Below are 144,179 nucleotides of genomic sequence, written 5' to 3' on the forward strand. Positions count from 1 at the left end.
TGAAATAAAATTTTGACAAAATTTTCTAAAGAAATAAAATTTTGACAAAATTTTCTATAGAAATAAAATTTTGGCAAGATTTTCTATTGAAGTAAAATTTTGACAAATTTTTCTATATAAATAAAATTTTGAGAAAATTATCTATAGAAGAAAAAATTTGAGAAGATTATCTATAGAAATAAAATTTGGCAAAATTAAAATTTTCTCTAGAAATAAAATTTTGATATAATTTTTAATAGAAATAAAATTTTGATAAAATTTTCTATAGAAATAAAATTTTGACAAAATTTTCTATAGAAAAAAAATTTTGAAAAAATTTTCTACAGAAATAAAATTTTGACGAAAATTTTCTGTAGAACTAAAATTTTGACAAAACTTTCTATAGAAATAAAATTTTGAGATAACTGTTTGAAAAAATAAATGTATTCAAAATAGTTTTTTTTTTGTTTTTCGTAAAATTTTCACCAAATTTGGTAGGTTATTTTTGTCTCAAATGGCACCCGTGGCAGCATGTGTTATCACGATATATCTTGAAATATCTTCTGAGATAATTTTCGATATTGGTATTTGGTAACTATGGCTATTTTTCAACTTTCTTGATATTCCTAAATTGCTAAGATCGTATGCGGGTTAAACCATTGAGTGAAATCAATGTTGAAGGTTATACTATCAACCTGAATAAACTGCCTCCGGTATTTACATTTCCCCAAATTGCTGGCAAAAAAAGAACAACAAAAAAATTAAAACCCTTCTCCAAAAACACACCTAATATTAGCATTTCATAACAACAAATACGAATTTGATTAGCTCACTTGTGCAAAATTATGCCAGAATTTCATTGTTGCAAATAGCAAGGGCATTTAGGGTAAAATCAAAAATCAAGCCAGCAGTATTTGTAGGGGGTTTCATTTTGCAAGAAAAAAAAGTGCTAAAAAGGAAATCATAGGGAACAGGATTAGACATTTCCTGCTTATAAAAGGTCTGGGAGGGATGGTGAACGTGTGCGTAACAAACAAAAAAGGAGTCCGGTTGTTTTTTCTTGTTCATGCAATCTACTGTAAAAAAGGACATCAACATTTTGTGTCCTTCCTTAACGTACTCGTCCAACATTGAAGCATAAAAAGAACTTGAATTGATTTATTAGCTAACTAAACATTTTGTAAGCGTTTTGCGAGCAGCAACAGCAGTGCAAAGATGACACACACATATACAAAAATATTAAATCGTATTTAAACACAATGTTTTTTTTCTTAAGAAGAGGGAGGAGAAGGTGTCGAATTATTTCTTGTATTTTTTTTTTCCTCTCTGTGGATCTTTATCCCAAAAGGAAACTTTCTTACGACCTTTCTTTTGAAGTGAAATCAAGCCTTAATCCTTTACAAGTGTTTCTTGGTTCTTTAGCTCGCTCGGCAGTGGGTGGTGTGGGGATTTCTTAGTATTTTTGTTGCTCCAGCATGTCCTCGTTCATAGACCAAATTTTATTGCCATCGTAAAAGTTTGTCTCTTGAAAACTTTTCAGTTTCTATTTTTATACCCTATAAAAGTTTGTGGTGCCAAAAGCAATGTCGATTTCATAGGATGTTTGTAACAGTTATATGTCCGTCCATCCATCTAATGTAAATAGTTTAGCAAAAATACTAAATATAATATTAAAAATTTTTTAAACATTTAGCAATGGGAAATGCTTCTTTGTCATATCCTTCTATTATTCTAGACCATTGATGAGAGAAACTTGTCTTTAGTGGATAATAAATGGGTAATAGTATTAAATATTATGTCAATACTTTGTCTAATTCTTTCTTTTCTGGTGAATGATATGGCCATGATAAAATCGTTTTTATTAAGGAAAAGATTTGTGATTACGAGTATATGGATTTTTTTTTTTTTTGTTTTTTGAAAATTTATGGCCTCCAGAATTTTTGTTTTGAATAAAATCTTCATAAAGGAATTTAATTCTTTTTTTTGTTATTTCGTATATTTGGTCTAGTTTTAAAATGTAGTCCACTTCTTTTGTGTCTTTTTGTGACTGGCACAGTGTAACCCCCGGATACTTATCCTATTCTTCAAAACTTCTTCAACACCACATATTTACGTGCAATAATGCTATATGAAGACAAAAAAAAAACTTTTTTTAAAACAGTCATGTTCATAAATATTGAGACAAAATTGCGAAATTTATGATGAAAATGATTACAACATATGAGGGAGAACCTGATTTTGTAGAAATTGGTGTAGGAATGTCCTATGTTGTCCATAGGAACCGACTAAAGATACCAAACAAAACCGTTAATAAGTTGTCTTTAAAATTTGCTTCAAAATGTGCTATAGAAAAATATGAATATTGTATAATTTTAGTACATAAAAAAAATATTTTGTTTTTTTAAATGGAATTATTGGTACTCTTTGTCCAAGTCCGATCGGGTTCCAATTACAGTTGTGACATTTGGTAGAATTATGCCACAATTGATAGATATTTTGCTGTTTGGTATTATATTGGTAAAATCCTAACATTTCTAAAATGTTCCCTACCAACGAACGATACACTTGAAGTACACTTCTCCGATGCTCACGTTTAAGACAATTTTTATAGGATGGGGGTATATTTTTAAGATCCCATAGATTATATATATTTTGGGTACATATATATTCGGTTGAAATTTGGTACGTGGTATTTATATATGGCCTCCAACATCCATGCAAAAGTTGGTTATACAGGCCATAATTATATATCCCCCATATAAACCGATCCTCAGATTTGAACTCCGGAGCTTCTTAAAGGAGCAATTTCGATTCGGTTGAAACTTGTACATTGAGTTAGTATATGGCCTCTAACAACCATGCCAAAATTGGTCCATATCAGTCCATAATTATATATAGCCCCCTATTTTAAACCGATTCTCAAATTTTGCTTCCGGATCCTTTTGGAGGAGCAAATTTCATCCGATCCAGTTGAAATTTGGTACATGATCTAAGTATGTAGAATTGAACAACCATACAAAAATTAGTCCATATCGGTCCATAATTATATATAGCCCCCATTCAAACCGATCCCCTGAATTTTCTTCTGGAGCCTCTTGGAGGAGTAAATTTCATCCGATTCGGTTGAAATTTTGTACGTCATGTTGGTATATGGTCTTTAAAACCCTTGCAAAAATTGGTCCATATCGGTCTGTAGTTATATAGAGGTGACTTCAGGAGCCTCCTGGAAGAGCAATTTTTTTCCAATCCAGTTTGAATTTTGTGTGTGGTTGCAAATCGTGTCTTTAAACATCCTTGCAAAGATTGGTCCATATCGACTCTTAAAATTTATATAGCCTCCATACACACCGCTCTCGAGATTATAACTATGTAGCCTCTTGGAAGAGAAAATTTCATCCGATTTGGAACGTAATGTCATTATCTCCATAATATATCCATTTGGCATCATAACTATATATAGCCCCCATATAAATCGATCCTCAGATTTGATTCCTGGAGCCTATTGGAAGAGCAAATTTTATCTGACCTAGTATATATATTCTGGATCGTGGTGAAATTCTGAGTCGATCTGAGCATGCCCGTCCGTCCGTCTTTTGAAATCACGCTAAATTCCGAAAGAAACACGCTATCGACTTCAAACTTGGCACAAGTAGTTGTTATAGGTCGGATGGTATTGCAAATAAGGCATATCGGTCCACTTTTACGTATAGCGCCCATATAAACGGAACCCCAAATTTGGCATGCGGATCCTCTAAGAGGAGCAAATTTCATCCGATCCGGCTGAAATTTGGTACGTGGTGTAACTATATGGTCTCTAACACCCTGAAAAAATTGGTCCACATCGGTCCATAATTATACATAACCCCCATATAAACCGTTCCCCAAATTTGATCTCCGGAGCCTCTTGGAGAAGCAAAATACATCCGATCCGGTTGAAATTTGCAGCGTAATGTTAGTATATGGCCGCTAATAACCATGCCAAAATTGTCCATATATAGCCGATTCCCAATCAAACAAAAATTGGTCCATATCGGTTCATAATCATGGTTGTAACTCGAGCCAAAAAAAATCTATAGTCTATAATTTTGTCAACATTTTATTTCTATAGAAAATTTTGACAAAATTTTATTTCTGCAGAAAATTTTGTTAAAATTTTATTTCTATGGAAAATTTTGTCCAAATTTTACTTCTATAGAAAATGTTGTCAAAATTTTATTTCTATAGAAACTTTTATAAAAATTTTATTTCTATAGAAAATTTTGTCAAACTTAATTATATACGTGTTTAATCGGCTTTTTTTAGTTTAATATATACCACATCTGGACTACCTTGCAATTTAGAAGACGGTGTTAGGAAGCTTTAAGATACCTTGCCATCGGCAAGTGATACCGCAACCCAAGTAATTCGATTGTGGATGACAGTCTTCAGTAGAAGTTATTACGCAATCCATGGTGGAGGGTATATAAGCTTCGGCCTGGCCGAACTTACGGCCGTATATACTTGTTGGAAATAATTCTGAACTTTTGAACGGATAAAGATATCAACATAAGGTTTTCTGTGTGTGGGAGCTGAGGTGTTTGTATTTTAGCTGTAAACTCGGCAATTTTGAACCGATTTCGATTTGCACACTTGACTGTACTACTAATTAGATTCCTCGTGCAAAATCTAGCCAAAATTCCAGCTTCTGGGGTCATATAAAACACTTTCAAAATCCGGTGTTGCTGTAGAAACCAGAGTTTTGCCTAGATTTTCTTGAAATTTTGCACGAGGAGTCTAATTAGTAGTACAGTCAATTGTGCACAATTTGGTGGAAATCGATTTAGATTTAGATAGCTACCATATATATCTATTGTCCGATATATAATGATTAAAATTCGATATTTTTTTGAAATTCTAATCCACTCAAAAACGGAACTTCTAACTCCAAAATACTAACCCTACTTTGTCAAAATTTTGGAAAAATAAAATAAAAATAAATTGTGGGGCCCATATCTTGCGGACGGTAAAAGATAATTGAACTTGCGAACTTGTTTGTAGAGCTTTACAAATTCTACCCAGCAAAGAAAAATCATCGAAATCGGTTCAAAATTGCGGAGTTTACAACTAAAACAAAATTTCATACCCCCGAGGTGACAAACTTTGAACGCCTACAGGTCATCCCGTGGACGCATTGGGGACCCACAAATTTTCAAAATTAGAGGAAGACACCTCAGCTTTCACATACAGAAAAAATTATGTTGATATCTTCATCCGTTCAAAAGTTGCAGAATTATTTAAAAAAGTGATTTGGAACTACTGTGCGGCAGCCAGATTTTACTTCTGTACGTGATGTCAGAAGACCTATTCTAAGAACCTTGTTAAAATTTATCCATATCGATGTATTATTATTTAAACTTAAAAATAAACCAAATTTGACTTATTGTTAAACGTTCCCAATATGTGTGGCCTTAACTGCCAGTCATAAATGGTTCAAAATCGAATTATAATTGTATATGGTCTCTTCCCTATAAACCGATCAAGAAGAAACCAAATGGTCTGACTTACAATTTGGAAGACAATGTTAGAAATTTTTAAGATACCTCGCTGTTGACAACTTATACCACAAACTAAATAATTCGATGACAATCGTGGGATGTGGATGACAATCGTTGGTAGATCGTTGTATTCAATTTGTGGTGGAGGCTACATAAGCTTCGGCTTAATCGAATTTTCGTCCATATATACTTGCTATTCTACTCACAAGTTGGTATATCGATTGGAATCAAATGAGCTCAGACGTTTGCAACTAAAGTAGTTTATTTAAATGTGCTTGTGTGCATATTGTACACTTGTCTATAAATACTCAAGCTTCGCTTGAGTTACATATCACCATAGTCATCAACCTACGACTATGGTGATATGTGTGTGTAGATGAATGTAGAAGCTACGAGGCCCGGTGGATAGTGAGATGACTTACAAAGGGTGGTTCCGTCCGGAAAAATGTAAAATTTTAAAATTTAATATTTGCATCTAAATTGTTTGTATTAAGGTAGAGAAATTTGTGAGAACAAAAATTAAAGTAGTAGTGAGAAAGATTTAGTGAATATGCAAGTATGTAGTCTGAAAATTATTTTCTTTTTTTTTAGGTAGCTTTTAGTACCTTTTTTATATCTTGTAAAAGAAGTCACAAAAATTCTATGGTTTTCTTCCAAAACAACTTCCGTCTCGTAAATAGAAAACTCGAAACGATGTCTGTTGGTCTACAATTTCGTTTGGTATGAGTTTTATTATTTATGTCTTTATTAAGGAATAAACCATATCAAATTACCATATAGTATTAAATGAGATAGGTACTAAAAACAAAGATTTTGTATGAGCTGCGCTGCTTAATACTAAATTTTAATAAAATTGGATTTATTTTGCCTGAAATTGCATTTGCTCAACTTTTTTTTTTTTGAAAACAGCTTGGACAAAATCCATTGAAATTCCAAAAAGAGTAAGAGCTCATCGATGCACAAAAAAGTTAGTCTAGAAAGAGCCTCTTTGGCTCTTTTACTCCGATTGCACGAAAGTGGCCAGTTACCGAATTTGGGTTTCTCCGATGAGATGCACATTGACAAGTTTGTGAAACAAATGATGGGGTTTACTTGCCAAATAGGTCAACTGAACATGCAGGCCTTCAATTGCCATCAGAATCCAAGCGATGCCGATGGTCACTCTCCGCTTGTTTTCATCAAAATAAATGCCACCTATTATCGAGAAAATGTTAAAAAAATTAAAAAATATAGTATAAAGCGACCGACTTTACATCTTTTTTAAATTTTTTTATTTGATTTAATTATTCTCCATTAACCAACTTTAACCGCTGAAAGTCTTGAGAAATATTTCATTAATAAACATGATTCAATTTCCTTACAAAATGCAGACAAAAAATAAGACGTAAGTCATGTTTCAAATCTTACAATGCTAAATATTATATCACATTACATTAGAGTTACTTGAAATAATTTTATCAATACTGTATGTATGACATTTTGAGGAGATAAACTATGAAAAAGTAAAAGCTTTCAAACCTTCGCATTCACTTACATACTTGCAGACTTTTTTTAGTAAGTTTATTGAGTTATGCAACATATTGTTCCTAAGTATCATGTTTTGACACATTTGATAATCTTATCTTTTTCCTAAGAAAAAAAAAAAATCATACGCCTTCAAATAGACAAAAAAAAATCTGGAAGTGAAAGGCAACTTAGTGTGCTGATGTCCATTTGATAAAACAAAAAAATTGGACCAACAAGAGAATCGTCTCCTATAAAGAAGCAAAAAGAAACTCGGGTAAAAAGTTTTATAATTTAAGAAAATATGTGTGGCGTTTATTTTCCTATAATCCATTAGGAATGTTTTAAAAGCTGCTATAATTACACTAAGCAACAAATAATCTAATCAAAATGTTTTTTTTTTCAGTCCGAAATGCTATCCTTCGAAACACCCATCATCTACGATACCTTTTTTATACCCTCCATCATAGGATGGGGGTATATTAACTTTGTCATTCCGTTTGTAACACATCGAAATATTGCTCTAAGACCCCATAGAGTATATATATTCTGGGTCGTGGTGAAATTCTGAGTCGATCTAAGCATGTCCGTCCGTCCGTCCGTCCGTCCGTCCGTCTGTTGAAATCACGCTAACTTCCGAACGAAACAAGCTATCGACTTGAAACTTGGCACAAGTAGTTGTTATCGGAAGTAGTTGTTATCGAAGTAGGTCGGATGGTATTGAAAATGGCCCATATCGGTCCACTTTTACGTATAGCGCCCATATAAAGGGACCCTCAGATTTGGCTTGTGGAGCCTCTAACAGAAGCATATTTCATCCGATCCTGCTGAAATTTGGTATATGGGGTTGGTATATGGTCTCTAACAACCATGCAAAAATTAGCCCACATCAGTCCATAATTATATATAGCCCCCATATAAACCGATCCCCAGATTTGGCTTGCGGAGCCTAAAAGAGAAGCAAATTTCATCCGCTCCGGCTGAAATTTGGTATATGGTGCTGGTATATGGTCTCTAACAACCATGCAAAAATTGGTTCACATCGGTCCATAATTATATATAGCCCCCATATAAACCGATCCCCAGATTTGGCTTGCGGAGCCTCAAAGAGAAGAAAATTTCATCCGATCCGGCTGAAATTTGGTACATGATGTTGGTATATGGTCTCTAATAACCACGCAAAAATTGGTCCATATCGGACCTTAATTATATATAGCCCCCATATAAACCGATCCCCAGATTTGGCTTGTGGAGCCTCTAAGAGAAGCATATTTCATCCGATCCGGATGAAATTTGGTACATGGTGTTGGTATATGGTCTCTAACAATCATGCAAAAATTGGTCCACATCGGTTCATAATTATATATAGCCCCATATAAACCGATCCCCAGATTTGGCTTGCGAAGTCTCCAAGAGAAGCAAATTTCATCCAATCCGGTTGTAATTTGGAACATGGTGTTAGTATATGATCTTTAACAACCGTGCCAGAATTGGTCCATATCGGTCCATAATTATATATAGCCCCCATATAAAACATTCTCCAGATTTTACCTCCGGAGCCTCTTGGAGGAGCAAAATTCATCCGATCCGGTTCAAATTAGGAACGTGGTGTTAGTATATGGTCGCTAACAACCATACCAAAATTGGTCCAATCACACAAAAATTGGTCCATATCGGTTCATAATCATGGTTGGCACTAGAGCCAAAAATAATCTACCAACATTTTATTTCTATAGAAATTTTATTTCTATAGAAAATGTTGTCAAAATTTTATTTCTATAGAAAATTTTGTCAAAATTTTATTTCTATAGAAAATTTTGTCAAAATTTTATTTCTATAGAAAATTTTGTTCAAATTTTATTCGGTTCATAATCATGGTTGTTACTCGAACCAAAAATAATCTACCAAGATTTTATTTCTATAGAAAATTTTGTCAAAAGTTTATTTCTATAGAAAATTTTGTTAACATTTTATTTCTGTAGAAATTTTTGTCAAAATTGTCTTTCTATAAAAAATTTTGTCAACATTTTTATTCCTACAGAAAATTGTGTGAAAATTTTATTTCTATAAATTTTTATTCTATACAATTTAGAAGATGGTGTTAGGAGGTTTTAAGATACCTTGCCATCGGCAAGCGTTACCGCAACTTAAGTAATTCGATTGTGGATGGCAGTGTTTAGATGAAGTTTCTACGCAATCCATGATGAAGGGTACATAAGCTTCGGCCTGGCCGAACTTACGGCCGTATATACTTGTTTTTCTTTTAAAGTTTTCATGAAATTTTTAATATTTTTGGGAATTTTTTTATTCACCATTAATCTTTCTCTATTCTTAATATTTTTGAAAATGTTAGTTCTGATTTTAGAAATTGATTTATGTGTTATTCAATTCATGTTGCGTTGATTTTTTTTATGTTAAATGCAAAAATATTGTGAATATTGTCATCTGGTTAATGTGTTTGACCAAATTACAAAATGCTGTTCGGTTAGTGCAAATCAATTGCATTTTTTTCGTTTGGCTTTTGCTGTTTTTTTTTTTTTTGTAACAAAAAAATGATAAATGTACTTGTCATTAACACAAAACCAATACAATTTAAATGCATTATCTGACCTGAATTGGGAAATATTTAAACCAGAATATTATATACGCATATATATTTGTTATTAACTATAAATAATTGTTAGAGTTTCCATTAATTTAATATTTAATATTATTATGGGAAATAAATTTTACAGTATGCGGAATTTATATTAAGAGAGGGTTAAATAATTGAAAATTCTATGGAGTTTTTAGCAAACACAAAAATCGAAGTGAATGAAGTAAAATTATATATTAATGTACTAAATACTAATCGGCTCTTTACATTAAAATCGAAAAATCGACTTAAAAATTATGCATGCTGTATGCACCTCAATGGCTTAAAATAATATAAAAAAAAAACAAAACAAGTATACACGGCCGTAAGTTCGGCCAGGCCAAAGCTTATGTACCCTCCACCATGGATTGCGTAGAAACTTCTTCTAAACACTGCCATCCACAATCGAATTACTTAAGTTGCGGTAACGCTTGCCGATGGCAAGGTATCTTAAAACCTCCTAACACCGTCTTCTAAATTGTATGTAACATAAGTCCATACGTGGTATATATTAAATCAAACAAGTATATACGGCCGTAAGTTCGGCCAGGCCAAAGCTTATGTACCCTCCACCATGGATTGCGTAGAAACTTCTACTGAAGACTGTCATCCACAATCGATTTACTTGGATCGCGGTAACTTTTACCGATGACAAGATATCTTAAAACTTCCTAATACCGTAATATATACCACGTAGTCCATACGTATATAATTAAGTTTGACAAAATTTTCTATAGAAATAAAATTTTGACAAAATTTTCTATAGAAGTAAAATTTGGACAAAATTTTCTATAGAAATACGATTTTAACAAAATTTTCTATAGAAATAACATTTTGACAAAATTTTCTATAGAAATAAAATTTTTACTAAATTTTCAAAAGATTTAAAATTTTTACAACATTCTCTATAGAATTAAAATGTTGACAACATTTTCTACAGAAATAAATTTTTGCCAAAATTTTCTATAGAAATAAAATTTGACAAAATTTTCTATAGGAATAAAATTTCGACAAATATTGCTAGATTATTTTTGCTCGAGTGGCAAGCATGATTATGAACCGATATGGACCAATTTTTGTGTGATTGGGATCGGCTATATATAACTATAGACCGATATGGACCAATTTTGGCATGATTATTAGCGGCCATATATTAACACCACGTTGCAAATGTCAACCGGATCGGATGAATTTAGCTCGTCCAAGTGGCTCTGGAGTTCAAATCTGGGGATCGGTTTATATAGGGGCTATATATAATTATGGACTGATATGGACCAATATCATGTACGGACGGACGGACGGACATGCTCAGATCGACTCAGAATTTCACCACGACCCAGAATATATATACTTTATGGGATCTTAGAGCCATATTTCGATGTGTTACAAACGGAATGACAAAGTTAATATACCCCCATCCTATGGTGGAGGGTATAAAAAGATCGATCAAATACGTATATAATTCAGTTTGACAAAATTTTCTATAGACATAAAATTTTGAAAAAATTTTCTATAGAAATAAAATTTTAATAAAATTTTCTATAGAAATAAAATTTAAAAAAAAAAATTTTATAGAAATAAAATTTTGACAAAATTTTCTTTAGAAATAAAAATTTGATAAAATTTTCTACAGAAATAAAATTTTAACAAAATTCTCTATCGAAATAAAATTTTAACAAAATTTTCTATATAAATAAATTTTTGACAAAATCTTCTATAGAAATAAAATTTTAACAAAATTTTCTATACAAATGGTAGATTATTTTTGGCTCGCGTGGCAACCATGATTATGAACCGAATAAACTTGAAACAAATAAAAATTTGACAAATAATAAAAGAAGGATTAAAATTTTGACAAAATTTTCTGTAGAAATAAAATTTTGAAAAAAATTTCTATAGAAATAAAGTTTGGTAGATTATTTTTGGCTCGTGTTGCAACCATGATTATGGACCGATATGGACCACTGTTTGTGTGATTGGAGATCGGCTATATATAACTATAGACCGATATGGACCAATTTTGGTATGGTTGTTAGCGCCATATACTAACACCACGTTCCAAATTTCAACCGAATCGGATGAATTGCTCTTTCAAGGGGCTCCGGAGGTCAAATCTGGGGATCGGTTTATATGGGGTCTATATATAATTATGGACCGATTTCAACCAATTTTTGCATGGTAATTAGAGACCATGTACCAAATTTCAGCCAGATCGGATGAAATTTGCTTCTTTTAGAGGCTCCGCAAGCCAAAATGGGGGATCGGTTTATATGGGGGCTATATATAATTATGGACCGATGTGGACCAATTTTTGCATAGAGACCATATACTTACACCATGTACCAACCACATCGGATGAACAGCCAGATCGGATGAAATTTGCTTCTCTTGGAGGCTCCGCAAGCCAAATCTGCGGATCGGTTTATATGGGGGCTATATATAATTAATGACCGATGTGGACCAATGTTTGCATGGTTGTTAGAGACCATATACTAACTCCATGTACCAAAGTTCAGCCGGATCGGATGAAATTTGCTTCTCTTAGAGGATTCGCAAGCCAAATCAGGGGATCGGTTTATATGGGGGCTATATATAATTATGAACCGATGTAGACCAATTTTTGCATGGTTGTTAGAGACCATATACTAACACTATGTACTCAATTTCAGCCTGATCGGATGAAATTTGCTTCTTTTAGAGCAATCGCAAGCCAAATTTGGGGGTCCGTTTATATGGGGGCTATACGTAAAAGTGGACCGATATGGACCAATTTTAGCATGGTTGTTGGAGACCATATACTAACACCATGTACCAAATTTCAGCTGGATCGGATGAAATTTGCTTCTCTTAGAGCAATCACAAGCCAAATTTGGGGGTCCGTTTATATGGGGGCTATACGTAAAAGTGGACCGATCTGGCCCATTTGCAATACCATCCGACCTACATCAATAACAACTACTTGTGCCAAGTTTCAAGTCGATAGCTTGTTTCGTTCGGAAGATAGCGTGATTTCAACAGACGGACGGACGGACATGCTTATATCAACTCAGAATTTCACCACGACCCAGAATATATATACTTTAGGGGCCTTAGAGCAATATTTCGATGTGTTACAGACGGAATGACAAAGTTAATATACCCCCATCCTATGGTGGAGGGTATAAAAAGGCCGATTAAATACGTATATAATTCAGTTTGACAAAATTTTCTATAGAAATAAAATTTTGACAAAATTTTCTATAGTAATAAAATTTTGATAAAATTTTCTATAGAAATAAAATTTTGGTAGATTATTTTTGGTGATAAGGACCAATTTCTGCGTGATTGGCGATCGGCTATATAAATATAGACCGATATGGACCAATTTTTTCATGGCTGTTAGCGGCCATATACTAGCGCAATGTACCAAATTTCAACCGAATGGGATGAATTTTGCTCCTCCAAAAGGTTCCGGAGGTCAAATCTGGGGATCGATTTATATGAGGGCTATATATAATTACGGACCGATATGGACCAATTTTTGTGTGATTGTTAGATACCATATACTAACACCACGTACCGAATTCGAACCGGATCGGATGAAATTTGCTATTCCAAGAGGCTCCGGAATTCAAATCTGGGGATCGGTTTATATGGGGCCCATATATAATTTTGCACCGATATGGATCAATTTTTGCATGGTTGTTAGAGACCATATACTAACACCATGTACCAAATTGCAAACGGATCGAATGAATTTTGCTCGTTAAGGGGCTCCGCAAGCTAAGTCTAGGGGTCGGTTTATATGGGGGCTATAGGTAAAAGTGGTCCGATATGACCGATTTGCAATACCATCTGACCTACATCAATAACAACTACTTGTGCCAAGTTTGAAGTCGATAGCTTGTTTCGTTCGGAAGTTAGCGTGATTTCAACAGACGGACGGACGGACATGCTTAGATCGACACAAAATTTCACCACGACCAGAATATATAACATATACTTTATGGGGTCTTGGAGCAATATTTCCATGTGTTACAAACGGAATGACAAAGTTAATATACCCCCCATCCTATGGTGGGGAGTATAAAAAAGTAACTTTATAAATGACATATCGCCTTATGCTTTCGAGCAACTAAATTATCTTAATTTTCTAAAATTCCTTCTCAATATGTTGTATTAAACTAAACACCTTCTGCTACTGTATATTGTGACACCTTTTTTTTTAGGTTTATGCATATTTAAGGATATGAGAACAATCTGACATGTATACACAAATACATATGGTTGTCGATAACCAGACACACACACTCACATGCCTATTTTTCCCCCAAACATATGTAAATATTCTCTATAGGCCACAAAACGTATGAAGCAAACAAGAAACATTCGTTTATTTATTTACCAACAACCAATTGTATGGTAGTGATAAAATTGATGTCAATAAGGTTGTGGTTGTATTAATTATCACTGCTCACAGCATGTATGCGGCTCGTCATACCATTTAACTCAACACCACAGGTCACAAAGGAATACAACAAGAACATCAATGGCAAAAGTCTATTTATTTGATCGATATTTTATGACATGTTTCGTTTAAACAAACCTCTGCACACAGACACAAAGGTGGTAGAAATTAATTGCGTGCATGTGTGTACATAATAGGGCAGACTAAATAATATCAAATTTGGGTTCATTTGGTGAGGATTTTTGATATATACTATATATATAGTAAATGGTAAAATAGAACGCCTGAGTGGAAACTGATATTCATTCCACTAACGACTTAAAGTCTCTGCTTTGGAAAAACAGCAATGAGTTAATTATCAGATCGATTTTAGATTTGTAGAAAAATATTTTGCTTAATTACTGGAGGGAATCTTAAATTTCTGTCTAAGCAATCAAAGAGATCCTACACCCAGAGAAGGAATATGTTCACCTCAAACATGTTTTAAGAGCAAAATGTTATTTTTGGGTGTTGACCATGTAACATGATTTTCGCAACCATATTATTTTCTCGGAAATCATATATCTGATTTCGGCAAGCAGGTTATATTTGACGAGAAAATAACATTTTAGTGACAAACATGTTACATGGTCACCATACAAAAATAACATTTTGCTCCTGAAACATATTTGAGGTGATCATATTCCTTCTCTGCGTGTATGAAAATATCGCTTTTCATATGATTCGAAACCTTAAATACGTGGACGGTTATTCATTGAAATGGATCATTTTAATCAATCTACAGGGAAACCGGCATGTATTGCAAACAACTTTCAGATTGTTGGAAAACGGACCATGTTTATGTTTTCTGAGAAACCAACATTTTTGCGACAAACAATTTCCATCTATACAGTGCAAATATAAAATTTTTCTCTTGAAACATGTTTGCGATTATCATATTCTTTCTGTGCGTGCAGAAATAAAGTTATTCGGGATGAAATTCAAGCTTGGTAGCGTGATTAATGTTTGTTTGGCTGAAAAAATCCATAGTTAAACTAAGGCTAAATTTAACTTATTTTTATTTCCAAAAAAGTATTTGTTTGTAGTTAAATTTTATTATTCTCTTCGATATTTTCCAATGAAAAATGTTCTTTTTGTTAAGTATTTCCGTCAGTGTTGCATCGCGTCTAAAAAGTGGACGACAAAACGGTAACAACATCAAAAATGAACCGAAATGTGAAGACCAAATTTAATCAAAATCCATACCGCAGTAGGAGAAAACTTACTCGTGAGCTAAAAAATGAACTGCCAAACAGTACTAGAGCTCACCGATGCTAAATATAAGTTACACTGGAAAGAGTCAAGCAGTTTCTTCGCTTGCACGAAAGTGGTCAGTTACCTAATTGCATGAAAAGTCATTCCTAATTGAACAGTTTATGAACAAACAACATGATCGGGTTTACTTGAGGTCATAGAGGTCAACTAAAAACAAGTATATACGGCCGTAAGTTCGTCCTAGCCGAATCTTATGTACCCTCCATCATGGATTGTGTAGAAACTTCTAGGAAAGACTTTCATCAACAATCGAATTACTTGGGTTGTGGTAATACTTACCGATGGTCTATACGTGGTATATATAAGCCAAATGATATGGACTTTTGCGCGGTAATCAGGTAACCAGAATTGAAATATGGGGTCGCTTTATATGGGGGCTATATACAATTATGAAACGATAGAACCAATTTTTGTGTAATTGGAAATCGGTTTATATGAGAGCTATATATCTGTGGCTTGGTACTAAAAGGGCCAAGGTCAATATTTTGCTGTTTTGAGTTAATCATTGCATTAGATTTCTTTTTTTCTCTCTTTCATAATTATAAAACAACCAATCTTAAATTTTACCCAGAAGGGGTTAAATAAGCGTAAAGCTGGCCAATGTCATTGTGAACTCAAATATATTCTATATATAAGTCCAAGATGATAAGTAAAACTTTGAAGATTTGTCTGCTGTAGTTAAAATAGTTTTTGTTAAAACATTCAAGTTCAATTATCTCAAAAGTGAATATTTTGACATTGGCCCTTTTAGCACCACGCCACAAATATAACTATAGACCGATATGGACCTAGTTAGATATGGTTCTTAACGGCCATATACTAGCAAAATATACCAAATTTCAACTGAATCGGATGAAATTTGCTCCTCTAAGAGGCTCCAAACCAAATCTGGGGATGGGTTTATATGGGGGCTATATATGATTATGGGCCGATATGAACCAATTTTGGCATGGTTGTTAAAGACCATATACTAAAACAAGTATATACAGCCGTAAGTTCGGCCAGGCCGAAGCTTATGTACCCTCCACCACGGACTGCGTAGAAACTTCTACTGAAGACTGTCATCCACAATCGAATTACTTGGATTGCGGTAAAACTTGCGGATGGCAAGGTACCTTAAAACTTTCTAACACCGTCTTCTATATTGCACGGTAGTCCATACGTGATATATATTAAACTAAAAAAGGCCGATTAAATACGTATATTATTAAGTTTGACAAAATTTTCTATAGAAATAAAATTTTGACAAAAGTTTCTATAGATATAAAATTTTGACAAAATTTTCAACAGAATTCAAATTTTGACAACATTCTCTATTACATAGAATTAAAATTTTGGAAACATTTTCTATAGAACTAAAAGTTTGCCAAAATTTTCTATAGAAATAAAATTTGACAAAATTTTCTATAGAAATAAAATTTTGACAAAATTTTCTATAGAAATAAAATTTTGGTAGACTATTTTTGGCTCGAGTGGCAACCATGATTATGAACCGATATGGACCAATTTTTGTGTAATTGGGGATCGGCTATATATAACTATAGACTGATATGGATCAATTTTGGCAAGGTTATTAGCGGCCATATACTAACACACACGTTCCAAATTTCAACCGGATCGGATGAGGTCAAATCTGGGGATCGATTTATATGGGGGCTATATATAATTATGGATCGATATGGACCAATTTTTGCATGGTTTGTAGACACAATTTACTAACACCACGTACGAAATTTCATCCGGATCGGATGAATTTTGCTCCTCCAAGAGGCTCCGGAGGTCAAATCTTGGGATCGGTTTATATGGGTGATATATATAATTATCGATCGATATGGACCAATTTTTGCATGGTTTGTAGAGACCATTTATTAACACCACGTACCAAATTTCATCCGGATCGGATGAATTTTGCTCCTCAAGGAGGCTCCGGAGGTCAAATCTGGGGATCGGTTTATATGGGAGCTATATATAATTATGAACTAATATGGATTAATTTTTGCATGGTTGTTAGAGACCATATACTAAGACCACGTACCAAGTTTCAACCGGATCAGATGAATTTTGCTTCACCAAGAGGCTCCGGAGGTCAAATCTGGGGATCGGTTTATATGGGGGCTATATAAATTTATGGACCGATATGGACCAATTCTTACATGTTTGTTAAAGGGTGATACGGTCAAAATTTGGTCAAGGGAAAACGCGTGTAAATCGGTGAAATCGTTTATTTAAAAAATCAAATTAAATTTCTTTTTCAAGTTCAATTAGTATAAAATTCAGGAAAAATATTCAGTTAGGCTTTCGCTTTCCCAAATCCGAATTGCCGGGCCTCACGCTTGACACCTGCCATCAGATTTTGTACAGCCACCTTGTCCACCTTCTTCGCCGCAGAAAGCCAGTTTGCCTTAAACTGCTGTTCGTCCTTAGCAGTTTTTTTTTGGTCTTCTTTAGGTTCCGCTTGACAATAGCCCAGTATTTCTCAATTGGGCGGAGCTCTGGCGTGTTGGGAGGGTTCTTGTCCTTGGGAACCACCTGCACGTTGTTGGCGGCGTACCACTCCATGGCCTTTTTACCGTAATGGCACGATGCCAAATCCGGCCAAAACAGTACGGAACAACCGTGTTTCTTCAGGAAAGGCAGCACACGTTTATTCAAACACTCTTTCACGTAAATTTCTTGGTTGACAGTCCCGGAAGCTATGAAAATGCTGCTTTTCAAGCCACAGGTACAGATGGCTTACCAAACCAGATATTTCTTTGCGAACTTTGCAGTTTTATGTGCTTGAAAATATCTGCTACCTTTCCCCTTCCTTTTGCCGTATAAAACTCCTGTCTCGGAAGCTGCTTGTATTCGGCTTTGACGTAGGTTTCGTCGTCCATTACCACGCAGTCAAACTTCGTCAGCATCGTCGTGTACAGCCTCCGGGATCGCGCTTTGGCCGTCGTATTTTCTTTATCATCGCGATTTGGAGTCACTACCTTCTTGTAAGTCGATAGTCCGGCTCGTTTTTTTGGCTCTATGCACGGTTGTAGACGATACACCCAGCTTATTTGCGGCATCTCGGAGAGAGAGGTTAGGGTTTCGCTTGAAACTACCGGCAACTCTCTTTGTCGTCTCATCGGCTTCCGGTTTTCGATTTCCCCCGATCCAGACTTCCTGGCTGTCGACAAACGTTCCCCAAACACTTTAATTACATTTGAAACGGTTGATTTGGCAACTTTTAGCGATTTTGCCAGCTTTGCGTGCGAGTAGCTCGGATTTTCGCGATGCGAGAGCAAAATTTTGATACGCTGCTCTTCTTGCTTGGACGGCATTTTGACAAAACCAAAATAAAAATAGAAGCAACATTCTACACACACACCTTCAAAATGAGGGGTGTTCAGGTTTTATAAATGCAAAATTGAAAGAAATACATCAAGTTTATATTGACCAAATTTTGACCGTATCACCCTTTATAGACCATATACTAACACCACCTACCAAAATTCATCCGGATCGGATGAATTTGGCTCCACCAAGAGGCTCCGGAGGTCAAATCTGGTGATCGGTTTATATGGGGGTTATATATAATTATGCATCCAGACCATTTACTGACACCACGTACCAAATTTCAACCGGATCGGATGAAATTTGCTTCTCTGAGAGACTCCGCTACCCAAATCTTGGGGTTGGTTTATATGGGGGCTATACGTAAAAGTGGTCCAATGTGGCCCATTTGCAATACCGTCTGACCTACTTCAATAACAACTACTTATGGCAAGTTTTAAGTCGATAGCTTGATTCGTTCGTAATCAAGCGTACTCAAGCGCCGTTGATAACGGTAATGGTGTCGCCATAACGGCTGATGGCTGCTTCCAATCTTGTTCATCAAATATGGTGTCAAAATACTTGCCGCACATTATCGGGAAAATATCCTATATAAAAACAGTATTGATGCCTGGACAGTATTGAGACCGCAGACCATGGACATTCCAACAGGACTCAGCATTTTGGCACTCAGCACACGTCAAACAAGGATTGTCTAAAAAGGAGACTCCTCGCTTCATTTTTACCACACAATGGGTGCCACCGTGGTGCTATGGTTTGCATGCTCGCCGTAAATACAAAGGGTCCGTGGTTTAATCCTAGTTTCGACCAAATGGCAAAAAGTTGTTCAGGGATCAGCGCTCATTTAACGCTTCGTTGCTTGATTAATTTTTCGCATCGATAAAATTTTTTTGGAATGTTACAACTCGTTTATATATATTTATGATACCAAAACCCTATTTCCGTTCAATTCTGACGTGAAAAGAATGAGAAAGACAAAAACCAACGGTAAACTATTCAAAATAATAGAGTCATATAGGCAAAAAAGTAACATATCATATAAGCAATGTTGTGCAATGAAGGGTTAATAGAGAGAAAATCACCACTTGTGATGTCACAATGGACTGATTGATCTATGTGAACGTAAAATATCGAGCTACATTAGACCTATTATTTGGTGGACCCAAAATACCCATAGATTTATTATTTCGGATAAAAAATACGGTTTCAAGAAGTCCAAGTAGAAAAATCGGGAGGTTGGTCAATATGGCGGCTTTACCAAAACATGGACCGACTCTGATATTTCTGGAGCTAGGTTTCCAATTTCCGGCAAATATGGGTGCTTTAAGATTACATGGACAGATATAAATTCGTACAGGACTTTGTGAAATTCAGGCCAATCAGATAAACATTAAGGTATCTAGAAGCCCAAAAAGTCAATAGGGGAGTTCAGACTATTTATACGAAGCTATATCAAAACATTGACCTATATAGCCCATCATCGAATCTGACCTGTTGACAGACATAAAACGAATTAGTGCTAAATTTCAGGACAATAGCGCCATTGAAGGCTATAGTTTGAAAACAACAGACAGGCAAAGGAAAAGACGTACATCGTCTTAGAATTTCACCTTGATCAATATTATAAATAATTTATATAGCAAGAAATCCATATTTCGATGTGATATAAATGGAATGTCAAACTTGCTATAACCCTATCACCATCCTACGGTGATGGGGTTTACCCATTCGACCCACCTTTATGTTAGTAAATGAACCTATATTGACATTTCTTTGCACATTGTCATTAGAGTCTACCTTTATTTTTTCTATTGATAAATGATTGAGATTTCCTAAAGTTTTTCTACTCTCATTTATTGTAAATTAATCACAAAATGTTTGCTAAATGCTTTACTTGGAAAATAAATGAGGATGACCGATGAGTAAAATAAACACAAAAGGTCCACATGAATAGCAAAGTTCTGATGATAATTATTTACTAAAATCTTTTGTTTTTATCACAAGGATCAAAAACAGTGATAATTATTGAGATTTTCATTTTTTTTATTCGTTATCGAAATGACACAAAACCTATTTACTAGAATGAGTTTTTGACCCGGCTAAGGGTCCAACATAAGGTGATATCTAGGTTCTATAGAATTTGGTAAGTTATCACTTTTATGATGATTATGAAAAGATGAATAATTTTTTCTGCGTTCCACCTGGAGATGGAGGGATGTATAATACATTTTTATTTACGAGCATCTTCAATACGAAATCATGCGCATCGAACAAGATTAGTTGTTAAATTGATTCTAAATTAACTTATGTTTATTGGAACCTACGTCAGTAACAAATATTTAGAAAAATCCCCAAATTTCAGGAAATTTCTCATCAAACCCTAAAGTCCCCAACTCAAAAATTTCGTCCCCGCCCACGAAAGAAAATCTACAATACTTCCAACACCGCTTAGTAGTATGGTAAATACCCACGGTTAGTTCGTAACATTTTTCGAGAAATACTTGTAATAAAAAATATATTTTTTGGCTGTGGAAAAATTTTTTAAAAAATTATTTTTGTTTTAGTTCAATTTGTAAAGAATTTTTCCCCAGTCAAAAGATATATTCTTTATTCCAAGTATTTCTAAAAAAATTTACCAACTAACCGTGTGTATTTACAACGTACAACAAAGCGGTGCTGTCAGTATTGGAGACGGGGACGAAATGTTTGAGTTGGATTCTTTAGGAGTTTCCTGATATTTTTTACGAAATCTTTCTTATTGAAGCAAGTCCAGAGTATTACACATGGAGTATGTGAAGTAGCAATGGACGCAGTCACCCAAGGGCTATTTTACACTTTGCTCTGCTTGGCCAAGACATTTTTCTACTATTGTGAAATTATATCGGGAGGGATTCAGATCTAAAAGTTGTCGGCTTCTCTACACACAAAAAATTATCACCAAAATTTTTTCAATTAAACAGTTAATTGAATTTGGAAACGGATTCAATTAATATGTTAATTGATTCAATTAATTATTTAATCAAATCCGAATAAAAACCAATTAAAAAAATGATTGATATTTGTTACGTTTCCAATTAAAATATTAATTGATTCAATCAATTTGTTAATCAATTCGGAAATAATTTTCAATTACAAACGTGATTGAAATTTTTTCCGTTTCCAATTACACATGTGATTGATCCAATCACCTTTGTGATTGAAACTGAATAATTTTGAGCAATGGAAAGAGCGAAAGAGCGAAAGAGCGAAAAGAGAACAAGAGAATGGGTATTTATTCAACAATGTAGGATGGAGAGATCAGTCTGTGGAAGTAACTCGTAACGAACGGTTGGGTTTTTGTTTTTCGCGTAAATTGAAAAACATGATTGGCGACATTCTGTCTGCTGCATTCAAAATGTGTGCATAAATATTTTGAACGCAACAACAAATCATAGCAAAGGGTTGAAATAAATAAAGTGTGCAACAACAAACAGACACGTGGTAAAGGTTTGAAAAAGATATATGACAGAACGCATTTGAAATTACCTGTGTTTGTGTTTTGTGGTATTGTAAAAATGGAAAACAATCTACGTTTATTGAAGGTAAGAAATTGTGAAATGTGAATACCGTTTTCCATTGAAGCCTGTTTACATTAAACGGACTAAAATATTTTTTATTCATTTCTTTTAGTAACCAATTTTATTTCGTGAAATTGACCAATCAATCCCATCAACTCCATCATTTTATCAAATATGTAAGAATATGTTTGCAACAAAAAAGTGGGTACCGTATTGATCTTTTAAAATTATAATTTTTTTCACTCCTAGTTTTCTTAAAACCAAGAGCGGTATGGGTTTGTTGGAAGATTCACATTGAAGTTGCGAAGTGGCGTTGGCATTAAATTGTATTTTTGTTTTACCTGCCTTTTTCAGTTTGAACCCAAGTAGAGAGCAGTATATCTGATATATAAACTAATGAGCTGAATTATGTAATGGTAAAAAAGTTCTTTTTTTTTGGATTTAAATATATGAAAAATATCCGAAAATAATAAAAATATGTATTTCCCATTTATATATTTTTTCTATTTTTAGAATTTGAAAAGTATCATCGATATAATACCAAATATTACATTGCTTTCCCATTATTTTTGTCTTTGATTGGTTCAAATTTTAATAGACGATTTCAATGTGCGGAAATTTTGGAAAGGAATTGTTACTAAAATTAAATTACCGAGCTCCTCAATACACCTTTTTATGCTAAAAGACTACAACTGCAAAAGAAGATTATAAATCTGCAACCTGGAACTAAGAATTGAACTTGATATTCTATGCAGGTAATGTTTAACAAAATTAACTTTTAATTTAACAAAATTAAATTCGAATTATTCTGTCTACTTTCAAAAAACTAATTTAGCTTACAGGCTGCTGATTTATTGGAAATCTAGGCGCATCTACATATTAGAAGGACCATGCTAACATGGTTATTATTATAAGGAAGATAATGATTTATATAATTTATGTAATTGTATTTGTAAGTTATATTAGAACAAACCACAAATGACAAGAACCAAATTTATTAGTTTATTGCATAATTCAAAAAATAATAAAATATTAAATATGTTTTATAAGAAACACATATTTTCTTTTATTTCAAATAAAATTAAATACGATTTTGGGGTCGCAATATATAAATTTTTTGATTGAAATTTATAGCCAATTTCAATTAATTATTTAATTGAATGAATCAAATAGTTGATTGATTTTTGTCGCGAAATTAATTAAAATTTTAATTGATTCAATTAAAACTGTGATTGAATTTTATGTTAAAAATCAATCACGCTTTTAATTGATTCAATCACACAATTAATTGATTCCGTGACAAAAGTCAATTAAATTTTTAATTGAAAATCGTGTTGGTTTTCAATCAAAATGGGTGATTGATACTATCATTTTCGTGATTGAAGACATTTCAATTAAAAAAATGATTGAATCCGCGATTTTCGTGATTGAAATCAAAAAAATTTTTTTTGTGTGTACGTATAGCCTGACCATATATCCCATATTTATAGAAATTGAGAATAGAGTTTATTGATCAATCTATCACCTTCATTTCTCGAGCATTTGTTAGGTAATTTGCCTGTTCTCAAATTTTGGTCATATTTTTATTTATTTTTCATAAAAAGTTTTCACAACTGTATGGGGAAATTTTTGTGAAAAATTTTATTTTGGGATTTTTAGGGATGAAAGCTTTCTAAACTGGGGACAAGAGTTAGAACAAGTATATAAGGGCGTAAGTTCGGCCAGGCCAAATCTTATGTACTCTCCACCATGGATTGCGTAGTAACTTCTTCTAAACACTGCCATCCACAATCGAATTACTTGGGTTGCGGTAACGCTTGCCGACGGCAAGATATCTTAAAACCTCCTAACACTGTCTTCTAAATTATAAGTAAGTCCATACGTGGTATATATTAAAATAAAAAAGACCGATTAAATACGTATATAATTCAGTTTGACAAAATTTTCTATAGAAATAAAATTTTGAAAAAAAAATTCTATAGAAATAAAAATTTTGACAAAATTTTCTATAGAAATAAAATTTTGACAAAATTTTCTATAGAAATAAAATTTTGACAAAATTTTCTATAGAAATAAAGTTTTGACAAAATGTTCTACAGAAATGAAATTTTAACAAAATTTTCTATAAAAAGAAAATTCTAACAAAATTTTCTATAGAAATAAACTTTTGATAAAATTTTCTATATAAATAAAATTTTGACAAAATTTTCGGTAGAAATAAAATTTTGGTAGATTATTTTTGGCTCGAGTGGCAACCATGATTATGAGCCGATATGGACAAATTTTTGTGTGATTGGGGATCGGCTATATATAACTATAGACCGATATGGACAACTTTTGGAATGGTTGTTAGCGGCCATATACTTACACCACGTTCCAAATTTGAACCGGATCGGATGAAATTTGCATCTCTTAGAGGCTCCGCAAGCCAAATCTAGGGATCGGTTTATATGGGGGCTATATATAATTATGAACCTATGTGGACCAATTTTTGCATGGATGTTAGAGACCATATACTAACACCACGTTTCAAATTTGAACCGGATCGGATGAAAATTGCTTCTCTTAGAGGCTCCGCAAGCCAAATCTAGGGATCGGTTTATATGGGGGCTATATATAATTATGAACCTATGTGGACCAATTTTTGCATGGATGTTAGAGACCATATACTAACACCACGTTCCACATTTGAAACGGATCGGATGATTTTTGCTCCTCCAAGAGGCACCGGAGGTCAAATCTGGAGAACGGTTTATATGGGGGCTATATATATTTATGGACCGATATGGACCAATTCTGGAACGGTTGTTAGAGACCATATACTTACACCACGTTCCACATTTGAACCAGATCGGATAACTTTTGCTTCTCCAAGAGGCACTGGAAGTCAAATCTGGAGAACGGTTTACATGGGGGCTATATATAATTATGGACCGATGTGGACCAATTTTAGCGTGGTTGTTAGAGACCATATACCAACACCATGTACCAAATTTCAGCTGGATCGGATGAAATATGCTTCTCTTAGAGGCTTCGCAAGCCAAATCTAACAAATACTTGTGCCAAGTTCCAAGTCGATAGCTTGTTTCGTTCGGAAGTTAGCGTGATTTCAACAGACGGACGGACGGACATGCTTAGATCGACTCAGAATTTCACCACGACCCAGAATATATACTTTATGCGGTCTTAGAACAATATTTCGATGTGTTACAAACAGAATGACAAAGTTAATATACCCCATTCTATGGTGGAGGGTATAAAAATACTGTAAACTCTGCAGGTAAATTCTCAAAAATAGTGAATTTTTGTTGATTTTTTGATTTAAATTTGATTTAATTTAAAATCTATTACTTATATTAAAATTAATTTATAAACAGTTTATCGAAAAAATTTATACGCTAAAAATGTGAAGCCTATTTTAATTTTTTTTTGTTTGTTTTGGATATGTGGGTATATCTCTTGGATATTGTTTTATTTCCTTATTTCCTCGCTCAATTTTATCTAAAATAATTTTTTTTCAAGTGTATTCAAATATAAATCTCTTTAACTGTGGAAACAACATATCTACACTCTTCTCAATGTTATTTAAATGTCAACATTGAAAACATTCTCTTTCACAGCATCCCTGTGTAACTAACATATAAATGTTAATACATCATTCACATACATTTACAATTTTCTCTCTCAGCATCATCAACATCATCATCACAGTATCAGCTGATTTCAGTTACATTGACATACTTTTGAAAACAATAACAAAAAATCAAAGTCTACTAGAGCACTACTGGATGGTATAGAATCAAAAGAGGATGGGAGCCATAACATAAATACGAACAAATGAGCATCTTTTATTTAACAGCCACACAACAACAAGTTGAATGACGATGCCAACGACCACGACCACTATGAGGACGAGGACGACGACATAGACGAAGAAGACAACATTTAAAAAGTGATTTCAATTGAATGGCGTAAAATGTAATCCTCTAACAGGATGAAGATTTAGTTGCGATTTTGCCGGTGTAGTGTGGACAACATAACGCGGACAAAATAATCGAATCGAAAACTCATCAAATGTGATGATGGAAAAAATGTCAAGCTCCTTCACTAATGGATAGACCAAAAATAATGATAATCAATGATTATTATGATGAGATGAATGATAATTAACATGAAAATAAATTTTCAAATATAAATCGGGATTTAACAGTGTAACTTCTGTGATGAGATAAAAATGTGAAATTAAAAGAAAAACAAACAAAAATTCAAGCAATAATAATACGATTAATATAAAAATGTAATAAATAAAATTTATGGCAATTATAGAAATTGCAGTTAAGAGATATAGATTTTAAGCGAAAATAAAAATACAATAAATAAAACAAAGAATATGTTAAAAATGGCAAAGTGACGATGATGGTGTTGATGATGATGGATAGAGTAACAGTTTCTAAACGATAGTTAATTCCATATACAAGTTTAAATATTGTTTAATCAGTGTTAATTTTAAAAGACTGTTTATAAAGTAAAGTTTTACTCTAGTGACCTACTAAAGCTTGTAATAATTTTTCCAGATAATAACATTGGCTTGAAATTCCAATTTAAATTTTTGGTATCGAAATTTGTGCATGATTTGTCAAAAATTATATTGTCGTTCATTTGTATAAAAAATATTTAAAAAAAAATATTTTTTTTTTAAATTTAGGCATTATATCAAAACTTATGTGCTTGCGTTTTCAAATTTACTTCAGTGGCGATCTGTTTACTTTAATTGAAATATAATGGGAGCCACGATGGTGCAATGGTTAGCATGCCTGCCTTGCATACACAAGGTTGTGGGTTCGAATCCTGCTTCGACGGAACCCCAAACAGTTTTTCAGCGGTAGATTATCCCACCTCAGTAAAGCTGGTGATATTTCTGAGGGTTTCAAAGGTTCTCTCAGTAGTTTCACTGCAATGTAGAACACCGTTCGGACTCGGCTATAAAAAGGAAGTCCCTTGTCATTGAGCATAACATGGTATCGGGCAGCACTCAGTGATAAGAGAGAAGTCCATGAATGTGATATCACAATGGACTGAATAGTCTAAGTGAGTCTGATACATCGGGCTGCCACCTAACCTAATCTAGCCTAATGGGTTCTTGTAATTGTCTTTAAATATAAAATTAATTGTGAGTAGAATTATCTAAATAAAATTTTTACAAAAAAAAGCTTAACTATCAATGTCATGTAAATATTAGATATTTTAAAGAATAAACAATTCAGTTTAAGATATGTAACAAAAAATTTGCTTAATGTTCTGTAGAAAAATAGATTGCAAATAAACAGAATAATTAAAAAAAAAAAAAAAAAAAATCTAAATTTTAAAGTGTATAAAATAGTGCACAAAAATAAGATACAAACAGACAAATTTCAGGATACGTTTATGTGGATCCGATAGGGCTCAACAGATTTTAACAGACAGTTCCAACAGAATTTAATAGATCGATAGACAAACAGATCCCTTTTTTATAGAAATAATTATGCAAACATTTAATGGATAACTATGTCAACAATATTTACGAAGTGTTTCTTGTAAGATTGGAATTACGTAGGTATCTAGTGGATCCTATGACAGGTCTATAGGTGTTGAAAGTTGATCATGAAATTTTGTTTTAGCTGGGAAACTCCGTTGGTCAATGTTAGTATACCCGCCCTGGATCCAAAGGGTAATGGATTCAATTCCAGTTTTGGCCAAGCACAAAAAAGATTTTCAGCGGCGAATTACCTCTTCTCAGTAATGTTGGTTACATTTCTGAATATTTCAATGCTCCATGTGGTTTCACCACAATGTGAAACGCCGTTTGGACTTGGAAAAAAAAGTTCCCCTATCATTGAACCAAACATGGAGTCGGATAGTTCTAAATTATAAGAGATAAGTGCACAACTGTGGTATCAATTTGAACTGTATAGTATAAGTAAACCTGAGTTAAAGGGTTCCACTATACCTAACGTAACCTAGTATAGGTCGAAACGTCTTTAGATAGAGGTACAAATCGAAAAATTAGTCACACTGTATTTGCAACACCCAGGAGGAGATGAGATAGACACATTATGTCTTTGACAATAATCCTCAGAGCCGACCCCTGGATCGATCCGTCCCTGTCCGTTCGTCTGCTTGTGATCACATTAGGTCGCAATTTTAGTTCAATCGACTTAAAATTCTTATGTGTCCATCTGTCTGTGATCACATTAGTTAGCATTTTCAGTCCAATCGACTTAAAATTCTTATGTGTATTGGGTCAGATTTTGGAAAATAAATCGGTTCACACTTAGATAAATAAATGTTTGATTTGAATTGAATTTCGCCCCATTTGCACTCATATGACCACAGAGGCCATGTATTTAAATTTTGGTAGAAATCTGATCAAATTTATATATATATATATATATATATATATATATATATATATATATATATATATATATATATATATATATATATATATATATATATATATATATATATATATATATATATATATATATATATATATATATATATATATATATATATGTATATATATATATATATATATATATAGTTCCCATATATATATTTTGCCCTATTTATACTACATGACCACCGCAGGTCAAAATTTCATTTCCATTTACCTGAATTTTTTTACAGAGAGAACAATTAACAAAGTGCTACAAATTAAAAAAAAATCATCTCAGATTTTGGCAAAGTCCCCCATTTATATGTTTTCCTGTATGTTTTTCCTACATGATGACGACTAGCGTAACCATATTTTCTTTCTAAAATCGCCAATTCTAAGTCGAAAATTTGTAAAAATTACTCAAATTTTCCTATAGCTCTAATACTAATAACTTTCGCAAATTGGGAACATAAATTTTTATATATTGCACTCAACAAATTTGTAGGATTTGATATGGCATGGGATCTACATGGTGGTGCAGGGTATAATATTGTGGGCCCTCCCAATTTTATACTTCTTTGGTTGGTTTTTGCTGGGAAGTCCTGGGAAGGATTTACCCAATATTCTTATAATTGCCCACCAAACCTCGTAGGCAGTTTAAATGGAAGCTGTATGTAGTTGTTGAATGATATCAATCAATTTTTATGCGGTTAATGAGTAGACATCGAATTTAAAGTGGAGGCATAAAAATTGTGGCTCAAGTAGTCAGTTTATATGAAGCCATATATAATTAAGGACTAATCGGATACTAACGCCATGAGCCAAGTTTTAAGCGGATCGCATAAAAACCGTATCCCTAAGTGGGTTAAAAATATAAATCTGAGGCCCGATTTATACGGTGACTATACTTAAATATGGACTAATGTCGTCCGAGTTTTGTGTAGTTTTTAAAGAGAAGGGTACTAACATCACTTTCCGAACATCAAGAAGATCTGACTGGAACGGTTTCCATAAGAGTATAAAAAATCATATCTGCGATCAGTTTATTTGTGTAATTATCAATTTTTTATTTCCAGGAGACATAAATATCACGGTTGCCACTCGAGCCAAAAATAATCTACCAAAATTTGGAGAAAATTTTACCAAAAATCTACCAAACCAAAAAATCTTATTTTGTCAAAATTTTATTTCTATAGAAAACTTTGTCAAAATTTTATTTCTATAGAAAATTTTTCAAAATTTTATTTCTATAGAAAATTCACCTTAAAAAAATTTTATAAAAATAAAATTCTATAGAAATAAAATTTTGAGAAAATTTTCTATAGAAAAAAAATAGAGAAATTTTTCTATAGAAATAAAATTTTGAGAAAATTTTCTATAGAAAAAAATTAGAAAAATTTTTCTATAGACATAAAATTTTGAGAAAAATGTCTGTAGAAGTAAATTTTTGAAAAAAAATTTTATAGAAATAAAATTATTAATAAATTTTCTATAGAAATAAAATTTTGACAAAATTTTCTATAGAAATAAAATTTTGATAAAATTTTGATAAAATTTTGACAAAATTGTTTATAGAAATAAAATTTTAACACAATTTTCTATGGAAATGAAATTTTGACAAAATTTTCTATAGAAATAAAATTTCTATAGAAATAAAAGTATTTCTTAGAAATATTTTGCAAAATCTACCAAAAACATCAAGAATTCTACCAATCTACCAAACAATAAAAATTTACTAATTTTGGTAGAATTCTAACAATTGTGGCAATAGTGATGAATATAAAATTCTTTAGATCAGTGTACATGAATGCCAGCAGACTCTAACAGACGGACGGACAAACTGAATCACAAACTGTGATACAAAAGCACTTTTTGATGGAAATAGTTCAGAAACTGTTGAATGGATAAATATATCGACATAATTTTTTTTATGTGTAAAAACTTAGTTGTTTTTCTATAAATTTTCAACGAATATAGGCGTTAAAAATTGGTATCTTGTACTGTATAAAATTTTGTTTTAGCCAATCCACAATCCACAATTAATACCGATCTCCACGATCTTTGCTGGACAGAACTTTTAAAGTCCTGTTCATATAAAAATTTCAATTTTTTTAGGATTTGGATGAAATTTTTGATCACAAATTAACCTCTCTTTCGCTCAAGTTTGGGGGGGTTGATCACGAATTAACATTCTTTTTGTTGTAGGACGCCTAGTTAAGGAGATATGAGCACAAGAAATTTCTCATATAAAATTAAAAAGTTTTTTAGGATTTAGTGGAATTTTTTAATTGTAGGCTCTACGACCCTTAGTATAGGAGATAGGAGCAAATAAGTTTTTCATATAAAAATTTAAAATTTTTTAAAATTTTTAGCTTAGGAGATATAAGCAAAGAAGTTTTTCATATAAAAATTTAAATTTTCTTAAGATATGGATGGATGTTTCTAGTATTTGAGTGTGATTATGAATTAATATCCTTTCCGCCGTAGTTTTGGAGATATGAGCAAACGTAGATTGTCATATAAAATCTTCATTTTTTAAGAATTTGGATGGCTTTTATTTATTTTAAAGGATGATCACGAATTAACCTCTTTTTCGCTCTATGTTGCTTAGTTTAGGTGATATGAGTAAACGAAGTTTTTCTACAGCATTACTGAGAGGGGCCAATACACCGTTAAAGAAACATTTTGGTGTTTCGTCGCAATAGCGATTGTTCGATCGTAACTGCGACATTGCGATTTGTATATAAGGGGTTAAGCTAACTATTATTGCACTACGGTGGCTGCCACCATAGTGCGCTGCTAGGCGTAATAACAATTAAATCACGGTGGGTGTGACTCACTTTTGAGAGCTTCAATTTCCATTTCCGCTTTGATTCCATTAGAAAACTATGAACCTTTCAGTCCAATAAATGGACGTGCACACAGCCAAAAATACGTATGCCAAACAAAACCCTTTTTCTTATATAGGTATTAAATGTTATTGAAACACCCTCATGTATCCATCAAACCGTAAAAATAATTTGCCTATATTCGACATGTAAAATTTGTTTTGTTTTTTTTGTTTATTTTTTTTTAAGAATTTATCTCTTTGACTTAAAATGATTCCATAGAAAAATGGAAAACATAATCCCGGTAACTAAAAAGGCTTACTGAAATGCTACTTGAATATTAATGCTTCTTTGTTTGTGGTTTCCTATAAAGTCTAAAAAATCTACCCGAAATGGGAGAAAAACCTCTCTATGATTGTTTTTTCGACATTGGTCTACAAAAACAAAAATACCTTTTTTCTTAAATATATCTCGTATGCTATATATGTATATGGGTATTTATTAATCTGAGAGATAACAAAAACCAAAGTGACATTAGTGGCATCATCATCATCATCGTCGTCATCACCATCATACTCTCTTATTCATCCCATGCAGTGGTAAGGACACGCTATGACGTGAAACAATTTGTACTTCAGAAGCACTTTATAAAGGTGAAATTCCCCTTCACACAGAAAAACCAATCTCAATGTACACTGGGAAAAATGATAGTGGCATATGGAAGCTCTAATAGGAGAGAGTTAGTTTTGGCTATGGTTTTATGAAGACTTAGTGATAACGCACTACCACTTTAGCATTTCTTCGGAATACGGCTCATCCAACAGTATCACTTTTGTCTCCTCCCCCGTGCAATGGTTATCATGCCCGCCTTGCATACACAAGGTCGTGGTTTCAACTCCTGCTACGACCGAACACCAAAAAGTGTTTCAGCGGTGGATTATCCCACCTCAGTAATGCTGGTGACATTTCTGAGGGTTTCAAAGCTTCTCTAAGTGGTTTCACTGGAATGTGGAACGCCGTTCGGACTCGGCTATAAAAAGGAGGTCCCTTGTCATTGAGCTTAACATGGAATCGGACAGCACTCAGTGATAAGAAAGAAGTTCACCAATGTGGTATCACAATGGACTGAATAGTCTAAGTGAGCCTGATAAATCGGGCTGCCACATAACCTAACCTAACCTAACCTACTCCCCCGTCCTATATACTATCGTTAAAAACAAGAGGTTCGCCGTTCATAATTTTTGGAATTATATCTTTTCTCTGTGGCAATACCATTTTTCTTCAGAACTTAACATACGGTGTACAATGTCGAAGATTCTTTCGTCCGACCATGGAGTAGAGTGTGTATATCACGTCTTTTTCCCAATGATGCAGAAGTCATGTACGTCTGTCTTCATATCCACTAAGAACCTGGTATAGACAGAAAATCAAAAATTTCCATAGAAACAAAAATTTTCTATAGAAATAAAATTTTGACAAAATTTTCTATAGAAATAAAATTTTGACAAAATTTTGTATAGAAATATAATTTTGACAAAATTTTCTATAGAAATAAAATTTTGATAAAATTTTCTATAGAAATAAAATTTTGATAAAATTTTTTTGTAGAGATAAAATTTTGAGAAAATTTTCTATAGAAATAATGTTTTGACAAAATTTTCTATAGAAATAAAATTTTTACAACATTTTCTATAGAAATAAAATTTTTACAACATTTTCTGTAGAGATAAAATTTTGATAAAACTTTGACAAAATTGTTTATAGAACAAAAATTTTGAAAAAAAAACAGTAAGGAAAGTCTAAAGTCGGGCGGGGCCGACTATAAAGGGTGATACGGTCAAAATTTGTTCAATATAAACTTGACGTATTTCTTTCAATTTTGCATTTAAAAAACCTGAACACCCCTCATTTTGAAGGTGTGTGTGTGTAGAATGTAGCTTCTGTTTTGATTTTGGAATTCACTCTTCAGTTGTCAAAATGCCGTCCAAGCAAGAAGAGCAGCGTATCAAAATTTTGCTCGGGCATCGCGAAAATCCGAGCTACTCGCACGCAAAGCTGGCAAAATCGCTAAAAGTTGCCAAATCAACCGCTACAAATGTAATTAAAGTGTTTAGGGAACGTTTGTCGACAGCCAGGAAGTCTGGATCGGGGGGAAATCGAAAACCGGAAGCCGCTGAGACGACAAAGAGAGTTGCCGGTAGTTTCAAGCGAAACCCTAACCTCTCTCTCCGAGATGCCGCAAATAAGCTGGGTGTATCGTCTACAACCGTGCATCGAGCCAAAAAACGAGCCGGACTATCGACTTACAAGAAGGTAGTGACTCCAAATCGCGATGATAAACAAAATACGACGGCCAAAGCGCGATCCCGGAGGCTGTGCACGACGATGCTGACGAAGTTTGACTGCGTGGTAATGGACGACGAAACCTACGTCAAAGCCGACTACAAGCAGCTTCCGGGACAGGAGTTTTATACGGCAAAAGGAAGGGGAAAGGTAGCAGATATTTTCAAGCACATAAAACTGTCAAAGTTCGCAAAGAAATATCTGGTTTGGCAAGCCATCTGTACCTGTGGCTTGAAAAGCAGCATTTTCATAGCTTACGGGACTGTCAACCAAGAAATTTACGTGAAAGAGTGTTTGAATAAACGTCTGCTGCCTTTCCTGAATAAACACGGTTGTTCCGTACTGTTTTGGCCGGATTTGGCATCTTGCCATTAGGGTAAAAAGGCCATGGAGTGGTACGCCGCCAACAACGTGCTGGTGGTTTACAAGGACAAGAACCCTCCCAACACGCCAGAGCATCGCCCAATTGAGAAATACTGGGCTATTGTCAAGCGGAACCTGAAGAAGACCAAAAAAACTGCTAAGGACGAACAGGAGTTCAAGGCAAACTGGCTTTCTGCGGCGAAGAAAGTGGACAAGGTAGCTGTACAAAATCTGATGGCAGGTGTCAAGCGTGAGGTCCGGCAATTCGGATTTGGAAAAGCGAAAGCCTAACTGAATATTTTTCCTGAATTTTATACTAATTGAACTTGAAAAAGAAATTTAATTTGATTTTTTAAATAAACGATTTCACCGATTTACACGCGTTTTCCCTTGACCAAATTTTGACCGTATCACCCTTTATTATACCCTGCACCACTTTGTAGATCTAAATTTTCGATACCATATCACATCCGTCAAATGTGTTGGGGGCTATATATAAAGGTTTGTCCCAAATACATACATTTAAATATCACTCGATCTGGACCGAATTAGATAGACTTCTACAAAATCTATAGACTCAAAATTTAAGTTGGCTAATGGAGTAGGGTGGAACACAATGTTAGTAAAAAATATGGGAAACATTGAAATCTGAAGCAATTTTAAGGAAACTTCGCAAAAGTTTATTTATGATTTATTGCTCGATATATATGTATTAGAAGTTTAGGAAAATTAGAGTCATTTTTACAACTTTTCGACTAAGCAGTGGCGATTTTATAAGGAAAATGTTGGTATTTTGACAATTTTTGTCCAAATCAGAAAAACATATATATGGGAGCTATATCTAAATCTGAACCCATTTCAACCTAATTTGGCACGCATAGCAACAATGCTAATTCTACTCCCTGTGCAAAATTTCAACTAAATCGGAGTTAAAAATTGGCCTCTGTGGTCATATGAGTGTAAATCGGGCGAAAGCTATATATGGGAGATATATCTAAATCTGAACCGATTTCAACCAAATTTGGCACGCATAGCTACAATGCTAATTCTACTCCCTGTGCAAAATTTCAACTAAATCCGAGCAAAAAATTAGCCTCTGTGGTCATATGAGTGTAAATCGGGCGAAAGCTATATATGGGAGCTATATCTAAATCTGAACCGATTTCAACCAAATTTGGCACGCATAGCTACAATGCTCATTCTACTCCCTGTGCAAAATTTCAACTAAATCGGAGAAAAAAATTGGCCTCTGTGGACAAAGGAGTGTAAATCGGGCGAAAGCTATATATGGGAGCTATATCTAAATCTGAACCGATTTGGATGATATTTTGCAAGTTTTTCGAGACTCATAAAATATTGTGATGTTCGGAATTTGAGGAAGATCGGTTGATATACACGCCAATTATGACCAGATCGGTTAAAAATATATATCATCAAAATCAATAGGGATCGTCTTTGAGCCGAAACAGGACCCCATACCAAAATTTAGGACAATCGGACTAAAACTGCGAGCTGTACTTTGCACACAAAAATACATCAACAGACAGACAGACCCTGTACCACAGTAGTGGTGAAGGGTGTAATAAAATTTTGACAAAATTTTCTATAGAAATAAAATTTTGACAAAGTTTTCTATAGAAATAAAAATTTGACAAAATTTTCTATAGAACTAAAATTTTTAACTAAGTTTTCTATAGAAAAACATTGTCAGTCGCAATAACTTTTTAACAAAATTGTATGTCGACAAAATTTTCTATAGAAATAAAATTTTGACAAAATTTTCTATAGAAATAAAATTTTGACAAAATTGTTTATAGAGATAAAACTTTGAGAAAATGTTCTATAGAAATAATGTTTTGACAAAATTTTCTATAGAAATAAAATTAAAATTAATTAATTTTCTATAGAAAAAAAAAAAATAGAAATAAAATTTTGATAAAATTTTGACAAAATTGTTTATAGAAATACAATTTTGAAAAAAAAATCTATAAAAACAAAGAAATAAAATGTTAACACAATTTTCTATGGAAATGACATTTTAACAAAATTGTCTATAAGTTTTGACAAACTTTTTGAAAGAAATAAAATTTTGACAAAATTTTGTATAGAAATAAAATTTTGACAAAATCTTCTATGGAAATAAAATTGTGTAAAATTTTGTATAGAAATAAAATTTGGCAAAATTTTCTATTGAAATAAAATTGTGACAAAATTTTCTATAGAAATAAAATGTTGACAAAATTTTTCAGCGAAATAAAATTATGACAAAATTTTCTATAGAAATAAAAATTTCAACAACATTTTCTATAGAAATAACAAAAAATTTTTAACAAAATTTTCTATAGAAAAAAAGTTTGACATTTTCTGTCGCAATAACTTTTTAACAAATTTGTCTGTCGCAATAAAATTGTGACAAAATTTTCTATAGAAATAAAATTTTTAACAAAATTTTCTATAGAAATAAAATTTTGTCAAAATTTTGTATCGCAATAAAATTTTGACAAAAGTTTCAACAGAAATACAATTTTCAAAAAATTCTCTATTGAAACAAAATTTTGATAAATTTTTATATAGAAATAAAATTTTGACAAAATTTTCTATAGAAATAAAATTTTGTCAAAACTTTTGTATGAAAATAAAATTTTGACAATATTTTATAGAAACAAAATTTTGATAAAATTTTTTTGTAGAAATAAAATTTTTAAAAAATATTCCATAAAAATAAAATTTAAATAAAGAAGTATATACGGCCGTAAGTTCGGCCAGTCTGAATCTTATGTGCCCTCCACCATGGATTGAGTAGAAACTTCTACTTAAGACTGTCATTCACAATATAATTCAGTTCTTGACCCGGTATATGGAATATAGGGAAGTGTAAAAAAAAAACAAGTAAGGAAAGTCTAAAGTCGGGCGGGCCGACTATATAATACCCTGCACCACTTTGTAGATCTAAATTTTCGATACCATATCACATCCGTCAAATGTGTTGGGGGCTATATATAAAGGTTTGTCCCAAATACATACATTTAAATATCACTCGATCTGGACAGAATTTGATAGACTTCTACAAAATCTGTAGACTCAAAATTTAATTCGGCTAATGGAACACAATGTTAGTAAAAAAATATGGGAAACATTTAAATCTGAAGCAATGTTAAGGAAACTTCGCAAAAGTTTATTTATGATTTATCGCTCGATATATATGTATTAGAAGTTTAGGAAAATTAGAGTCATTTTTACAACTTTTCGACTAAGCAGTGGCGATTTTACAAGGAAAATGTTGGTATTTTGACCATTTTTGTCGAAATCAGAAAAACATATATATGGGAGCTATATCTAAATCTGAACCGATTTCAACCAAATTTGGCACGCATAGCAACAATGCTTATTCTACCCCCTGTACAAAATTTCAACTAAATCGGAGTTAAAAATTGGCCTCTGTGGTCATATGAGTGTAACTCGGACGAAAGATATATATGGGAGCTATATCTAAATCTGAACCGATTTCAACCAAATTTGACACGCATAGCAATAATGCTAATTCTACTTCCTGTGCAAAATTTCAACTAAATCGGATTTAAAAATAGGCCTCTGTGGTCATATGAGTGTAAATCGGTCGAAAGCTATATATGGGAGATATATCTAAATCTGAACCGATTTCAACCAAATTTGGCACGCATAGCTACAATGCTAATTCTCCACCCTTTGCAAAATTTCAACTAAATCGGATCAAAAAATTGGTCTCTATGGTCAAATGAGTGTAAATCGGCCGAAAGCTATGTATGGGAGCTATATCTAAATCTGAACCGATTTCAACCAAATTTGGCACGCATAGCTACAATGCTAATTCTACTCCCTGTGCAAAATTTCAACCAAATTGGGGTAAAACTCTGGCTTCTGGGACCGTATTAGTCCATATCGGTCGAAAGATATATATGGGAGCTATATCTAAATCTGAACCGATTTCAATAAAATTTGGCACACTTGACGATAGTACTAATTGTTCTTCTTGTGCAAAATTTTAAGCAAATTAGGTTAAAACTCTGGCTTCTGGGGCCATATAAGTCAATATCGGGCGAAATATATATATGGGAGCTATATCTAAATCTGAACCGATTTCTTCCAAAATCAATAGGGATCTATTCTGAGCCAAAACACATACTTGTGCCAAATTTGAAGTCGATTGGACTAAAACTGCCACCTAGACTTTGATTACAAAAATGTGTTTACGGATAGACGGACACACGGCATGGCTATATCGACTCAGGAGCCCACCCTGACCATTTTTGCTAAAGACACCCTGTGTCTATCTCGTCTCCTTCTGGGTGTTGCAAACATACGCACTAACTTATAATACCCTGTTCCACAGTGTGGCGCAGGGTATAAAAAGTGGACTTACTATGATAACTATGGCTGTAGCTTGGCCATGGCTTTGCACGTTATGATCTTATATTTTTTTTTGCCAGCTGATTTTCAGTGTTAACAACACGAAAGCAAGAAAACTAAAGAAAAAAATTTACACGGTAAAATTCAGTACATGATGCAAAGCCTCTTGAACAGTTTTAACTAAGATTTCTTTTTATTTTATGAAGATCGCCTAAAGGCGGGCTTGGGCATTAGAGGGTTAAGATAATTTCTAGTTAAAAGGGAAATTTTGCGATATCGTCTTTAAATGTGATATTCACTCACAATCCATATCAAATATTTTCTCTCAGTGCCAAACCACTTTCATTGTGTACCTGTAAATTTTTTTTTCTTCTCCTTCCATCACCCACCCATCGTCACAACCAACAAAAGAGTGCAAAAACATCTGTTGTTGACAGAGTGTGTGGAAAATGTTAAAGAAAATTTGACAAAAATATAAAAAACGGAAATTTTTCTCTGATCAAAAACATACAAGAACCAACGACGGCTTATATATACCACCAACAAAAAAATTGTAAAAATGGAAAAAAAACGAGAGAAAAATATGCAAATAACCGCATGCCAAGTGTTGTCATAATAAATGAAAAATGCAAATGTTTTAAAATAGAATGGCTGAGCAGTAAGCAAAAAAAAAAAGATCCTAAATAGTTTTTTCCTACTCTCTTCTTTAGCCATGAAAACAGTGTGAATAATCAAAGTGAAAAAAAAAACAACAATAACAACAAAATGCCAAAAGAAGAAACCAACTACTGGAAACATGTCCCAGTAAATTGAATAAACTTATGACTGTGAAATTGTTATTAGTTTGCCTGGATTAACCAAACGCAGTGAATTTAATTAAAACGGCAGATAAAAACAATCAGCAGCCATAAGGGCAGAATTTCAACATGGATTTAGCTGTAATATTAAAGTATATTTGGAATATACTTATTTTATTTTCTCTGCATATTCCAGGTAAGTTTAACATAGTTAAAAAAATATAATAATAATACAAAAATAAAAACAATTATGAATGGACTACAAGTGCATGGAGCTAACATAACTATACGTATGTTTTAAAACATCTCTGATTCCAATTATTTTAAATTATAACAAGAGAACACATAGGATATATGTGGAAAATAATTCAACGCCCTTGTCACTCAAATTCGAATGCATTTGGATTCAATCATTTAATTTGTATGAAAATATACTGATTATCATTAATGGGAATTTTGGGGAATTTGTGGGTTTTGGGACAATATCTGTCCAAATCTGGTTATAACTATTTACACAAAGAGCCATCGTGATGCAATGGTTTGCATGCCCGCCTTGCAGACAAAAGGTCATGGGTAACTAACTAACTTATAATGCTCTGTTTCACAGTGTGGCACAGAGTATAATGAGCTAGGACTAAGGTCATTGCAGTTCTAAGATGTACAAGAGCTCACCGTGGCACACAAAAAGTTAACGTGTAAAAGGGCTTGTCACCGAATTTAGGTTTTCTCGATGAGAAGCCATTCCAAATTGAGAAACAAAATCATCGGGTTTTCTTTCCTAAGAGCTTAGCTGAAACTTTACATCTTCAATTGACCACCAGTACTCACGGAACGTCGACGGAAATGGTGCGGGCTGCCATAATGATTGATGGTTGTTCTAAGTTCGTCTAATAAATGTCGAATATTAGCGGGAAAATTTCCTAAAGGCAGCGACATCACACTCAGCAATCGTCTACCAAGAATGGGTTACAAATGAGATTCCTCGTTTCATTTTACCGATTATGGCCTCCGCATCTTAACCCGTTGGATTTTTACGCATGGGATATTATAGAGAGTAAATTTGGCACTACAAAATACCAAAGTGTTGACAATATCAAGACGGAGCTTCGCGGGGAATAAGCCAAACCACTTTCGTGTAATGGTTTTGACCTCCGGAGCCTCTTGGAAGACCGCAGAACCACTTTCGTATAATGGTTTTGTCGGCCGTTTGAAGGCCATAATTCGTGCCAAATGGAGCCAATTTAAACAAATCTGAAGTGACTCTAAAATCATATGTTATTTCCGAAATTTTTTTTTCGGTTTGAACATTACAATTAACAAATATTAATCATCGAAAATCCTTTATTGTTTTTCAAAATATTACCCATTCAAATCGAAACACTTTTGCCACTCTTATTAAGGTATCTCCAAATCATGCATTCAGAACACTTCAACCGCTTCTTTAGGTGTCGAAAAACGTTGACATCTAATTTTCCTTTTTACATACGGGAATAAAAATAAGTCATTCGGCGCTAAGTCAGGACTATACGGCGGATGACCTATCAAAACGATATTTTCAGTGTTCAAAAATTCAGTTGTTTCAGCCGATGCGTGACTACTCGCAATGGCGTGATGAAGAGTGATCCGTCTTCGGCCGTTGTTTTTCATGATTTTTTTTAATATTCTGTGTTGTTCTAAAGGTACGATTGTGACATTTCCAAATATTCCGAAAAAGTAGGCGATCATTTGCTTGGAAGTGGTTAGTGCGCGGTCAACCTTTGTTGAGTTTGGGTTATCTTGAAGCATCCATAAAGTCGAGTGATGTTTGCTTTCGGGCTCACATGCGTAAATCCATGCTCCATGACCTGTCACGGTAGGTTAGTTTAGGTGGGAACCCAATATTTTTAGGCTTACTTAGATTGTTCAGTCCATTGTGATACCACAGTGGTGAACTTCTCTCTTATCACTGAGTACGGCCCGATTCCATGTTAAGCTTAATGACAAGGAACCTCTTTTTATAGCCGAGACTGAACGGCCGTGAAACCACTTGCAGGAGCTTTGAAACACTCAGTAATGTCCCCAGCATTACTGAGAAAGGATGTTTTTTGTTTGGTGTTCGGTCGAAGCAGGGATCGAACCCTTTGTATCCAAGGCGGGCATGCTAACCATTGCACCACGTCCATCACCACCAACTGTCACGATGTCATAGACGTGTTTCGTAGCACTGCGATCGCATTTTTGGAGCATTTTTTTTCAACAAATCGATACGACCAGTTTTTTTGAGCAATTGACTAATTGTTTGGGATCCAATGCGAACAAATTTTTTTATTGGTAAAATTTTCATTCAATATTTAATGAATGCTGGTGCCTAAAGTTGTCTCAATCTCACGATACGTCACATCACGATCTTGCAATGTCAGTTGGCGCACACCATGAATAGTTTTGGACGACCTTCGTCTTGGATTGAACTACGACCACGGTAGCCTTAGTTTGTACACTGTTAGAAAAATATGTTTTTCATATGTTCCGATATAAACAAAATGTGTTTTGGGCACGATTTTAAACCACAATATATTTAAGTGCGAACATGTAATTTTCCTAAACTAACACTAAATGTTTGGGACATCTATGTTAATATGTTAGAATATATTATGTTTGGGGCATGAATGTTTCATAAAAATCATATGTGTGAATACAAACATATATAAATTTACAAATTTCAACTAAACATACATATGTTGTGATATTTTATTCAAAGCGACAGAGAGAGTATAGAGAGAAATAGAGATGGAAACCGGGAGAGTTGACGAAATATATCAATATAACACAGCAAAAGAGTCAAAAGAGAACAATTTCTGTGAAACCGCTTGTATGTTGTTTCGGAAAACTGTTTTATGATAAGGCCAAAAATTTGATATGTTTAAGTCTAAATATTATTTAATTTGAATAAAGAGAATATACATTCTGAACCAAGAGAATAGATATTTGAAAAACAAACAGCTTATGTTTTCGCCTTGAGAGCAGCATTTTATGTATGTGTGGACATGTGTTTTGTTTATCATTTTGGCATTATTTTTTTCTTGGTTCGTTAAAAGAAATCAGGGGTCTTCATAAAAATAACGAAAGGGCACTATACTCTTTTTAGAGTTGGGACGGTAAAATGAAATAAGGAGGAAATAGTGAAAAATTACACAGTAAAATGTAAAAAAACAAAGTTTAGTTTCTCTTTATTAAAAAGTAGTCCACGAGGAGTTGACGGACACCATCAAATATAAAAGCGGGTATTAAGTTCGACTTTTACAGCTAAAACAATTTAAAAAGTTTATTTTCTTTAAAATGATTTATTAAAGAAAAATAAAAGGAATTTTAGAGCGATGGTGTTAAATGCTAGTAAAAAACTGTTCACTCCTAAATAAATTTATGTTTATATTATAAAATTATGTATGTATGTTTATACTCGACTCCACGTTCTTCTTTTGTTAGAGTGTTTGAATTCCTTCCAAATTTTAAAGTTTTGTACAAAAACAGTTTTTTATTACAAGATTGTTATTTTTGCAATAAAAAATAATATTTTATCCAAAAATCATTCAATTTCGTTTATATCAAGCACTGTTACTGACTATAAATCCTTAATAACGCACATTTCGATGTTTCATTTAAAAAAATAATATAGTATAAATATAAATGTGTAAATTAAAAAAAAAAAAACAAAAAAAATGTTCGGTCGGAGCAGGGATTGAACCCACGACCCTTTGCATGCAAGGCAGACATGCTAACCACTGCTCCACGTGGCAAACAAATGTATGTTTCTGTTAAATAATATTATGTTTTCATGGGCTCGTGGGCGCTGCAAACTATGCTATATAAATGTAACTTATAACGACAATTGTCTACTGGTGACTATAACAGCTACGTAGTCCAGTGGATAGTGTGTTGGCTTACAAACTGTATGGTCCTCGGTTCGATTCTCCGTGCAGGCGAAAGGTAAAATTTAAAAAATTTATAAAAGTGAATAATTTCTTCAACATTATTTGTATTACAGAGAAAGGTGCCAATAACTAAAAAATTTCGTGGAAGTGAAAATTACGAGTATGTTAGGGAATGAGCACAATCGTGTTTGGGAAAAATTCTTCCAAGCATATAATATTTTTGGCTGAAAATGCTTCCAAACATATAATATGTTCACATAAAACAAACATATTAATGTTTCGGCAGTATGCAATAATATATGTGCTTCCTGCAAAATATGTTTGGAACATATGTTAAAGAAGCGATTTTTTTTGAGGGTGTAGAATTCTACTAATAATGCTAGATTTGCTACTGTTTCAGTAGATTTTGCAAAATATTGCTCGCCTACGAAGAGGTATTACAATTCTCTATAGAAATAAAATTTTGAAAAATTTCGATAAAAACAAAATTTTCATAAAATTTTCAATAGAAATAAAAAAATCTCAATAAATAAAATTTTGATAAAATTATCTGTAGAAATAAAACTATAGAAATAAATTGTTGATAAAGTTTGATAAAGCCATATCACGATCTTGCAATGTCAGTTGGTGCACACCATCAATGGTTTTGGACGACCTTCGTCTTGAATTGAACTACGACCACGGTTGCCTCAGTTTGTAGAATTCTACCAATAATGCTCGATTTATTACTGAAGATTGGTAGAATTCTTGATGTTTCGGTAGATTTTGCAAAATATTCCTCGCCTACGAAGAGGTATTACAATTCTCTATAGAAATAAAATTTTGAAAACATTTCGATGAAAACAAAATTTTCATAAAATTTTCGATAGAAATATAAAAAAATCCCTATAAATAAAATGTTGATAAAATTATCTGTAGAAATAAAACTATAGAAATACAATTTTATTAAAATTTTTGGTATAAATAAAATTTTGACAAACTTTTTGATAGAAATAAAATTTTGATAAAGTTTTCGATAGAAATAAAACTTTTACAAAATTTTTGATGCAAATAAAATTTTGACAAAATTTTCGATAGAAATAAAATGTTGACAAAATTTTCTATAAAAATAAAATTTTGACGAAATTTCGATAGAAATAACATTTTGACGAAATTTCGATAGAAAAAAATATGACAGAATTTTCGATAAAAATAAAATTTTGATAAAAATTTTTGATAGAAAAATTTTAACAAAACGAAATAAAATTTTGACAAATTTTTCGATAAAATACACACTTTTTGATGGAAATAAAAATTGGACAAAATTTTCGATAGAAATAAAATTTTGATAAATCTTCTATAGAAATAACAGTTGACAAATTTTTCCTAGAAATAAAATTTTGATAAAGTTTTCGATAGAAATAAAACTTTTACAAAATTTTTGGTACAAATAAAATTTTGACAAAATTTTTGGTAGAAAAAAATTTTGACAAAATTTTCGATAGAAATAAAATGTTGACAAAATTTTCTATAGAAATAAAAATTTTACAAAATTTTTGGTACAAATAATTTTTTGACAAAATTTTCAAAAAATTATTTGTACCAAAAAATTATTTGTACCAAAAAAAAAATAAAATGTTGACAAAATTTTCTATCAAAATAAAATTTTGACAAAATTTCGATAGAAATAAAATTTTGACGAAATTTTGATAGAAAAAAAATATGACAAAATTTTCGATAGAAATAAAATTTTGATAAAAATTTTTAGAAAATTTAAATTTCAAATGAAAAAACTTAGATAGGAATAAAATTTTCTATAGAAATACAATTTTGACAAAATTCTATATAAGTACTCGATTTTTGTAGAATAAGTAACTTTGCCTTGTTGGTGCGATCTAAATAGTTGAAACATTTAAATAAGGGATATATGCACCCAAAAAAATTGCGCTAAGAGGGGAGATCATAAAATACAATATTCCTAATACTGAAATAATATTCTAAAATAAAATAATAGCAAATTTTCTTATCACAAAATCTGATGAAAAACCTCAAAATAAACTTTTTTAAATTTGGTATATTTTTGGTAATTTTTTTTTTTTAATTTTTGTAGATTATTTTTGGCACGAGTGGCAACCTTGAATACGACTCCCCTTGAATTTACCATACCATAGATAAAGACCCGTCCTTGTTGGAGCTTCATCGCCAAAAATTGAATTAATGTAATTGATGTACTGTTATTGAGTTAAACCTCGTGGAAATTTTAAAAAATAATCGCACGAAAATGTTCACGATTTCATTTATTTTTTTTGGCGAAATGATTCTTTTAAGTTGCTACAACGCTCCCTCGAATGTCAAAATGTTCTGAGTACATATAACCTCAGATTGCAACACTAGGTTCGTCCAATCCCTAAATATAAAAGGCAACATTTGTATATATCACTCATCCTGTACTTCTTTTGGTTAAAAAATGCCGCATTTTAGCCTTGTTGATCGATTTATCTTTTGTTAGTGCACAATTGCCCCAGCCTAATTACCACCCATTTTACAATCCATCCCATTTGAATTGTAAATATAGGTTAAGATGTTTTAAATGAAGTTGCTGCTTATCAAATCCTAAATAAAAATCCAATCCAAAAAACCAATGGTCATTTATTATTAAGAATATCCTCTCTAAATTTGTTTAACGATTTCTTAAGAATTTAATTTGCTAAAAATCTCTTTGCTTTTGCAAACTCCTTGAGGCCTTAAGGTCGATCCAATTCGATCCTTAAAAGACATTTCCATGCCTGAACTTTGACTCAAATGTCTTCGTTATTTATCTTTTGCTCAATTTTCCATTGTTTACATAGCCAGAAGAACAAAAAATAAAAAATACAAACAAGAAGAAAATCAAAAACGCTCTGCAAAAAACAGAAATAAAACTTGTTACGAATTTTGGCACAGAACAGAATCGCAATTTCAACTTGAAAATAATCCTTTTGAAGAGGCATGCAAGGGGCTCTAGGGGCGGCGAGTGAGAACTGAAAAATCAAGGGAAAATCTTGTTATTTCCATTTCGCGCTGTTTACACTGCGCTTTTAAGCTGCAAAAGAATAACAAAACTTTTTACAGTCAAACGGACGACAACGATGACGATAACTACGATGTCGATGATGAGGTTCAAGAGAGAGCTCTTAAGACGTAAATATGAAGATGGGTGACTATGACTTGGCAGGGTGTGTGTTTGTACGAGTTTGGTCACTAGCAAAGAAATAAAGAACAAATTCACACACACACACACTCATCGATTCGAACACACCCAATTTCATACCAACATAAATCTCTTTTCCTCTTGCTGAGAAAAAAAAATATTCGGAGAATTGCAAGTAATGAAAGTATCGTAAAATAGTAACGACAATAAAATAAATGCACAACTTGTTACCAGAGAAAACACAAAGTTTCCCTCTTTTAGGAGATTTTTAAGTTAAGCCCCTCCATACCGGCTCCTGTTGTTGTTATTCTCAAGCTTTGGTATGTTGGCTGGTCCCCTCTTGTCGCCCGTTTTTTTGGTGGTATTTTAAATTTCTTTTTCTTGTTAATGCTGCAGGATGGTTGGCTGGATCCCTGGATGCGACAACATTCAATGATGATGCTAGCTGCCTGCCATTTCCATTATAGAGGAAAGGAAACAGACAAACCTAAGTAGTTAAAACGTAATGCGACAAAACAACGAGCAAATACTTAATCCTTATGAAGTGGCATCTTAAAAAAAAGTCATAACATTATTTTACTTGACAGTTTTCCTATGGCGTTATTTTTTTTCTCGTGGCGTTTGCATCAACCATATACAATGTTGGGTGTAAACATAACCTTCTTTAATTATAGTAGTTTACAACTACTTTTTACCAAATTACAGTGCATTAAATTTTAAGATGTGTTCTTTTTTTAAGAAAATTATTACCTATGGCTAAATTACGCATGTTTATGGCATCCACTACAATATAATTGCTGGTGTTGTAAACCCAAGGATCAATTTATAGGGAGATGACATTGCAATGTAGTCGTTGGGATTCTGGTGTGACTCAAAATGTGGACTTGTTAAAAAATGTCCAAAGGTGAAATTTCGATATTTTAAAATTTGAAAAAATATACTTTTATGATTATGGAAAATTCGATTTTGACTTTAGATTTTTTTGTCCATTTATGACATGACAACATCCGCTACAATATAAATTTCTGGTGTTATGAAGCAAAGGATAAATTTTCAATTAGTTGAAATTCCAATGTAGGTGTAGGGATTGCAATGAGAATCAAAAAGTTGACATTCTAAAAATTTGAAAAAGACAGCTTTTCGATTTTTGTCAAAAATAGATAAATGTTGATTTTTCGACTTTTTAAAAATTAGAAAAAAAAATCTCCTTAATATTTTTCCTGATTATGGAAAAATCGAATCTTTATGTCGAGACTTTCCGATTTTGTGCCCATTTTTTCCATAAGCTACATCACCTGCTACAATTAAAAAGATGAATTATCATTTGTTTTTTTTTTTTTCAAAATTTGTAAAAGTCAGTATATCGATTTTTATAAAAAAGATTTTTGCATTTTTTTCTTGATTATGAAAAAGTTGACTTTTGAAGTCGCTACTTTCAATTCTTTTTTGTACGACTAGGTATTGGAAAAGTCGACTTTTCGAGTTTTTCGTTCAAAAAAAGTTGACTTTCGTACAAGACGAATTTTATATATGGAAAATATAAGCCAAAATGCTATTTCGACACAAGACTTCGCGATTTCTGACCTTTTCGTCCCTTTTTTATTACAAAACAAGTAAGTACTAATATCATACCCTAAACGTACCCTACTGAATTAATAAATATAAGCATGTCTCATTGAAATTGGTTTGGCAAATAAACCGTATTTTTATACCCTCCATCATAGGATGGGGGTATATTAACTTTGTCATTCCGTTTGTAACACATCGAAATATTGCTCTAAGACCCCATAAAGTATATATATTCTGGGTCGTGGTGAAATTCTGAGTCGATCTAAGCATGTCCGTCCGTCCGTCCGTCCGTCCGTCCTTCCGTCCGTCTGTTGAAATCACGCTAACTTCCGAACGAAACAAGCTATCGACTTGAAACTTGGCACAAGTAGTTGTTATCGATGTAGGTCGGATGGTATTGAAAATGGGCCATATCGGTCCACTTTTACGTATAGCCCCCATATAAAGGGACCCTCAGATTTGGCTTGTGGAGCCTCTAACAGCAGCATATTTCATCCGATCCGGCTGAAATTTGGTATATGGTGTTGGTATATGGTCCCTAACAACCATGCAAAAATTGGTCCACATCGGTCCATAATTATATATAGCCCCCATATAAACCGATCCCTAGATTTGGCTTGCGGAGCCTCAAAGAGAAGAAAATTTCATCCGATCCGCCTGAAATTTGGTACATGATGTTGGTATATGGTCTCTAACAACCATGCAAAAATTGGTCCACATCGGTCCATAATTATATATAGCCCCCATATAAACCGATCCCCAGATTTGGCTTGCGGAGCCTCAAAGAGAAGAAAATTTCATCCGATCCGCCTGAAATTTGGTACATGATGTTGGTATATGGTCTCTAACAATCATGCAGAAATTGGTCCACATCGGTCCATAATTATATATAGCCCCCATATAAACCGATCCCCAGATTTGGCTTGCGGAGCCTCAAAGAGGAGCAAATTGCATCCGATCCGGCTGAAATTTGGTACATGGTATTGGTATATGGTCTCTAACAACCGTGCAAAAATTGGTCCACATCGGTCCATAACTATATATGGCGCCCATATAAACCGATCCCCAGATTTGGGTTGCGGAGCCTCAAAGAGAAGCAAATTTCATCCGATCCGCCTGAAATTTGGTACATGATACTGGTATATGGTCTCTAACAACCATGCAAAAATTGGTCCACATCGGTTCATAATTATATATAGCCCCCATATAAATCGATCCCCAGATTTGGCTTGCGAAGTCTCCAAGAGAAGCAAATTTCATCCAATCCGGTTGTAATTTGGAACATGGTGTTAGTATATGATCTTTAACAACCGTGCCAGAATTGGTCCATATCGGTCCATAATTATATATGGCCCCCATATAAAACATTCTCCAGATTTGACCTCCGGAGCCTCTTGGAGGAGCAAAATTCATCCGATCCGGTTCAAATTAGGCACGTGGTGTTAGTATATGGTCGCTAACAACCATACCAAAATTGGTCCAATCACACAAAAATTGGTCCATATCGGTTCATAATCATGGTAGACACTAGAGCCAAAAATAATCTACAAAAAATTTTATTTCTATAGAAAATTTTGTCAAAATTTTATTTCTATAGAAAGTTTTGTTCAAATTTTATTCGGTTCATAATCATGGTTGCCACTCGAGCCAAAAATAATCTACCAAGATTTTATTTCTATAGAAAATTTTGTCAAAAGTTTATTTCTATAGAAAATTTTGTTAAAATTTTATTTCTGTAGAAATTTTTGTCAAAATTTTCTTTCTATAGAAAATTTTGTCAAAATTTTTATTTCTATAGAAAATTTTATCAACATTTTTATTTCTATAGAAAATTTTGTGAAAATTTTATTTCTATAGAAAATTTTGTTAAAATTTTATTTCTGTAGAAAATTTTGTCAAAATTTTATGTCTACTTTGTCAAACTTAATTATATACGTATTGGATCGATCTTTTTTGATTTAATATATACCTCGTATGGACTTACATACAATTTAGAAGATGGTGTTAGGAGGTTTTAAGATACCTTGCCATCGGCAAGCGTAATTCGATTGTGGATGGCAGTGTTTAGATGAAGTTTCTACGCAATCCATGATGGAGGGTACATAAGCTTCGGCCTGGCCGAACTTACGGCCGTATATACTTGTCTTATTTAAGAAAATTTAGGGGGATAAATGTTTATAGGAGCTTTATCTCAATCACATTACGTTATGCCAAATTTGACGACGATCGCTTAGCAAAGAAGAGCAATGTGGCCCAATTTGTAATAATGGGGCGAGACATAAGCGGTGCAGCTATATCTAAATTTGATCCGATTTGATGATTCAAATCCAATAGCATTCGTCCTTGTACCCAAAAGACACCCTGTACCAAATTTCATCAAATTCTGTTAACAATTGTGACATGAATCTTGCGAACAATAAACAAATGGACAGATGGACGTACGAACGGATGGAATCCATGGATTAGATCGACTAAGGAAGTGATTCAGAGTCAATCGGTATATATTTTATGGGGTCTAAAATCAATATTTCTGGTAGTCACATTTTTTTTACTTTTTTTTTGGTTTATGTGTCAAAATTTGGAAAATGGGATATTTAACTGCTATAAATATCCCATTTTCCAAATTTTGAAAAAAAAAGTCATTGCCTCGAAAAATCTACATTTCCAAAAAGATGGAAAAATTATAAATTCGACTTCTTAATTTTGACTACAATCTTCAATATGTTTCTCAAGAAGGAACTATCGCTAGCATTCCCAACTTGCTTATAAAGGGCCATGGGTTCAATCCCAGGGTTGACCAAATAACAAAAAATTCTTCAACGGTGGTTTATGCCCTCTCATTACTGCTGGTGCTATTTCTGAGGATTTTACTGTAATGTAAAATCGCATTGAGTTACATATGAAATCAATTATACCTTGTCAAATTTTGTCAAAAGTTTATTCTATAGAAAATTTTGTCAAAATTTTTTTTGTATAGAAAATTTTGTCAATATTTTATTTTTATAGAAAATTTTGTCAAAATGTTATTTTTAAAGAAAATTTTTGCAAAGGTTTATTTTTATAGTACATTTTGTCAAAATTTTATTTTTATAGAAAATTTTGTCAAAATTTTATTTTTATAGTAAATTTTTTTAAAATTTTATTTTTATAGAAAATTTTGTCAAATTTTATTTTTATAGAAAATTTTGTCAAATTTTATTTTTAGAGAACATTTTGTTAACATTTTATTTTTATAGAACATTTTGCTGAATTTTATTTTTAGAGAAAATTTTGTTAAAATTTTATTTCTAGAGAAAATTTTGTTAAAATTTTATTTTTATAGAAAATTTTGTCAAAACTTTATTTCTGTAGAAAATTTTATCAAAATTTTATTTTTATAGAATATTTTTTGCAAATTTTTGTTTAGAGAAAATTTTGTTAACATTTTATTTTTATAGAAAATTTTGTCAAAATTTTATTTTTATAAAAGATGTTGTTAAAATTTTATTTTAAGTGAAAATTTTGTTAACATTTTGTTTTTGTAGAAAATTTTGTCAAAATTTTATTTTTATTTAATATTTTTTGCAAATTTTTGTTTAGAGAAAATTTTGTTAAAATTTTATTTTAAGAGAAAATTTTGTCAACATATTATTTTTTAGAAAATTTTGTCAATTTTTTTTTCTAGAACATTTTGTCAAAATTTTATAGAATAGGTTAGGTTAGGTGGCAGCCCGATATATCAGGCTCACTTAGACTATTCAGTCCATTGTGATACCACATTGGTGAACTTCTCTCTTATCACTGAGTGCTGCCCGATTTCATGTTAAGCTCAATGACAAGGGACCTCCTTTTTATAGCCGGGTCCGAACGGCGTTCCATATTGCAGTGAAACCACTTAAAGAAGCTTTGAAACTCTCAGAAATGTCACCAGCATTACTGAGGTGGGATAATCCGCCGTTGAAAAACTTTTTGGTGTTCGGTCGAAGCAGGAATCGAACCCACGATCTTGTGTATGCAAGGCGGGCATGCTAACCATTGCACGACGGTGGCTCCCTAACTAACAATTATTTTAATTCACGTGATTTTTATACCCTTCGCCATAGGGGCTGTATTAACTTTGTCGTTCCGTTTGTAACCCATCGAAATATTGATCGCAGACTTCGTGAATGATACATATATTCTGGGTCATGGTGAAATTCCGAGTCGATCTAGCGATGGTAGAAAATTGTGTCAAAATTTTATTTGTATAAAAAATTTTGTCAATATTTTATTTCTATAGAAAATTTTGTTAAAATTTTATTTCTATAGAAAATGTTGTCACAATTTTATTTCGATGGAAAATTTTGTCAAAATGTTATTTTTATAAAAAATTTTGTCAACATTTTATTTCTATAGAAAATATTGTTAAAATTTTATTTCAATGGAAAATTTTGTCAAATTGTTATTTGTATACAAGATTTTGTCACGATTTTATTTCTATAGAAAATTTGTCATAATTTAATTTCCGTAGCAATGTTTGTTCATATTTTATTTCTATAGAAAATTTGTATAAATTTTATTTCTATGGAATTTTTTAAAAAATTTTATTTCTATAGAAAATTTTGTCAAATTGTTAGTTTTATACAAAATTTTGTCACGATTTTATTTCTATAGAAAATTTGTCATAATTTAATTTCCATAGCAATGTTTGTTCATATTTTATTTCTATAGAAAATTTGTATAAATTTTATTTCTATGGAATTTTTTAAAAAATTTTATTTCTATAGAAAATTTTGTCAAAATTTTATTTTTATACAAAATTTGGTCACCGTTTTATTTCTACAGCAAATTTTGTTAAAATTTTATTTCTATGGAAAATTTTATTAAAATGGTATTTCTATAGAAAATTTTGATAAAATTTTAGTCCTATAGAACATTTTGTCAAAATTTTATTTTTATAGAATATTTTTTCAAATTTTTTTTTGGAGAAAATTTTGTTAAAATTTTATTTGTATAGAAAATTTCATCAAAATTTTATTTTTATAGAAAATTTCATCAAAATTTTATTTTTATAGAAAATTTCATCAACATTTTATTTTTAAAGAAAATTTTGTCACAATTTTATTTTTAAAGAAAATTTTGTCACAATTTTATTTTTTGTAGGAAAATTTGGTCAAAATTTTATTTTTACAGAAAATTTTGTATCTCTTATTTGGAAAGGAATATTTTGCAAAATCTACCAAAACATGGAGAATTCTACCAATCTACGAATCAGTAAAAATTCTACCAATTCTACCAAATGTGGCAACCGTGTTTGGTACCGAGCCCAAATGATCGTATATACCTTGCAAAAAAATGCTCAATTCCACTACGTCTCATTGTATTTCTTCGGAGTATGGTATTATTCATCCGTCATTTCTTTTTATACCCTTCACCACTACTGTGGTACAGGGTATAATAAGTTTGTGCATTTGTATGTAACGCCAAGAAGGAGTAATCATAGACCAACCTTTTAGTATACGGATCGGCTTAGAATTAAATTCTGAGTCGATTTAGCGATGTCCGTCTGTCTGTCTGTCTGTCTGTCTGTCTGTCTGTCTGTCTGTCTGTCTGTCCGTCTGTCTGTCTGTTGATGTATTTTTGTGTGCAAAGTACAGCTCGCAGTTTTAGTCCGATTGTCCTAAAATTTGGAATAGGGTCCTATTTCGGCTCAAAGACGATCCCTATTGATTTTGGAAAAAATCGGTTCAGATTTAGATATAGCTGTCATATATATTTTTCATCGATCTGGTCATAATTGGCGCGTATATCAACCGATCTTCCTCAAATTCCGTACATCCGAATATTTTTTGGGTCTCGAAAAACTTGCAAAATATCAGCCAAATCGGTTCAGATTTAGATATAGCTCCCATATATAGCTTTCGCCCGATTTACACTCATTTGCCCACAGAGGCCAATTTTTTGCTCCGATTTAGTTGAAATTTTGCATAGGGAGTAGAATTAGTATTGTAACTATGTGTGCCAAATTTGGTTGAAATCGGTTCAGATTTGGATATATCTCCCATATATAGCTTTCGCCCGATTTACACTCATATGACCACAGAGGCCAATTTTTAACTCCGATTTAGTTGAAATTTTGCACAGGGAGTAGAATTAGCATTGTAACTATGCGTGCCAAATTTGGTTGAAATCGGTTCAGATTTAGATATAGCTCCCATATATAGCTTTCGCCCGATTTACACTCATATGACCACAGAGGCCAATTTTTAACTCCGATTTAGTTGAAATTTTGCACAGGGAGTAGAATTAGTATTGTATCTATGCGTGCCAAATTTGGTTGAAATCGGTTCAGATTTAGATATAGCTCCCATATATATGTTTTCCTGATTTCGACAAAAATGGTCAAAATACCAACAATTTCCTTGTAAAATCGCCACTGCTTAGTAGAAAAGTTGTAAAAATTACTCTAATTTTCCTAAACTTCTAATACATATATATCGAGCGATAAATCATAAATAAACTTTTGCAAAGTTTCCTTAAAATTGCTTCAGATTTAAATGTTTCCCATATTTTTTTACTAACATTGTGTTCCACCCTAGTGCATTAGCCGACTTAAATTTTGAGTCTATAGATTTTGCAGAAGTCTATCTAATTCGGTCCAGATCGAGTGATATTTAAATGTATGTATTTGGGACAAACCTTTATATATAGCCCCCCACACATTTGACGGATGTGATATGGTATTGGAAATTTAGATCAACAAAGTGGTGCAGGGTATAATATAGTCGGCCCCGCCCGACTTTAGACTTTCTTTACTGGTTTTTTACTAACATTGTGTTCCACCCTAGTGCATTAGCCGACTTAAATTTTGAGTCTATAGATTTTGCAGAAGTCTATCTAATTCGGTCCAGATCGAGTGATATTTAAATGTATGTATTTGGGACAAACCTTTATATATAGCCCCCCACACATTTGACGGATGTGATATGGTATTGGAAATTTAGATCAACAAAGTGGTGCAGGGTATAATATAGTCGGCCCCGCCCGACTTTAGACTTTCTTTACTGGTTTTCTTATTTCCTTTTTTCTTACTTTTATAAAACTCTTATAAACTTAGTATAATTAAAAAATTCCCAGAATATTCTCAAAGTCTTCTCTAAGCTATAGCAGCAAAATCTACTTTCATAAACAGCGTATTTTCTCCCCCTAGCCACAATAATAAAAGCCAAAGCTCTTTAGAGGAATAATAAATGTACACTCTTATTTTACTAATAGCACAGTTTCCATTCAGTTTCTCATCTTCTATTGCCATTTGCTTATCGAATAGGAAAAGTCCTTTTTGACGTATTGTTGTATCATTCATTCATTCGTTCATTCATTCATACATTTGTCTGCGTTAGTTATGTCCATAATTTTTCTGTGGCTGATAAGAGAGTTTGTTGTTGTTGTTTTTTGTTTGGTTTTTACAGCTTACTTTAATTATCTTATCTTTTGTTTCGTTTCATTTTATTTTTATGGGTTTTATAGCCAGTGGCAAAAATTAGTTTATTATGTATGCAGTAGTATTACAAATTAGGGAATTAAGTGGAAAAACGGCGTTAAATCCTTGTGTTTATTACGAAAAGCCCCTTACTAAAGTTACCTCGTTAGTATGCCAATGATATGCTGGCAGAAACTTCTCTAAGTGTTTTTGACCTGGCCGCTGTAGTCTCGTTTCGAAGTTATTAAATGTTTGTGTTTTTGTTCCTTGGTGGTGTTGGTGGTTTTAGCTCTAATGATGGGTAAATATGAAAATGCCATAGTCAAAAATATCTGTTGAATATAAACTACTTCTTAATTTTAGTAAGAGGAAAACTAATTACGAGGATTATCTGTACAAAGTTCTGGTTTGCTGGGGTTAAAGAGGATAAGGAAGTTGAAAGAATTTTGATATAGTGGAAATAACTTCTAGTGGAGATAGCGATGTAAAAAGTGTGTATATGAGGCCGAAAAATCTCTCTAGCCAAATCTTTGCTGAGGACAGCAATTGGATCTATTGGATTATGTAGAAAATTTAAGGACTCAATATAGGACCTTAAAGATCATACATTTTATATAAAGAATATCAAGTGGATTTGTTGAAACATATTCTCTCAAGGAGATGGGCTACAAAGCAAGAGAGGTTGGTAGAATTCTACCAAAAATGGTAGATTTTTTGCTGTTTGTTAGAGTGGTAGAATTCTTACCGCTTTGTTAGTTTTTATATCCTGCACCACACTGTGGAACAGGGTATTATAAGTTAGTGCATATGTTTGCAACACCCAGAAGGAGATAGACACATGGTGTCTTTGGCAAAAATGCTCAGGGTAGGCTCCTGAGTCGATATGGATTTATATGATTCTAATAATTCTTTCCTCCCAAACGAAATTTTAGACAAACAAAGTTTGTTTCTCATTTGCTTTTCGTTGAAAGCAAGTGTTTTTGGAAGAAAAGTATATACTTTTTGTGGTAAACGTTTATTCTTTTCCAGGATGTAAAAACAATTTCATAAAGACTAACTCAAAAAAAAAATTTTCTGGCTAATTGCATTTTATCTCATGTCTTTCTCACTTCCGCGAAGTTTTTTTTTAGTTCTTAGCACTTTTTTCTGTAATACAAACAATGTAGAAGAAATTATACGATATTATAAATTTTAAAATTTTTTTTTACCTTTCGCCTGGACGGAGAATCGAACCGCGGACCGTGCAATTTGTAAGCCAACACACTATCCACTGAGCTATGTACCTGTTATGGTCATCAATAGATAAATATCCATTTAAGTTATATTTATATAGCATAGCTTGCGGCGCCCACGAACCGAATAAACAAAGTTTATTTAACAGAAACAAACGTTTAGTTTGGCACCGTGGAGCAGTGGTTGCTACGTCCGACTTGCATGCCAAGGGTCGTGGGTTCGATCCCTGCTCCGACCAAAGTTTTTTTTGTTTTTTTTACATAAATTTCAGATATGTTCGGAATATTCCGAAAAAAAAATTTCTATATTACATTGTAGTATATTAAATTTTGAACTGTAAAATGTGTCTTATTAAAGACCTAAAGTCAGAAAAGAACAGTGTTTGATATAAACGAAATGGGCTGTGTTGTTGTTTTAAAAATATCATTTTTTATTGAAAAAATAAAAATTTTGTAACAAACGAATTTTTTTGGTGATAAAAGTTTAAAATTTTCGAAGCAATTCAAAAACTCTAACAAAAGAAAAAACGTTTTCGGTACACGTTTCCCAAACTTTTTTTTTTCTTTGCGTGCAGAAGCCAGAGTTTTACCCTAATTTGCTTAAAATTTTCCCCAACAAGAACAATTAGTACTATAGTCAAGTGTGCCAAATTTGATTGAAATAGGTTCAGATTTAGATATAGCTCCCATATATATCTTTCGCCCGATATGGACTAATACGGTCCAAGAAGCCAGAGTTTTACCCCAATTTGGTTGAAATTTTGCACTAGAAGTACAATTAGTAGTGTAGTCAAGTGTGCTCAATTTTATTGGAATCAGTTCAGATTTAGATATAGCTCCCATATATATCGTTCGCCCGATTTACGCTCATATGACAACAGTGGCCAATCTTTTACTCCGATTTAATTGAAATTTTGCACAGGGAGTAGAATTAGCATTGTAGCTATGTGTGCCAAATTTGGTTGAAATCGGTTCAGATTTAGATATAGCTCCCATATATAGCTTTCGCCCGATTTACACTCATATGACCACAGAGGCAAATTTTTTGCTCCGATTTAGTTGAAATTTTGCACAGGGAGTAGAAATAGCATTGTAGATATGCGTGCTAAATTTGGTTGAAATCGGTTAAGATTTAGATATATCTCCCATATATAGCTTTTGCCCGATTTACACTCATATGACCACAGAGGCCAATTTTTAACTCCGATTTAGTTGAAATTTTGCACAGGGAGTAGAAATAGCATTGTAGCTATGCGTGCCAAATTTAGTTGAAATCGGTTAAGATTTAGATATAGCTCCCATATATATGTTTTTCTGATTTCGACAAAAATGGTCAAAATACCAACATTTTCCTTGTAAAATTGCCACTGCTTAGTCGAAAAGTTGTAAAAATGACTCTAATTTTCCTAAACTTACAATACATATATATCGAGCGATAAATCGTAAATAAGCTTTTGCGAAGTTTCCTTAAAATTGCTTCAGATTTAAATGTTTCCCATATTATTTTTACTAACATTGTGTTCTAACCTAGTGCATTAGCCGACTTAAATTTTGAGTCTATAGATTTTGTAGAAGTCTATCAAATTCTGTCCGGATCGAGTGATATTTTAATGAATGTATTTGGAACAAACCTTTATATATAGCCCCCAACATATTTGACGGATGTGATATGGTATCGAAAATTTAGATCTACAAAGTGGTGCAGGGTATAGTCGGCCCCGACTTTAGACTTTCCTTACTTGTTTCAAAATATTCTCCTTCGACGAAGAGATAGTTCAATTGCTCTTCTATTACCTTTATTTTTGACGAATTCCAGAACAGAGAAATGATACGGACTATTCCTTTTGTATTTAGTGGTGCCGCAAATGACTGAATAGTCTAAGTGAGCCTGAAAAATATCGGGCTGCCACTATACCTAACCTAACCATTTGTATTTATATTGTAACTTTCGCAATATTTATGTGGATAATTGAAATGAGATTTTTGTGGCTACAGAGACAGACTTCTATTTCCAAAATGCCTAATAAGGTTGTTCTGAATTGTCGAAATATTTAATCAATATCTAGGGTTGAGCTGTCAAAGATCTTAATTTATAATTTATTTTTACCGTCCTTTGACACACCAACTATCAAAGTCCATTGAACCATGAACCCAGCAAAAAAGTAGTGAAAATGTTATCTTTGGAACCGGAAGTTATGCAAAATTGGCACAGAAGCGATGAATCTAATATGGACTTGTCATAGGACGGATGTCCACCATTCCAACAGTCGCTGCAATTAATTTGCATCACTTCTTCAGTGTTTTGGATGGCAATAAAACAAGTATATACAGCAGTAAGTTCGACCGGGCCGAATCTTAAATATCCACCACCATTAATCAAATATAATAGTTTACTTTGAAAACTCTTCGTCGTTTCGGGTTTCTTGATAATACATAGAATTTTAGGGGGTTTGATGTCAAATTTTCTGCCAAAACAAATCAGTTCAACCTGATTCTACCTATGAAGACTAGATCAGATTCTGGAGTTATGAGAACCTAGTTTGTTTGAGTTTTAGATAACTCATAAACATATCATGTATACGATGAAATAACGCCTGGATTTGAAATCTTAAATCTGTAGATTTTTTCCGCCATTCTTTAAATGAATACGATGAGTAAAATCTGGAAATTTTACTTTCAGTTTCAAGCAATTTTCATGATCAGTGCGCCTGTTATACCCTGAAAAGAGTGTTTTCTTTTCTGAGGAACGACATATTAGACAAGCATAGTTTTCTTTTGACACAAATTTTAGAGACAATCGTTGAATCGCTTATCAAAAATTCAGATTAGTTTGCTCTGAACGAAAATACTTTATACGAAAGGGAAATGTCGTTTGTCTAAAATTTCATTCCGGAGGAAAATATTTTTTTCTTTGGGTGTACCTTCAAGAAGTTAAATCGGTCTATATCGATGCCTTACCAAACGGACCGGTAAAAATAAATGCGATACAGATTTTTGAGGGTCTAAAATTCCAGTATATTTACATTTTTGTGCAAATCGGATAAAAACTATGGTTTCTAGAAGCCCAAGGAGTTAAATCTGGAGATCGGTCTTTGTGAAGGCTATACTAAAACATGGGTCGACACACACCATATTCGGCTGACCTATTTGTGGTCTGCCGGATTTCAGAAGACCTAGAAATAAATTCGGGAATTAGGTCTATATGGGGGCTATACCACCTCTCAATGTTCCTCAAATACCTCTAGAATTCCACTTTCAGACGACTTTGGTGAAAACTACGAATTCTAGAAGCCCAAGAAGGAAAATGGGGATATGTCTATATACCAATACATGGACCGATAGGCACCATTTGCGACACACTTATTTGTGATCTTAAAATACCTCAAGATTTTCAATTTCAAGCACATCGGCTAGAAAATATAGTCTCTAGACGCCCAAAAAGTAAAATCGGGACATGGGTCTATATGGGGGTTATACCAAAAAATGGACTGATACACCTCAATTTCGGCACACCTATTTGTGGTCCCAAAATACCTCTAGATTTCCAATTCCAGGCAAATCGGGTAATAAATACAGTTTATAGAAGCCCAAGAATAAGAATCTGGAGATCGGTCTATATGGCGGCTATATCAAAACATGGACCTATACGGACCATTTTCGACACACCACGTTATGGTCCTAAAAACCCCAAATCGGGGGATCGGTTTATATGGGACATATACCAAAACATGAACCGATAGGCACCATTTGCGACACACCTATTTGTGATCTTAAAATACCTCTAGATTTTCAATTTGAGGCAAATCGGCCAGAAAATATAGTCTCTAGACGCTCAAGAAGTAAAATCAGGCGATCGGTCTATATGGGGGTTATACCAAAAAATAGACCGATACACCTCAATTTCGGCACACCTCTTTATGGTCCCAAAATACTTCCAGATTCTCAATTTCAGGCAAATCGGATAGAAAATATAATTTATAGAAGCCCAAGAATAAAAATCGGGAGATCAGTCCATATGGGGGCTATACCAAAACATGGACCGATACGAACCATTTTCGACACACCACTTTATGGTCCTAAAATACCTCTAGATTTCCAATGTGAGACAAATCGGATAGTAAATACAGTTTCTAAAAGGCCAAGAAGCAAAATCGGGAGATCGGTCTATATGGGGCCTATACCAAAGCATGGACCGATAGCCACCATTTTCGGCACAGCCTTTTATGGTCCTCAAGTACCTCTAGATTTTCAATTTCAGGCAAATTGGATAAAAACAACGGTTTTTATAAGCCGAAATCGGGAAGTCGGTTTATATGGGGACTATATCAAAACTTGGACCGATATAGCCCATCTTCGAACTTGACCTGCCTTCAAACAAAAAAGGAATCTTTGCCAATTTTTTGGACGATAGCGCCATTATTGAAGGCTGTAGCGTGATTACAACAGACAGACAGACGGACATGCTTATATCGTCTTAGAATTTCTCCCTGATCAAGAGAGATTGTATCGATATTTCGATGAGTTACACACGGAATGACAAACTTTTTATACCCCCATCACCATTCTATGGTGGTGGGTATAAAAATGTGTTTAAAGAAAGACGGATAAACGAACATCGCATCGGCCGAATCATTCGAAGTAACACCTCAAGTCATTTCCCACCGTTTCCAACTATTCGGAATGATTTAAAAAAAAGGAAATAGGGTATCGTACGTGTTGGTGCTGAGACACGCGGAAAGGCTATTTTTTTCTTGCGAACAGCTGCTCCAAAAGCAACACAGGAAAAGTTTTTTGCATTGCGTTGTCATAGAAAAATGGATCCACTACGACAATATCAAGGGGGAACAAGTATATACGGCGTAAGTTCGGCCAGGCCGAAGCTTATGTACCCTCCACCATGGATTGCGTAGAAACTTCTACTGAAGACTGTCATCCACAATCGAATTACTTGGGTTGCGGTAACACTTGCCGATGACAAGGTATCTTAAAACTTCCTAACACCGTCTTCTAAATTGCAAGGTAGTCCATATGTGTTGACAAAATTTTCTATAGAAGTAAAATTTTGGTAGATTATTTTTGGCTCGAGTTGCAACCATGATTATGAACCGATATGGATCAATTTTTGTGTGATTGGGGATCGGCTATATATAACTATAGACCTATATGGACCAATGTTGGCATGGTTATTATCGGCCATATACTAACACCACGTGCAAATTTCAACGGATGAATTTTTCTTCTCCAAGAGGTTCCGGGGATCGATTTATATGGAGGCTATATATAATTATGGACCGATATGGACCACGTTCCAAATTTCAACCGGATCGGATGAATTCCAAGAGGTTCCGGGGATCGATTTATATGGAGGCTATATATAATTATGGACCGATATGGACCACGTTCCAAATTTCAACCGGATCGGATGAATTTTGCTCCTCCAAGAGGCTGCGGAGGACAAATCTGGGGATCGGTTTATATGGGGGCTATATATAATTATGGACCGATGTGGACCAATTTTTGCATGGTTGTTAGAGACCATATACTAACACCATGTACCAAAATTTCAGCCGGATCGGATGAAATTTGCTTCTCTTAGAGGCCTCGCAAGCCAAATCAGGGGATCGGTTTATATGGGGGCTATATATAGTACGGACCGATATGAACCAATTTTTGCATGGTTGTTAGAGACCATGTACTAACATCATGTATCAAATTTCAGCCGGATCGGATGAAATTTGCTTCTCTTAGAGGCCTCGCAAGCCAAGTCGGGGGATCGGTTTATATGGGGGCTATATATAATTATGGACCGATGTGGACCAAATTTTTCATGGTTGTTACAGACCATATACTAACACCATGTACCAATTTTTAGACGGATCGGGTGAAATTTGCTTCTCTTTGAGGCCTCGCAAGCCAAATTTGGGTGTCCGTTTATATGGGGGCTATACGTAAAAGTGGAGCGATATGGCCCATTTGCAATACCATCCGACCTACATCAATAACAACTACTTGTGCCCAGTTTCAAGTCGATAGCTTGTTTCGTACGGAAGTTAGCGTGATTTCAACAGACGGACGGACGGACGGACATTCTCAGATCGACTCAGAACTTCACCACGACCCAGAATATATATACTTTATAGGGTCTTAGAGCAATATTTCGATGTGTTACAAACGGAATGACAAAGTTAATATACCCCCCATCCTATGGTGGAGGGTATAAAAGACACATGGTTACCCCGGTTAGGCCTCAACATTGACGGCAAAGCTAAATATCCATGGAAAGAAGTATTTAGTAGGTGTACTATGGTCTGCTCCAACCGAATGAAATGATCTCAGGAACCCTTCATCGAAAGGTGCGAGGGGGTATTTCGCTAAAATATAAAAAAATATATATTTGGAAATACAATTAAACCTTTCAAAAGTGGACATCCTCAGTCACCCCACATTTAGGTGCTATGGAAGATTCATTAAAATGGTTAATAAATAAAAGTCTGGTTTTCCGATTGTCTAAGTTTGAAGGCGGCTACGCCAGACATTTCTCCTTCTGATTACCACTTCTTCCGATCCATGATACATTAACTTGTTGATAAACATTTTCGTTCTCATGAGAAAGTCTAATTTGGGTCGATTCTCGAATTGAATCAAACGACAAGTCGTTTCTTCATCGCGGTATTCACATGCTGCTAGAAAGTTGGGAAATGGTGCTTCGATTAATCAGTCTGTTACAATTTACTTTTTGAGTAATAAATACTCAAACTTTTGAAAAAAAAAACCGTATTAATTTACATTCCCAATTTTTATTTTAATTTTATGTCCGCTACATATTTAAATTCAATTTCCAATGAAAGTGATTGAAGAAGGAGATTATCTACAATAAAATTTTCTTAGCCTTTCTCTCTCTATCTCCTTGAGATATTCCTTTGCGACAATAACGTCTTCATCTGGGCTACTATTTGAAATTTCCTATTGACAAAACTTCGCAATAATTTAAGTGAAAATTCCATTGTTGCAATTCCAAGTAAAACTCTTCATCATAATTTCATTTTTATATATACTTGCAGGTACTATCCTGAATACCATAGAATATAACAATAATACAAGATTAAGGATAAGCTCTCAACTGGAGCATAGCGTCATAAATGCTATGGAAACCATACGGAAAGTGTCACTCTCATCATCAACAATGGCATCACCATCATTATCTACATCCACAGAGACTTCAGCAACGGCAACAGCGACAGCAGCAACAGCGACAACACCAATTGCATCCCCAACGACAAGTAAATCCAAAGAGCTGACAATGTCAGTAGTAACAACATCCGGAAAACAAGAAGAAGAACAACAACAACAACAACAATTTAAGGATGAACTTTCACCATCGCTAGTGTCAGTATCACCAACGCCATCTCTAGCACAATTATCATCATCGTCATCATTGGCTTTATCATCATCATCGTCATCGTCATCACCATTGACTATGGCTTTTGCTTTGAATGTAAGGGATACTGTAAGTGGCAGGAAAATAGACGAGCGAGGTTCTTTACAACAACAAAATCACCATCTCTATGGCAACCAACCACAGAAACAACAAAAGAAGATCCCTAACAATGATGACGACAATGACAACAATACCATATTAACTGGCAACATGACAACAGCAACATTGGCTAACGAAACTTTAGCTAATGGCAACAAAGACATTACGAATGGGAACTTAGATCATGATGACGATGCTGATGATAATGATGATGTGAATGGCTATGAGGATGTTAAATCTATTGCACAAATGTCACGAAGGAATCCGCTTCTAGACTATACCACAGAATCAAGAGACCACACTACTTGGCCATTGCAACCATCCAAGCTTGCGTCATCACCAGCAATAGTTAACAAAGAAGAAGTTCATAAGAATTCCAATTCAGCCGCATCAATGCCTTCTTATTTGGCAGTATCTAACAAAGATCATAGCCTGCATAACTCAATGGTCACGCAACTAATGAAGGTAAATGGGCCAACAATATTAGATGGTGAAGTAAAAGCTTCCCAGAGTCATGAAAGCATCCATGAAACTACAACGGAAATGAATGATGGTTCCCGGTTTAAGGCAACCAATGGAAGACACTCTGTTCATAGTGATAAGATGACAGCGGTGGCAGTGGTGGAGGATCATCAAACTACCGCTGTGGTAACACAAGCATCCTTAGTGGCAATTAAAAACTCCTCCCTACGTGGTGAAAACAACATAAGCAAGTACCAACAACATGGCAATGGAGCATGGCTTATTGGAGCATTACCATATGAGAATGCGGGTGATGATACTAAAACCACCATGTCTACCATAAAGGCTTTGAATCATTCGGGCATAATTAATGCTCCCAGGCCTTTGTCTTCTCATATGAGTCCAACAGCTCAAGCTTCATCCACATCATTACCATCATCGGTGGCGGACGAACCATTGTTGGCTCTGGGTAAACATTTTATGCTAGATGCTGTGGCTCTTGTCCAAGATCCCCGAGACGATAGGTACAATGATGCTATACAATCCCATTATTACATTAAAGGCAATAATTCTTCAGTTCATGCAAATGGTGGAACATTGCATTCTGGGATAACCTCAATAACATCAATGGCAGCATCTTCAGCTGGCGCACTAATATCATCGAATCCAACCAGACCACCAACGACTTTAGCTCCATTAATATTTTCATCGCCACCTACAACATTGGCTACAACAGAAGCAACAACACCAATCCCAACAACACCCGGTAGCAGTTCTTCTTCTGGTTCTGGATCCTCTTCAGGGAAACAGAAAAAAACCACTCGCCGTCGTCCAGTGGTCACAACCACTTTGAAACCTCCTCCCACCATTGATGACTATCAAACGGTGACTAGTCAAGCTGGTACTCATGCCTATTTGCCATGTAATGTAAGTATGCAGAAATTGAATGTCCCATTCAAGTGAACAAGCCAAAAGTCCTTCTTTTGCCCCCTCTCTCTCCCTGCTGTGGGTGGTGTCAGTTGTGGGGTTTCATGGAATCATTCAATCACTTTAAGTGAAGCCACAAAGTAATATGCAATAAAGGTTCGTTCATAAGTTTGATTCAACTCAAAGGAAAACTTTGTTGATTTCATAAAAGGCTATTATTGAAAAGCTGGTCCCTTGCAAAAGGAGGTCGTTTGGCCAATTCCAAAATATACTGAAAATATAAAATTACTAATTTTCCCTCATTTTTTTTAAACGTACACTGATAACAAAACCGGTCCACTTCCAAAGATTTTGTCTTTACCTTAATGATTTTGCTACGGATTACATGCCAAAGAAGCAGAGAATTGCAAAAAGGTTTGTGTTTTGCGTATTCGATTTCTGGAGACAAATTTCAATTTATTCTTTGATTTTAAAGAAATTTCCAGAATTATTAAAGCCAATTTGAAGTGGTCAAACAAAGTATTCTTGCATGTGAAAATGAGCAGTTTTACGTCGTACCACTTAAACGACTTCATTGAAAAGCCTATCGACTTTCGCATAGGGGAAAAACAAAACTTTATATTAGAGAAATGCGTCTTCTATGTTAAGAACATGAAATATTTGGCTCCAAGACAATATTTTTTCAGGGTAGTATACCTGAAAAAGTCGAACAACGATACTTGCAATAATTAGTCCATTTTGCCGAAATAACTAACAAATATTCAACATTGAGGGCAAACGTGTACTATAAACAAAGATGTGCACGCACTGAAAAAAAAAATTGTCGTGAGGCCAAAGATTTCACGTCCTTAAAATACGAATGCATTTTTTGCATATCGTAGAAGACGCATTTCTCTGATAGAAAGTTTTATTCCTTGCCCGAAAGACGATGAACTTTTCTATAAAGTCATTTTTTTCCTTATAATTAAGTGATTCAAATTAAAAATGTATATCTTAAAATGAAAGAAAATGTTGTTTGGCTAAGGTCAACTTGTCCTTAATAATTGTGAAAAAATCTTCAAAATTAAGGAAATTCTTTTTAAATTTGTTATTTTTTGCATCTTGACAACAAAGCAAACAAGTAAGGAAAGTCTAAAGTCGGGCGGGACCGACTATATTATACCCTGCACCACTTTGTAGATCTAAATTTTCGATACCATATCACATCCGTCAAATGTGTTGGGTGCTATATATAAAGGTTTGTCCCAAATACATACATTTAAAACTCACTCGATCTGGACAAAATTTGATAGACTTCTACAAAATCTATAGACTCAAAATTTACGCCGGCTAATGCACTAGGGTGGAACACAATGTTAGTAGAAAAATATGGGAAACATTTAAATCTGAAGCAATTTTAAGGAAACTTCGCAAAAGTTTATTTATGATATATATGTATTAGAAGTTTAGGAAAATTAGAGTCATTTTTACAACTTTTCGACAAAGCAGTGGCGATTTTAAAAGGAAAATATTGGTATTTGACCATTTTTGTCGAAATCAGAAAAACATATATATGGGAGCTATATCTAAATCTGAACCGATTTCAACCAAAATTGGCACGCATAGCTACAATGCTAATTCTACTCCCTGTGCAAAATTTCAACTAAATCGGAGTTAAAAATTGGCTTCTGCGGTCATATGAGTGTAAATGGGAGCTATATCTAAATCTGAACCGATTTCAATAAAATTTGGCACACTTGACTACATTACCAATTGTACTCCTAGTGCAAAATTTCAACCAAATTGGGGTAAAACTCTGGCTTCTGGGACCGTATTAGTCCATATCGGACGAAAGATATATATGGGAGCTATATCTAAATCTGAATTGATTTCAATAAAATTTTGCACACTTGACTATTGTGTTAATTGTTGTTCTTGTGCAAAATTTTAAGCAAATTAGGGTAAAACTCTGGCTTCTGGGGCCATATAAGTCCATATCGGGCGAAAGATATATATGGGAGCTATATCTAAATCTGAACCGAAATCAATAGGGTTCTATTCTGAGCCAAAACACATACTTGGGCCAAATTTGGAGTCGATTGGACTAAAACTGCGACCTAGACTTTGATTACAAAAATGTGTTCACGGGCAGACGGACATGGCTATGTCGACTCAGGAGTCCACCCTGAGCATTTTTGCCAAAGACACCATGTGTCTATCTCGTCTCCTTCTGGGTTTTGCAAACATATGCACTAACTTATAATACCCTGTTCCACAGTGTGGCGCAGGGTATAAAAAATATTGGCTCAATACCGAAGATTTTGCAATCTAAATTTTAGGTCACACAATGAACACTATATTAAGGACAGCTTTCTTTGAAATAAGGAAATTTTAAATAAAAGAAAGTTTATAATCTTTGCTTCAAAAATGTTTTTCTTCAAATATTGGTCAATATTTATTTTGAGGATTTTACATTTTTGACGATTTTTTGGCCCTTCAAATTATCCTTTATAATTTGGATTTTTAAACTGCCGCATCTCTGGCTCAGAATCCATACCGAAGGGGACAATGGCACTAAGTACGCAATAATGGCCAAATTTACTCTACTTACATTGAATTTATTCATTTTTCTGCATTTTTCAGTATATGTGCTAAAAACCCGCTTCAAAAAATTTTTCACATAATTTAACTTTCCAAATTAAAACAATTTATGGCATGTATCAATTAAAATGCGTGTTTAAGGAATTTTTCGTTTTGTAAAAAATATGTTGCCTTGGTGTTACTTTACCTCTTCCTTCATTGTATTTTAACCCAAATGATAGTGTCATGCAAAATCTATGACAGTGATCTTTATGTTTTGTAATTAATTTGTAATTAACAGAGAATATTGCACCTTCGTCCCCAATCGGAATCGCCATAAGATAAAGTCTTCAAAGTTACCTTTAAGTTTTGGATATGTTTTAGCTTTATACACTGAAAAAAATTTTACGTGATATTAAAGATTACGCAACCTAAATTTTAGGATGCGAAATTTACAAAATATTAGGGACAAAATTCTTTAAAATAATGAAATTTTAATTAAAATAGAGTTTATAATCTTTGTTTCATTTTTTTTTTTTTAAATTAGGACACAAATTTTGCGTCCCTCCGTTAAAGTCGCATGTCTTTGAACTAAGGCTAATTTTCCTTAAAGTAAACAAACACATTTTGGATGTAAAGAAATTGTCCTTAAATTAAATGAAATATTGAAACTTTAGATTTAAAATAAAAACGCTTCAAATATAGGCTAAGAATTATTTTGAGGATTTAGCGTCTTTGGTTTAAAGTTTTTTTTTGGAATTAAGAGAGCATTTTTTAATTTGAAGTATTTGTTACAATTTGGGTTTTTTAAAGTAGCATTTGTTTGTACGTGAGTACCTTTACTAATAAACTGCGAAAAGATATGAAAATTTGATAAATGAGGTCTGTGTCTTAATTTTAATTTTATTGGTTCTAGATTTAAAGTCAGATGGGTCGCTAAAAATGTTCTTTATTTTAAAGAAGCTGCATCTTTGGCTCGGAATCAATACCAAAATCTTTAAAGGGAGGTCAAAATCTTTGGATCCAGGTAAACTTTTTTTTGAGTGTAGTTAAGCCAACAACATCGAATTCAAAGAACAATTAAAAAAATTGAAATTTGTTACCAGTTGGTTAAGGCATGATCTCAGTCAAATTGAGTTTTCTGCTGTCCACATATAACTCTCTTATAGCCGATTAACTAATTTTAAAGACAAAACACCTCCATAGAAAAGTTTATTTACCTGTGGTCAACAAAAAAACTTTGTGTTAGAGATGTGTATCTTCTAAGGTAAGCAAAACTCGCCAAAAATAATATTTTTAAAATTTTTTTTACAAGTTTTTAATATTTTTAAAACATAAAATTAGCTTTTGCTTTTATACGAGTGTACTTGAATTTATTATACAGAGTAACGAATTTCCATTTTTTCTGGCGATTTGAAACTACAACCATCACCACCACAATCAAGGACAACATCTTAATAAAGCAAACTTACACCCCATCTATTTCCGTAGAATCATATATTTTAAGGTGACAAATACAATCCATGTCGGTTGTTGTAATTAACGTCATTTCTATTTTTTCAGTAATTGTTTCTCATTTCACTAAGCATAAATAATTTGTTCATAATTCTGTGTTATTAACTCATACCACTTTACCATAGTGTTTACGAATGCGTTTCTTTGTTTGTTTGTTTGATTTTGTTCTCGGCCCTAAGTGAGATTTCGAAAATTTCTAAATTTGTTCGCTTTGTTGTTGTGGGTTTCCTTGAATTGTGTTTGCTGTATGATGCGTTTCTAAAGTTCTCGACCACTTCCATTTGCATAGAAATACCCTAGATTCCCCTCATGATTTCATGTGCAAGCTTTGTTCCAAGCAGTGTGGAAAAACAAATTTATTTTTCCTTTTGTGTTTTTTTTTATATTTAATATGTATCAGAGTCTGAGCATTGCATCACATTGACCCAAATTCACAAGGAGAAGAGAAATTTTCCATTACAATAACTATAAACGAAAGTAAGCAATGGTAATATGCAAAGTTATGGTTATGTCAGTAATGTGGAGTAAGGAACAAGAGCATACACATACATCGAACAAAAAAAAATTGAAACACAAGGAAATATGAAAAACAAAACGAATGAAAATTAGGTATGCGTGGTCTTAACGAATCGTTAGTATCCTTCTAGGATTATGTTCTTCAATATTTCGCAAAAAATTCGTGAAGAATGCGTGGACAAATTGTAATACACCGTAAGAAACTTTCATTGAAATTGAACTAACAATTATTTTAATTCACGCGATTTTTATACCCTCCGCCATAGGGATTGTACTAACTTTGAGGTTCTGTTTGTAACCCATCGAAATATTGACTGATCGCAAACTTCGTAATTAATATTTATATATATTCTATATCATGGTGAAATTCCGAGTCGATCTAGCGATGATAGAAAATTGTGTCAAAATTTTATTTGTATAAAAAATTTTGTTCAAACTTTATTTCAATACAAACTTTTGTCAAAATTTTATATCTATAGAAAATTTTGTTAAAATTTTATTTCGATGGAAAATTTTGTCAAAATTTTATTTTTATACAAAATTTTGTCAACATTTTATTTTTATAGAAAATTTTGTTAAAAGTTTATTTCTATAGAAATTTTGTCCAAATTTTATTTCTATAGAAAATTTTGTATAAATATTATTTCTATGGAAAATCTTGTCAACATTCCATTTCTATAGAAAAAAAACCGACAATAACAAAACAAATATAAACAAATTTGTCAAAATTTAAATTCTATAGAAAATTTTGTCTAAATTTTATTTCTATGGAAAATTTTGTCAAAATTTTATTTATATAGAAAACTTTGTCAAAATTTTATTTCTAAAAAAAATTTTGTCACAATTTTATTTCTATAGAAAATTTTGTCAAAATTTTATTTCTATAGAAAATTTTGTCACAATTTTATTTCCATAGAATATTTTGTCAAAATTTTATTTCTATAGAAAATTTTTGTCAAAATTTTATTTCTATGGAAAATATTGTCAAAATTATATTTCAATGAAAAATATTTTCAAAATTTTATTTCTATAGAAAATTTTGTCAAAATTTTATTTCAATGGAAAACTTTTGTATAAATTTTATTTATATAGAAAATTTTGTCAAAGTTTTATTTCTATGGAAAGATTTGTAAAAACTGTATTTCTATAGAAAATTGTCAAAATAAATACATAAAATTTTGACAAAATTTTCTATTGAAATAAAATTTTGACAAAATTTTCTATACAAATAAAATATGGACAAGATTTTGTATAGAAATACAATTTTGACAAAATTTTCTACAGAAATAAAATCTTGACAAAATTTTCCATAGAAATAAAATTAGGACAAAAGTTTCTATAGAGATAAAATTTTGACAAAATCTTCTATAAAAATAAAATTTTGACAATATTTTCTATAGAAGTAAAATTTTGAAAAAATTTTCTATAGAAATAAAATTTTGAAAAAATTTTCTATAGAAATAAAATTTTGACAAAATATAAATAAAATTTTGACATAATTTTCTATAGAAATAAAATGTTGATAAAATTTTCTATAGAAACAAAATTTTGACAATATTTTCTGAAGAAATAAAATTTTGACAAAATCTTCTATAGAAATAAAATTTTCTATAGAAATAAAATGTTGACAAAATTTTCTATAGAAATGAAATGTTGATAAAATTTTCTATAGAAATAAAATTTTGACATAATTTTCTATAGAAATAAAATCTTGACAAAATTTTCTATAGAAATAAAATTTTGACAAAATTTTCAAATAAATTTTGACAAGCTAAATCGTTAAAATTTTTAAAATTCGACTCATTTACAATTCAAGGAATATTCATTTTCTACAGAAAAAAATTTTACAAAATTTTTTATAAAAATAAAATTTTGACAAAATGTTCTATAAAAATAAAATATTGACAAAATTTACTATAAAAATAAAATGTTGACAAAATTTTCTATACAAATAAAATCTTGACAAAATTTTCTATAAAAATAAAATTTTGACAAAATTAAATAAAATAAAATGTTGACAAAAGTTTCTAAAGAATTAAATGTTTACAAATTTTTCTATAGAAATAAAATTTTGACCAAATTTTCTAATCAATTTTGACAAGCTAAATCGTTAAAATTTTTAAAATTCGAGGGATATTCAAGGGATATTCATACACCCAAAACATTATCGCTAATAGGAGAGATGGTAATATATTATATTTGAAATACTAAAATAATTTTCTAAAATAAATTGTCAAAATTTTATTTCTATAGAAAACTTTGTCAAAATTTTATTTCTATAGAAAATTTTGTCAAAATGTTATTTCTATAGAAAATTTTGTCAACATTTTATTTCTATAGAAAATTTTGTCACAATTTTATTTCTATAGATATTTTTTCAATATTTTTTTCTATCGAAAATTTTGTCAAAATTTTATTTCTATAGAAAATTTTGTTAAAATTTTATTTCTGTAGAAAATCTTTTCAACATTCTATTTCTATAGAAAATTTTGTCAAAATTGTATTTCTTTAAAGGGTGATACGGTCAAAATTTGGTCAATATAAACTTGACGTATTTCTTTCAATTTTGCATTTAAAAAACCTGAACACCCCTCATTTTGAAGGTGTGTGTGTGTAGAATGTTGCTTCTATTTTGATTTTGGAATTCACTCTTCAGTTGTCAAAATGCCGTCCAAGCAAGAAGAGCAGCGTATCAAAATCCGAGCTACTTGCACGCAAAGCTGGCAAAATCGCTAAAAGTTGCCAAATCAACCGTTACAAATGTAATTAAAGTGTTTGGGGAACGTTTGTCGACAGCCAGGAAGTCTGGATCGGGGGGAAATCGAAAATCGGAAGCGGCTAAGACGACAAAGAGAGTTGCCGGTAGTTTCAAGCGAAACCCTAACCTCTCTCTCCGAGATGCCGCAAATAAGCTGGGTGTATCGTCTACAACCGTGCATCGAGCCAAAAAACGAGCCGGACTATCGACTTACAAGAAGGTAGTGACTCCAAATCGCGATGATAAACAAAATACGACGGCCAAAGCGCTATCCCGGAGGCTGTACACGACGATGCTGACGAAGTTTGACTGCGTGGTAATGGACGACGAAACCTACGTCAAAGCCAACTACAAGCAGCTTCCGGGACAGGAGTTTTATACGGCAAAAGGAAGGGAAAAGGTAGCAGATATTTTCAAGCACATAAAACTGTCAAAGTTCGCAAAGAAATATCTGGTTTGGCAAGCCATCTGTACCTGTGGCTTGAAAAGCAGCATTTTCATAGCTTCCGGGACTGTCAACCAAGAAATTTACGTGAAAGAGTGTTTGAATAAACGTCTGCTGCCTTTCCTGAAGAAACACGGTTGTTCCGTACTGTTTTGGCCGGATTTGGCATCTTGCCATTACGGTAAAAAGGCCATGGAGTGGTACGCCGCCAACAACGTACAGGTGGTTCCCAAGGACAAGAACCTTCCCAACACGCCAGAGCTCCGCCCAATTGAGAAATACTGGGCTATTGTCAAGCGGAACCTAAAGAAGACCAAAAAAAACTGCTAAGGACGAGCAGCAGGTCAAGGCAAACTGGCTTTCTGCGGCGAAGAAGGTGGACAAGGTGGCTGTACAAAATCTGATGGCAGGTGTCAAGCGTGAGGCCCGGAAATTCGGATATTTTGACCATATCACCCTTTAGAAAATTTTGTCAAAATTTTATTTCTATAGAAAGTTTTGTCAAAATTTTATTTCTATAGAAAATTTTGCCAAAATTTTATTTCTTTGGAAAGTATTGTCAAAATTTTATTTCTATAGAAAATTTTTGTCAAAATTTTATTTCTATGGAAAATTTTGTTAAAATTTTATTTTTATGGAAAATTTTGTCAAAATTTTATTTTTATACAAAATTTTGTCAAGAGTTTATTTCTAAAGAAAAGGTTGTTCAAATTTTATTTCCGTGGAAAATATTGTTAAAATTTGATTTCTAGAGAAAATTTTTTTAAAATTTTAGTTCTATAGAAAATTTTGTGAAAATTTTATTTCTATAGAAAATTTGTCAGAATTTTATATATATATAGAAATTTTAGTCAAAATTTATTATTTCTGTAGAAAATTTTGTCGATATTTTATTGCTATAGAAAATTTTGTCTAAATTTTATTTCTATAGAAAATTTTGTCAACATTCCATTTCTATAGAAAATTTTGTAAAAATGTTATTTCTATAGAAACTTTTGTCAGCATTTTATTTCTATTTAGAATTTTGTCAAAATTTTATTTCTATAAAAAATTTTGTCAAAATTTTATTTCTAAACAAAATTTTTGTCAAAATTTTATTTCTATGGAAAATATTGTCAAAATTATACTTCTATGGAAAATATTTTCAAAATTTTATTTCTATAGAAAATTTTATTTCTATAGAAAATTTTGTGAAAATTTTATTTCTATAGAAAAGTTTGTCAAATGTCTATTTCTATGGAAAATTTTGTCAAAATTGTATTTCTATAGAAAATTGTCAAAATTTTATATTTTTAGAAAATTTTGTTAAAATTTTTATGTTTATAAAAAATTTTGTCAAAATTTATTTCTATGAAAAATGTTGTCAAATTTTTATTTTCATAAAAATTTTTGTCAAAAACAATAAATAAATAAATAAAAATGAATAAATTAATAAAAATAAATAAATAAATAAAAAAAAGAAGTGTATAAAATTCTGTCCAAATCATTTCAGCTAGTTGCAGAGAAACTGTGAAACCTTTCGGAAGAGTTCTAACACGGTCTACAGTTGCGACTGTGATAGGTTAATTGTAATGCGATAATATAGCAAAAGTTGTCTATTTTAGAGAGGAGTTTGATATGTTTTATTGGGTATTGTATATATAAAAGACATACATTTTTATATATGTTAGAGTTCCCAAAAATTTTAGTGGATTTCAGATGATATGGAAAATATAATTGTACAGAATGATACAGTGTACTTACTTACTTGTTTGGTTCAAAAAAAAAAAAAAAAAAATATTCATTTGATTGTAAAAGTATTCATTTGAAAAGAAATAGCTGTATTGACAAATATTTATTTCCACATTTGTCTCGAAATATGATTTAGTTTATTACCATCCATTACCATGTATAGGGGAGAAAATATCATCATATCAAAGTCATATTTTTCCTGCAACAGGAAGATGATATTTACATTAAATCAGTAAATATATAAACCACAACTTCTAAATGTAGGGCATTTCATAGGAAAAAATCACTTTAGCTAAGGAAAAGGAGCCAAAAAAAAAAAACTCATCACTGTTAGTGACTACCAACTATCGTTGTTGTTCTTACTTCTTTTGCTGCTCCTGCTACTCAACTGTTGGTGCTATATTCTTATTTGAAGAGTTGCGATGAGAGAGAATTTCACGGAAATGCATTTTATGGCAGATTTATTTATTAAAGTTTCTTGTCTCTTCTCTTCCTATGGTTTCATTGTGATTTGTTCGTTCTATCGTTCCTTCGTTCGTTCTAGTCATCATTTGTCCTTAGAGTATACTCAGTTTTGAGTTGAATGTGGAAAAGTTCCTATATAGTATTCTATGACATCAACTCCAATTGTATAAAAACTATTAATGCTGCATTCATTCAACATCCACTACTGGGACAATATACCGAGAAAAATAAGTTTTTCTATGAATTAATGTAGGGTGGGAGGAGGGAAAATGCATTGCAATAAAATATGCTGTGATATTAAGCCCAGATTCATACAATATGTAATATATTTCATAAGTATTCTAAAAGTTTGCCATTGAAGATTAAATTTAAAATGTGTAATTAAATGCAGTTAAATAGCATAGCATATTTATTTGGATTATTTGAACTAAATTACATTTCAAATAAATTGATATTTTGTACCTACTTCGTTATAATGCGGTTGACATGGAAAAAAAATTTCATTGATATCAATGTACAAATCAGTACAAAGAGGATAATGTGGAGTGAAAATAATTGTATTATAACAAAAAAGTTCCTAATTTAGAAAAAAGTTAATACAATGTCCACAGTAAGTGGAAGACCCAACCACAATAGTAATTAAGTGGTGATGATTTTTAAAAATTGTCGCCAGTCATAAAAAGTGGCACAAAAGTAGCACACTTTTTTCGTCTCCGACCCATATTTGTAGTCTGGTTCATGGTGAAATTCTGAGTTGTTCTAGCGATGTCCCTCCGTCCGTCTATTGTAATCAGGCTAACTTCCTAATAAAACAAGCTATCGGCTTGAAACTTGGTGTAGGTATTGCCAATGGGCCATATCGGATCTCTTTTACCTAAACCTACCTAAAATTTGATCTCCGGAGCCTTCATTTGTTCAGCATCCAGGTTCGGTTTTTGCAAGGAATCTGGTTAACTGTCGGTTTTGGACACCGTGAAATAAATTCGTAATTATTTTTCACAAATCAATATTCTTACCGTACTAATGTTAATTTTTTTAAATTTTTTGGCAAATATCTGTCTTCAGATATCCATGTCGACATATGAAAGCAGATGTCGACGTTCTGCAGGTAATCTTCTTTGTGGCGTACCTTCATGGTCAAAGTTTGCATTTTTGAACTTTGCGAACTATTTTTGTGCAATAAACACGTTTGAGAGACTTTCTCCATACACCCTGAATATAACCCAAGCGCCTTGGTCCAATTTTTTCTACGAAACACGATGTCGAAAATGCTAATTTTTTTCTCCTGACATAAAACAGCACAAGTGTATATCTCACTAATAAACTGCTGTGATGATAAGTGCCAGAAAATATTCCAAATCTTTTCATCTCATATTTATATCCAATTTAGAGTCTTTAAATTTCTGTATTCTTGGCAAACTTGATAAAAACCCATTTAGCTCATAAGATCCTTGGTATATCCATAATCATTTTCCTGTATGTATATATTTTTTTTTTCTTGTGGTCTTTGTAGGTAAAACAATTGGTAAAGAAGCCCATATCTTGGCTAAGAGTGCGTGATGGTCACATACTTACCGTTGACCAAACTACATTTATCGCCGATCAGAGATTTCAATCTATATTCAGTGTAAACCCCGAGCGATGGTCGTTGCAAATCAAATATGTGCAATTAAAGGATGCAGGCATATATGAGTGCCAAGTATCAACGGAGCCAAAAGCCAGCGCCATTGTATATCTACATGTGGTCGGTAAGTAAATACACACACTGACGGACGGGCACAAAAATACAGCCATTGACATAGACATAAGAACGACCTATGTATATGAGAAGAGATAGTTGCAAGGACTTTGACAAAGGGGCCCCCCGAAAAGAGTTTTATGTTTGCTTGATTTGCCAAAAGGACTGCAAATGAAATGTGGTCTCTATCCCTCTATCTATCCACCAAAAAACCAAAAAAAGAAAAGTATATACGGCCGTAAGTTCGGCCAGACCGAAGCTTATGTACCCTCCACCATGGATTGCGAAGAAACTACAACTCAAAACTGTCATCCACAATCGAATTACTTGGGTTGCGGTAACACTTGCCAATGGCAAGGTATCTTAAAACTTCCTAACACCTTTTTTTATTTATATATATTAAACCAAAAAAGGCCGATTAAATACGTATATAATTAAGTTTGACAACATTTTTTATATAAATAAAATTTTGACATAAGTTTCTAAAGAAATAAAATTATGACAAAATACAATTTTTACAACATTTTCTATAGAAGTAGAATTTGGACAACATTTTCTATAGAAATAAAATTTTGAAAAAATTGTCTACAGAAATAAGATTTTGACAAAATTTCCTATAGAAATAAAATATTGACAAATTTTTCTATAGAACAAAAATTTTGATAAAATTTTCTATAGAAATAAAATTTTGGTAGATTATTTTTGGCTCGAGTGGCAACCATGATTAGGGAGCCACCGTGGTGCAATGGTTAGCATGCCCGCCTTGCATACACAAGGTCGTGGGTTCGATTCCTGCTACGACCGAACACCGAAAAGTTTTTCAGCGGTGGATTATCCCACCTCAGTAATGCTGGTGACATTTCTGAGGGTTTCAAAGTTTCTCTAAGTGGTTTCACTGGAATGTGGAACGCCGTTCGGACTCGGCTATAAAAAGGAGGTCCCTTGTCATTGAGCTTAACATGGAATCGGGCAGCACTCAGTGATAAGAGAGAAGTTCACCACTGTGGTATCACAATGGACTGAATAGTCTAAGTGAGCCTGATACATCGGGCTGCCACATAACCTAACCTAACCTAACCTAACCATGATTATGAACCGATATGGACCAATTTTTGTGTGATTGGTGATCGGCTATATATAACTATAGACCGATATGGATATACTAACACCACTTTCCAAATTTTAACCGGATCGGATGAATTTTGCTCCTCCGAAAGGCTCCGGAGGACAAATCTGGGGATCGGTTTATATGGGGCTATATATAATTATGGACCGATGTGGACCAATTTTTGCATGTATGTTAGAGACCATATGCCTACACCATGTACGAAATTTCAGCCGGATCTCATAAAATTTGTTTCTCTTAGAGGCTCCACAAGCCAAATCTGGGGATCGGTTTATATCGAGGGTATATACAAATACACGCAAAAAAAAAAAAAACGTTTGGAAAACGTGTTACAGTTTTTTGAATTGCTTCGAAAATTTTAAACTTTTATCACCAAAAAAATTCGTTTGTTACAAAATTTTTATTTTTCAATAAAAAAAGTTATTTTTGAAACAACAACACAGCCCATTTCGTTTATATCAAACACTGTTCTTTTCTGACTTTAGGTCTTTAATAAGACACATTTTACAGTTCAAAATTTAATATAGTACAATGTCATGTTGAACAGTTTTTTCGGAATCTTCCGAACATATGTAGAATGTATGTAAAAAAAAAAAAAAAACTTTGGTCGAAGCAGGGATCGAACCCACGACCCTTGGCATGAGAGTCAGACCACTGCCAAACTAAGTGTTTGTTTCTGTTAAATAAACTTTGTTTATTCGTTTCGTGGGCGCCACAAGCTATGCTATATAAATATAACTTATATGGATAATTATCTATTGATGACCATAACAGGTACATAGCTCAGTGGTTAGTGTGTTGGCTTACAAAGTGCATGGTCCGCGGTTCGATTCTCCGTCCAGGCGAAAGGCAAAAAAAATTAAAAATTTATAAAATCGTATAATTTCTTTTACATTGTTGGTATTACAGGAAAAGGTGTTAAGAACTAAAAATCCTCGTGGATGTGAGGGAAAATGCAATTAGCAAGAAAACAATGTTTTTTTTTGAGTTAGTTTTTATGAAATTGTTTTTACATCCTGGAAAAGAATAAACGTTTATCACAAAAAGTATATACTTCTCTTCCAAATACACTTCCTTACAGCGAAAACCAAATGAGAAACGAACTTTGTTTGTCTAAAATTTCGTTTGGGAAGAAAGAATTATTTTTTTGCGTGTATGGACCGATTTGGACCAATTTTTGCATGGTTGTGAGAGACCATGTACAAACACCATGTACAAAATTTCAACCGGATCGTATGAATTTTGCTCTTCCAAGAGGCTTGCAGAGCCAAATCTGAGCGTCGGTTTATATGGGGGCTATACGTAAAAGTGGACCGATATGGTCCATTTTCCATACCATCCGACAACAACTACTTGTGCCAAGTTTCAAGTCGATAGCTTATTTCGTTCGGAAGTTAGCGTAATTTCAACAGACGGACGGACATGCTTAGATCGACTCAGAATTTCACCACGACCCAGAATATATGTATACTTTATGGGGTCTTAGATCAATATTTCGATGTGTTACAAACGGAATGACAAAGTTAATATACCCCCCATCCTATGATGGAGGGTATAAAATTCAGCGGTCAATTATCCCCTCTCAATAATGCTGGTGACAATTCTGAGTGTTTCAAAGCTTCTTCAAGTGCGTTCACCCCAATATGAAACGCCGTTCGGACTCGGCTGTAAAAAGCAAGTCCCTTGCCTTTGAGCTACACATGGAATCGGGCAGCTTTCAATGATAAGAGAGAAGTTCACCAGTGTGATATCATAATGGACTGAAGAGTTTAAGTGAGCTTGAAAAACGGCTCACTACCACTATAACTAACCTTGGGATAGAACTAATGAAAAATAACTTTTACTGCAAATAACTTTAGAAAGAATTGGTTTGGGCGCATACACCGAAACTCGTTTTCCTTTTGTCAGACCACAGTTCAATCCTACAGACACAGAAATAAGGTAACCCAAACAAAAAAATATTGAAAGAGAGTGGGACTCTAGTCGGGGACATGGGCCACCAGTAATCAGAAGATATGGATTTCGCCGCATAAGAGAAGATATAGTGCAGAACGTAGATCAACAGGGATTGGGAAAAATGGAAATTAGCTAAAAACAAGTAAGGAAAGTTTAAAGTCGGGTGGGACCGACTATATTATACCATGCACCACTTCGTAGATAAACATTTTCAATACCAAATAAAATCCGTCAAATGTGGTGGGTGATGTATATAAAGGCTTTTGTTGCCATATAAATACATTTAAATCTAACTCGATCTGGACAAAATTTGCTAGACTTCCACAGAATATATAGACTTAAAATTTAAGTTGACTAATGTCCTGGGGTGGAACACACTGTTAATAAAAAAATATGGGAAACATTTAAATCTGAAGCAATTTTTAGGTATTAGAAGTATAGGAAAATTGAAGTCATTTTTTATAAGTTTTCGACTTAGCAGTGGCGATTTTACAAAGCAAATGTTGGTATTTTGCCCATTTTTGACGAAATCAGACAAAATTTATATGAGAGCTATATCTAAATCTGAACCGATTTCAAGCAAATTTGGCAAGCAAATTTGCCTGTGCAAAATTTCACTTAAATCGGATTACAAATTTTACCTCTGTGGTCATATGAGTTTAAATCGGACGAAAGATACATTTGGGAGCTTTATCTAAATCTGAACCGATTTCTATCAAATTAAGCACACTTGACGATACTATTAATTGTACTCCTCGTACAAAATTTCAAGCAAATCAGGGTAAAAATCTGGGGCTTATAATTCCATATCGGGCGAAAGATATATATGGGTGCTATGTCTATATCTAAACCGATTTCAATCAAATTTAGCACACTTAACGATACTACTAATTGCACTGCTTGTGCAAAAATAAAAATCTGGGGCCATATAGGTCCATATCGGACGAAAGATATATGTGGGAGCTATATCTATATCAGAACAGATAACAATCAAATTTAACACACTTGACAACACTACTAACTGTACTCGTTGTACAAAATTTCAAGTACGCCCAGAGAAGGAATATGATCACCTCAAACATGTTTCAAGAGCACCATGTTACTTTTTCACAGCGACCATGTAACATTTTTGTAGTAAAAATATTATTGTCTTGCCAAACATAACATGCTTTCCGAAATCAGATACATAATTTGTTACATGTTTTCCGTAAAAAAAGTAACATTTTGCTCTTGGAACATGGTTGGGGTGATCATATTTCTTCTCCGCATGTAAATCGGTGTAAAACTCTGGCTTCTGGGGCTATATCTGAATCTGAACCATTTTCTTCCAAAATCAATAGGGTTCTATTCTGACCCTAAGCAGAAACTTGTGCTAAATTTGAAGTCGGTTGGACTAAAACTGCGACCTGGACTTTGATTACCAAAATGTGTTCACAGACAAACGGACATGGCTGTATTGACTCAGGAGCCCACCCTGAGCATTTTTGCCAAAGACACCATGTGCCTCTCTCGTCTAGTCCTGGGTGTTGCAAACATATGCACTAACTTATAATACCCTGTTCCACAGTGTAGCTCAGGGTATAAAAATCTAGAGAGAGAACGATAGGATCGCTTGAAACCTGTATCATATTTTCAACATAACCCAAGCGGATCTTAAAGCGTTTTACCCTATCTCAAAATGTAAGATTACATCAGAGCTGACGATTTAAATTATATATTTATCTGGGCCATATTGGACTCTTCCTCTTGGAAGAGCAAATTCCATCCGAACAGATTGAAATTAGGTACGTGATGTTAGTATATGCCCTCTAGAAACCATATAAAAATTAGTCGATATCGGTACTTAATTAAATATAGCCCCCAGATTTGATTTCTGGAACCTCTTGGAAAAATAAATTCCATATGAACAGGTTGAAATTGAGTACGTAATGTTAATAAAAACCCTCTAAGAACCATGTAAAAACTAGCCCATATCGACCATAATTATACACAGTCTCCATATAAGCTGATTCCTAGATTTGATTTCCATAGTCTCTTGGAGGAACAAATTTTATCCGATCTAATTGAACGCGATATCAGTATATGCCCTCTAATTACCATGCGAAAATTGGTTTGTAGTTATTGCGCCTCCTTTAAGGCCTACGTCATGCAAGGACCTAAAAAATCCACCATATTGAATGTATTGCTGATATTTTTTTTGTTGTTGTTGCCATATTCATGTCACATCAGTGGCTTCGTAATAAAATGATGCCACTTAATCACACTTTAGTCAACCGGCAAACAGTAGGACAAATACACCATCAAGCAAATAGGCAGACAGACAGACCGACGGCAAGCAAAAAGACAAACGGAAAATAAAAGAAGCCCTAAATGGATGAATGGCAACATGAATGAATGAATGAATGGGTGAGTGAATGGCTATAGGAATGTATAAGCATACAAATGAATTTATGTTGCATTCCGGTCCATTATGATTTCTTGCTCTCTCTCTCACTCTCTCGCACTTTCTCTCATACTCACAGTGATAAACATCTGTTGTCATCCGCAGGACACTTAAAGTAAATATGATTTTAATTTCCTCTTTTTCATATTCTCCTTACGGTGATGGATGTGGTTATGAATGCTGTTTCCAAAAATTCCATATGTATGTGTGTGACCATTCAACAACGACGACTACCACAATATGTAATAAAATAGAGCCCAAAACGGAATTAATCGGTGCACCCACACGTCATGTGAAAGCCGGAAGTCAAGTGAAACTGCTGTGCATAATTAGCCAAGCTTTGGAGCCACCATTATTCATTAATTGGTTTTATAATCAAAAGCAAATATATTTGCATAATCGTAAAGGATGGCGTACAGAAATTGAACGCATTGAATTGCCACCGGATACCACAACAACAACAACAACCACAACTACAACGACCACAGCAAGGCCAACAAGCACTAGCACGAGTAGTAGTAGTAGTAGCACAGCAACACCAATGGCTACCAATAGTAAAGCCTCTGGTGAGGCAACCACACCATCATTGCCAACCACTAAAAGCAAGAGTAGTACAGCATCATCACTACCAGCCAGCCATCGTGATGGCCGTGTTAGTGATGGTGGTAGTTCATCATTGATAAGCGCAGGAAGTGAAATTCCTGCAGTGCATGTATTTACATCCATAACTCCGCAATCATTTAATAATGGTAATCTCTTAGACATGGCGTCAGAATCTACCACATACCAACACCCATACCACCCAAATTTAATACAACCTGAAGCTGTCTCATCAATGCCAGAAATGCCACCAACAAAATCCCAACATAAGGCAACAACATCAACGGTTTCATCTCGCCCATCATTTGTGGTCTCCCCATCAGAAACGGCAACAGCGTCGGTGGCGTTAGTAGGACCATCAGTTATAGTGGTTCCAACACCATTAGCATCCACGACAACCACCATCACAACGGATGCGACATTGAAGTCGACAACAGCAACAACATCATCCGCACCAACATCTGCAGAAGATGAAGATGATGATGACTTCTCACAGGGGCCAACTATCATCGCCGATGCTAGTGGGCTACCATCAATAAAAACGCCTGAATCTGTGGCGGCTGCTGCCGAACGAAACTACAACATGATGTTGTCAACACTGATGACAGTTACGGATGTTAAGCAGATTACGGTAATTGATTTTGCTGTTTCTTCTTCATTAGTTTCTTGTTTGATATTGCTCTAGTAGTTTTTTTTTTGTGTTTTGTTTTTCTTCTTGTGTTGATGGGGTCTTTTTTATTTTTGTATTTATTTTTGACATGCTATAAAATATCACATACACACACATGTTAACACTCACATAGCCAGTTGGCCCCTATCGAGAAGAGAGTGTTATACATGTTTTTTACAAAATTTTTTACATGGAAATCTCTGATATCGGTACCATATGTATTTCCAAAAACAAGAAAAAAATTACAATAAATAAAAATAATGACTAAATGCCACAAACAATTTTTAATATAAATTAATTGACTAATTTCTAGGAAATTTATTTATTAAATACACATAATAAAAACAAATAAGTGCCATAGCAATAAATCAGCCTCCAACCTTAAATAGGAAGTATACAAAAAACTCCAATTTCATTTGTAACACAACGAAATCAGTTTCAATGTTACCAGGAAGTCAAACAGGGCAATTGCTCTGTAACAGAGTTACAATGAAATATCGAAACATTTGACACAGCTCAATGAGGATAATTTATATAAAATTATCTCCATGCTTTAAATTTCCATGGTCACAAGAAGTCAAACCGGGAGATCGGTCTACATAGGAATATATTGAAACATGGAAGCATGCACATCTTGAAGCCATAATTTTTATGCGATGTTCCAGAACACTGATATCTAGAGGTATTTTTGGACCACAACTAATGTGCGTGAAGATAAATTCGAATTTAAAATTTGCAGCAAAAACTTTCCCGAGACACAAACCAGCACCCAATTTTTTTTTAATTCGAATTTAGGATTTTAAATTCTAATTTGGATTTTTAGTATTTGGCTTATTATCCAAAAACTAAGCCGCATTCGGTATAGCGACTAGATTCATTGGAAAGGGCATGATCTCAGCTTTCATAATCACAAAACTCTTCATTAGAAAAGTATTTGTGAAAAGCGAAAATTGGAAAATACTTTTTCAACAAATTTTTACAACGGAGCCCACTGAGCTAAAACTAAGCCACGTGCGGTATAGAGACTAGGTTCATTGGAAAGGGCTAGTCTCCATACCGCACGAGGCTTAGTTTTGTAAAATTGTTGTAAAAATTTATTGAAAAAGTATTTTCCAATTTGCGCTTTTCACAAATACTTATATAATGAAGACTTTGAAAGTTGAGCTCAAGCCCTTTCCAATGAACCTAGTTTCTATACCGCACGCAGCTTAGTTGTTGCATAGCAAGCCAAATAGTAATAATTCAAATTCGAATTTGAAGAAGTAAATTCGTATTTAAAGTGATGGGTTGTGTCTCGGCTAAGTTTTTGCTGCAAATTTCAAATTCGAATTTATCTTCACACACATCACAACTGCATGTACCTTATATGGTGTATATCAAGCCATGGCTTGGCGTAGGTTAGGTTAGGTGGCAGCCCGATGTATCAGACTCACTTAGACTATTCAGTCCATTGTGATACCACATTGGTGAACTTCTCTCTTATCACTGAGCGCTGCCCGATTCCATGTTAAGCTCAATGACAAGGGACCTCCTTTTTATAGCCGAGTCCGAACGGCGTTCCACATTGCAGTGAAACCACTTAGAGAAGCTTTGAAACCCTCAGAAATGTCACCAGCATTACTGAGGTGGGATAATCCACCGCTGAAAAACTTTTTGATGTTCGGTCGAAGCAGGAATCGAACCCACGACCTTGTGTATGCAAGGCAGGCATGCTAACCATTGCACCACGGTGGCTTGGCGTAACTCCCATATAGACCCATCTACCGATTTTTCTTCTAGAAACGGTAGTTTTTAACCCTTCTTCATGAAATCAGAAAACTTCCACAATCTCTATGATACCTCTTGAACTTCCAGAAACCGCAAATTTTATCCGATTCGACCGACCTCCCGATTTGACATATATTTCGATAGAAATAACATTATGACAAAATTTTGTATAGAACTAAAATTTTTACAAAATTTTCTATAGAAATAAAATGTTGACATAATTTTCTATAGAAATAAAATGTTGACAAAATTTTCTTTAGAAATAAAATTTTAATAAAATTTTCTATAGAAATAAAATTGTCCAAAGGTTTTCTCTAGAAATAAAATTTTGCCATATTTTCTATTGAAATAAAATTTTGATAACATTTTCTATTAAAATAACATTTTGACAAAATTTTCTATTGAAGTAAAATTTTTGCTAAAATTTTCTATGGAAGTAAAATGTTGAAAAAACAAATTCTATAGAAATAAAATTTTGACAAAATTTTCTATAGAAATAAAATTTTGACAAAATTTTCTATAAACTAAATTTCTTGAAGAATGTTAATTTTAAATTGTTACTGTTTGCTATATTGATAAAATTCTTGATTTGTTTGGTAGATTTTGCCAACTAAAATTTTGACAAAAATGTTTACACAAATAAAATTTTGACCAAGCTTTCTATAGAAATAACATTTTTAGACAATTTTCTATAGAAATAAAATTGTGAGAAGATTTTCTCTAAAATACAACTTTGACAAAACTTTCTATACAAATAAAATTTTGAAAAATTTTTCTTTAAAAATATAATTTTGAGAAAATTTTCTATAGAACTAAAATTTTGACAAAATTCAATAGAAAAGTACAATTTTGACAAAATTTTCAATAGAAATTAAATTTTGATAAAATTTTCTATAGGAATAAAGTTTTGACAAAATTTTCTATAGAAATAAAATTTTGAGAAAATTTTCTATAGAAATAAGATTTTGAAAACATTTTCTATATAAATAAAATTTTGAAAAAATTTTCTATCGAAATAAAATTTTGACAAAATTTTCTATAGAAATAAAATTTTCGTTTTGTTTGTTATTGTTGGCTTCTCTTCAATCGTCATTGTTGTTTTTGATCTCAGCTTAAAGCCATGCATTGACTAAACTACAAGTGTAGCTTAACCAACAGAGGAAAAGTATGATTGTCAAATTTATTTGGGCAAAGCCCTATAGACTGCAAGATGGTTGGATGGACGCACGTTTCGGAATTACCACATTCCTCATCAGCATCCTCTACTTGAAGCAAAACTATCAACCAATTATCAGAAGAAATTCAGGCAGTTCATTAAACCCAACAATGAACCACGCTTGAACCTCCCGAAAAAAGGTTTTGTATGATAACCGGCTTATGCCGAAATAAATTCAAAACAAACACATTTCTTTTCCTATGACAAAATTTTCTATAGAAATAAAAATTTTGACAAAATGTTCTATACAAATAAAATTTTGTCAAAATGTTCTACATAAATAAAATTTTGACCAAATTTTGTCAAAATTTTGTATAGAAATAAAATGTTGACAAAATTTTCTACCGAAATAAAATGTTGACACAATTTTTTATAGAAATAAAATTTTGACAAAATTTTCTATAGAAATAAAATTTTGACAAAATTTTATATAGAAATAAAATTATGATAAAATTTTCTATAGAAATTAAATTTTGACAAAATTTTAACATAATTTTTTATAGAAATAAAATGTTGACAAAATTTTCTATAGGAATTAAATTTTGACAAAAATTTTCCTGAAAAATAAAATTTTGCCAACATTTTCTATAGAAATAAAATTTTGCCAACATTTTCTATAGAAATAAAATTTTGCCAAAATTTTCTATAAATTATATTTCTTGAAAATGCTAATTTTGGATTGTTACTGTTTGTTATATTGATAGAATTCTTGATTTTTTTGGGCGATTTTGCCAACTAAAAATTTAACAAAAATTTTTACACAAATAAAATTTTGACCAAATTTTCTATAGAAATAACATTTTTAGAAAATTTTCTATAGAAATAAAATTGTGAGAAGATTTTCTCTAAAAATAAAACTTTGGCAAAACTTTCTATAGAAATAAAATTTTGAGAAGTTTTTCTATAAAAATATAATTTTGAGAAAATTTTCTATAGAACTAAAATTTTGAGAAAATTTTCCATAGAAATAAAATGTTGACAAAATTTTCTATTGAAGTACAATTTTGACAAAATTTTGAATAGAAATTAAATTTTGACACAATTTTCTATAGGAATAAAGTTTTTCTATAGAAATAAAATGTTGAGAAAATTTTCTATAGAAATAGGATTTTGACAACATTTTCTTGACTAAATTTTCTATAAAATAAAATTTTGACAAAATTTTCTATAGAATTAAAGTTGTGACGAAATATTTTATAAAAATAAAATGTTGACAACATTTGGTGTTGGAATAAAATATAAATAAAAAAATAAAATGTTGACAAAATTTTCTATAGATATAAAATTTTACAAAATTATTTTTGGTTTGGTAGTTTTTTGGTAAAATTTTCTACAAGTTTAGTTCGAGTGGCAACCGTGTTACACCGTGCTACACTAGTTTACGGGTTCATACAATATAATATTTTGTTGCAATAGAAATAAATTAAAGTAAGCATAAATTTAACATATCATCGTTTATAGGTATTTAACTCGATAAAGATCAAATCTACTATCGAACCCTTTGAATCTCAAAATTAGATTTATTTAATACTATTTTGTTAACTATTTCTTGCGTATCATTATTCCTGACCAAAGGTACATAAAACTCCACACGACAGGAAATTTGATATTTACTTCCATTTAAGAAAATTAAATCAATACTACAAAATAAAAATATAGAAAAAAGTTTTACTACTGAATAGCATATCATTCACATAACTTTCAAAAGCCATAGTCTCTCCAACGTCAACTAATATCTACCTTTAGTTTTAGTTTGGGATAAAAACTTTTAAATGAAATAAACTATCTTTTAATTCTCTAAAAACAAAATACATTAAAAGTTTATTTTTTATTTTTGCGGGACATGCAAAACGAAAAACACCATAGATACCCTCCTCTACATGAATCTAATGTCAGAAAGCTTTCATTATCCGCTTGACATAATAAAAAAAGTTAACTCAAAAGTTGTCATTAAAAAACCACTCAATCAGATTCGGTTTGAAATGCCGCAATTGAAATTCAGCTGAAAACTCATTCTTGCATAAACTCTGAGTCCCATATGTCTCGACCTTGTCCTATTGCACTACTATGTATGCATGAATGTTTTCAATTATTTTTTTATACACATAAATTAAAAAAAAAAAGAATATCATATATATCTATCAGTTTTCCTCTTAGTTAAGTTGCTGTTACCAATTTGTATACCCATTTGAACATTTACGAGAATGTGACTGTTCAAACAATTTGTCCAATTGAATACTACTGGCGACAGAAGAAAGTGTCCACCCAGTGCACAGTGCCACAATTGTTCAATTCTATCGAAAAAGAGAGAGATAATTGGAGTAAATTGAAATGAATTTAATTTTATAGGTCAAACTGGACTGGACGAAAAAATTGGTTGTCAATGGTAATGGAGGAAAGATTTATTTTAAAATGTTTTAGTACATACATACATGTATATATAGAGGAGGTATGTTGGGGAGGAAAATATAAATAAAAATTCTTATTAATAATAACCTCTCAAAGAGGACTGCATAGCTTATTAATTACCTACACCATGAGAAGTTCAGAAAACTTCGTCTATATATATCTGAAGGCAGTAGGTGAAAACTGACATTAAGAGAATCTATATTTGTTTTAGAAAATGTGTATGAGACACTAAAAATGTACACCTACGATTGGCCAACAGAACTCAAGCGCCGCCGATGGTGGTGTTTGCCGCCGTAACGATCGATGATTGCTCTCCGCACATATTTATCGACCCTGGGGTCCAAATAAATGACGAATATTGTAGGGAAAATGCCCTAAATACAGTACTGAAGTAGAGATGTGCACGTGACACAAAATTGTCGTGACTCACGAAAATGTTCGTGACTCACGCGTGAGTCGTGAGTCACGCTCATGGCAACGGCTTTAGTGTGTGTGAGCGTGATTAACAAACCCAAATGTCGTCCGTGAGCGTGAGTCACGAAAATATTATCTTCGTGAGTGTGCGCGAGTAAAGATTTACGCTCACGAAAATAATCCGGCTCACCAACATAAAACGTTTAAGAGTTAAATTCATTTCCAATTTTAGTGACACCTGGGATGTTAAGAATGTAATAACGCTCTCGATTTTAATAATGCTCATATTTTCAGACTCGTCGCTAAGTTAAATTACTCAAAAACTAGTTCGTGAGTCACGGTATATTTCGTGAGTCACGACATTTTCGTGCGTGAGTGTGCGTGAGTACAAATTTTCTTTTCGTGAGTGTGCGTTAGCGTGAGTCCTACCAAACAATATCGTCGGTGAGTGTGCGTGAGTAAGATTTCTCCGTCGTGAGTGTGCGTGATCAAAATATTACTCACCTGCACACCTCTATACTGAAGCCCTGAGAGGAAAAAAACATTTCGGTCGCAGACCATGGACATAGCAACAGGACTCAGCACAATCGTACTCAGCACACGTCCTCGCTTCATTTCTTTCGCACAATGACCACATGTTGCACAAACCCTATAAATTTATATTGAAAAACTCAAATGGAAAGTCCTAGCCCATCTAATGTCCGAGTATAGCCCAGATATTGTATAGCCCAGATATTGCATATTTCCAGTAAGATGGGAAAATGCAGTGGGCAGTCATGAACAATAGAGCCCGTTATTATACTGCACCCTCAGAAAAAATCGCTTCTCTAACATATGTTCCAAACATATTTTGCAGGAAGCACATATATTATTGGATACTGCCTAAACATTAATATGTTTGTTTTATGTGAACATATTATATGTTTGGAAGCATTTCGAGCCCAAAAATATTATATACTTGGAAGAATTTTCCCCAAAGAAGATTGGCTCATTCCCTCACATAATTTTCACTTCCACGAAATTTTTTAGTTCTTGGCACCTTTTTCTGTAATACAAATAATGTTGAAGAAATTATTCAATTTTATAATTTTTTTTAAATTTTACTTTTCGTCTGGACTGAGAATCGAACCGGGAACCATGCAATTTGTAAGCCAACACACTACCACTAGGCTACGTAGCTGTTATAGTTACCAATAGACAATTATCGTTATAAGTTACATTTATATAGCATAGATTGAAGCGCCCACGAGCCGATGCAAACAATACATTATTCAACAGAAACATATATTTGTTGGCCACGTGGAGCAGTGGTTAGCATGTTCGCCTTGCATGCAAAGGGTCCTGGGTTCAATCCCTACTCAGACCGAACACCATTTTTTTTTTTTTAATTTTTGTATTTATATATTTTATTATATTATTAAATTAATTTTTTTACAATGAATCTTCGAAATGTGTGTTATTAAAGATGTAGAGTCAGAAAAGAAGAGTGGTTGATATAAACGAAATGGACTGAGCTTTTGGATAAAATATATTTTTTTATTGCAAAAATAACAATTTTGTGACAAAAAACTGTTTTTGGTATAAAAGCTTGAAATTTTGGAACGAATTCAAAAAACTCTAACAAAAGAAGAACGTGGAGTCGAGTATAAACATACATAAATAATTTTATAATATACACATAAATTTAGTTAGGCGTGAACAGTTTTTTACTAGCATTTAACACCATTTTAAATGCATTAAAAACTTATCGTGTTTTGTACTTAATTTCATTTTTACCCTTAAGGCCGGTATTAAGTTGGCATTATCGTTCTAAAATGACCCTGTTTTGCCTTTTACTTTTCTTTAATAATTCATTTTAAAGAAAATAAACTTTTTCAATTTTTTAGCAAAACTCGAACTTAATGCCCGCTTCCGAATGTCTATTCTCTTTACATGAGTATTCAAATTAAATAATATTTAGACTTAAGCATATCAAATTTTTGGACTTATTATAAAACAGTTTTCCGAAACAACATACAAGCAGTTTCACAGAAATTGCTCTCTTTTGATTCTCTCGCTGTGTTATGTTGATATCTTTCGTCAACCCTCCCGGATTCCATCTCTATTTCTTTCTCTATACTCTCTCTGTCGCTCTCTGAATAAAATATCACAACTTATATATGTTTACTCGAAATTTGTAAATTTATATATGTTTACATTCACACATATTATTTTTATGAAACATTCATGCCCCAAACATAATATATTCTAGCATATTAACATATGTATCCCAAACATTTAGTGTTAGTTTAGGAACATTACATGTTTGCACTTAAATATATTGTGTTTAAAAATTGTGCCCGAAACACATTTTGTTTATATCGGAACATATGAAAAACATATTTTTCTAACAGTGTGACCACTTAGTGGTCAGAGTATAAAAACTTTGATCTGCCAAAAAATTTACCGACCAGAAATATGGATTTTAAACCCCATAAAATGTGTATCGATCGACTTAGAATCCCATCCTAAGCCGTTCTAATCCTTGGTATCCGTCCGTCTGTCCGTCCGTCCGTCCATTTGTCCTTGTATTTATTGTTTGCGGGATTTCGGTCGCAATTATTAACCGATTTTGATGAAATTTGCAAACTTTACTAAATAGAAAATGTCGAATTTGACCAATACAAAAATTGCACCGTTGATGACTGGCTCCCATATATAGATATGTATAGCCCAATTTCTCTAAATGGGGTCATATTGCACTTCTAATGTTGGTTGGGCAAATTAATCTAATAGACCACCCTACAAGCGTAAAAAATTTCAGATTTACAGCTTCCATAGTGCCCCACAAAGTTTAATCTACTATATTATTAACTGTACCTGCAAAGAATCACTTAAACCGTTTCAGATTATATATGTCTGTCCCGATTTTCAAAACGTTGGGCATAAACCCCAACGTAACCGATCTTACTCAAAGTACACATTAATCTTCTATAGTATCACCTAAACCTGCAAAATATCATCTAAATCGATTCAGATGTAGACATAGCTCCCATATATATGTATTGCTCACGTATAGCTCCTAATATCAGGCGTTTCTATCACGGTTGCTACTCGTGCCAAAAACAAATCTACCAACTTAAAATAAAATAAGTATATACGGCCGTAAGTTCGGCCAGGCCGAAGCTTATGTACCCTCCACCATGGATTGCGTAGAAACTTCTTCTAAAAACTGCTAAACACTGTCTTAAACCTCCTAACACCGTCTTCTAAATTGTAAGTAAGTCCATACGTTGTATAAGTAAGTCCATACGTGGTATATATTAACAAAATTTTCTATAGAAATAAATTTTTTACAAAATTTTCTATAGAAATAAAGTTTTGACAAAATTTTCTATAGAAATGAAATTTTAACAAAATTTTCTATAGAAATAAAATTCTAACAAAATTTTCTATAGAAATAAAATTTTAACAAAATTTTCTATAGTAATAAAATTTTGGTAGAATATTTTTGGCTCGAGTGGTAACCATGATTATGAACCGATATGGACCAATTTTTGTGTGATTGGGGATCGGCTATATATAACTATAGACCGATATGGACCAATTTTGGTATGGTTGTTAGCGGCCATATACTAACACCACGTTCCAAATTTGAAGCGGATCGGATGAATTTTTCTCCTCCAAGAGGCTCCGGAGGTCAAACCTGGAGAACGGTTTATATGGGGGCTATATATAATTATGGACCGATATGGACCAATTCTGGCACGGTTGTTAGAGACCATATACTAACACCATGTTCCAAATTTCAACCGGATCGGATGAAATTTGCTTCTCTTTGAACCTCCGCAAGCCAAATCTGGGGATCGGTTTATATGGGGGCTATATATAATTATGAACCGATGTGGACCAATTTTTGCATGGTTGTTAGAGACCATATACAAACAGCATGTACCAAATTTCAGCCGGATCGGATGAAATCTACTTCTCTTAAAGGCTCCGCAAACCAAATCTGGGGATCGGTTTATATGGGGGCTATATATAATTATGGACCTATGTGGACCAATTTTTGCAATGGACTGAATAGTCTAAGTGAGCCTGAATCATAATCGGGCTGCCACTTTATGGTTGTTAGAAACCACATACTTACATTATGTACCAAATTTCAGCCGGATCGAATGAAATTTGCTTCTCTTAGAGGCTCCGCAAACCAAATCTGGGGATCGGTTTATATGGGGGCTATATATAATTATGGACCGATGTGGACCAATTTTTGCATGGTTGTTAGAGGCCATATACTAACACCACGTTCCAAATTTGAAGCGGATCGGATGAATTTTTCTCCTCCAAGAGGCTCCGGAGGTCAAATCTGGAGAACGGTTTATATGGGGGCTATATATAATTATGGACCGATATGGACCAATTCTGGCACGGTTGTTAGAGACCATATACTAACACCATGTTCCAAATTTCAACCGGATCGGATGAAATTTGCTTCTCTTTGAACCTCCGCAAGCCAAATCTGGGGATCGGTTTTTATGGGGGCTATATATAATTATGAAACGATGTGGACCAATTTTTGCATGGTTATTAGAGACCATATGTTACACCAACTCCATGTACCAAATTTCAGCCTGATCGGATCAAATGTGCTTCTCTTTTAGGCTTCACAAACCAAATCTGGGGATCGGTTTATATGGGGGCTATATATAATTATGAACCGATGTGGACCAATTTTTGCATGGTTGTTAGAGACCATATGTTACACCAACTCCATGTACCAAATTTCAGCCTGTTCGGATGAAATATGCTTCTCTTAGCGGCTCCGCAAGCCAAATCTGAGGGTCCGTTTATATGGGGGCTACACGTAAAAGTGGACCGATATGGCCCATTTGCAATACCATCTGACCTACATCATTAACAACTACTTTGCCAAGTTTCAAGTCGATAGCTTGTTTCGTTCGGAAGTTAGCGCGATTTCAACAGACGGACAGACGCACGGACATGTTTAGATCGATTTAGAATTTCACCATGGCCCAGAATATATATATATATATATATATACTTTATGGGGTCTTAGAGCAATATTGCGATGTGTTACAAACGGAATGACAAAGTTAATATACCCCCATCCTATGGTGGAGGCTATAAAAATATTGTTTATGTTTTTTCTTGCATTGAATGTATAATCCCTCCTTCAGTGACAATTTTTCCCTTGGGAATTATAAATATATCGAATTTTAAATGTTTTAACCATTTTCTTGTATGAAATAACGAAAATTTGCATTTTTCAAGAAATTGAATTTATAGAAAATTTTTTCAAAGTTTTATTACTATAGAAAATTTTTTCAAAATTTCATTTCTATAGAAAATTTTCCCAAAATTTTATTTCTAAGGAAAATTTTGGCAAAATTTAATTTCTATAGAAAATTTTGTCAAAATTTTATTTCTATAAAAAAATTATGTCAAAATTTTATTTCTATAGAAAATGTTTGTCAAAATTGTATTTCTATAGAAAACTTTGTCAAAATTTTATTTCTATATAAAATTTTTTCAAAATTTTATTTCTATAGAAAAATTTGTCAAAATTTTATTTCTATAGAAAATTTGGTCAAAATTTTATTTCTATAGAAAAATTTGTCAAAATTCTATTTCTATAGAAAATTTTGTCAAAATTCTATTTCTATAGAAAATTTTGTCAAAATTCTATTTTTGTAGAAACGTTTATAATAATTTTAGTTGGCAAAATCTACAAAAAAAAAACAGTAAAAAATCTATCAATTTTGCTAGAATGCTACCAAATGTGACAACCGTGATATATATTCAGATTGATACAAAGCTCCCATAAATATGTACCCCTTAATTTTCTTAAATAAGGAAATACCAAAACCTATTTTAGTGATACTCCACAAATGCTTATGTTTACTTATTCAGTACACGCTCACAAAAAATCGCTTCTGTAACATATACTCCCAAGCATATTTTGCTTCAAGCATATACATTTTTGGGTATTGCCCAAACATTTATATGTTTCATCTCTTCCAATATATAATATGTTTGAAAGCATATTGGTCTAAACAATATATGTTTGGGTAGTCTAAGTTCCAAACATTTTGTATTTTTGCATCCAAATTCAATAATGTTGTCTTCCAAAAAACAATATGTTATTATATGAACATATAATATGTTTGGAAGCATTTTGCACCCAAAATTATTATATGCTTAAAAAAAATTCTCAAAATTTTATTTATTTATTTATATATTTACAATCATAATGAATTATGAAAATAAACAGGTAATATAGGTGCTAAAAACATAGGTTTTCGACCTGAATGCTCAAAATTTTGTTTCTGCCCAATTGTATATTCCCCCACATCTTTCTCACTTCCACGAGATTTTTTAGTTCTTAGCACCTTTTTCTGTAATACAAACATTGTAGAAGAAATTATTCAATTGTATGATTTTTTTTTATTTTAATTTTACCTTTTGCCGGACGGGGATTCGAACAGCGGACCACACAGTTTGTAAGGATCAAAGAAGTAGCTGATCAATTGCTCAAGGAAAAATAAAATGTTAATTTTGTAATAACAAGCAACAACCACCAACTTAATTCAATATCGCTCCCTGTTAAATAGCGCTCCAAGCTACTAAACACATATATGTTTATAGGCTATTTCTAAATTAATATATGTTTGCATCCAAGCATATTATATATATATATGTTCTAACATATTAACATATATGTCCCAAACATGTTATGCTAGTTTATGAACATTATATGCTTGCACTCAAAAATATTGTGTTTAAAAATTTGTGTTCCAAACATATAATGTTTATAGCCAAACATATGAAAAACAGTCTTTTTCATCCGTGTAGGAGTGGTTTAGGCTATGATATAGTTAGCCCCGCCCTGCTTTCTGCTTTACTCACTTGTTTCTTAATAAATTCTAAAACATTTGTAAAAATTTCGCATTTTTAATTTTTGCTTCCGATACTTTGGACAAATATTTTCGTTCCATTTGAAATTTATTGCAACATTTCTTGTAGCATTTTCCAGAATTCTCTCATGAAGGCAATTATTTAAATTAATTGCTGAATTTCTAACGAAAATTGGTTCTTATTTATTTTTTGAACACTGTAAACACTTTTTAAAAAATGAAAATTTCAAATAAGGACACATCAATGTGGGTGATTGTTGATGCGAATGGAATGTATGAAAGAGGCAACACGAGAGTGAATTGAACAACATACTTTAATACTAACGGATATGCTCATGCACAGATAGTCGTGTGTGCTCGTGTGTGTGTGCATACATAAAAATACATTTATACTTAAATGCCCCAGTGAGCTTATAGTTTACCTTACTCTACTCCCCAAAATCCTTCCTCCTATATATACGATATGTATTTGTGTGTGTATGGATAAAATCATGTATCATGTCTCTGTGTTTGTCTTTGTGTATGTCATCCTTTGCGTGAGTGAATGTTTTTGTGATGTTTACCTTTCAATTTCAATTACAGACTGCTTCATTAATTATACCATCGGTGCAAAAGTTGGATTCTGGAAATTATACATGCAGTCCTTCAAACAGTGAACCACGTACAGTCATTTTACATGTATTAAATGGTAAGTAGTTCAGACCCTTTTACTATCTTTACAAGTGAAGCAAAGACTTTTTTTCTCTATCCATTTACATTTCAGTTACATGAAATAGTTCCTTATGTATGATTACCAATGCAAATTTTGTTCTTTTTTTTGTAAGGGTCATTTCAGGCAAAAAGGAAACACGTGAGAGAGAAATAAGGGATAAACTTTAGTTTTTTTTTTGTAGTATGGCTATGGGGAGTAATGTTTCTATGAAGCAAAATTTAATTTACATTGCCTACTTTTAGGAGTTGCGGGTTGGATCATGATGGAATTACAAGGAAGGGCTTAAAGAAAATTCCATCAAGCAAAATAAATATGGAAGTGCATAAATATGTTACCGAATTTCTGCGCAAATGATATTAGGTGAATTTGAGGAATCATACTACCTGAACAAGATTTTGCCAGGTTATTATTTTACAATCCCCATCCCATGTGGGAGTGGGCCTAAAAAAAAACAATAGTCGAATTTGTATTGAAGGAGGAATGTGAGTAGGTTCTTTTTAGCTGAAAATTCTTAGAAAATCCGAAACTAAGCTTATATATTTTATTAATACCACAACGTATTTATTTGGAATTCACGTGAAATTCATTTAATTGCCACAATAAAGGCCTATAGGTCTTTGTTTAAATAATTTATTTTTATAATTACACTTTACAAATATCCCACATGTTATGTGGCTACACCATTCACATTAAGTTTATTGTTATTTGTGGTGAAAATAGTTGTCAATCTGGTCCCCACCCACTCTCCCAAATATGTACAAATATTTCATAGAACAAACAAAAAATAAATAAAATGAAATTGAATTGAATTTCATTGAAGTCACGTAATCAATTGTACCATAAAGCAAATAGGACAACCAAGCTCTCAAAAGCCTGAAAAGAGGGCCACTATTGTAACACCCTCAATATAATAAAATTATTTAATCAAAGTGAAGTAAATAAGAACATAGGTCCGAATTTTATGTAGGTCATGGAAATATGAGTAAACACTATTTTTTAATTAATACAGAAAACTAGTAAAAGCATTTAAGGTACGATGTTTGAAATAGGTAGTAATGAAATATGTGTTTACGTCAAAATTAAAATTATTATCCGATGTTCCTACTCAAACCATTCGCAGAATATTTTCCCAGCCATAAGAATGTAATAAATAGTGGGCTGAAATAACGGGCTACCACCATAACCCATCAATTTCCATATTTATGGTGTCCTCTTAAACTTCTTGGTCCTCCTTAACACAACAACTAAAATGGTATATAACAAGATAATGACGTTTGTATGGCAATACTAGAATTATATCCATGTGGTTCAATTCCAACGAAGTTGTATCGACGAACACATTAAAAATTTCTCATATTATCTGCAGATCTCAAAAATATCATATCTCTCTGTACAAAGAGCTAACGAGCTTAAATTTTACCACAAATACAATGAATTGATGATTAGTTTTGAGACGGGCACTTGTAATAGGTGTCAAGGTGACATAGAACATTTTTGCAAAATTTTATTTCTATAGAAAATTTTCTCAAAATTTCATTTCTAAAGAAAATTTTGTCAAAATTTTTATTCTAGGAAAATTTTATTTCTAAGTACAATTTTCTTCAAAATTTCATTGTTATAGAAAATTTTGCCAAAATTTAATTTTTATAGAAAATATTCTGAACATTTTATTTCTATAGAAAATATTGGCAAAACCTTATTTCACTAAAGCCAATTTAACTTTATTTTAGTTTATGGAATTACTATGTTTGAAGAAAGTTTCCGAGTTACCGATCGTCTTAGAATTAAATTCTGAGTCGATTTGGCGATGTCCGTCTGTCTGTCTGTCTATCTGTCCGTCCGTCTGTATGTATATGTAATTTTGTGTGCAAAGTGCAGCTCGCAGTTTAAGTCCGATCATCCTCAATTTTGGCACAGAGTTTTACATTGGCTCAAAGACAAACGCTATTGATTTTGAAAAAAATCGGTTCAGATTTAGATATAGCTGCCATATATATCACCAATCTGGTCATAATTGACGTATTTATCAACGTATTTTCTCAAAATTTCGTGCAGAAAAATATTTTGGGGTTTTCGTAAGATATGCAAAATATCAGCCAAATCGGTTCAGATTTAGATATAGCTCCCATATATATCCTTCGTCCGATTTGAACTTATATGGCCTCAAAAGCCAAAGTTTTGCCCTGATTTGCTTCAAATTTTGCACAAGGAGTACGTTTAAGAGTATCATTCAGTGTGCTAAATTTGGTTGAAATCGGTTCAGTTTTAGATACAGCTCCCATATATGTCTTTCGTCCGATGTACTCCCATATGACCACGGAAGCCCAAAATTATTCTCCAATTTACGTTTTTTGCTGAGATAGCAGGATTATCAAAATCGGTTCATATTTAGATATAGCTCCCATATATATATATATATATATATATATATATATATATGTACGCCAGAGTAGGGGAAATATGGTAGAATGTTTCATATTTTAGACCCATTTTCAATGGGAGTTTAATCCAATTGACTCTATAGTTTCTACAGAGAATACACTTAATATGCTATTTAAGTGTGTCATCTTGTTCTAATATGGCCAAAATACCCACATTTTACACAAAATTCTGTGATGATTTCCCATATCGTAGTCATATTCTACACACTGTAATGCCAAACTTTCCACAGAATGGTCGAATTTTAAATAAAGCTCCGACTTGTGGAAATATCGCCCGAATGAGCCAAATAATATATCACAACCCACAATTGACCACATATCTTGGTGAGATTTAAAAATTGTAAAATCGCCACTGCTGAGTAAAAAAAATTTTAAATATTACTCAAATTGTCCTACACGCAAAGAAAAAAAACGTTTGGAAAACGTGTACCGAAAACGTTTTTCTTTTGTTATAGTTTTTTGAATTGCTTCGAAAATTTTAAACTTTTATCACCAAAAAAATTCGTTTGTTACAACATTTTTATTTTTTCAATAAAAAAAGTTATTTTTGAAATAACAACACAGTCCATTTCGTTTATATCAAACACTGTTCTTTTCTGACGTTAGGTCTTTAATAAGACACATTTTACAGTTCAAAATTTAATATAGTACAATGTAATGTTAAACATTTTTTCGGAATCTTCCGAATATATCTGGAATGTATGTAAAAAAAAAAACTTTGGCCGAAGCAGGGCTCGAACCCACGACCCTTGGCATGAGAGTCGGACGTAGCTACCACTGCTCCACGGTGCCAAACTAAATGTTTGTTTCTGTTAAATAAACTTTGTTTATTCGGTTCGTGGGCGCCGCAAGCTATGCTATATAAATATAACTTATATGGATATTTATCTATTGATGACCATAACAGGTACATAGCTCAGTGGTTAGTGTGTTGGCTTACAATGTGCATGGTCCGCGGTTCGATTCTCCGTCCAGGCGAAAGGTAAAAAAAAGTTTAAAAATTTATAAAATCGTATAATTTTTTCTACATTGTTGGTATTACAGGAAAAGGTGTTAAGAACTAAAAATCCTCGTGGATGTGAGAAAGATGTGAGGGACAATGCAAGTAGCAAGAAAATAATGTTTTTTTTTTGAGCTAGTCTTTATGAAATTGTTTTTACATCCTGGAAAAGAATAAACGTTTATCACAAAAAGTATATACTTTTCTTCCAAATACATTTCCTTACAGCGAAAAGCAAATGAGAAACGAAATTTGTTTGTCTAAAATTTCGTTTAGAAGGAAAGAATTATTTTTTTGCGTGTATATCTCGAATACATATGTATCGCCCGATAAATCATAAATGCTCTTTTGTACAATTGCATCAAAATTGCTCTAGCTTTATATTTCCCATATTTATACCCTTCACCACTACTGTGGTACAGGGTATAATAAGTTTGTGCATTTGTATGTAACGCCAAGAAATAGTGGTCATAGACCCATCTTTTAGTATACCGATCGGCTTAGCATTAAATTTTGAGTCGATTTAGCGATGTCCGTTCGTCCGTCCGTCTGTTGAAATCACGCTAACTTCCGAACGAAACAAGCTATCGACTTGAAACTTGGCACAAGTAGTTGTTATTGATGTAGGTCAGATGGTACGTATAGCCCCCATATAAACGGACCCCCAAATTTGGCTTGCGATTGCTCTAAGAGAAGCAAATTTCATCCGATCCGGTAACACAAATTTTGGTCTACATAATGGTGAAGGGTATAATATAGTCGGCCCCGTCCGACTTTAGACTTTACTTACTTGTTTTTTACTAACATAGTACACCATCCCAGGGCATTAGCCGACTTAAATTTTAAGTCTATAGATTATAAATTGTGTTCAGATGGAGTCAGATTTAAATGTATGTATTTGGGACAAAAACCTTTATATATAGCACCCAACACATTTGACGGATTTGATATAGTATCGAAAATGTGGATTGACAAAGTGGTGCAGTGTATAAAATCGCCGGCCCCGCCCGACTTTATACTTTCCTTACTTGTTTTTTGTTAATTTATAGATTATTTCTGAAAATCAAAGGGAGGGACTAAAATTTAAAAGATTCGTGTCCTAAATTTAGTGAAACAAAATTTAAAAGTACTGATCATTAATTTTATTTTAAATTAAATTTCATTATTTACAAGAAATTTGTCCTTATTGTGTAAATTGGATATCACAAAAGTTAGATAGCATAATCCTTCGTAGTAGGTTAATATTTTTTTTCGGTGTAAATTTATTTATTCGTAGATTTTCTTTATGTTGTGGTATGTATTTAGTCCAACCCAACCTTAGATTTTATTGACATGTTTGAATATCCAACTGATAATCTAAACCAATTTATAGACAGTTTATGGTAGTTATTTACATTGTAATAATGGATTTAAAGTTTACACTTACTTTTTTTGTATGTGAAACAGAATATTTACTATTTATATTGTTCGATGAATAATCAAATAATAAATTTTTTAATAATGGTAAAATAAAACGAAATATTTACAAATTTATTTTTATGCATCAATAAAAGGTTTTACATACTACTAATAAAAATAACCAAAATATTCCATACCATATAAATCTAAATAAAATATTTTATATATTTTCCAGTAATATTTACATTGCGAATTTCCTAGCAATAAATTCAAACTTCATAAGCTCAAATCACAAAAAAAAAAATACAAAATATCAAACAAAACAAACAGATAAATAACAAATATCAGCAAAGAACAATATCACCATCATCAGTCAGTCACAATGGATGAAATGCACTGGCATCATTTCATGATGATGATGCTGGCCGCAAACTGTATTAATTTAAATGTTATTATTTCATAATTGAATGCATATGCATTTGGACCCCAAATACACATGCAAGCCGGTTCTATTGTTTGCACAATGGCTACGAATGAAAATTGATTAATTTTATTTTATTTTTTTTTGTTTTTAGTTTTAGTTTTTCTTTGTATTCAAAAATTGCATGTTGAGTATTTGGTTTACCACTTAAAACCATACACATACCAGGGCTGTGGAGTCGAGCCAATTTTGCTCGACTCCGATTCCAGCATTTTTCTTCAGCTCGACTCCGACTCCGGGTAATATAACTAAATCTCATTTTAATACCATCAATTTGTAGTTCTATCAAAGGACTTAATTTCACATTAGATGCCAATTGAACTCTATATTTCAAATTTAGGGCAATGTTTAATAAATAAAATAATGATATAAATACCCATCATAATATGAGAAGATACCAACAGTATATGTATTTGTGGACCAAAATTATTGATACTATCTCAAATTCTTTAAATTTGTTGCGAGCTATATAAAGGTTTATGTTCCCATATGCATGAATTTGAATCTGAATCGATTTAGACACAATTGTATATACTTCTACAAAATCTATGTACTTTAAATTTAAAGTTATCGGACGTAACACAATTTTAACAAAAAATAAAAATGCAAGGAAAGTCTAAAGTCAGGCGGGCCGATTATAATATACTCTGCACAACTTTGTATTTAGATCTACATTTTGATAAAATCTCAAATCAGACTTCTACAAAATCTCGGGAAATATTTGGGAACATTTTTTAATTGTTTAGACAATTTCGCAAAAATGCATTTATGATTCATTCATTGAAAAATTTGAAAATTTGAGTTTTTTCTACAAGTTTTCGACTTAGCAGTGAGTATCAGTGAGCATACAATTTTGGAAAATAAAATTTTGCAAATAAAATAAAAAAAAATAAAATTTTGCAAAATTTTCTACAGAAACAAAATTTTGACTAAATTTTCTATAGAAAAATTTTGGCAAAATTTTTTATAGAAATCAAATTTTGACCAAATATATAGAAATAAAATTTTGAATAAAATTTTTATAGAAATAAAATTTTGCAAAATTTTTTTATAGAAATAAAAGTTTGAAAAAATTATCAATAGATATACAACTTAAAAAAAAATGTGTAGCAAACAAAATTTTGCAAAATTTTCTATAAAAATAAAATCTTGCAAAATAACGTATTCTATAGAAACAAAATTTTGACTAAATTTTCTATAGAAATAAAATTTTGACTAAATTTTATATAGAAAAAAATATTTCTATAGTAATAAAATTTCGAATACATTTTTTATAGCAGTGAGTACCAGTGAGCATCAGTAAGATAAAAATTTTGAGAAAATTTGCTATAGAAATAAAATTTGACAATTTTTTCTTATAGAAATAAAATTTTGAAAAAGTTATCAATAAAAATACAATTTTAGAAAAATTTGTGTGTAGTAAATAAAATTCTGCAAAATATTCTACAGAAACAAAATTTTGACTAAATTTTCTATAGAAATAAAATTTTGACAAAAAATTTCTAATAAAAAAATCTATTACTATAAAATTTTGACAAAATTTTCTGTAGAAATAAAATTTTGATCAAATTTTCTAATAAAAAAATCTATTACTATAAAATTTTGGCAAAATTTTGTATAGAAATAAAATTTTGCAAAATATTCTATAGAAACAATATTTTGACTCAATTTTCTATAGAAATAGAATTTTGACTAAACTTTCTATAGAAAAAAATATTTCTATAGTAATAAAATTTTGAATAAATTTTTTATAGAAATAAAATTTTGACAAAATTTGCTATAGAAATAAAATTTTGACAAAACTTTTTACAGAAATAAAATTTTGACAAAATTTTCGAAAAAAAAACAACTTTGAAAAAAATTCTATCAATATTCCACATATGTATATGGCCTTAAAATAAAATTTAAAAAAAAATAATAATTTCTGGCATTAAAATGGATCGATACAGCCCATCTGCTAGTCTAACAATCTAGGAAACATCAAAAGATAGCCGTAATTGGAAGTTGATTTTCATTTACAATCATGCTGTACATTGATCGAATGAATAACGCAATGGAAACTAATTTGCGTAAAAATTTAGTTACAAAATGTGAAGTGTTTTAAAAAATTTGGTTTAGCCGGAGTCGGAGTCGAGCAAAATTTTTACGACTCCGACTCCGACTCCAGCAAAATCTTCAGACTCCGACTCCGGCTCCACAGCCCTGACACATACACCAGCAGACACACCCGCACACACACATATACATACACCTGGGTATCCTTAGAAAATACTGCTATCCATAACCACCAAATCCATTGAAATATAATTCCATACATTATCCAACATTCAAATATGGAGGATGATTGGATATTGGTGTATTTGTGAATGCATTAGATATTCCATGATAGGCAATGCTACCAAGATTTAACAGCGAAATTGAGTATTTTAGTAAATCGAAAAAGTAAATAAAGATGGAAAATTGAATATTGCTAAAGAGTTTTACAAATATTTTCTCGACTCCATAGTCAAGTAGTTACCTTAATTTTTTTTCGAAAGACTAGCAAAATTGGGTTGATTAGCATGTAAATAGGAATAATAAATTGTTCAAAACCGCAGTAGCCCACATGTCCTCATATATACTGAAAGAAATATCTACATAATATAAAAGTTTACGCAATCTAAATTTTTGGACACTCAAGTAATACAATATTATAGAAAGAGAAAGTTTATAGCCTTTGCATTAATAATATTTCCTTAAATTTGATACTTGAATTTTTAAAATTGGCCTTCCCCCAATAAATTAAGGCGTATTTTCATAAATCAACATTTTTTTTTTTGATTTAAACAATATTCAATTCAAGAATATGAGATGATTTTTAACACTTTATTTAAAAGACGTATTTTTTTCTATTTGAAAAATAAGCAGTAAAACAAATAAATTCAAATTTGATTTCTAGTATCAAGGACGTAAAACTCAAAATTAGAAGAGAATTGTGTCTTAAATTTTTCCTTACATCAATTCTCTGCTTCCTTAGCAAAATCATTAGTGTAAAGGCAATCTTTTTGGAATCGGGCAAGTTTTTTTTAGTGAAGAGGGAACGAATGAAATTTAATCTTCCAAGAGGATCCGGAAGTCAAATCTGGGGATCAGTTTATATGGGGGATATATATAATTATGAACCTATATGTCAAATTTTATGAATGGTTTTTAGAAAGTGTATACTAACATCATGACTCTACTTTTTTAAAAGCAACATATTATAATGAAGACAACCATTATAAGGAAGAGAAGGCATTTAGCATTTATAGATTCAAAGGTCATCTGATCTTCCTTTCTATTCTTATCTTATTTACGGACTCACTGTCATTAAGCATTTTCCAAATTATTTTGCAGATCCCTTTTCCGAGTCATTGAGCCCATATCGGCCTACAGACATATATTATATAAAATTTATTTCTATAGACAATTTTGTAAAAAATATTATTTTTATAGAAATTTTGTCAACATTTTATTTCTATAGAAAAATTTGTCAAAATTTTATTTCTAAGAAAATTTTGTCAAAATTGTATTTCTATAGAAAATTGTGTCAAAATTTTATTTCCATAAAAACTGTGGTCAATATTTTATTTCTATAGAAAATTGTGTCAAAATTTAATTTTTGTAGAAAAATTTCTCAAAATTCTTATAGAAAATTTTGTCAAAAGTTTATTTTTATATAAAATTTTGCCAAAATTTTATTTCTATAAACAATTTTGTCAAAATTTTAGAAAATTTTTTGAAAATTTTATTTCTATAGAAAATTGTGTCAAAATTTTATTTCCATAGAAAATGTTATCAATATTTTATTTCTATAGGAATTTTTGTCAAAATTTTATTTCCATAGAAAATGCTATCAATATTTTATTTCTATAGAAAATTTTGTCAAAATTTTATTTATATAGAAAATTTTGTCACAATTTTATTTCCATACAAAATTTTGTCAAAATTTTATTTCAAAATAAAGTTTTGTCAAAATTTTATTTCTATAGAAAATTTTATTATAATTTCTACAGAAAATGTTATTACAATTTTATTACAGAAAATTTTGCCAATTTCATTGCTAGAGAAATTTTGGTAAACATTTTAATTCTGAAGAAAATTTTGTCAAAATTTCATTTCTATAGAAATTGTTATCAAAATTTTATTTCTATAGAAAATTTTGTCAAAATTTTATTTCTGCAGAAAATTTTGTCAACATTTTATTTCTATAGAAAATTTAGCCAAAATATTATTTCTATTTTTTCAAAGTTTTATTTCTATAGAAAATGTTATTATTTATTATCATTTCTACAGAAAATGTTATTAAACTATTATTAAAAAAATTGCCAATTTCGTTGCTAGAGAAATTTTTGTCACAATTTTAATTTTTTGTCAAAGTTGTACTTCTATAGATAATTTTTTCAAAATTTTATTTCTCTCAAAAATATTGTCAACATTTTATTTCTAAAGAAAATTTTGTCAAAATTTTATTTCTATTGAAAATTTTGTCAAAATTTTATTCCTATAGAAAATAGTGTCAAAATTTTTTTCTATAGAAAATTTTGTCAAAATTTTATTTCTATAGAAAATTTTGTCAAAATATTATTTCTATAGAAAATTTGGTCAACATTTTATTTTTATAGAAAATTTTGTGAAAATTTTATTTCCATAGAAAATGTTGTCAAATGTTTGTTTTTTCAAAATTTTATTTCTATAGGAAATTTAAAATTTGTCAACATTTTATTACTATAGAAAATTTTGTCAAAATTTTATTTCTATAGAAAATTTTGTCAAAATTTTATTTTTATAGAAAATTTTGTCAAAGTTTTACTTCTATAGATAATTTTGTCAAAATTTTATTTCTCTCGAAAATATTGTCAACATTTTATTACTATAGAAAATTTTGTCAAAATTTTATTTCTATAGAAAATTTTGTCAAAATTTTGTTCCTATAGAAAATAGTGTCAAAATTTTCTTTCTATAGAAAATTTTGTCAAAATTTTATTTCTATAGAAAATTTTGTCAAAATATTATTTCTATAGAAAATTTGGTCAAAATTTGATTTTTGTAGAAAGTTTGGTCAAAATTTTATTTTTATAAAAAATTTTATCAAAATTTTATTTCCATAGAAAATGATGTCAAATGTTTATTTTGTCAAAATCTTATTTCTATAGGAAATTTAGAATTTGTCAAAATTTTATTACTATAGAAAATTTTGTCAAAATTTTATTATACCCTTCACCACTACTGTGGTACAGGGTATAATAAGTTTGTGCATTTGTATGTAACGCCAAGAAGGAGTAATCCTAGACCAACCTTTTAGTATACGGATCGGCTTAGAATTAAATTCTGAGTCGATTTAGCGATGTCCGTCTGTCTGTCTGTCTGTCTGTTGGTGTATTTTTGTGTGCAAAGTACAGCTCGCAGTTTTAGTCCGATTGTCATAAAATTTGGTATAGGGTCCTGTTTCGGCTCAAAGACGATCCCTATTGATTTTGGAAAAATCGGTTCAGATTTAGATATAGCTGCCACACTGTTAGAAAAATATGTTTTTCATATGTTCCGATATAAACAAAATGTGTTTCGGGCACGATTTTAAACCACAATATATTTAAGTGCGAACATGTAATGTTCCTAAACTAACACTAAATGTTTGGGACATCTATGTTAATATGTTAGAATATATTATGTTTGGGGCATGAATGTTTCATAAAAATCATATGTGTGAATACAAACATATATAAATTTACAAATTTCGACTAAACATACATATGTTGTGATATTTTATTCAAAGCGACAGAGAGAGAGTATAGAGAGAAATAGAGATGGAAACCGGGAGACTTGACGAAAGATATCAATATAACACAGCAAAAGAGTCAAAAGAGAACAATTTCTGTGAAACCGCTTGTATGTTGTTTCGGAAAACTGTTTTATGATAAGGCCAAAAATTTGATATGCTTAAGTCTAAATATTATTTAATTTGAATAAAGAGAATAGACATTCGGAACCAAGAGAATAGACATTTGAAAACCAACCAGCATATGTTTTCGCCTGAGAGCAGCATTTTATGTATGTGTGGACATGTGTTTTGTTTATCATTTTGGTACTGTGGGCACAATTTGTTTCTTGGTTCATTAAAAGAAATCAGGGGTCTTCATAAAAATAGCGAAAGGGCATTATACACTTTTTAGAGTTGGGACAGTAAAATGAAATAAGGAGGAAATAGTGAAAAATTACACAGTAAAATGTAAAAAAAACAAACTTTAGTTCCTCTTTAGTAGTCCACGAGGAGTTGACGGACACCATTAAATATAAAAGCGGGCATTAAGTTCGAGTTTTACAGCTAAAACAATTTAAAAAGTTTATTTTCTTTAAAATGAATTATTAAAGAAAAATAAAAGGAATTTTAGAGCGATGGTGTTAAATGCTAGTAAAAAACTGTTCACTCCTAAATAAATGTATGTTTATATTATAAAATTATGTATGTATGTTTATACTCGACTCCACGTTCTTCTTTTGTTAGTTTTTTAATTCCTTCCAAATTTTAAAGTTTTGTCCAAAAACAGTTTTTTATTACAATATTGTTATTTTTGCAATAAAAAATAATATTTTATCCAAAAAGCAGTCAATTTCGTTTATATCAAGCACTGTTACTGACTATAAATCTTTAATAACGCACATTTCGAAGTTTCATTTAAAAAAATTTAATATAGTATAAATATAAATGTGTAAATTAAAAAAAAAAAAAAATGTTCGGTCGGAGCAGGGATTGAACCCACGACCCTTTGCATGCAAGGCAGACATGCTAACCACTGCTCCACGTGGCAAACAAATGTATGTTTCTGTTAAATAATGTAATGTTTGCATGGGCTCGTGGGCGCTGCAAACTATGCTATATAAATGTAACTTAAAACGATAATTATCTACTGGTGACTATAACAGCTACGTAGCCCAGTGGATAGTGTGTTGGCTTACAAACTGTATGGTCCTCGGTTCGATTCTCCGTGCAGGCGAAAGGTAAAATTTAAAAAATTTATAAAATTGAATAATTTCTTCAACATTATTTGTATTACAGAAAAAGGTGCCAATAACTAAAAAATTTGAAAATTACGAGTATGTTAGGGAATGAGCACAATCGTGTTTGGGAAAAATTCTTCCAAGCATATAATATTTTTGGCTCAAAATGCTTCCAAACATATAATATGTTCACATAAAACAAACATATTAATGTTTCGGCAGTATGCAATAATATATGTGCTTCCTGCAAAATATGTTTGGAACATATGTTAAAGAAGCGATTTTTTTTGAGGGTGCATATATATTTTTTACCGATCTGGTCATAATTGGCGTGTATATCAACCAATCTTCCTCAAATTCCGTACATCCGAATACTTTATGAGTCTCGAAAAACTCGCAAAATATCAGCCAAATCGGTTCCGATTTAGATATAGCTCCCATATAAAGCTTTCGCCCGATTTACACTCATTCGCCCTCAGAGGCCAATTTTTTGCTCCGATTTAGTTGAAATTTTGCACAGGGAGTAGAATTAGCATTGTAACTATGCGTGCCAAATTTGGTTGAAATAGGTTCAGATTTAGATATATCTCCCATATATAGCTTTCGCCCGATTTACACTCATATGACCACAGAGGCCAATTTTTAAGTCCGATTTAGTTGAAATTTTGCATAGGGAGTAGAATAAGCATTGTAACTGTGCGCGCCAAATTTGGTTGAAATCGGTTCAGATTTGGATATATCTCCCATATATAGCTTTCGCCCGATTTACACTCATATGACCACAGAGTCCAATTTTTAACTCCGATTTATTTGAAATTTTGCACAGGGAGTAGAATTAGCATTGTAGCTATGCGTGCCAAATTTGGTTGACATCGGTTCAGATTTAGATATAGCTCCCATATATATGTTTTTCTGATTTCGACAAAAATGGTCAAAATACCAACATTTTCCTTGTTAAATCGCCACTGCTTAGTCGAAAAGATGTAAAAATGACTGTAATTTTCCTAAACTTCTAATACATATATATCGAGCGTTAAATCATAAATAAACTTTTGCGAAGTTTCCTTAAAATTGCTTCAGATTTAAATGTTTCTCATATTTTTTACTAAAATTGTGTTCCACCCTAGTGCATTAGCCAACTTAAATTTTGAGTCTATAGATTTTGTAAAAGTCTATCAAATTCTGTACAAAGTGATATTTAAATGTATGTATTTGGGACAAACCTTTATATATAGCCCCCAACACATTTGACGGATGTGATATGGTATCGAAAATTTAGATCTACAAAGTGGTGCAGGGTATAATATAGTCGGCCCCGCCCGACTTTAGACTTTCCTTACTTGTTTTTATAGAAAATTTTGTCAAAATTTTATTTTTATAGAAAAATTTGCCAAAATATTATTTCTAAAGCAAATGTTTTCAGAATTTTATTTCTATAGAAAATTTTATTATTTATTATTATTTCTACAGAAAATTTTATTACAATTTTATTGTAGAAAATTTTGCCAATTTGATTGCTAGAGAAATTTTGGTAACAATTTTAATTCTGTAGAAAATTTTGTCAAAATTTCATTTCTATAGAAGTTTTTTATCAAGTTTTTATTTCTATAGACAATTTTGTCAAAATTTCATTTCTATAGAAAATTTTCTTAAAGCTTTATTTCTATAGAAAATTTTCTTAAAGTTTTATTTCTATATAAATTTATTTCAAAATTTTATTCCCATAGAAAATTTTGTCAAAATTTTATTTCTATAGAAAATTTTATAAAATTTTTATAGCTATAGAAAATGTTATCAAATTTTGATTGCTATAGAAAATTTTTCAAAATTTTATTTCTATAGAAAATTTTGCCAAAATATTATTTCTATAGAAAATTTTTTCAAAATTTTATTTCTATAGAAAATTTTATATATTTTTTTTATTATTTCTACAGAAAATGTTATTAAAATATTATTAAAAAAATTGCCAATTTCGTTGCTAGAGAAATTTTTGTCACAATTTTATTTCTATAGAAAATTTTGTCAAAGTTCTATTTCTATAGATAATTTTGTCAAAATTTTATTTCTCTCGAAAATATTGTCAACATTTTATTTCTTTAGAAAATGTTGTCAAAATTTTATTTCTATAGAAAACTTTGTCAAAATTTTATTTCTATAGAAAATTTTGTCAAAATTTTATTTCTATAGAAAATTTTGTCAAAATTGTATTTCTATAGAAAATATTGTCAACATTTTATTTCTATACAAAATTTTGTCAAAATTTTATTTCTATAGAAAATTTAGCCAAAATTTTATTTCTATAGAAAATTTAGCCAAAATTTTATTTCTATAGAAAATTTTTATTTTTGTAGAAAATTTTGTCAAAATTTTGTTTCTATAGAAAATTTTGTCAAATTTTTTTTTTTGTATAGAGAATTTTATCAAGGTGTTATTTCTATAGAAAATTTGTGAAGTACCTCTCAGTTGTAGATGAATATTTCGCAAAATCTACCAAACCATTAACAGTGTTACCAATCTTCCAAACAGTTAAACAATCTACTATTTTTGTTAGAATTCTATCATCAACTGCACATGTACCTCGGCGGTTCCCAACCGTGACAAGCTGTCGATTTGAAACTTGGTTGTTATTAGTGATTTAGGTAGGATTGTATTGAAAATTGGGCCATATCGGACCTCTTATAAGTACAGCCCACAAATAAAACGACTCCAAGATTTGCCTTACGGACCCTCTTGGAAGTGGAAATTTTCATCCGATCTAAAGTATAGATATGGTCTTAAAAATATTGAAATTTATATAAACTCTTGTTTATTTTTGTTAATATAATATTTCTTAACATAAAATCAAATTTTATACAATATTTCTTTCTTTCATTTCAGGTGAATATTCAGCCTCAGCCATAACATCTGGTGTGGCAAATATTAGATTTCATCAACATAGACCCTTTATCATTCAACTATTTGTGGTGATTGTTTCATTTTACATGAAACCTCAATATTGTTGGCATTTTACAAACTGTCACATGATGCGAAGGTATAGTGGCGGTTAATTGATTGTCATCAACTTCAAATGTTTTAACTTTGTTATTTAATATTTATGAATTTAATTTGTTTTCGGTTTAACCCCATACTGTATTTATTATCTGTATCAAAAATACTATTATTACTATTATTATTATTATTCAGTTAATTAATTGTGTCACAAAAGACTGCCATAATTTAAAGAAAGTAAACATTATTATAATTATTAAATATAATTAATTATGTATTGTATCATATAAAGCATACAACATAAAGATCGAAGACCGCGAACGAGTGTAACAAATTATTTATATTAATTTGTAATAAGGTATAGCACACACACACATAGCCTCTCTTTCGAAAACGAACATTATATTTCCATTGTAATGTAAATACATAAACACTTAATACACTCGACCACACACACATACATATACACCCACAAACACTCAACCAAAGCACCCACACTAAATTATATGCATACATACATTAAGGTGATAGGTTTAATTAAGTAAATATTATCGATATGTTTAATATTCTGGAAAATTACACCACAATAAAACATACGTATATATATTAATAAAAAATATATATTAATTTTTAATAATAAAAAAATCTAGATGTAATTAATGACTATCAATATTTGTTTGATTACGTATGGAAATTGAAGTTAACAAGTAAGTAAATTTCACAGGCAGTAGATATTGTATCAGCATTTGCGAAACGCTGCACAGTGTTTCGAAACTTCGACTAGGCCGGATCGTACAAAATTCTACTAAAACCTGTCAAGTGAATGACTTGTGTTACAGTTGTTACAGAAAGTTCGGCCAGGACGAATTTTATGTACCCTCTGCCATAGATTGCTTATAAATTAGTACTAAAGACTGACATATGAAATCGAATTACTTGGGTTACGATGACAAGGCATCTTAAAAGTTTTCTATAGAAATAAAATTTGGACAAAATTTAATACATAAATAAAATATGGACAAAACTTTCGGTAGAAATAAAATTTTGACAAAATAGAAATAAATTGTTGAAATTTTTTTTATGTTTCTTTACAAAACTGTCGATAGAAACAAAATGTTGACAAAATTATCGATTGAAATAAAATTTTGACAAAATTGTCGATAGATATCAAATTTTGACAAGATTTTCGATAGAAACAAAATTTTGAAAAAATTTTCAATAGAAACAATATTTTGACAAAATTCTCTATAAAAACTTTGACAAACTTTAAAATACGTTTATTGTATTGTTGGTAGTTTTTTGGTAAAATGTTCTTAAAATTTTGTTAGATTATTTATGCCACTAGTGGAAACTGGAAGTCAAATTTTGGGGTTCGGTTTATATTGGGGGCTATATAAAATTATAGACCGATATGGACTCCATACAAATGTCAATCTGATCGGATGAAATTTACTTCTCCAAGAGGCTCCGGAAGTCAAACCTGGAATCGGTTTATATAAATTTCAATTTGAAGTCAAATCTAAGGATACCCAGCAAAAAAGTTCTGGAAGTTCTTCTCAAGGCACAACTTTAAAAGAACTTCCAAAAATGCTCTCCCAAAGATATTCTTTATTTTAACTGCACAGGAAGTTCATTTGAATCCATTTTTTTATAACTCGCTTTTTTCATATTTTCATGGGATATTTATTTTTGTTGTTTCAAATAGGTTAAAAACAGATTAAGAATTAATAAAATGGGGTAAAACTATTTAAATTTTGCCGTAAAAAATGCTAAATCCTTTTTAGAAAAATTGCGAATTTTAGAAAATATTTGATGACAAACATTCCGGACAAGCGTTATAATGCATTAAAAATTACAAAAATGCAAAAAATATTTATTTGTCAAAACATCATGAAATTTCTTAATTCACATCCAAAACACTGAATTCGCTCACACCTTAAGAAGTGATGCAAATTCAGTGCAGCGGCTGTTGAAATGGTGGACATCCGTCCAATGACAAGCCCATGTTAAATTCAACGCTTCTGCGTCAATTTGGCATCACTTCCGGATTCAAAAAGAACATTTTCACTACTTTTTTGGCGACGCTGTTTTTACTGGGTAGCTTTATACGGGGCCTGTATGTAACTATGAATCGATAAGAACCAAATTTTGCATGATCACGGGATTGCATTTCAGGATCGGATGAAATTTGCTTCTTCAGGAATTTCAAGAAATCAAAATTGTTGGTATCATTATATATACCCACCAAAAATGTTCTTTTGGGATACGGAAGTGGTGCAAAATTGGCGTAGAAGCGATGAATTTTACATGGACTGTATGTCGACCACTTCAACAGTACCCAGCAAAAAAAAAGCTTCCAAAAAAATAGTTTGGATCCCCAATCTGTGATCCGGAAGTAGTGCAAATTTGGATCATCTCCAATGAATTTTACATGGGCTTGTCATAGGACGGAAGTACTCCCTTTTTGGATCCATTGTATTGCTTTAGAAGTTGTGCCCTGGAAGTTAATTTGAATGAAGAAATTTAAAAAGCGAAAAAAAAACAATTTTTTTTCAACCAATTTCACTTTTTTCTCATCCATATGTTTTATTACACAATTATTTCCTATTATCTAATTTTTACAATTTGAAAAACTTTTTCGCTCCGACCAGAGATTGAACCTGGGTTTGCTGGCACCATAACAGAACGCCTTAGCACACTCAGCCACAAATGTTTGTGATATGATCGTAATACGACACCAAGGAATAACATTCTAATTGCTTCTTGAGATGTTCTTTATTAGTATGAACAAAAAATAAGAAACGCAGGTTCAAATCTCACCGGCGGCAATTTTTTTATCAAATATTTTTCTAAAAAATTATTTTTTTATGTCATGCATCGTTTTTATTTTTGTTTCGGCATATATTTTCGTATAAATATATTTTTTCCATTAAAAATCAACAAAAAATTAAAAATTCTCGTAATTTGCAAAACCTTCTCAAAAGAACATCCATAGAAGCGAAAAAGTCAAACGGCACAGGTTCAAATCCCAGCGGGGATGAAACTTATTTTTTTTATTATTGTTTTACTTTTTTATTAATTTCTATTTTTTTTATTAGTTTTCTATTTTTTGTAAAATTTTATTGTACAAAATTTGCACTCAAAATAGCCTGGTTGCGTTCTTTCTAATACCTGTCCACAAGGACTGCATCGGAAGTAGAAAAAAATCATTGGGGGATCCCAAGATGCGCTTTAGAAGAAATGTTTGTGCACTTGTCTAAAAGGACTGCATCAGAAGTGGAAACAATTGTTGGGGGATCCCACGATCCACTTTAGAAGAAATGTTTGTTGACTTGTCCAAAAGGACTGCATCGGAAGTTGAAAAAACTCGATGGGGGATTCTGGGATAGGCTTTAAAAGAAATGTTTGTGGAACAACTTCCATTTTTTTGCTGGGTAGTTGCACTGGAGTTGCATCAGTTCTTAAGGTGTGATTAGAACTCTTAAATCTTCTTAACATCGTCTTCTATATTGTAAGTTAGCCCATATGGGGTATATGTTAGACAAAAAGGCAGATAAATAGTTCTGTTCTTGACCGGTTTATATAGAGGAGTCTATAAATAATTAAAAACCTACATTAATCAGATTTTGTGCGGTTTTAGATAGCCAGAAGTGAAATATGTTTTATGGGGCTATATATAATTATCAACCGATATGGGTCAATTTTTGTGTGATTTCCAAATTTTAGCAGGATCAGACGAAATATACTTATCCAGGAGGCTCAAGAAGTAAAATCTAAAAAATTATGGACCGATATGGATCAATTTTTGCATGCTTGTTAAAGGTCATATATTTACACAACATACCAAATTTCAACCGGATCGGATGAAATTTGCCCCTCTAAGAGTCTCTGCAAGCGAAATCTGGGGATCGGTTTATTTGGGTCCTTCAAATACAACTACTTGTGCCAATAGTCTATAACTTGTTTCGTTGGGAAGTGATTTCAACAAATAAACGAACATCGCTAGATCGACTCAGATTTCCAGATTTCCATATATGTACTTTATGGGGTCTGAGATCAATATTTCGATGAGTTACAAACGCCCCTATGGTGTAGTGTAAAAAAAAGTGAAAATTTCCCATTAAAAATATGCGAAAAGGCGAATTATAAAAATTGTAACTAAAAGAGCATCCAGTGTAGGTAAAATAAAGAACATCCTTGGGAGGATATTTGTGGAAGTGATTTTTAAGTTGTTCCTTTAGAAGAACTTCATTTCTTTTTGCTGGTTATAGATATGAGTTGGAAGCCCGCAATTCCAAGGTTTGCATTTTCGATTAGGTGATGAGCCAACAAACACTTACCCAGCAAAAAAAGTAATGAAAATGTTCTTTTTGGATCCGGAAGTGGTGCGTAATTGACGCAGAAGCGATGAATTTAACATGGGCTTGTCATAGGTTGGATGTCCTCCATTTCAACAGCCGTTATACTGAATTTGCATCACTTCTTTAGATGTAATCCGATTTCAGTGTTTTGGATGTAAATTAAAAAATTCTCTTATATTTTGTCAAATAAATAATTTTTATAATTTTTTATAATTTTTAATAGATTCTAACGCTTGTTGGAAACATTTGACCTCAAATATTTTCAAAAATTCACAATTGTTTCAGATTGAAATTAGCATTTTTTTTTCGACAAATTTAAATGATTTGTACCATTTTATGAATTCTTACTCTGTTTTTAGCCTATTTGAAACAAAACAAGTATATACGGCCATAAGTTCGGCCAGGCCGAATCTTATGTACCCTCCACCATGGATTGCGTAAAAACTTATACGAAAGAATGTCATCCACAATCGAATTAATTGGGTTGTGGTATCTTAAAACTTCTTAACATCGCTTTCTAAATTGTGAGTAAGTCCATACGTGGTATATATTAAACGAAAAAGGTATGTATAGGTAAGTCTACAAATAATTACGAATCAATATGGACTTTTGCACGGGATCGGTTTATATGGGGGCTATATATGATTATGGACTGATATGGACCACTTTTGGCATGGTTGTTAAATATCATGTACTAGCATTACGTACCAAATTTCAGCCGGATCGGATGAAATTTTCTTCTTTTAGAGGCTTCGCAAGCCAAATCTGGGGATCGGTTTATATGGGGGCTATATATAATTATGGACCGATGTGGACCAATTTTTGCATGGTTGATAAAGACCATATACTAACACCATGCACGAAATTTCAGCCGGATCGGATGAAATTTGCGTCTCTTAGAGGCTCCACAAGCCAAATCGGGGGATCGGTTTATATGGGGGCTATATATAATTATGGACCAATCTTTGCATGGTTATTAGAGGCCATATACGAACACAATGTACCAAATTTCAGCCGGATCGGATGAAATTTGCTTCTCTTATAAGCTCTGCAATCCAAATCGGGTTATCGGTTTATATGGGGGCTATATATAATTATTGACGGATGTGGACCAATTTTTGCACAGTTGTTAGAGCCCATATACTAACACCATGTACCAAATTTCAGCCGGATCGGATGAAATTTTCTTCTTTTAGAGGCTTCGCAAGCCAAATCTGGGGATCGGTTTATATGGGGGCTACATATAATTATGGACTGATGTGGACTAATTTTTGCATGGTTAATAAAGACCATATACTAACACCATGTACCAAATTTCAGCCGGATCGGATGAAATTTGTTTCCTTAGAGGCTCCGAAAACCTAATCGTGGAATCGGTTTATATGGGGGCTACATATAATTATGGACCAATGTGGATCAATTTTTGCGAGGTTGTTAGAGACCATATACTAACACCATGTACCAAATTTCAGCCGGATCGGATGAAATTTGCTTCTCTTAGAGCAATCGCAATCCAAATTTGGGGGTCCGTTTATATGGGGTCTTTATGTAAAAGTGGACCGATATGGACCAATTTTTGCATGGTTGTTAGAGACCATATACTAACATCATGTACCAAATTTCAGCCGGATCGGATGAAATTTGCTTCTCTTAGAAGGCCTGCAAGCCAAATTTGGGGGTCCGTTTATATGGGGGCTATACGTATACGTGGACCGATATGGCCCATTTTCAATACCATCTGACCTACATCAATAACAACTACTTGTGCCAAGTTTCAAGTCGATAGCTTGTTTCGTTCGGAAGTTAGCGTGATTTCAATAAACGGACGGACGGATGGACATGCTCAGATCGACTCAGAAATTCACCACGACCCGGAATACTTTATGGGGTCTTAGAGCAATATTTCGATGTGTTACAAACGGAATGACAAAGTTAATATACCCCCAACCTATAGTGGAGGGTATAAAAAGAAAACGATCTCAAGCTTGATTAATTATTTTCTATTGGATAAAAGAAAGATAGAATAAAATCAAAATTTCTAACAAAAAAAAAATTTTTTTAATTACCCATTAACCCCCATTTTCATAAAGCTCCGTTAGTGTTCCGTTAACTAACCAACTTTTAAACCATATTATGAACGAAGCTGTCATCTTGTATATATATTCCATTTGCTAGTTAGGAACTTAACTGACGAAAATTTTTCAGTTAAAGTTAACTGGAGAGAAGATATTTGCAATTTACTTTCTGTTAACTGGCAGTTAAAGCCTAACGGAGCTACATGAAAATGGCCGTAAAAGTATGAACAAATCAAGTTATAAAAAATTGAAATAAAAGAACTTCCTGGGTAGTTAAAATAAAGAAAATCAATGGGAGTGCATCTTCTGGAAGTGCTTTTAATGTTGTGCCTTTGGAAGAATTTTTTTTTTTGCTGGGTAGTTATAGGTACCTTTTTTCAAGCAGACAATATCAATGTTAATAATATCAAGCTCGTTCAAAGATTTTAAGGTTCTGCTATTCCTCCAGATTAATATGTACCATTGAAGGAAGCTTTTTCGCTAAAGTTCCGTAGGACAAGAGAGAGATGAGAAGGTCTTCAACCAACACATGGACTGATTTGATTCCAGCTTCACAAAACTCCAATCTTGGTTAGGCTAAAACATCGAAGGACCACGCCGTAAAATCTGTGGAATGGAGACTTTGGATTTACTATTTAAGATTTTCTAAAGAATCAAATAGCAAAGAGGCTCACATCTACCGTCAAGGAATTTATAATATAATCTAGACCATAAATGGATTAAAGTATTTTCGAACCTTAAAAATCATCTACCATACAATCATAGGATGGTGTATATAAAGTGTGTCATTTTATTCGAAACACATTGAAATATCCATTTTTTACCACATAAATGTAAACAACCTACAGCCTTCAAACAGGCAAATATGAGGATGATCATAGACTTAAATTTTCTGATGTGATCCCATAGAGGGCACGGTCACGTCAAAAATCACAAGGTATGCGTATAGAATATTAACAAATATATGACAATTATTATTTGAATTTTCATACAATTAGACCCACTGTTCCCCACTTGTTATTTTAAAACAACCCGTTTATTTATTTTTAAATCTTATTGTGGAATGTGCATATTTTCATATAAATAAAAAATGTCGATAAATTTATGTTTATCAAAAATTCAGTGATGACATATTTTCAGCGATTTTTCACCTGAAACATAACATTCGATATATGTTAAAGGTTTCGCTTCGATTATCATAAAAACGGCTTATAATTTTTCGACATATTGCACTTTCAGTTATCCGAAATATCTGTTTATTTATATTACAGATTAAAAATGTAATCAAGGTAAATGAATATGGGTAAAGTGGTGTTACCATGCAAAGTATCACATATTGTAATTTCCACGAAATTAACATTTTCATATGAAGAGTGTATTTCACAACAAAATAAGGTTACCAGACGATATTTATTGGAGAAATAACTTTTTGTTATACCCTTCACCACTACTGTGGTACAGGGTATAATAAGTTTGTGCATTTGTATGTAACGCCAAGAAGGAAAAGTCTGAGACCCATCGTTTAGTATACCGATCGTCTTAGAATTAAATTCTGAGTCGATTTAGCGATGTCCGTCTGTCTGTCTGTCCGTCTGTCTGTTGATGTATTTTTGTGTGCAAAGTACAGCTCGCAGTTTTAGTCCGATTGTCCTAAAATTTGGTATAGGGTCCCGTTTCGGCTCAAAGACGATCCCTATTGATTTCAGATTTAGATATAGCTGCCATATATATTTTTCACCGATCTGGTCATAATTGGCGTGTATATCAACCGATCTTCCTCAAATTCCGTACATCCGAATATTTTATGAGTCTCGAAAAACTTGCAAAATATCAGCCAAATCGGTTCAGATTTAGATATAGCTCCCATATATAGCTTCACCCGATTTACACTCATTTGCCCACAGAGGCCAATTTTTTGCTCCGATTTAGTTGAAATTTTGCACAGAGAGTAGAACTAGCATTGTAGCTATGCGTGTCAAATTTGGTTGAAATCGGTTCAGATTTAGATATAGCTCCCATATATAGCTTTCGCCAGATTTACACTCATATGACCACAGAGGCCAATTTTTTGCTCCGATTTAGTTGAAAGTTTGCACAGGGAGTAGAATTAGCATTGTAGCTATGCATGCCAAATTTGGTTGAAATTGGTTCAGATTTAGATATAGCTCCCATATATAGCTTTCGCCCGATTTACACTCATATGACCATAGAGGCCAATTTTTAACTCCGATTTAGTTGAAATTTTGCACAAGGGGTTGAATTAGCATTGTTGCTATGCGTGCCAAATTTGGTTGAAATCGGTTCAGATTTAGATATAGCTCCCATATATATATTTTTCTGATTTCGACAAAAATTATCAAAATACCAACATTTTCCATGTAAAATCGCCACTGTTTAGTCGAAAAGTTGTAAAAATTACTCTATTTTTCCTTAATTTCTAATGCATATATATCGAGCGATAAATCATAAATAAACTTTTGAGAAGTTTTCTTAAAATTGCTCCAGATTTAAATGTTTCCCATATTTATACCCTTCACCACTACTGTGGTACAGTGTGGTACTAACATTGTGTTCCACCCTAGTGCATTAGCCGACTTAAATTTTGAGTCTATAGATTTTGTAGAAGTCTATCAAATTCTGTCCAGATCGAGTGATATTTAAATGTATGTATTTGGGACAAACCTTTATATATAGCCCCAACACATTTGACGGATGTGATATGGTATCGAAAATTTAGATCTACAAAGTGGTGCAGGGTATAATATAGTCGGCCCCGCCCGACTTTAGACTTTCCTTACTGGTTTTTAAGTTGAAAACTCATTTGGAATATGTGGAATAATAGAAAGGGGATTTTTAAAATAAGAAGTTAACAAGTATATAACGACCAGACAAAGTTCTACTAAGGACTGTCATCAGAATCGAATTACTTGATTTGTGGAAACAGTTATCGTTGCCCAAGTAAACATCCTAACATTGCCTTCTACATTGTATATATACGGTGTACGAAATTTAAACTGGATCGGATAAAGTTTGCAACTACAAGATGCACCAAGTCAAGTCTGATTTATATGGGGGCTATATAAAATTATGGTCCGAAGAATTTGCATACCTAACAATTTAGGGATTTGTTCAAAATAGGAGTCAAATATTTTGGTATACATAGTGGTGAAGGGAATAACATGGTCGTCCCCGCCCGACTTTAGACTTTACTTACTTGTTTTTTTTTTTGTAATTTTTATGTAAATTTTTAATTCCCTACAAAATTGAAAACTTTATTTTTATTTAAACGAAACTAGAATCTGTTCACCTTTATAGTGCATATTTGCATGCTATCAGGCAAAGATTTTATATAACTTCTCTCAAATATACAACCAATCACACAAACATAAGACATTGTGTGTGTGTGTGTGTATATGTTTGCAGTATTATCCATATTCATACAGTCAGTTACTTATACACAGCCCCACTCACACACACACACGCATGCCCATGAAAGTTTAGTGTTATAGGTGTCAACTAAATTGCACTGCTGCTTGTTTGCATTCAGGATGCCGAAAATAAGAAAATGTGCTGCAATTTCTAAAGCAAACTTTAAATAACACTTTGCTACAAGACCCCAGAGGGAACCGGCATTGTTCCAATACACACACCTACACATACATGCAGCCACATAAGTTCTCTCTTGCAATTTCGAATACAATGTATTCAAGGAACTAAATTTATTCATATGTGAAGTGGTGTTCTTGATTTTTGTTAAGAGCAATACCAAATATAATACAATTTGATATGGTGGGTTACGGGGGTTGAAGAATTTAAGAAGCATTCACTATACAGGCATATTCCCAAATGTAGCAGTGCATATAAGTCGTATAGTATGTTACATATACAGCAAATGGCAATGTTGAGATTTGCAGTTGGAAATGTTCAGTTATCTCATTTTAGAACTATGCTCCGTATAAATGAAGATTGGGACATTATATTTGAGGGTAATGTAAATATAATTAGAAAGGTAAATTAAAAAGAAAATAGTTAATGCTTGAGTTAAGAAATTTTAAATTTTGTTCAGATTTCTAGACTGAGAATGCAAGTTTATCTTCAAAAACTGAAGAACAAATTTTAAGGTTTGATATAATTAATTCTGAGCAGTTACGTAACATGATATGATATCATGAAAAATTTGGAGGTCTTATTTGCTAAGAGCTGGTACGAAAAATGACATGACATGTTTATATTGCGAGCTAGGTTAGGTTAGACGGCAGCTCGGTGTATCAAGCTCACTTGGACTATTCAGTCCATTGTGATACCACAGTGGTGAACATCTTTCTTATCAGAGAGTGCTGCCCGATTTTATGCTAAGCTCAATGACAAGGGACCTCGTTTTTATAGCCGAGTAAGAACGGCATTCCACATTGCAGTGAAACCACTTAGAAAAAGCCACCGTGGTGCAATGGTTAGCATGCCCGCCTTGCATACACAGGGTCGTGGGTTCAAACCCAGTTTCGACCAAACACCAAAAAAAGTTATTCAGCGGTGAAATTTCTGAATGTTTCAAAGCTTCTCTAAGTGGTTTCACTGCAATGTGGAATGTCGTTCGGACTCGGCTATAAAAAGGAGGTCCCTTGTGATTGAACTTAACATAGAATCGGGCAGCACTCAGTGATAAGAGAGAAGTTCACCACCGTGATATCACAATGGACTGAATAGTGAGCCTGAAATATCGGGCTGCCACAATACCTAACCTATAAAAGGAGTAATTGGACAACAGAACGGGGAGTAAGCAGAGTAAATCTCAACCTCAAAAAAAAATTAACTAAACCTAGGAAGACCATCGCCGTCTTAGCATAGCGTCGCCTACGAAGTGTAATGTTCGTTGGAACAAACTCCTCCTTCCTTAGCCCGTGAAGTATAAATCTTCGATGGACAAACTCCATCTCCCTTTGCCTGTGATGTATAATCTTCGATGGACAAACTCCTCCTCCCTTTGCCAGTGAAGTATAATCAGACGAACTCTTTCCCCCGCTCCTGCGAAGTATAATCTTCGGAAGATACATGCCTCTCCCCGCCAGCGAAGTAAAATCTTCGTCGGACAAACCTGCGAAGTAAAATCTTCGTCTTTGCCGGCGTCTGCGAAGTAAAAACTTCGGCAGATAAACTCCTTCCTCCTCGTGTATAATTTTCGTCAAACATCCTTCTTTCCCCGCGCCTGTGAAGTAAATATTCATCAGTCTTCTTAACATACGTTCCCGTGCACGATACCCGGCCTTGTATCCAACAGTAGGAGTCGTACCTCGAGACCCGTCCGTCCATCCCCAGCATTGTGGACAAACTACGTATGGACAACCTGCGTATGGAAATCTGAACTGAAATCTGAAGCGCGACAATAAATAATTGTAAATGTGAATGAAAATAATAACACTAGTTTACAAAAATAAAAAAAAATTTCATGTACACTTGATGAAAATCAACTTTTCTTATGCATTTTGAGCTGCAGAATTCGAAAAAATTAAAAAAAAAAAAAAACAAGTATATACGGCCGTAAGTTCGGCCAGGCCGATGCTTATGTATCCTCCACCATGGATTGCGTAGAAACTTCTTCTAAACACTGCCATCCACAATCGAATTACTTAAGTTGCGGTAACGCTTGCCGATGGCAAGGTATCTTAAAACCTCTTAACACCGTCTTCTAAATTACAAGGTTGTCCATACGTAGTATATATTAAACTAAAAAAAGGCCGATTAAATACGTATATAATTAAGTTTAAAGTTTCTATAGAAATAAAATTTTGACAAAATAAAATTTTGACAACATTTTCTATAGAAGTAGAATTTGGAAAAAAGTTTCTATAGAAATAAAATTTGGAAAAAATTTTCTATAAAAATAAAATTTTGACAAAATTTTCTATAGAAATAAAATATTGACAAAATTTTCTATAAAAATAAAATTTTTACAAAATTTTCTATAGAAATAACATTTTGACAATGTTTTCTATAGAAATAAAATTTTGACCATGTTTTCCATAAAAATAAAATTTTGGTAGATTATTTTTGGCTCTAGTGACAACCATGAATATGAACCGATATGGACCAATTTTTGTGTGATTGGGGACCGGCTATATATAACTATAGACCGATATGGACCAATTTTGGCATGGATATTAGCGGCTTTATACTGACACAACGTTGCAAATTTCAACCGGATCGGATGAATTTTGCTCCTCCAAGAGCTCCGGAGATCAAATCTGGCGAACGGTTTATATGGGGGCTATATATAATTATGGACCGATATGGACAAATTCTTGCGTGTTTGTTAGAGACCACATTCTAACACCATGTTCCAAATATCAACCGGATCGGATGAATTTTGCTCCTCCGAGATGCTCCGGAGGACAAATCTGGGAATCGATTTAGATGGGGGCTATATATAATTATGGACCGATATGGACCAATTTTTGCATGGTCATTAGAGATTATATACCAACACCCTGTACCAAATTTCAGCCGGATCGGATGAAATTTGCTTCTCTTAGAGCGATCGCAAGCCAAATTGGGGGGTCCGTCTATATGGGGGCTACACGAAAAAGTGGACCGATATGGACCAATTTTTGCATGGTTGTTAGAGACCATATACTAACACCATGTATCAAATTTCAGCCGGATCGGATGAAATTTGCTTCTCTTAGAGCGATCGCAAGCCAAATTGGGGGGTCCGTCTATATGGGGGCTATACGAAAAAGTGGACCGATATGGACCAATTTTTGCACGGTTGTTAGAGACCATATACTAACACCATGTACCAAATTTCAACCGGATCGGATGAAATTTGCTTCTCTTAGAGGATTCGCAAGCCAAATTTGGGGGTCCGTTTATATGGGGGCTATACGTAAAAGTGAACCGATATAGCCCATATGCAATACCATCCGACCTACACTAATAACAACTACTTGTGCCACGTTTCAAGTCGATAGCATGTTTCGTTCGGAAGTTAGCATGATTTCAACAGGCGGACGGACGGACATGCTCAGATCGACTCAGAATTTCACCACGACCCAGAATATATATATTTTATGGGGTCTTAGAGCAATATTTCGATGTGTTACAAATGGAATGACATAGTTAATATACCTCCCCCCCCCATCCTATAGGTTAGGTTAGGTTATGTGGCAGCCCGATGTATCAGGCTCACTTAGACTATTCAGTCCATTGTGATACCACATTGGTGAACTTCTCTCTTATCACTGAGTGCTGCCCGATTCCATGTTAAGCTCAATGATAAGGGACCTCCTTTTTATAGCCGAGTCCGAACGGCGTTCCACATTCCAGTGAAACCACTTAGAGAAGCTTTGAAACCCTCAGGAATGTCACCAGCATTACTGAGGTGGGATAATCCACCGCTGAAAAACTTTTTGGTGTTCGGTCGTAGCAGGAATCGAACCCACGACCTTGTGTATGCAAGGCGGGCATGCTAACCATTGCACCACGGTGGCTCCCCATCCTATGGTGGAGGGTATAAAAAGGGAGCTAAAAATTGCAAAATTGTCATGATGGGCGCATTATTGGTAAAATTAACAAATTTTAAGGAATTTGAGCTATTTTGTGGGAGACATTAAATTAACTTACGTTGACAAAAAAAATATTAGAGTCATGGACATTTTCTTAAAACATAATAATTCCATGAACTAAAATAGAATTAAATCGGCTTTAGTGAAATAGAGGGTTCACTTTTTTGGAGTTTACCAAACAAAAAAATCTTATTTGCAATTTTTTTCTATAGAAATTTTTGTCAAAATTTTATTTCTATAGAAAATGTTGTAAAAATGTTATTTCTATAGAAAATTTTGTCAAAATTTTATTTCTATAGAATAAAGTCAAAATCAGTTGTTATTCCGGAAACCATTGATGCTGTACACCAACTGATATTGCAAGATCGACATGTGATCAATCGTGAGATTGAGTCAATCTTAGGCATTGATGGTATCGTCACGCATTCAATATTGCATAAGATTTGACTGTCAAAAAAAAAAAAATCGTTCGCATTGGATCCCACATAATTTGACAATCGTTCGTGGATTTCCTCGTATGAGCCGGAAAGTAAACATCAGTCGACTTTGTATGTGTTTCAAGGTGAGTCAAATCCAACAAATGTTGCTCACGTCCAAAGCACTTCCAAGGAAATTATCACCAGGACATGTCGCAATCGTACGACTAGTCAGAACAGTCAATTCTGAGTGTTACAGAACCATTTGTTTGCCAGTTGCCGTCCAAGTATTGATGAAAACCAACCGCCGATGACGGATAACTCTTCACCACGACAATGCGAGCTCTCACTAATAACGTGTCTTATTTTTATTCCCGTACATAGAAAATGAAATTATGGGTCAAAGCTTTTCGATACCTGAAAGGCTGTTGATGCATTCAGAATGCATGTTTTTGGAGATACCCCAATCAGAGTAGCAAAAGAGCCTCGACAATTGGTTCAAACGCATGCAAATGTATATAGATCTTAACAAGGCAAATATTAAATAACAATACAACGATTTAATATTTATTTTTTTTTTTTCAATCCCGATATATAAAAGGCAACCTCAACCTCTAGACTTTTAATTTCAGGCAAATTGGATAAAAATTGCAATAAAATACATATCTTTATTAATAATTAAAAAAAATCCTTAATTAAAAATTTCATCATAATATTTCTTTATGTATCTAAAACATAATGGTTTTGAATCAAATATACGTAGTTGTCATAAGAATCCAAATATGGTTGCTTTGTAATTATCGGCATCCTCATAAAGCATTATGTGACATTCATCTAAAACAGTATTTCCACTTTGTTCTTTACATTTTGATTTAATGCTGAAGTACCAAAATACTTGAGTACAACTTTTTTTGTTGACATTTCATAGAAGCAAAATACATTTTACTGGATTTTTGTTTTTCTCTGTTACGCCATAGTTCAAGAGATTCGCTCGGCATGCACACTAGAATAGTCAAAACTACTACTAGCTTTCAAGCTATTAACAAATTTACATAAAAATTTTGTAGGAAGCCCAAGAAAATAGTTCAAACGCAGTGTGGGCACATTGAAAAATAAAAACAACAACAAAAAAAGATCCAAATAGCGAACATGGGAGAAACATTGCACTTGGCTCACGTACTTTGGAAGACATCGTCATAACCAATGTTTTTCTTTCCACTTGAGTAAATTTGGCATCGTGTATGCACCTGCCAGATTGCACATGTACCAAAAAAAGAGAACAGCAGCATTCCGCACGTAGTGATATTGAAATGGGGTTTGCAATATCAATTTTTTATAGGAGGGATATTTTTTGAAATCTAATCGATTTGATTGCAGACAATTTTTGTAAATAATTTGAAGCAATTTTAACGGATTTTCAAATTCCATGATGTTAGTACTCCAGTTGGTATTGGGATGTTCAATCAGTTTATATAGTATGAGCGAAAAACAATTCAAGAGAAAACAAGTATATACGGCGTAAGTTTGACCAGGCGGAATCCTTTGTACTCTCCACCTGTCTGTGACTCTACAATCGAATTACTTAAGTTGAGGTAACACTTGCGATGGCTAGGTATCTTAAAGCTTCTTAACATTGCCATAGTCCATAAGGGGGCAGATTAAATACTTATATAAGTTAATTCAATTTCTCACCAGTTTATATAGACGTGTCTAGAAATAATTATGAATCTATATGAACCAATATTCGCACGGTAATTAGAGGGTACAATTTCCACCCAATCGGATGAAATGTCTTGTTCCAAGAGACTCTAAGTATCGACTTTGATGGGGGCTATATAAAGTTATGACCCAGCAAAAAAATTTGGAAGTTCTTCCAAAGGCACAACTTTAAAAGCACTTCCAGAAGATGCACTCCCAATGATGTTCTTTATTTTAACTACACAGGAAGTTCTTTTCATTCAATTTTTTATAACATGCTTTTTTCATATTTTTAATGGGTAATTTTAACTTTTTTTTTTTTTTAAATTGGTTAAAAACAGTTTAAGAATTCATAAAATGGTACAAATTGTTTAAATTTTGTCGAAAAAAAATGCTAAATCCAATCTGAAAAAATTGTGAATTTTTGAAAACATTTGAGGCCAAACGTTTCAGACAAGCGTTAGAATCCATTAAAAATTATAAAAATTTATAAAAATTATTTATTTGACAAAATATCACAGAATTTTTTAATTTACATCCAAAACATTAAATTCGCATCACACCTAACGAAGTGATGCAAATTCAGTGCAACGGCTGTTGAAAGGGAGGACTTCCGTCCTATGACAAGCCCATGTTAAATTCATAGCTTCTATGTCAATTTTGCACCACTTCCGGATCCAAAAAGGACATTTTCATTACATTTTTGGCGACGCTTTTTTTGCTGGGTAGTATCGGATGAAATTTGCACCCGCATGGAGCGCAGGAAATCAAATCTAGTTCGGTTTATATGAACCAATTTTTGCATGGTTATTAGATACCATATAAAAATACCACGTACCAAATTTAAACCCGTTGGGTTGAAATTTGCATTTCCAGGAAGCGCAAGAAATCAAATCTGGCGATCGCTTAATATGGTGGTTTTATACAATGATAGACCGATAAGAACCTATTTTTTTCATGGTGGTCAGATGGCATATTTTGACAACACATATCAAATTTCAACCGGAAGCTCCACACGCAAAATCTGGGAAACGGTTTATATGGGTGGCTATATAATTATGGAGAAATTTTTGCATGGTTGCTAAAGACCATAAACTAACAATCCGTTCCAAATTTCAATCTAAACATGCTCCTCCAAAAGGCTCCGCCAGCCAAAATTGGAGATCGGTTTATATCTGAGCTTTATATAATTATAGAGCGACATATCCTAAAATTGTCCTAAATTGGGATAGGTTAGGTTAGGTGAGGTTAGGTGGCAGCCGGATGTATCAGGCTCACTTAGACTATTCAGTCCATTGTGTTACCACATTGGTGAACTTCTCCCATATCACTGAGTGCTGCCCGATTCCATGTTAAGCTCAATGACAAGGGACCTCCTTTTTATAGCCGAGTCCAAACGGCGTTCCACATTGCAGTGAAACCACTTAGAGAAGCTTTGAAACCCTCAGAAATGTCATTGGGGTAAATGGGCACTAAAAATACCAAGGTCAGGTTAGATTAAAGTGGCAGCCCGATTAAATTTCAGGCTCACTTAGACTATTCAGTCCATTGAGATACCACATTTAACTAAAAGTACCTATTACATATGGGCACTTCTAGTCTTAACCACTGAACCTTCTCTATTATTTACTTTTGTGGAACCAACCAGATTGCTCCAAAAATATTAACAAACTGCTTAAGTTAACGTTTTCCAGGTCAGCCAGTAATCTAAAGCTATATGCTCCTAAAATTCGCTTACGCCTTACACAAAAAGCAGGACACTCACACAAGAGGTGTTTAATTGATTCCTTTTCCTCCACGTCATGACAGCTTATACAATAGTCATTATACTTCGCACCTATAGTTTTTGCAAATTCGCCTATCAGGCAGCGACCCGTTATAGCAGATATTAGGAGTGCTATCTGACGCCTTGAGAACACTAGCATATCTAGTGTGCGGTTTAAGTTTAAATGGGGCCATATTTGCTTGGTGTCGTTACAACCCTTGCAATTTTCCCATCGAATATTGGCCATCATAACAGCCTTCTTACGCAGTAAGAGCTTGCAGGTGGCCAGAGGCATACCAACAGATTCTAGTTCCCCTGGAATATGTAAGGTAGTTCCTAGCCTTGCTAACACATCTGCTTCACAGTTCCCCGGTATGTTCCTATGGCCAGGCACCCATATTAGGTGAATATTGTACTGCTCAGCCATCTCGTTGAGAGATTTGCGGCAGTCTATGGCCGTTTTTGAGTTAAGGAACACAGAGTCCAAGGATTTTATTGCAGGTTGACTGTCTGAGTAGATATTAATGCCAATATTTGTTGGAACATTACTTCTCAGCCAATTCACCACCTCTCTTATTGCCAATATTTCAGCCTGAAAAACACTACAGTGATTAGGTAATCTTTTCGCTATTCGAATTTCCAGATCTTTAGAATATACTCCGAACCCCACTTGTCCATTCAATTTGGAGCCATCAGTATAGAAATCTATATATCTTTTATTCCCCGGGGTCTGTGTACACCACGCCTCACTGTTGGGAATTAGAGTTTCAAACTTTTTGTCGAAAAGTGGTTTTGCCAGGGTGTAATCCACTACGTTAGGCACATCTGGCATTACTTTGAGGACCGAACTATGACCGTACATTTTTTCCGACCGCAGCGATAGCTCGCGCAGCCGCACAGCCGTTGTTGCAGCTGACTGTTTGGCCAAAATGTCTAAAGGCAATAGATGTAGCATGACATTAAGGGAGTCTGTTCCTGTCTTACTAAATGCGCCTGAGATACATAAGCTCGCCATACGCTGAACTTTATCTAAACAAGTCGGTTTCTGAAGTGCCGGCCACCAGACTACAACACCATATAGCATTATAGGTCTAACCACTGCCGTGTATAGCCAATGCACAATTTTTGGTCTTAGTCCCCACTTTTTCCCTATTGCCTTTTTGCACGAGTACAAAGCTACCGTGGCTTTTCTCGCCCTCTCTTCAATATTAAGCCTAAAATTCAGCTTCCTGTCCAAAATAACGCCAAGGTATTTTGCACACTCACCAAAGGGAATTTCAGTACCCCTAAGGAAATGGGCCTAACCGTGGGAGTTTTGCGATCTTTGCAGTACATGACTATTTCTGTCTTTGCTGGATTTACACCAAGACCATTATCTTTCGCCCATTTCTCAGTCATCCGGAGAGCTCTCTGTATAATATCTCTGATTGTGGATGGGAATTTTCCCCTGACTGCTAGCGCCACATCATCTGCGTATGCCACCACTTTTATCCTTTCTTTTTCTAGAGAAACCAGAAGGTTGTTTATAGCAACATTCCAAAGAAGAGGTGATAGAACTCCTCCTTGGGGAGTGTCTCTGTTCACATACCTTTGAATGTTTGCTTGCCCTAGTGTGGCTGAAATACGTCTCTTCATTAGAAGTTCGTCTAACAGCCTAAGTATACCTGGATCAACATTCAGAGTTGTCAGTCCATTTAATATCGAGCTCGGATGGACATTATTGAACGCCCCTTCGATGTCTAGAAACGCCACGATTGTGTATTCTTTGACAGATAGTGAGCTTTCAATAAAGCTGACCAGTTCATGCAATGCGGTCTCAGTAAACCTGCCCTTCGAGTATGCATGCTGTCGTTTCGAGAGCAAACCTGAATCCACCCTAGTTCTAAGATACATGTCTATCATCCTCTCCAGGGTCTTAAGTAGGAATGAGGATAAGCTGATTGGTCGGAAATCCTTCGCACTCGAGTGAGAGGCTTTTCCTGCTTTAGGTATGAAGACGACTTTTGTTTCCCTCCACTTTTCTGGAATATATGCTAAGTTTATACATTGTTTATATATCACCGTCAACCAGGGGATAATTCTTTCAGCCACTGCCTGTAACTCCGCCGGAGTAATTCCATCAGGTCCGGGGGATTTGAATGGTCCAAAGCTATTTAAAGCCCATTTTATTCTAGATTCCGACACAATTTCCTCGATAGGAAATGATCGCTGAGCCTCTGTTACACCGCCGGAACATGGTTCAACCGTCTGATTTCCAGGGAAGTGTGTGTCCAAAAGTACTTCCAACGTCTCCTCACTGGACGTTGTCCAATTTCCCTCCGATGTTTTAATGAAACCTGGAGCGGTGTTAGTGGATGCTAGTACCTTCCGTAGTTTGGAAGCCTCTGACGTATTCTCAATACTGCTACAGTAATCATCCCAAGAGTTTTGTTGAGACCTTCTCAGTTCTCGTTTATATTCTCTCAGATTCATCTTGTAAGTGTCCCAATCCTCCGGAGCTCTTGTGGACTTTGCTTTGTTAAAGAGCTTCCTGCAGGATTTCCTCATATTACTTAACTCCGTAGTCCACCATGGCGGCCGATTTGTTCCCCTTGGCTTTCCTCTAGGGCATGCAGCTTTCAGTGAAATGTTGAAGGCCTTAGTAATCCGCTCCACTGCGTGTTCGATATCTTGCACAGTGCTCATATTTGTCTCCGGCACTTCCGGTATCATCAAATTGAACGATTCCCTATACCTATTCCAATCAGCTTTCCTAACATTTGGCGGAAATATGGTCTTTGAAGTACGAACAGCCAATCTGAAACTAATGTAGCGATGACCTGAGAAGCTATGTTCCCTCAAAACTTGCCACTCAGATATCTTATCATTCAGTTCCGGAGAGGTCAACGTTACGTCCAAAACCTCTTGTCTGTTCCTGGTGACGAAGGTTGGTGCATCTCCCTTATTGCAAACTACCAGGTTAGTACGCAAAATAAACTCTATTAGCGACTCTCCCCTTGTATTAGTATCAATACTTCCCCAAATACTATGATGTGCATTTGCATCGCATCCCATAATGAGTTTTGTCTTTGTTTTTAGTGACTCCTCAACTAAGGTCTTAACGGCACAGGGTGGCATCTCCCTATCATGTCCCATGTAGACCGAAGATACCCAATATTTGCATGTGGATATCTCTAGACTGGCTACGACAGTGTCTGCATTGCCCAATGAAGGAAGCAGAAACAAGTTTAGTTAGTTTTTAGCAATTATACATGCTCGATTTATATCGTTACCGGTATTATGCAAAAGTTTGAAACCCGGAGTGCTTAATTCACAGATCTTGTTCTTATATATGTATGGTTCTTGAATAAGAACTATATCTATGTCTCCTTTCATCAGGAGAACTTTTAAGGCAGCACAAGCGGCCTTACAATGGTGAAGATTTATCTGGAGGAACCGTAGAACCATCCAAATTTTCAACCACCGTCACATCAGCCGCTTCAATTGAGTCATCAAGGGCTTCCTCTTCACAGATCTCGGTGACTCTCGCAACAATCCGCGGTTCAGCTTTGGTGAGGCTTGAGCCTGTAGAAACTTCCCGCATATGATTTTCGCCATAGTCTGCAGGTTTTATGTCTCCTTCGGCTTCGCTAGGAGATTTTTTCACTGCTGACTCTACCGGAGGCTTGTCCGTTTCGGTATCCTTTGGCTGATCGCTTTTGTATACCTTCATATGGATATCATGAAAGCCATAACTTACGCGTCCTTGGGTCTGGGCTAGATGTGGCAGCGACTCTATGTTTAATATAAACACCGCATGTCGTCTTGGTCCATCCACCTCATCCAAACGACCAACCTTCCAATCGGCGGTTGGAAGATCTGGGTTACATTCTTTTAGTCTCTCTAGTATTGACTCAGGATCAGGAGGGTTTGCCGGTATCCATGCATGTGCTCTAGGTTTAGCCGGTATGTCTTTTTTATCGACTAACTCCAAAGCGGCTCCTTCCCAAACTTCACCAATTAGCATCAATGCAGCTTTAAAGCAATCCATATACCTCTGGTCTGCAAAAGCTATTAACTTATATCGTCCTTGATACCATCCAGCATCTTGCCGTCGAGGACTTGGTCCGGGAAACTTTTTTCGCACCTCTGAGTAGACACCAGACATCGCGTTCTCAATTTCCCCCCCATTTTTGCCTTGGAATCATACCGTCCAATGCTCCTTTATTAATAATAGCCATCACAAGGCTGTCTTTTGCAACTGAGGCAAACGATCTTTGATCCCGTTTAGAGGATGGTAGCTCATCCGGTGATCGTTCCCTTTTTCCAGCTTCGAGAATTCCTTGAGCCCATTTTAAGGAATCGCTTTGCTTAGCCGACAACGTGCTTGGGTCGACTGATCCTAATTTCTTTAGGATAAACAAAGCATTTCTTCGTTCCTTGAATCTCTTTCGAGAGGGATTGCCTCCTTTTGATGTCGTCACCTTAGAAAAGGTTCGACTTGCCAAAGTGTCACCGCCAGTCGACCCGTCTACAGGTCGACTAATTGGGCCTGACTCTTGGTCGCTGCCCAAATTTATAACTTCAGTCGTTACCCGTCCACTGGGCCCTGAAGTTAGCAACCCAGTGGATGACTTTGAATTTCGCTGCATGGTGGTTTATTATTTGCACCACACGTGAAATTCGTAATAAGTACTTATTACGATGAAATACTCCGCTATTAGAAAACACGTCCGTTCAGTTCGACGGTTGAATAAGAAGAAAGTGTCGATCAATTCACGAAGGCGTTTCACCGAAAATGGGCCAAAATATCACAGATCCACTTTAGTACAGTGTGTGATAGCTTTGTTGGTCGTTTGAATGCCATAATTCGTGCCAAAGGTAGCTAAAACGTTTTAATAATTCTTAAACTCGTTTTAACCTATTTTAGACAAAAAAGTTAAAAAATAAACTAAAGAACTTCTTTGGAATGGAATTTCTAAAAGTGCTTTGAAACAACTTCCAAATTTGTTGCTGAGTCTAGAAAATATAGTCTAGAAAATATAGACGCCCAAGAAGTAAAATCGGGAGATCGGTCTATATGGGGGATATACCAAAAAATGGACCGATGCACCTCAATTTATGCACACGTATTTGTGGTCATAAAATACCTCTAGATTTCCAATTTCAGATCGGATAGTAAATACAGTTTCTAGAAGCCCAAGAAGTAAAATCGGGAGATCGGTCTATATGGAGGCTATACCAAAACATGGACCAATACACCCCATTTTCGACACACCTCCAAAAATACTTCCAGATTTTCAATTTCAGGCAAATCGTATAGAAAATACAGTTTCTAAACGCCCAATAAGCAAAATCGGGAGATCGGTCTATATGGGGGCTATACCAAAACATGGACCGATACGGACCATTTTCGACACACCACTTTAGGGTCCTAAAATACCTCTAGCGTTTCAATTTCAGACAAATCGGATAGAAAATACAGTTTCTAGAAGCCCAAGAAGCAAAATCGGGAGATCGGTCTATATGGGGGCTATACAAAAACATGGACCGATGGGCACCATTTTCGGCACACCTTTCTTTGGTCCTCAAGTAACTCTAGATTTCCAATTTCAGGCAAATTGGATAAAATCTACGCTTTTTATAAGCCCAACAACCCAAATCGGATGGTCGATATATATGGGGGCTATATCAAACCTTCGACCGATATAGCCCATCTTCGAACTTGACCTGCCTGCAAACAAAAAACGAATCTGTGCTAAATTTCAGGACGATAGCGCCATTATTGAAGGCTGTAGCGTGATTACAACAGACAGACAGACGGACAGACCACCATTCTATGGTGGTGGGTATAAAAAAAATACAAAGTTATCTCTTAAAAAGACCCGTATTTAAAATTTCAGGACCGGTACGGTGCCGGTAGTCCCTTGCGAGTATGGACCAGTCTCCGTTCTGGAACGTATAAAAGGAAGCTGTAACTTTAACATGAATTTGATTTTGACGGCGTAAGTTTACACTTTAGGACACAACTTGGACTTATACCCAAAAACACATCATGCAAGGATTTAGTTAGACCACTACAGATAAGTCTCCATAAATCAGTCTTGGACAATCTCTTGAAAACTTTTTATACCCTCCATCATAGGATGGGGGTATATTAACTTTGTCATTCCGTTTGTAACACATCGAAATATTGCTCTAAGACCCTATAAAGTATATATATTCTGGGTCGTGGTGAGATTCTGAGTCGATCTGAGCATGTCCGTCCGTCCGTCTGTTGAAATCACGCTAACTTCCGAACGAAACAAGCTATCGACTTGAAACTTGGCACAAGTCGTTGTTATCGATGTAGGTCGGACGGTATTGAAAATGGGCCATATCGGTCCACTTTTACGTATAGCCCCCATATAAAGGGACCCTCAGATTTGGCTTGTGGAGCCTCTAACAGAAGCATATTTCATCCGATCCGGCTGAAACTTGGTACATGGTGTTGGTATATGGTCTCTAACAACCATGCAAAAATTGGTCCACATCGGTCCATAATTATATATAGCCCCCCTTATAAACCGATCCCCAGATTTGGCTTGCGGAGCCTAAAAGAGAAGCAAATTTCATCCGATCCGGCTGAAATTTGGTACATGGTGTTAGTATATGGTCTCTAACAACCGTGCAAAAATTGGTCCACATCCGTCCATAATTATATATAGCCCCCATATAAATCGATCCCCAGATTTGGCTTGCGGAGCTTCAAAGAGAAGAAAATTTCATCCGATCCGGCTGAAATTTTTTACATGATGTTGGTATATAGTCTCTAACAACCATGCAAAACTTGGTCCACATCGGTCAATAATTATATATAGCCCCCATATAAACCGATCCCCAGATTTGGCTTGCGGAGCCTCAAAGAGAAGCAAATTTCATCTGATCCAGCTGAAATTTGGTACATGGTGTTGGTATATGGTCTCTAACAACCATGCAAAAATTGGTCCACATCGGTCCATAATTATATATAGACCCCATATAAACCGATCTCCAGATTTGGCTTGCGAAGCCTCAAAGAGAAGCAAATTGCATCCGATCCGGCTGAAATTTGGTACATGGTGTTGGTATATGGTCTCTAACAACCGTGCAAAAATTGGTCCACATCGGTCCATAATTATATATAGCGCCCATATAAACCGATCCCCAGATTTGGGTTCCGGAGCCTCAAAGAGAAGCAAATTTCATCCGATCCGACTGAAATTTGGTACATGATATTGGTATATGGTGTCTAACAATCGTGCAAAAATTGGTCCACATCGGTTCATAATTACATATATCCCCCATATAAACCGATCCCCAGATTTGGCTTGCGAAGTCTCCAAGAGAAGCAAATTTCATCCAATCCAGTTGTAATTTGGAACATGGTGTTAGTATATGATCTTTAACAACCGTGCCAGAATTGGTCCATATCGGTCCATAATTATATATAGCCCCCATATAAAACGTTCTCCAGATTTGACCTCCGGAACCTCTTGGAGGAGCAAAATTCATCCGATCCGGTTCAAATTAGGAACGTGGTGTTAGTATATGGTCGCTAACAACCATACCAAAATTGGTCCAATCACACAAAAATTGGTCCATATCGGTTCATAATCATGGTTGCCACTAGAGCCAAAAATAGTCTACCAAAATTTTATTTCTATAGAAAATTTTGTCAAAATTTTATTTCTATAGAAAATTTTGTCAAAATTGTATTTCTAGAGAAAATTTTGTTAAAATTTTATTCGGTTCATAATAAAATTTTCATCATTGTCAAAATTTTATTTCTATAGAAAATTGTGTTCAAATTTTATTCGGTTCATAATCATGGTTGCCACTCGAGCCAAAAAAAATCTACCAAGATTTTATTTCTATAGAAAATTTTGTCAAAAGTTTATTTCTATAGAAAATTTTGTGAAAATTTTATTTCTATAGAAAATTTTGTTAAAATTTTATTTCTGTAGAAAATTTTGTCAAAATTTTATGTCTACTTTGTCAAACTGAATTATATACGTATTGTATCGATCTTTTTTGATTTAATATATACCACGTATGGACTTACATACAATTTAGAAGATGGTGTTAGGAGGTTTTAAGATACCTTGTCATCGGCAAGCGTTACCGCAACTTAAGTACTTCGATTGTGGATGGCAGTGTTTAGAAGAAGTTTCTACGCAATCCATGATGGAGGGTACATAAGCTTCGGCCTGGCCGAACTTACGGCCGTATATACTTGTTCATTTTGAGCTTATATTATTGAACCATAGATTATTCTTATAATTGTATTTCAGTTAATATATACATCCAATAAAACTTCAATATGAAGTAAGTATAGTTTCCTTTTTTATAGAAATCACAAGTTTTTCTTTTTGAATTTCCTTTAACCCTCTCTAATACATTACCATAGTCACACATTTCTCCACATGAGAACTTCTAAATGTCTATGTGTTCACAATCTCAACTCACGAATTCAGCCACCAATTTTCCTGTCAGTTTTGTGCATATTTTTTAGGTCGCTGTTTGAACCATTCAATGGTTCATTACGCTAATGTTTGAGCAGTAAATAGTTATCATTTTTTCACTGCGTTGCTTTGCTCTCTCCCTCTCTGTGTCGCAGTCATTTTAGCGAAATGTGTCATAGAAATTACCGAAAAAAATAAATGTGACGATAGGATGTAAATTTTATGTCAAATTTTATGGGGAACATCATGATTTTTTGTCGCAAACATAATTCGATTATAATGAAACGATGAAATCAGAAAAATGTAGGGTAATTGAATAAATTAGGAAAAGTGTTTACAAAGTCTATAAAAAGAGAGATGGTGACTCAAAAAACGTGACAAGGAAATATTTTCTTTTGCAATATGAAGTCCTATATAATAGTTCAAATAAAAGTATGTTCGATAAAAAATGCAGATTAAATTTCATATATTAGCCACTTTTTGTGTTGATTACTTTTTATATGCACTCAAAAAAGTGTACTTGATCGAGTTAAAACTTCCCTTAAGGGTTTTTGGTATTGTTTAAAATTTCCTTATTTTATAGAAATTTGTCCTGAATATTGTGAAAATTTTATTTCCTAACATTTAGGTTTCATAATCTTTCATATTGGGTCATTGCAAAATTGTTTTATTTCAAATTTGCATCAAAGTCACATCAAAGACATTCGACTACAAACCACAAAAATGTATGTCCTAAATTTAAAGAAAACAATCCGTAACGCCAAGATTATGAGCTTTGTTTTGAAGAAATTTTTCCTTAATATTGTGGAAATTTAGTATCCCAAAATTTAGTTTGCATAATATTTCATTTTATGTTAGGTTAGGGTGTAGAAGATGACACCAATCCGTCGAAAAGGAATTGGTTTCCACTTAACAGGTTGGCTGATAAGTCCCCGGTCTAACAAAGAAAAACACATCTTTTGGTCAAAATTCGTTTTTTTTTTATTCCCTTCAAAGCGATACAACGATTATAACGACCTTCCAATTTTTTGATACCATTTTGGTAGTACTCCTTCGGTTTTGCCTCAAAATAGGCCTCAGCTTCGGCGATCACCTCTTCGTTGCAGCCAAATTTTTTCCCTGCGAGCATCCTTTTGAGGTCTGAGTGGGGAAGCAATTCGAAGCCCAATTCATGAATTTTTGGCATCGTTCTCAATGACTTGTGGCACGGTGCGTTGTCTTGGTGGAACAACACTTTTTTCTTCTTCATATGGGACCGTTTTGCCGCGATTTCGACCTTCAAACGCTCCAATAACGCCATATAGTAGTCACTGTTGATGGGTTTTCCCTTCTCAAGATAATCGATAAAAATTATTCCATGCCCATCCCAAAAAACAGAGGCCATTACTTTGCCAGCGGACTTTTGAGCCTTTCCACGCTTCGGAGACGGTTCACCGGTCTCTGTCCACTCAGCCGACTGTCGATTGGACTCACGAGTGTAGTCATGGAGCCATGTTTCATCCATTGTAACTTATAGACGGAAAAACTCGGGTTTATTACGAGTTAACAGCTGCAAACACCGCTCAGAATCATCAACACGTTGTTGTTTTTGGTCAAATGTGAGCTCGCGCGGCACCCATTTTGCACAGAGCTTCCGCATATCCAAATATTGATGAATGATATGACCAACACTTTCCTTTGATGTCTTTAAGGCCTCTGCTATCTCGACGAACTTCATTTTACGGTCATTCAAAATCATTTTGTGGATTTTTTTGATGTTTTCGTCGGTAACCACCTCTTTCGGGCGTCCACTGCGTTTACTGTATTCCGTGCTCATTTCACCACGCTTGAATTTTGCATACCAATCAATTATTGTTGATTTCCCTGGGGCAGAGTCCGGAAACTCATTATCCAGCCAAGTTTTTGCTTCCATCGTATTTTTTCCGTTCAGAAAACAGTATTTTATCAAAACACGAAATTCCTTTTTTCCCATTTTTTTCACAATAACAAAAGTTGCTTCACAAAAGACGCTCTATCTCACAAACTATTGACTTACAGACGTCAAATTTAGACACGAATCATTTGAAGGTTGGTACACACAAAAAAAAAATCACGAAAATTTTTCCAATTAAAATTTTAATTGAGTTTGATTCAACAAATTTTTTAATTGAAACAAAAATCAATCACAAAAATAATAGTATCAATTAATTTTTTAATTGGATCAATTAACTTTTTAATTGACCTTCAATTAATTTTTTAATTGATACTATCATTTCTGTGATTGAAGACATTTCAATTAAAAATTTATTGGATCAATTAATTTCGTGATTGAATCAGAAAAAAAATTTTTGTGTATCTATATATATAAAATTCAATCTATGTTTGTTTATTTGTTTGTTTGTTTGTTTGTTTATTTGTATGTTCCGAGTTGGCTCCAAAACGGCTGAACCGATTTACTTGAAACTTTCAGAGATCGTAGGGGGCGTTCATGTGGTGAAAATAGGGTACCTCATTTTTTTTCACCTGGTCGCGGAGGGGGACCTCCCCTTTGTCGGACTTTTTGAAAATTGTACCAAAGTTGACCGATTTGCTTGAAATTTTCATTGAAGGTTGGGGTTAGCAACTAGACAAAGATCCGTTACTTTATATTTCGATATTTGGTGGTGGAGGGGGACCTCCCCACTAAAAAATTCACAAAAAATATAGAAGATTGTCCAACTACTTGAATACAGAACATTATTAAAAAAATTTGGAGGAAATGGTACACCCTCTCCCCGACATTTTTTAAGACGAACCGGTTTACATATGCAAGTAGTCCGATTTGTTTGAAAGAATTCAAATCTTTTCGAATTTGTTTTCAGCACGAAGGATATGGTTGACTAAGTTCACGCAAAATGTTCCTACAAATACGCTTCGAAAGGCGCAGCGAAGCGGGCCGGGTTACGCTAGTACTATATAAAAATAATATGCATATAATACTAGCTACGCCATCTATGTGTCAGACCGGGGACTTATCAGCCAACCTGTTATGGTAGTTAGAGGTCATATTCTGACATCGTATTCCAAATGTCAACCGGGTCGGATGAAATTAGTTCCTCCCAAATGACCCGCAAGTCAAATCTAGCGATCGGTCTATATGGGGCCTACACTTAAGAGTTGTCAGATGTTACCCGTTTGCAATATCATCCGACCTACATCAATAACAACTACGCCGAGAAAGGGAATAGGATCACCTCCTATGTTATTTTTGGACTGTGGACATGTAACATGTTTGTGGCAAGCATTTTATTTTCTCGGATATTATGTATTTAATTTTTCCAAAAAAATTATGTTTGGCGAATAAACAAAATTTTTACCCCACAAAAATGTTGTTTTATCCCCTTCCAAAAATAGAATTTTCATGAAGGATGTGATCATATTCCTTTTCTGCATGTACTTATGGTAAGTTTCAACCTGATAACTTCGTCATTCTGATGCGTTAAAAACGGAATGACATAATTAGTATACCCCCATCATGGGAGCCACCGTGGTGCAATGGCTAGCATGCCCGCCTTGCATACACAAGGTCGTGGGTTCGATTCCTGCTTCGACCGAACACCAAAAAGTTTTTCAGCGGTGGATTATCCCACCTCAGTAATGCTGGTGATATTTCTGAGGGGTTCAAAGCTTCTCTAAGTGGTTTCACTGCAATGTGGAACGCCGTTCGGACTCGGCTATAAAAAGGAGGTCCTTGTCATTGAACTTAACATGAAATAGGGCAGTGATAAGAGAGAAGTTCACCAATGTGGTATCACAATGGACTGAATAGTCTAAATGAGCCTGATACATCGGGCTGCCACCTAACCTAACCATCATACGTTAGATGGTATAAAAAATAGTATGACCCTGTGCCACACTATGGAACAGATATTATAAATAAACTAGATGGAGACGAGATAAACAATATCGATCGAACAATATTCGTGCGTCCGTCCGTATGTCTATCAGTGATTAAGGTCTAGGTCGCAGTTTTAGTCCAATCAACTTCAAATTTGGTACAAGTGTTTTGAGTCAGAATGGAACCTTAGTGATTTTGAAAGAAATAGGTTCAGATTTAGATATAGATATGGTCCCAGAATTCAGATTTGTGTCCTGCTTTGCTTTAAATTTTCCACAAGAAGTACATAATAGTATCGAAAAGTGTGCCAAATTTGGTTAAAATAGGTTCAGATTTAGATATGGCTCCCATATATATCTTTCATCCGATTTACACTCATATGACCAAAGAGGCCAAAGTTTTATTCCACCGCAAGTATATGGGAACATAAACCTTTATAGCACCCACCAAATTTAAAGGATTTGCATTGATATCGAATATGTGGCTCTGCAAAATGGTGCAGAGTAGAATATAATCGATCCGACCGACTTTAGACTGTTCCTATTTTTTTTGAAAATAGTTGCGAATGAAGATATTTGGTCACTCTTTGTCAATTCTTAGCGGTAAGATTGCAAACAAATAATAAGCTTATCAAGCTTACCACTACGCCACTAAAAATATCCTTCAAAGTACTAGACAAAATGTTTTGCTGCATTTTACCCACAAACCAATATTCCTACCTTTGCTCCTCATTGTTTTTTTTTCCTATATGCACATTTGAGATTCTTTAGGTTAAATGAAACAAAAAATAATAATTTTAAAAATATTTGCCAAAGCTAATATATTTTATTGGTCATTTATTTATGAGAGATAACTTTTTTAATAACATTCAAAAGAAATAAAAACAAAAGCCAAACATTAATAATAATATGGCATTGCATGTTTTCATCCCTTGTGGGTGTATAACAATAACAACAATAACAACAACAACACAAAAACACTCTATCAAAAGAAAAGCAACAGCCAACAAATACTAAAAATTTGGCATCAACATAT

At 33.2% G+C, this 144,179-nt stretch overlaps 1 protein-coding gene across 2 annotated transcripts; it reads left to right on the forward strand.

Annotated features, from left to right (window-relative positions):
- The first annotated feature begins 26,327 nt into the window (after positions 1–26,327).
- Positions 26,328–113,618, forward strand: dpr15 (defective proboscis extension response 15). Of its 2 annotated transcripts, XM_075289711.1 has the most exons (7): positions 26,328–26,590; positions 39,342–39,624; positions 63,806–65,670; positions 77,173–77,407; positions 83,177–84,153; positions 97,498–97,603; positions 112,842–113,618. In XM_075289711.1, the coding sequence occupies exons 2-7, from the start codon at positions 39,558–39,560 to the stop codon at positions 113,009–113,011; spliced, it is 3,420 nt and encodes a 1,139-aa protein (XP_075145826.1). In that variant the 5' UTR covers positions 26,328–26,590; positions 39,342–39,557; the 3' UTR covers positions 113,012–113,618. The 2 variants fall into 2 exon arrangements, with proteins under 2 accessions (XP_075145826.1, XP_075145827.1); XM_075289712.1 differs by lacking the exon at positions 26,328–26,590 and having other exon boundaries at positions 39,056–39,624.
- The last annotated feature ends 30,561 nt before the right edge of the window (positions 113,619–144,179 follow it).

The sequence above is a fragment of the Haematobia irritans genome, chromosome 1 (assembly GCF_050003625.1).
Source record: "Haematobia irritans isolate KBUSLIRL chromosome 1, ASM5000362v1, whole genome shotgun sequence".
Taxonomy (NCBI): domain Eukaryota; kingdom Metazoa; phylum Arthropoda; class Insecta; order Diptera; family Muscidae; genus Haematobia; species Haematobia irritans.

Coding starts and splice junctions, on each gene's coding strand:
- dpr15 (XM_075289711.1), top strand. CDS start 39,558: ATGGATTTAGCTGTAATATTAAAGTATATTTGGAATATACTTATTTTA. Junction 65,671..77,172: donor ATGCCTATTTGCCATGTAAT/GTAAGTATGCAG, acceptor TGGTCTTTGTAG/GTAAAACAATTGGTAAAGAA. Junction 77,408..83,176: donor TGTATATCTACATGTGGTCG/GTAAGTAAATAC, acceptor GTAATAAAATAG/AGCCCAAAACGGAATTAATC.